The 144,179-nt window shown below is 39.6% G+C and overlaps 8 protein-coding genes and 1 long non-coding RNA gene across 10 annotated transcripts; 5 read left to right on the plus strand and 4 right to left on the minus strand.

The window, feature by feature from the left end:
• Positions 1-32,250: 32,250 nt before the first annotated feature.
• Positions 32,251-35,325, minus strand: LOC125584576. The gene is made up of 2 exons (XR_007321489.1): positions 33,720-35,325; positions 32,251-33,641 (listed from the first exon to the last, which is right to left on the minus strand). It is a non-coding gene; the product is annotated as an uncharacterized LOC125584576 (long non-coding RNA).
• A 22,321-nt stretch (positions 35,326-57,646) lies between these two features.
• LOC106389486 (nicalin-1) lies at positions 57,647-62,302 on the minus strand. Its single transcript, XM_013829753.3, has 14 exons — positions 61,929-62,302; positions 61,683-61,843; positions 61,498-61,601; positions 61,208-61,274; positions 60,104-60,196; positions 59,870-60,034; positions 59,620-59,760; positions 59,466-59,543; positions 58,958-59,070; positions 58,771-58,831; positions 58,527-58,694; positions 58,334-58,435; positions 58,084-58,173; positions 57,647-58,005 (listed from the first exon to the last, which is right to left on the minus strand). Exons 1-14 carry the CDS (start codon positions 62,218-62,220, stop codon positions 57,943-57,945), a joined length of 1,698 nt encoding a protein of 565 aa, XP_013685207.1. The 5' UTR covers positions 62,221-62,302; the 3' UTR covers positions 57,647-57,942.
• Positions 62,303-72,677: 10,375 nt separating this feature from the next.
• On the minus strand, positions 72,678-79,686 carry LOC106355731 (endoribonuclease Dicer homolog 3). Of its 2 annotated transcripts, none has more exons than XM_048751227.1 (24): positions 79,425-79,686; positions 79,161-79,335; positions 78,948-79,061; positions 78,688-78,822; positions 78,531-78,600; positions 78,428-78,465; positions 78,214-78,345; positions 77,961-78,119; positions 77,691-77,808; positions 77,495-77,600; positions 77,231-77,411; positions 76,971-77,131; positions 76,586-76,881; positions 76,228-76,499; positions 75,626-76,143; positions 75,456-75,550; positions 75,114-75,343; positions 74,812-75,021; positions 74,279-74,746; positions 73,923-74,195; positions 73,507-73,833; positions 73,306-73,438; positions 73,124-73,235; positions 72,678-73,030 (listed from the first exon to the last, which is right to left on the minus strand). In XM_048751227.1, the coding sequence occupies exons 1-24, from the start codon at positions 79,523-79,525 to the stop codon at positions 72,820-72,822; spliced, it is 4,635 nt and encodes a 1,544-aa protein (XP_048607184.1). In that variant the 5' UTR covers positions 79,526-79,686; the 3' UTR covers positions 72,678-72,819. The 2 variants fall into 2 exon arrangements, with proteins under 2 accessions (XP_048607184.1, XP_048607185.1); XM_048751228.1 differs by having other exon boundaries at positions 79,161-79,332; positions 79,425-79,666.
• A 17,715-nt stretch (positions 79,687-97,401) lies between these two features.
• Positions 97,402-98,112, plus strand: LOC106355734. The gene has a single exon (XM_013795628.2). The coding sequence runs from the start codon at positions 97,402-97,404 to the stop codon at positions 98,110-98,112; it is 711 nt and encodes a 236-aa protein (XP_013651082.2).
• A 124-nt stretch (positions 98,113-98,236) lies between these two features.
• LOC106355735 lies at positions 98,237-98,863 on the plus strand. Its single transcript, XM_013795629.1, has one exon. The coding sequence runs from the start codon at positions 98,237-98,239 to the stop codon at positions 98,861-98,863; it is 627 nt and encodes a 208-aa protein (XP_013651083.1).
• Positions 98,864-102,246: 3,383 nt separating this feature from the next.
• LOC125583119 lies at positions 102,247-102,873 on the plus strand. Its single transcript, XM_048749685.1, has one exon. It carries the CDS (start codon positions 102,247-102,249, stop codon positions 102,871-102,873), a length of 627 nt encoding a protein of 208 aa, XP_048605642.1.
• A 2,532-nt stretch (positions 102,874-105,405) lies between these two features.
• LOC106355737 lies at positions 105,406-106,203 on the plus strand. The gene has a single exon (XM_013795631.2). The coding sequence runs from the start codon at positions 105,406-105,408 to the stop codon at positions 106,201-106,203; it is 798 nt and encodes a 265-aa protein (XP_013651085.1).
• Positions 106,204-106,240: 37 nt separating this feature from the next.
• Positions 106,241-106,879, plus strand: LOC106355738. Its single transcript, XM_013795632.2, has one exon. It carries the CDS (start codon positions 106,241-106,243, stop codon positions 106,877-106,879), a length of 639 nt encoding a protein of 212 aa, XP_013651086.2.
• A 21,658-nt stretch (positions 106,880-128,537) lies between these two features.
• Positions 128,538-131,387, minus strand: LOC106356976 (endoglucanase 16-like). Its single transcript, XM_013796681.3, has 8 exons — positions 131,004-131,387; positions 130,721-130,933; positions 130,284-130,484; positions 130,129-130,206; positions 129,860-130,009; positions 129,670-129,778; positions 129,426-129,589; positions 128,538-129,111 (listed from the first exon to the last, which is right to left on the minus strand). Exons 1-8 carry the CDS (start codon positions 131,223-131,225, stop codon positions 128,788-128,790), a joined length of 1,461 nt encoding a protein of 486 aa, XP_013652135.2. The 5' UTR covers positions 131,226-131,387; the 3' UTR covers positions 128,538-128,787.
• Between the last annotated feature and the right edge of the window lie 12,792 nt (positions 131,388-144,179).

Raw genomic sequence — 144,179 nt, forward strand, 5'->3', positions numbered from 1 at the left:
CGGCAACGGTTAACTTAACACCTTAGCCGCCTCAACTATACGAGTAATTTGAACCTTTTTGATATCGTATAAAAGGAGAAGATAAAAGTCAATTTCGGAAGATAATTCTCAAGTTTCAAAGGATAAACACCAATATCGAAAAGGGCGTACATACACGAGAAGAGGAAGGGGAAATGAGCAAGCAAAATAGAGAAGAGGCAAACCCGAATCCTCGAGAAAACTAAGGTATGTACGACTTGAAATTTTTGAAATCAGACATGGAATTTTCGTAGGAAATTACTAAGAAATAAAAACACTTTTGAGACCGCCATAGAACTTTAGGAAACTTAAAACCTAAGTGAATAGTCTAGTGAACTAAATCTTAGGCAATTTTTCCTGTCTCGATATATTGTTCCATAACTGGTCAGCCAGATCTTGCAAACCAATCTAAACTCTCTGAAAATCGAGAAACGATCGCCACACATATTCAGATCGCTTCCTAAAGAAAGAAAGAACTAGAGACACGAACGTCATCTTAAACCTGATTCGTCTCTAGAAATTTTCTTTAAACCAACATTTCCAAGTCGTCAACCTGAAAACCACCAAGTCACAATCCTAGCATCGTCTTTAAACCGGCCCGGATTGTCGATCGTCCCAGTCCTCGAAAGGAAAAATGTACACAACCCTTCAAAATATTGGTTCATTCGTTTTCTTTCGTAAACAAAAAAAGAGAGGGAATAGGTACGTATACTATACTCGTATACTCCCATACTTCAAAAAGTCTATGCCTCGGCATCAAGAAAACTCTTTTGGCAATGCAATACCTCATTTAAATCGTACCAAAAAGGAAAACGACAATCCAAGATTCGTCTAAACGCTAGTAACGTATCCAAACGATCACGAACATAATCTTGAGGACTATACGGCATTTCTTGCCGCAATCATGCGTATAGAAAACATGTACCAGTATCAAATTGAAACTCGACGATTAGCCAAAGTTTTGAAGACTTTTTCAACTTAATAAGCAAGTTTCGTATAAAAGTAAAAAATTATACGAGGAATCTTCAAGCATCAAAGCATTTCTCTCAATTTCCGTTGAACTAAGCGAGTCCGAAAACCCATCAAGAGTCATTTGCGAAAAAAGTAAAATCGAGAACACAAGTAGCAGCGAGAATAACAAAGGGAACTCTTTCTCCCCCCTCATTGACTAGGTTTAACGCTGGTTGATTAATTCGTTCCGCTCAAGAAATGAATATGTCATCCTCTCAAAAACCTACGAAAAACGTTTCGCGACTAGATCATAACGAAATAACCTTCGGTAAAACTTCATGAGTTATTCCAAGGAAATCTCGCCAAAGATCGAATTAAAGCAGAAACGTGTCCCATAAATTCTGCGGAAGCATCGCTACTTTGACATCTCCGATTTACTATCTTCGTACAGCGCTGACTTCTACATTTCACTTCCCTCGGATACATCCAAGCCGGAAATAATCTCGCGACTGACTCCGTACGGGTTCTGCGTCGAGCCTCTTAGGCATCGTCCCCCTCAGACAAAAACAAATCAATTTTCATAAGACTATAGGTAACATTATACGAAACATTCAACATATAAATGAAACCTAAAGCGGAGAATCGTTTTCTAAGACTATCGACCATCTTAACACGGATAACCCCGGCAAACTTGTCCTATCAATCTCAGCAGGCGCTCGTTGGCCCTCCGTCAATTACGCCTTCCAGTAGAAGTCTGAACCCGAATTCGACATCCCCTTTAAGGACGATCGTAAACTAACATGACCTTCATGTTAACATAAAAGTACCATGGTCTAATCCATAACCTACAACGTCCTTGGCAATCTGAGTTAACACATCCTTCACGCCAAGCAAAAGTATTTGAGGAACCATCGCTCCATCACTTAACGACTAAACGACAATCTGCGATTCGTCTAAAAATGTCATGTGACTATTAAGAAAATATTTATCCTATAACACATAGTCGGAAATCATATGATAAATTTTTCGTAACGAAACGCAGTCCTAACAACCAAACGGCTAACGAAAAACCTAAACTTGTCGACAATCGACCTAGTACGATACGTTCCACAATTCACTTTAAGCCCACTACGTTTTACCAATAACACGCGGCATGTAAAGAAAAATTCGTACAAAGCTCCAAGAGCTATACGAAACATCCTCAAAAATGCACGAAATAGATTTCGGAAGACCAACACTTCACAAGGCACTATGAAGGAAAATGCTTCTTCCCATGAACAAATTTACGCGACCCCTCGGTCCTAATTCCTGGATTGCAAATCAAACAATTAGCATCCAAACAGCAATAACAGTTTTGGCTGCGGACATCCGCAGACAAACCAAAAATGTTTATGTTTCTCCGACGTAGGGTTAAAACTAAACTCTTGCAACACCGCGAAACATCTTCAAGCCCGCAAACTTTCAACCATGAAATGCGGCATGCAAAAGAAAAACCAATCTTCAGCATCGCGAGACGTTGCAAACGCTTGAAGAATAAGTTTTTTCGACAAAAACAACTTCATCGATAAAAACACCTTCTTGGAAGACCAGGCAGTCATACGCACTAACATCTTCTCAAACACGTATTCTTCCTGAAGACTCAAAAACGGTAATATCTACTAATAAATTTGTTGCTGATCACAACAAACTCTTAACGTCCTAAACAGACTAAGCCATCTCATAGAGATAGCTTTCGTACACCGACTTAAGGGTATAGCGCTATATATAAAATCTGAAAGTTTGGTCAGCACTTTCGGGAGACTTAAAAATTGTCCTCGAATAGATGCTCGATTCTTACCATACAAGTCACGTAAGCCGAGAACATATTGTGGATTTTAAACTGGGATGGAATCAGGTCGAAAGCGATACGGAAAACTTAAGTCGAAGTAGTCATCGCACCCCTTAAAGCCATGATTATACCTAGGTCTTGCCCTAAACCCCAACACACTGGTCTCTAACATCTATAGGCATAGTATCAAACACCCTGATAAGAGATCCAAAAATTTGTCTTTTGGATAATATTCGAGCGTCTTCAGAAATCCCGCAGGTTTACGCACTACAGCAAACTCTCGAAACAGATCACGAATATAGCAGTTCACACAGAGTTAGATTACGAGATGACAACTTGTAATCTTCCCTCTACACCAATATAAAATTTCACCGGCAGCAACATGCCTGATAACCTCTACACGACATATGAACTGGACCGTAAAGGTCTCACTAGAAAACATGTCTTAAGAATCTTAACTCCAGGACGAACTACGAAAGGCTTGATCCCTTCGACAAGGGTACGTAGGCGCAGCCCTAATCTTATCGCACTCCACTGTTTGTAGAGTGAACATACACTTCCAACCATTAATTCCGCCTAACTTACCTGACCTGCCTAACCGCTCGCAAGAACATCGCAAAAATTCAAACGAGCTGGGGGGGCTAACTGTTGGGGTCAAAATCGGTCACGAAGGAATCTATGTCGGAAAATTCTCAAGACAAAATGTCTCTCTTTAAAGAGAAAGAAATAATAGTTAAAAAAATAGCAGGAAAACCAAAATTGAGTTCGTAACAATTCCAAAAAGGATTCAGACGATAAGTTTTCGAGAAAGGTTACTCAAGGCCTCGGACAACAAAACACCCCTCGCCCAACATGCCGAACGGGGGTGTTGGACCGGATTTACCGACCAACTCGCCCATTCGGCGAGTTGGACCGAACATGCTGTCCAATTTGCCCGTTCGGCGAGTTAAATCGATCATCCTGCCTTCGTCCCATCCACGTAGCTCTCCCCTTCAGGATTAGATCGAACTTTCTCTTGTTCCATATCGATCGGAGTCATCGTTGGAAGTTTACGATTTAAATACTGCAAGAACTCATTTTCTTGAATAACATTCAGATTGATCGTATAAAACGGCAACGGTTAGCTGAACACCTAGAATTGCCTACGCTCCCGGCTTTAGCTGCACTTGCAGAGGTAGCTACAGTCGCGAGGATCAGTTGGCCTGACTAGCTCAACTAATTAGTAGAGGCTACACGAGGAATTCAAATGTTCTTCGGAATCGACGTCGTTTGGAAAGCTGTCTTTTTATAAAATCATAAAAACACCTAAGTCGGAAAACGGCCCGAAGTGGGCCAGAACGTGGCAAAGATCCCACTTACTATTTTATGTGAAATCAAGCCATATCGTTACGACGGTTTATCTTTTGTTACCCACGGGAAGATAAATGTCAAGTTCGGAGGATAAATGTGAATTTTCCGAAGATAAACTCAAAGATCAAAGAAAAATTGAATATTTCCGCGAAGCGATTGACTCGACCGAGGGAAGAAAGGGAAAAAGCAAACCACCTCTAGAGGAGTATATAAGGATGTCAAGGTCAAAGATGTAGAGGGACGCAATTTTTCTACTCAGAGCAAAACTTAGCACTTAGGGCATTTAGGGAACTTTCCGTTTTTTGATATCGAGCTGTGACTCAACTAGGTTTCCACAGTCTTAGGTTGCTAGAACTAGGGATCTCGCCGACAGCTCTTGTGGCCAAGGCTCTTATCTTTTCGATTCTTATACTTATACTTACTTTCGTTTATACTTTCGTGTTCTGATTGCTTGACGTGTGGTTTAGCAGATATCTGGGACCTCTGAGAAATTTTAAGGTTTCCTATCTTTCCTAAATCAACGGAGATCGACAGTGGAAATTTCGTTTCCAACAATATCCGTGATCTGTTTCGAGAGTTTTCTGCAGTGCGTAATCTTGCGGGATTTCTGAAGACGCTCGAATATTAGCCAAGAGACAAATTGTGGGATCTTGTATCAGGGTGTTTGATTTTATGCCTAGAGATGTTAGAGACCAGTGTGTTGGGTTTAGGGCAAGACCTAGGTCTAATCACTACTTTTGTGGGTGGGATGACTACTTCGACTTACGTTTCCTGTATCGTTTTCAACCTGATTTCGTCCTGCTTTAAAGTCCGCAATATGTTCTCGCCTTACGTGACTTGTATGGTAGGAATCGAGCATCTCTTCGAGGATAATTTTAAGAAGATGTTAGTGCGTATGACTATTTGGTCGGGTGTACCTGAGCTATCTCTACGAGATGGCTTAGTCTGTTTAGGACGATTACCCTTGTTTGGGTGTACCAAAATTTTGGATTTTTTATATAGCGCGATTACCCTTGTGTCGGGTGTACGAGAGCTATCTCTACGAGATGGCTTAGTCTGTTTAGGACGTTAAAAGTTTGCTGTGATCAGCAACAAACTTATTGGTAGATATTACCGTTTTTGAGTCTTCAGGAAGAATACGTGTTTGAGAAGATGTTAGTGCGTATGACTGTCTGGTCTTCCAAAAAGGTGTTTTTATCGAGGAAGTTATTTTTGTCGAAAAAACGTATTCTTCAAGCGTTTGCGACGTCTCACGATGCTGAAGATTGGTTTTTCTTTTGCATGACGCGTTTCATGGTTTAAATTTTTGCGGGCTTGAAGATGTTTCCCAGTGTTGCAAGAGTTTAGTCTTAACCCTACGTCGGAGAAACATTTTTGGTTTGTCTGCGAATGTCCGCAGCCAAAACTGTTATTGATGTTTGGATGCTAATAGTTTGATTTGCGATCCAGGAATTAGGACCGAGGGGTCGCGTAAATTTGTCCATGGGAAGAAGCATTTTCCTTCATAGTGCCTTGTCAAGTGTTGGCCTTCCGACATCTATTTCGTGCATTTTTGAGGACGTTTCGTATAGCTCTAGGATTCCTTACATGCGGCGTGTTATCGGTAAAACGTAGCGGGCTTAAAGCGAATTGTGGAACGTATCGAACTTGGTCGATTGTCGACAAGTTTAGGTTTTCTGTTAACCGTTTGGTTGTTAGGACTGAGTTTCTTTACGAAGAATTTATCATATGATTTCCGACTTATGGGTTATACGATAATAGTACTCTTAATAGTCACATGACGCTTTTAGACAAATTACATATTGTCGTTTAGTCGTTAAGTGATGGAGAAATGGTTGCTCAAACCTTATCTATCGTTCTGTGGTACTCACAAACATCCTACACAAAAATCCCTTAACAGTTAGATTACGAGATGACAACTCGTAGTCTTCCCTCTACACCAATATAAAATGCCATCGGCAGCAACATGCCTGATAACCTCTACATAACATATACACTGGACTGTAAAGGTCTCACTAGAAAACATTTCTTATGAATATCAACTCCAGGAAGAACTACGAAAGTCTTGATCCCTTCGACAAGGGTACGTAGGCAGCTTTCACAAGGCGCAGCCCTAATCTCATCGCACTCCTCTTTTAGTAGAGTGAACAGACCACTTCCAACCACTGATTCCGTCTAACTTACATGACCTGCCTAACCGCTCGTAAGAACATCGCAAATTTCTAGCGAGCTGGGGGGCTAACTGTTCGGGTCAAAATCGGTTACAGCGAAATCATAGTCAGAAACTTCCCGTGAAATGTCTTCTTAGTAAAAGAAAGATACATATTCAAAAAAAAATAGAGAAGTGTGAAAACCTAAAATCAAGTTCGTAACAATTCCAAAAAGGATTCACAGATAAGTCTTCGAGAAAGGTTACTCAAGGCCTCAGACAACGGATCCCGTACAGCGATACACCCATCGTCCAACTCACCAAAGGGGCGACGGGCGCGTTGAACTGGATGCACCGACCTACTCGCCCGTTCGGCGGGTTTGATCAGTCCAACTCGCCGAACGGGCGAGTTGGATTGAGCAAGGCGTCCAACTCTCCCGTTTGGCGAGTTGGATCAATCAGCCTGCCTTCATCCCATCCTCGTAGATCCCCCCCCCCATCGGGATTAGATCGAACCTGCTTTTGTTTCATCTCGATCGGACTCACCGTTGGAACTTTACGATTTAAAAACCGCAAGAACTCGTTCTCTCGAATAACATTCGGATTGATCGTATAAAATGGAAACGATTAGCTGAACACCTCGAATTGCCTACGCTATACGAGGAATTTGAATGTTCTTCTGATTTGACATCGTTTCGAAAGCGCTCTTTTTATAAAATCGTAAAAACGCCTAAGTCGAAAAACGGCCCGAAAGGGCCCAGAACGCGGCTAAGAGCCCACTTACAATTTTATACGAAATCAAGCCCAATCGTTATGACGGTTTATCTTTTGTAATGCAGGAGAAAATAAATGTTAAGTTCAGAGGATAAATGTGAAGTTTCCGAAGATAAATACAAAGATCGAAGAAAAATGGAATATTTCCGCGAAGTGATAAACTCGACCGAGGGCAGAAAGGGAATGAGAAAACCGCCTATAGAGGAGTCTATAAGGATGTCGAGGCCGAAGATGCATGAGGACAAATATTTTTACTCTTCTAACTCTCTGCACTTAGAAACTTTAGGCATTATTCTCGACATTTTCTGTTTCTATGATTGGCACTCGATTACTAGACTAACTCGCAAATGCAGCTCGATCTCTTGTTCTACTCTTTCAATCGAACTACGTTCGGCTTGATCCTCGAAAGGGGTACGTAGGCAGCCTTTCATAAGGTTCAGTCCTAAATCAATCAAAACCTTTTTCGTATCTTTTTTGTCTTCTGTTATCGAGCTGCGACTCAACTAGGTTTAAGGTTTTAGGTTGCTAGAACTAAGTAATTCGCTGACATCTCTTGCGGCCGAAGCTTTTATAATCTCTTGAAATGATCGCAACACTCTTACGCAGATACGAAATAAGATCTATCTTTTACTATGAGTTCGTTTTGTTATCTTTTCGTATTTTCCGCATTTGTTTGGTCACTTGTCGTTGGCTCTCGCAGAGAATCTGGGACCTCATGGAAAGTTAGGGTTTCTTGACTTTTCTCCGATTACGGAAATCGACGGTGCGAATTTCGGTTCCCAAAAACTCCAGGACGAACTACAAAAGGCTTGATCCCTGCGACAAGGGTACGTAGCCAGCCTTCACAAGGCGCAGCCCTAATCTTATCGGACTCCACTTTTAGTAGAGTGAACAGACCACTTCCAACCATTAATTTCTCCTAACTTACCTTACCTCCCTAACCGCTCGCAGGAACATCGCAAAAATTCTAGCGAGTTGGGGGGCTAACTGTTGGGGTCAAAATCGGTTATGACGGAATCAACGTCAGAAAAAATTCCCGAGAAATGTCCTCTTTGAAAAAGAGAGATAAAATTCAAAAGAAACGAGAAGTGGGAAAACCTGAATCGAGTTTCGTAACAACTCCGAAAAGGATTCACACGATATCTTCGAGAAAGGTTACTCCAGGCCATGGACAAACGGATCCCGAACAGCGAAAACAACCATCGTCCAACTTGCTGAAGGGGCGAGTTGGACCGAACGCACCGTCCAACTCGCCGAACGGGCAATTTGGATCGAGAAAGCCGTCCAACTCGCCCTTTCGACAAGTTGGATCAAGCAAGTCGTCCAATTCGCTCGTTCGGCGAGTTGGACCGAACGAGCAGTCCAACTGTCATCTCGATCGCAGTCACTGTTGGAACTTTACGATTTAAAAACCACAAGAACTCGTTGTCTCGTATGAAGTTCGAATTGATCGTATAAATTGGCAACGGTTAACTAAACACCTCGAACTGCCTGCACTATACGAGAAATTCGAACTTTCTTTGGAATCAACGTCGTTTCGGAAGCGCTCTTTCGGTAAATTGTAAAAACGCTGAAGTCGGAAAACGACCCGAAAGGGTCCAGAACACAGCTAGAAGCCCACTTGCGATTTTATACGAAATCGAGCCCAATTGTTATGACGATTTATCTTTTTTCTGCAGGAGAAGAGAAATGTCAAGCTTGAAGATAAATGTGAAGTTTCCAAAGGTAAACACGAAGATCGAAGGAAAATGGAATATTTCCAAGAAGCGATAAACTCGACCGAGTGCAGAAAGGGAAAGAGCAAACCGCCTTTAGGAGGAGTATATAAGGACGTCGAGGTCGATGAGACAAAGGAACAATTCTTTTTACTCTTAGAACTCTCTGCACTTAGAAACTTTAGGCATTATTCTCGACATGCTCTGTTTCTATGACTGGCACTCGATTACTAGACGAACTCACAATGGTGGTTCGATCTCTTATTCTACTCTTTTAATCGAACTACGTTCGGCTTGATCCTCGAAAGGGGTACGTAGGCAGCCTTTCATAAGGTTCAGTCCGAAATCAATCAAAACCTTTTCGTATCTTTTTTCGTCTTTTGTTATCGAGCTGCGACTCAACTAGGTTTAAGGTTTTAGGTTGCTAGAACTAGGTAATTCGCTGAAAGCTCTTGCGGCCGAAGCTTTTATAATCTCGTGTAATGATCGCAACGCTCTTACGCCGATTCGAAATAAGATCTACCTTTTTCTATGAGTTCGTTTTGTTATCTTTCGATTTTTCGCATTTGTTTGGTCACTTATCGTTGGCTCTCGCAGAGAATCCGGACCTCAGGGAAAGTTAGAGTTTCTTGACTTTCCTCCGATTACGGAAATCGACTGTGCGAATTTGAGTTCCCACACCAACCTACTTCCAAAGTCAAGCTAAATGACTATAATAAAGCGCTGAGTGGGGAGGCAACCCACTATTAGGTAATTTTACTTAGTTTTATTTCAAAATTACTATTTATTTTCGCATTTAATTTATTAAAGGTCAAAAAAACAAAAAAAAAAACAAAAAGATAACTGAGGAGATGATTGCCCAGTTTATCGACCGATGAGACCAGGTCAATTTATTTCTAAATTGTTACTTATTCGCATTTAATTTATTGCAGGTCAAAAAAAAACCTGAGGATACGATTGCCCAGTCTATCGACCAAAGAGACCAGGTCAACATCGTTTGACATTACCACATCGGAATCGACCGACGAGCACTTACACACATCGATCGACAATCAACATCAGCAAGCAGGTATATCGTTATACCTTGTTACATTATACACTTATGATTTATTTCCATCAAACTCCGACTGGATACACACTGGGGACAGTGTAATCTAAGTCTGGAGGAGGTTTACTGATATTTAGTTTATTGTATGAGTTTTACAAAATGTTTTTCAAAAAGTTTTATTGAGTCAAGAAGGGGATAGTGAACTTTACAATTTCACTTATTATCTAACCACTCTCTAGCACCACTCTTAGATTTATTGACTGAAGAGTATATTAGAGATACCAAAGTGGATCCCCTGCCTAATATCCACACTTGCTGAGAATGTTTGAAGGAGCCAAAGCTGATCTCCAACCTAATTGAGCTTAATCTGCTTGTCTTGGGGCTTGGTATGCATTAGATCGGATTCCTCCTGCAAGCCTGGAAGGTAAAAATCGGTGTGTTTTTTATTCCATTCTCTCTCTCTCGCTTCGGCATCTATATAAATAAAATATTGAAATGATTTCATGCGGTTTAGAGGGGTACGAGTGTCTCCTCCGACCCCATTATTCTACTCTAATGGAATGATCAAACATCGTTGGAAGCGAGGGGTAGGATTGTCTCATGTGACCCCATTATTCGCTTACACTTTGTCAAAAAAAAAAGAAGGATAAAAAAAAATCCAAAAATAAGGTGAATAAAGATGGATTGTATCAGCAACATTGTTCATGAATTGAGATTCAGAGAAGAGAGAAAGAACGAAGACATGGATCATATAAGACTACCTGTGTGTTCAAAAAATTGCTTGAGTAGAGTCCATGGGTCTTTTGATTGATACTCCCAAGGTAAAGCCTACACCTTTTATATATGTATTAAATCAGGGGTGAGTCACACACTATTAGCTAAGTTGCTGGTTAGATGGATTTGGCTGTTAAGCTAGGATACCTCTGAAGTTAGAATTGATTAGATGTGGCTTGCAACATTGTAGAGGTGATGGTATGAGTTCTTAAATTGTGTGAGTTCTGATGGTTTTAAAACCTATTTGCAAAGGCTACCCTTTTTTTGCTTGAGCACAAGCAAAAAGGTATGTCTGGGGGTGTCATATACCATTGATTTTACCCACTTTCAGCCATGGTATATAGGTATTTAAGAACTTTTTATGTTGTTTTGGAGTCCTTTTAGCACTTTTGATCTCACTCAAATTACCTTAAGGAGTGAATTACCCTCTCAAATAAGAGGTTCAATCGTAGTACTTAGGGATCGAATACACAAGGAGCTAGGGAACCTAATAAATCTAATCAGAGTGATTAAGCTAGGTTGATTATGTTTAAATGTAAATAAGCTGGTTATAAGCAAGCTAGTTGCTCGATTGGTTTGATTTGTTTGATTGGGTTTTTGGTACTTAGATGAAATAGCTAGACTTAGGGTTTTTATTCAGGTAATCAGGATTATAATCCTATAGATGCTTAATAGTTGTATGCATGATATTATAGAGCTCAAGCTCTTAATAACAAACCGATCGGCGTTCGCTTTCTAGGTTTGTCTATTGACCAGATGAAGTGTCGGTCAATGATTCTAGAGGAATATCGAACGATACACTTGCTTCACCGTCGATCGATTATTCTATAGGAATATCGATCGACGAGCGTTAGTCAAGCTTTACGCACGGGTTGAATAATGCTCACTAGGCTTCCTAGATCAGCTTTCGCCTTACTCTAGCAATCCTAGCTCAATTAGGACAGATTAAGGGTGAGATACAAGTGATCACTTGAGTCTACAACTCCTAGGTCAAGTTCTAGCTAGCTAAACTAGAAAAAGTCTTTAATGACAATCCTAATGATGAATATCACAACTAGCAATCTATTGTTGGGGCTAATCCCTCATAACATATTTAAACGCTAAACCTTGTGGGAACCAAAATTCGCACTGTCGATTTCCGTTTAAATTATGAAAGATAGGAAAACCTAAATTTCCCAGAGGTCCCGGATATCTGCTAAACCACGCACCAAGCAATCAGAACACGAAAGTATGGATGAGAAATAAATATATGGAATCGAAAAGAGAGCAAGAAAGGTTTTTATTCCAAATCCGCGAGAGCTGTCGGCGAGATTCCTAGTTCTAGCAACCTAAGACTTGAAAACGTAACTGAGTTGCAGCTCGATAACAAAAACGGAAAATTGCCTAAATGCTCTAAGTTTTTTGCTCTGAGTAATAATTCTTCTGTGTCCTTCGCCCCTTCAGCTTTGATCCCCTTATATACTCCTTCTAAGGCGGTTTGCCTTTTTTCCCTTTCTTCCCTTGGTCGATTTTATCGCTCCGCGGAAATATTCCATTTTTCTTCGATCTTTGTATTTCCTCGAAAACTTGACATTTATCTTCGGAAACTCGACATTTATCTTCTTCTGTGCGACAAACGATAAATCGTCGTAACAACTGGGCTTGGTTTCATAAAATCATAAGTGGGCTCTTTGCCGCGTTTTGACCCTTTTTGGTCTGTTTCCCGACTTTGGCGTTTTTTACGATTTTATAACAAGAATTCTTCCGAAACATCGTCGATTCCGAAGGATATTCAAATTCTTCGTATAGCGTAGGCAACCTTGGGTGTTCAGCTAACCGTTGCCGTTTTATACGATCAATCTGAATGTTCTTCGGAGAAACGAGTACTTTACGATTTTATAATCGTAAAGTTCCAACGATACCTCCGATCGAGACGAAACAAGAATGAGTTCAATGCAATCTTCGGGAGAGGAGTTACGAGGACGAGGCAAAAATGGACTCCGGTCGATCCAGCTCGGCCATTCACCGAACTGGACTGGTCTAGCTCGGCGAACGGCCGAGCCGAATCCGTCTTGGGTATCCGTGCTGGGTCCAGCTCGGCGAACGGCCGAGCCGAATCCGTCTCGGGTCCATCTCGGCCGTTCGCCGAACAAGACTGGTCCAGCTCGACGAACGGCCGAGCTGAATCCGTCTTGGGTCCAGCTCGGCGAATGGCCGAGCTGAATCCGTGTTCGATGATCAAGTTTGTTTGTTTCGACGAACTGATCCTTTAGACCTTTGATAGTTTTTCCATTCTTTCCCGACTTCATTTTTTTAATGAAGAGAAAGATTTCTGTCTTTTCTGACGTTGATTTCGTCGTAACTGATTTTCACCCCAACAGTTAGCCCTCCAGCTCGTTAGGATCGTGAGGTTATTGCGAGCGGATTAGACATGTTGGAATGACTTAGACGGAATCCGCTGTGTAAAAACCCGAAGATGTATAGTCAATTTTTTTTTGCCTATAAGTAGGTGGAGTAAGTTTTCAAATTCTTTACTTGCTCATTCCCACAAATTCTCTCCAAAAGAAGATCATTTGCTTTCTTTTCTTCCTTTGAAAAGATTTTCTACCTTTTCCTCTTTTTTCTCTCTTTTTTTAGAAGAGAAAATCTTCTACCAAGTCTCGTCGCGGCCATTCTGTTCCTGAGGGTTCTAGCTCGCAGCATGTCGGAGTTGTGCCAAAGGTAGAATTCCCGGCCGAGCCGGTCGATCCCGAAGATGTCGATGCATGGCGGACGGCTATAGAAATAGTGAAACCTCTTGTTCCTGTTGTATGGGTTCCTCCCCCATTTAAAACAAACCCTGTAGCCGGCTGTCCGAGCAGGAGTTGTCCAAATGGGCTCGCGGCCATTAGACGTTTCTGCAAAATTCCTAAGTCAGTCGAGTTTCGCCTCCCAAAAGGTGGGGAAGTTGTACAATCTCCACCCGAAGGCTATTTCACGTGCTATGAGACGTATTTGATGCAATGTCATCTATGGTTCCCTATCCCGGAACTTATCGTACAGCTTCTCAGTCGTTTCAATTTGTCGATCAGACAGGTTAATCTATGCGGTTTACAGCATCTCATTGGAACCTTGGTGCTGAGTTACAAACTGGGAATCACCCTTGACGCTGATTATCTTGAGGCTTTAGTTGAGCCTCGATGGTCCACTTCACTAATAATCCAAGTGAGGCCTCGTGCAAATATGGTGATCATCTTGGGGATCATATCGAAATACCGTGTTTGGAAGGAGTAGTTCTTCTTTGTCCGTGTTAGCGATGCCACGGTCGAAGCGAGCGCCATCCCTATCTTTACGACTGAATGGGGGACAAAAGGTATTCCTGATTTCGAACGCTCGCTATCTTTGGTTTCGATGATGTCTGGTCTTCCCTTTTTTTTTTAGTGTCCACTACTTTCTATCAGGTTCCCGAGGGATTGCTCACCGTTCGAGAGTTATTACGCGGGCGTCCATGCTTTTGGGCGGACTTTTCCCCGAAGCGGGTTCGTCGTGATGTCGCGCTCTACCGTTCTCGGTTTCAGTCGGACCTACGAAATGAAGAAGGGTCGGAGTCTAGCATGGACGGGTTTATTCCCTATGTGCCTCAGACGAAGAAAGATAGGTCGAAGCCTCGCAAGGACAAGCATATTATAGTGGACGAAGATGTGTTCGATGGACAGTTCTCTCCTGATACCATACTCAAGGACTATCTGGACAGTCAAGCTGGTGGAAGCAACGGCGAGCAGTTTAATCTTGACGGATTGTTTGACTTCGACTTTCTTCGTCCGCAGGTGGATCTAACGAAGTGTCGGATTTTTCCAAAGCGGCGAGGATGGTCAATGGGGTAGGTTCTCATCTTTGAAAATTCTCGGGTTTTGCTTTGTCCTAAGATCTATTGACTTTGAGAATTCTTGCAGGGCCTTCTTATGATTCAAGGCCGAGGTGGCTGACAAAGAGATTGCTCGTTTGAAAGATGAGTTGGGATGTTCTCGTCGTCGTGAGAGAGAGTCGTTTGAGAAGGAGGTCAACAATGCCTACAAGCGGGGGAAGAGGGAGATAGTCGAAGTTATGAAAAGCTGTCGTGATAGGTTTTCGCAATCGTTTGGAGAGCTCAAAGGGTGTTACAAGGTGTTCGTGGATTATCGCGAGTGTCGTGGAACCGTGGGTGGCTTGTATTTTACGCAGCTTCCCGATTACTCGTTTTCTAGCGAGTATGCGAAGCAGACCAGGCTCAAGGCGGAGAAAGACAAAGATACCAAAATTTCTGAGGTCGAAGAAGAGATCTTGGAAGCAATGGGAACCAGTTCCCTTTCCCCCGACACAGTGGAGGCCGAGACAGGAGGTCTCGATGAGACAGGCGAGGTGGACCAGACGGTGGCTCCGCTTGATGTTAACGACTACTCGATCGGAAGATCGATGAGTGGGAACTTCGATCTTGGCGATTGATTGCACGGCTCGTTGCGAGTTGTTCGAGGAAGTTTCTCCTTGACTTTGTAATTTGTTTCTGTTATTTGTTCGTGTGCTTGGCCCAGTATGGCCTTGTTTTTATGTAACGGGACTGGGCGAGTGAGGCTTTGAATTCCTGCCATTTCACCGGCTTTGTGATTGGACCATGCTATTTTAAGGATTTCAAATTCTTTCTAAGTGTAAGGAGAAGGGTTCGAGTTGTCATCTCGTCCTTCGCCTCCTTCTTTTTTATTTTGGCAGATCGTCAAACCGGTTGCTCATTGAAGCTTCGAGCGTGTTTTTCGTTATGGACGAAGAGGCATGCTTTCAGGATCTTGTATCTTTTCGATACCATGCCTTGAGACGTTGGAGACCAGTGTGCGAGGTTTAGGGTAAGACCTAGATTTACTCACGGTTGAAGGCTTTTGCGATGACTAATCGGCTGTCGTTCAGCCAGTTGCGATTTAACCTTACTCCATTCCGCTTTAAAGTCTGCGATATGTTCTCGGCTTATACGACTTGTATGGTAGGAATCGAGCATCTCTTCGAGGACAATTTTTAAGTCTCCCGAAAGTGCTGACCAAAATTTCGGGTTTCTTTTATAGCGCACTATTTTATCCTTGTCGGATGTGAGAGGACCTATCCTCAGGACGGATCTAAATGCGTTTATTTAGGACGGCTGATGCGCTCGGCGGGGCCAGTCGACGAGCGTTTGTATAATCGCGAACGGACTGAGAGCAAGTTTTTGAAGATCTAGGTGACGTCTCGCTTTCTTTTCAAAAACACACTGTTAACGATATTTTTTGTATCAGAGTCCAGGGTCTCGTGTTTTGGTCGTGAGACCGAAACATTTTTGTGAATGAGTTTCTGCGATGGAATCTGTTGATTCCGGCCATACCTTAGTCGATGTGACAAAGTTTCTTTGGCTGATAAGTTAGTGTGAAGTTGATCTGTTTCGAGGTATGATGGTTTGTTGCGAGTTTTCCTTTTAGCTTCGTACGATAATCATTTTGCTCATCTTTGGATGTTCTCCGAAAGTATATCAAGATGTTTTTCCGAAATAAGAGAGGTGTTAACGAATTCTTTATTGCCGAAAAAGTTTCAAAAATATTGAGTACAAGGCAAATATTTTAGAATGCGGGAATATACGAGTATTCGTATATGCACCCACTCCCCCCCCCCCTTTTGGAGAGAGGGAATAGCTGAACTCGTCCTTGGACGAGCTGCCTACGTACCCTCTTCGGGGATCAAGCCATCTCGTAATTCTGCTTTTCGTGCGAGTGTGTTTACTCGGCTATTGCGTCGATGGCGTTAGTTGCAGGATCGACTTTTTTTTACCGGGTTTGTTTCCTCTGGATGGGTAGAAGCGTTGGGATTTGAAACTGGTTGTTCTTTGGCCGTTGCTTGAGTTGACGATTCTGGATCGTCTTCTTTTGAAGCTTTTTCAGTGGACGTTTGAGTTAGCTTTGCCCGTTTGGGTTTCACCATCGAAATGGTCGTGATTTGCCGTAGTTTGTGTTCGGCTAGTAAGCAGCGTCTCGACTGTGTCTAGGATCCCCAGATTGTGGCAATTCCGTTATGAGACGGGAATTTGATGCCTAAGTGATAAGTCGACGGGACAGCTTTCATGGCGTTTAGCCAAGGTGTGCCCATGATGACGTTGTAGATGGCTGGGTGGTGAACCACTACGAAATCGATGATCTTTGTGACTTCTTTCGCCGCAATGGGTAGTTTGATCGATCCGAGAGTCATAAAAGTCGTGCCCTCGAAACCGGTTAGTGGCTTGGGGGATGGTACGACTTCTCCTAGCTCGACGTTCATTCTTTTAAGAGTGTCGCGGAAGATGACATTGACCGTTGCTGCCCGTTGCGATGAGAATTCTCGCGACCTTGAGATCTGTTATCACGAGATCGATCACGAGCGGGTCACAGTGGGGCTGATCGATCCGGCAGGCCTCTTCTTCATCGAAGGTGATCGCTCCTTTCAGGAAGTCGCTAGGCGCGGACCAGGTTAGCAAATTTGCGCTTGTCTCAGCCTTGCACTCAGAAGCTTTGATGGCAAAGATGGTATTGCTGCAGTACTGCGATCCTCAGATGATCATTTTGACTCTGCGGTGACTATTGTTGTTGCCCTTCTCGTCCTGCCTTCTCCCGTGCTTTTCTCCCGATTGGTTTTCTCGAAGAGAGTTCTTGGTTTGAGGGGCTTTATCGTTTCTCGGAGGACGGTCTGAATCGCGGACGAGGTCTTTTACGCTAGATACTTCGGCGAGTTCTCCCGCGAGCAGCTTTACGGCCAACCTGGCACCGAGAACCTTGTAGTTTACAGTCGAGTGGCCGCGGGCCTGGTGAAAGTCGCAGAAGGCATTTTCGTCATAATTCGGCCTTGCTCCGGTCCCGAGCCGATGGCATAGTTATGCGCTTCCTGGGTCTCTTCCTCCCCGTGATGGATTTTTTTGTCGTTACGACGGTTTCTCCTTTTAGGCTTCTGATCCGGCCCTGAATCCTTTGACGATGTTTTCGTCAGCCTCTCTCTTTGCGACAAGACTTCCGTCTCCTCTTCGATGATTATGTAATCCGTGGCCTTATGAAGCGCGTCCTGAATCGTACGCGGCTTGTCCAAGGTTATCCATTTCCTGAATTTTGACTTGTACCAGAGCGTTTTACGGAGTGCGTCTACTGCGACTTTGTCGCTTATTCTGCTGACTCTGGCCACGACGATCTTGAATCGTTTTATGAAGTCGCGGAGAGGTTCGTCCTCTCCCTGGGACATGCTCCAGGGATCGACATCGAAGGTTTCCCTGTCTATGAACATAGAGTACTGCTTGAGGAATTCTGAGGCGAGTTGGAGAAAGCTTCTGATGGATTTCGCTTCAGGCGAGAGAACCATTCGAGTGCTGCTCCTTGGAAGTTTTCGACGAAGACGCGGCATTCGCCGGCATCCCTTTCGCTTTCTCTGAATTTGGCTCTCCCCATCGCGATCTGGAAAGCCTGCATGTGTGCCCTTGGATCAATCGTGCCGTCGTAAGGCATTACCTTGATCTTTCCGAGATCCGAAACCCTAGTTCCGGTGATGCGGGTAGTAAAGGAAGTTTTTCGAGATTCCTCGAGCAGCAGGTCGATCTCGGGCATGGTGCTAGTAGCGTGGTGAATCTTAGATTCACCGCTCTGACTTCTGCAGCCGTTTTCCTGAGAAGATCGCGAAGATCGCGGATCTAGGATTTCTCGGTAGCCGGTTTCCAATTTTACTGGTGTTTGCCGCGAGTATTCCGAGTCTGCTCCTCGGCCAGGTCTTGCTGTTCGTCCCAGAAGATAGCTTTTTCTTCTTCGGTCATAGGATTATCGAAATGGGAATCATCTTTAGCCGCACGACTTCTTGTCCGACGCGGATTCACGTCTGCGTCTTCGTCCGTAGGTTTGGACTGACTGCTAGAATCCACATCAACATACTCAATTTCTCCTTCTTCCTCGTCTTCCACGATAGGGGGAAGATCTCCTGGATTTTTCCGCGTTGGCGCAGGGGTGGTTTTGTCTGGATTCTGCCCTGACGTTTTCCCATGCGCGTTGTCGGACCGGTCTAGACGAGTCGCGAAATCGAGTCTTCTTACACGGATTCGGGTTGTCCCGCGCGGAAGGACGGCCCTGGTTCTCGCTGTTAGGTTTTCGACCTGTTTAGCGAGAGAACTCATGACCTTCTCTCGTTCTTCCGACTTCTTTTCGAAATTCGAGAACATTTTCTGAACCTCCTCGAACGCTGCAGTGTTAGGTTAACCGCGGTAACGTTTGCTGCCGGAGTGCTTCGACGTTGTCGTCGACGGGGTCGCCGTCTCGAGTTTGTTGGTTGTTGAGATCATCATCTGACATGTCTGATCAAGCGTTTGTGGCCGAGAGTTAGATTGATCTGCACCCCCCCCCCCTTCTAGCGCCAAACTATGGGAACCGAAATTCGCACTTTCGATTTCCATTTAAATTAGGAAAGATAGGAAACCCGAAATTCCCCATAGGTCCCGGATATTTGTTAAACCATGCGCCAAGCAATCAGAACACGAAAGTATAGATGAGAAATAAATATATGGAATCGAAAAGAGAGCAAGAAAGGTTTTTATTCCGAACCCGCATTTGAGCGTAACAACAAGGTAAGAGCCTTCGGCCACAAGAGCTGTCGGCGAGATTCCTAGTTCTAGCAACCTAAGACTTGAAAACCTAGTTGAATTGGCGCATGGTTTCGTGTTCAGCTTGGCAAGGATTTGTTTGATGGAAGGATGGTTGCTAGATCTATGGTTTCTATTCAGGTAATCAGGATTATAATGATATAGAGGCTAATTGTTGCTTGCAAGATATTATAAACTCAAACAATAACAATAATCTACCAGCTCTCGCATGTCTAGATTATCTATCACTAGATCTAAGATCTCAGCTCTCGCATGTTGATCTATTGGATCATTGATAGAACTAGGTTTTCAAGTCTTAGGTTGCTAGAACTAGGAATCTCGCCGACAGCTCTTGTGGCCGAAGGCTCTTACCTTGTTGTTACGCTCAAATGCGGGTTCGGAATAAAAACCTTTCTTGCTCTCTTTTCGATTCCATATATTTATTTCTCATCTATACTTTCGTGTTCTGATTGCTTGGCGCATGGTTTAACAAATATCCGGGACCTATGGAGAATTGCTTGACGCTCACCATCAACACACTAAATCTAACTAGACAAGATCTAATGGCAATCAAAGCTCCCCGGCAATGCCGCCAAATTTGATATCACTCAAATTACCCTAAGGAGTGATTTATACTCTCTCAAATAAGAGGTCGAGTTGTAGTACTTAGGGATCGAATTCACAGGGAGCTAGGGAACCAATTAAATCTAAACAGTTTATGATTAAGCTAGGCTAATAGTTTTAAAGCAGTAAATAAATATAGCAAAGCAGTAAACAAATTGAACAAGACAATTGTTCAGCTTGGCAAAGATTTGTTTGATGGAAGGATGGTTGCTAGATCTAGGGTTTCTATTCAGGTAATCAGGATTATAATGATATAGAGGCTAATTGTTGCTTGCAAGATATTATAGAACTCAAATAATAACAATAACCTACCAGCTCTCGCATGTCTAGATTATCTATCACTAGATCTAAGATCTCAGCTCTCGCCTGTTGATCTGTAGAAAGTGTCGATTGATTATTCTATAGGAATATCGATCGATACACCTTTCACAATATCGATCGATTAATCTATTGGATCATCGATCGATATCGCTTCTAGGAAGCTTTACGATCGAGTTGAATATGTGTTCACTAGGGTTCCTAAATCAACTCTCGTATGTTTCTAGCAATCCTAGCTCAATAGAATTCAATTCTGAGAAAAGACCAAGCAATGGCATTGTGCCTAATGATTCTAAGATCAGGGTTCTAGTTCATGACTCTAGAACACAAGCAGTAAGAACAATCCTATGATGAATATCACAACTTAGCAGTTCTATATTTTGGGATAATCCCTCATAACCTATCTGAACCCTAAACCTAACAGGTGGATCTATTCAGACATGAAGTTTGTCACAGAAATCATAGATGAATTGATGAAAAGCATAAATAATATAAAACCAAAACAATGGAGTTCCAGGAGGACTCTGAAGGATTTCTTCCTTTCTCTCTAAACTAAGAACAAGAATGAAAGAAAGCTTAGATAGATGTAGCCGTCAACAATGGCTTATAAATAACATAAATAGGGTTTCTGGACGTCCAAGGGTATTCTGGTAATTTGGGGTTGCTTCCGGGCTTCAGTCGGTCATAAAATATGCTCGGCCTGCATTTTGGCATCCATATCGATCGATGTCAAGAGTTCTGCATCGATCGACATACGTTCCTCTTCTCGACAGCTTCCTCTCGCGAGGCAGACTGACCACTCTTCAAGAAAACGGTTATAACTTCTGCTACAGGATGCTGATTGACCTCAAACTGGCGGCATTGGAAATCTAACTCAAATTTCTATCTTCTGTCAAAATATGGGCTCAATCTAACGGTAAGAAGGTCTCCATCTATAGCTAGACATCTGACGCGTCTGTGTAGTTCTGCACCTCAAAAGACTCCAAAATCACCATATTTCTCCAGAACGTACCTGAACCTGTAAATACTCTAAATAGACTCTATATAGTAGTAAATATATATTAAAACACTTATAGACCATGGTTAAAAGTGGGTAAAATCCATGGTCTATCAAGTACCCCTTTCGAGGATCAAGTCGAACGTAGTTCAATTGAAAGATTTTGAACAAGAGATCAAATTGCCTGGGCGAGTTCATCTAGTATGAGTCCAAGTCATAGAAACCGAACTTGCCGAGAATAAATCCTAAGGTTTCTAAGTGTAGAGAGTTCTAAGTCTAAAAAGATTTATTTGTTGCGCTTTCACTTTGGCATCCCTTATATACTCCTCCTAGGTCAGTTTTGGCTTTCCTTTTCCGCCCATGAGTTGAGTTTATCTTCTCGCAGAAATATTCCATTTTCTCGATCTTCATGATTACCTTTTTGAAACTTGACATATATCTTCGAACTTGACATTTATCCTCGAAATTGACATTGTTCTTCTTTCGCGAATATTCGATAAACCGTCATGGTGACTTTGGGCCGACTCTCGTAAAAAATTGTAAGTGGGCTTCTGCCGCGTTTTAGACCCTTTGGACCGATTTTCAACTAAAACATTTTTACGATTTATTACGGAGAGGTCGCCTTCTGTATAATGTTGGTTTTACGAAATAGCGGAAACCAATCGTATATTCAAGACAAATATGGTGTTAAGTTAACCGTTACCGTTTTATACGATTGATTTGAGAAAACAAGCCTTTGCGGTTTTTATCATAAAATTTCAACGGTAACTCCAATCGACATGAAACAAGAGAAAATGTAGCCGAGCCTCGAAGGAGAAAGCAAAAAAGACAAGACGAAAGTGCATGACATTGATAAGGTGCAGTCCCGGGTCACCATATGACGAGCGAAAAGGAGACGACCCAGCTCGCCATATGGTGAGCGGGTCTTGGATGGACCAGCTCTCCATATGGCAAGCGGGTCATGGTCGGCCCAGCTCGCCATATGGCGAGTGGGTCGTGACAGTCTCGGCTCGAAGTGATTTTTTTTGGAGATTCAGACGGTTGGGAAGTGTTGGTAAGCCCTTTTCCCGTTCCGTCGTTTGTTTCCCAAGAGTTGTTTGTCGAAGAGATTGGATCTTCTAATTCGAGAACTTGTCGTTTAACTGATTTAAAATCATACAAGACTTTTTGTTCCGAAAAATATTTTCCAAGAATTTCAGGCGTTGATTCCGTCATGGCCGATTTTGACCCCAACATTTATGATCAATACTAATATACGTGTTCATTGATGACTGTCGTAGATGTAATAGGCCAAATTGTTGTGGTATCCCATATTGAAGCTGTGTCTGTAAACGGCAAGGACACACAGAAGATTACCGTGGAGCTATGCAACCACGAGTATAATATTCGATCTTTCTCAGTTTTATTAACATCTATCTCTAATTAGATTTCATATATTTACGTTTGACATTTTTGCGTAGGGATGAACGTCTCCCATTGGTATTATGAGGAAAGTTTGCTGAGGATATTAGTGATGCAATTCAGTTACATAGTGAGAACACAATTATTTGGGTTGTGGTTTGGAAAAATCAAAATGTGCAATGGTATAATGTTGTCTTTCGCTGTGGTTTAATGGTTATGATATAATGTTGTCTTTATCTCAGAGGATCATAGCATATCCAATGCATACAATGTCTCTGATCTGTCACTAAATATGGATGAGGTGGAAGCTTTCATGCGACTATAAGTTTAGATCAGGCTGTAATATATTGTTCTAAATGGTTCACACAATGAGTTACTGTCGTGATAGATCATGTAATTAATGTTTGAGACACCTGAGTTTGCCAATTAACATAATCTGAAAAATGCAGGTTGCCAAAGGGTCTAAAATTGAAACAGGGATCTAAAATTAACATATTTTCTATTATGTTAAAGCAGGGATCTAAAATTGAAGCAACTATATAAGAAAAGTTGGAAGCTTGAAACCAAATCACCATGGATGAAGGTGATTGGTTTGAAATTCAAATTACAAATTAATTAATGCTTCAGGTTTCATACGGTTGAGCAGGAACCGATACCATATTGAAATGACAAATTCTTTGATTTCAAAAATTCAACCAAAAACATATTGCAACTACTATTATTTTGCAAATTTTCGTAACATCTAACGTTGTCTTGCCCATCCAATGTACTCTATAGGTATGGATGTTTGTATTTTATATCATGTGAAGATGATTATTTTTAATATATAATGTTTAGATACTTGCTGAAATTAATATTTCAAAGTGTGTTACTAATGTTTTAGATCTTTATGGAGCTTTGGTTGGGGTTGGGGAGCTTCAGGCTTGTCAAGATGAAGTTTTTGGTGGGATAAGCCATAAAATAAATTTCTCTTTGATCAATATCGAGTGAGTACTCTATATTATATATATGTAAACACTTTTTTGAAAAACCAATATATTGTGTTTTGACCAAAATATATGTTTGTTGAAATTAAGCATGTTGCCTATGGCGATATGACTATAGAGTTTTACCATTTGTGGAACTCCGCTGTTGCTGTTGTAGTTCTATGTGTTTTGAATTTTTGGCATATTGAACGGGAAGAATGTAACTTATAAACTTTATTTTCAAGGTTTTATTTTATTCATATACACTTACAGTTTGAGTGAATAGTAAAGGGATTATATATAGGTAGCTTCCATCATGCAAAAAAATATTGAAGGGATATCCAAAATATTGATTCAGCCTGAAATCCAGAAATTCAAGCATTCCGGACGAGGTACTAACATCCCCCATTCTTCTTCTAACTGGAAAGTGTGGTTATGTATATAATTTGTTGACTTACTATTCATCCACCTACTCAATATTGAAGTCATAGCAAATTATTTGAAGAAAGCTTTCATCTTTAATTATCCAGCAAAACTTGAAGTTATTTTTTAGATAATCATGTGTTTTTGTTTCTTTTATATGATTTTTGCAGTGTTTTTCTCTATGTTTTAAGAGACTTCGTTTGGCTTTTATATTATGAGTTACTGGAAAGACATACTGAAATAAATTTGCTTTATCCTGTACTACCCAAACATTTACACTACTACTAACTAAGTGTGGAGCTAACCTAAACATCAGCAAATGTCTCTGTTATAATGTCAAATCACTGTAGAATGCACACCTCCGTTGGAAGCTAAGTAATTAGAAAGATAACCTTTTATTAGATCATCATGTATATATAAGAGAGTATGTAATAATCACTGGTTTATATATTAATTAACGAGTTTCATGATTTGATTTTTCTTAGTCTGACAATATTTTTTTGGAAAGACTACCTTAACGTGAGAGGGAATGGAATACTACTCTAGGATGATCAGTTATGAGTTATTCGACAACAGGTCAACTCATTCTTTTTCTCAGGAGTTTCTGTTGAGACGAAGACCAAGAAGCGAAGAAATGAAGCTTTGAGGTTAATAGAATGGGTAAACCGTAAACCCTTAGATAAATTCTAAACTCTAAATAAAAAAACACTAACACCCTAAACCCTAAACCCTAAACATAAACCCTTGATTGTTTTAGTGTTTATTGATTTTGATTTAGAGTTTAGGATTTATCCTAGATTTTAGAGTTTACCCAAGGGGTTTAGGGTTTAGGATTTAGGGATTAGGATTTAGGGTTTAATATTTTGCTGACGACGTTAAAAATATTTTTTTTAATTACTATTATTTTTTTATTTTTACCTTTTAATTTTAAAAATGTAATATAATTTGACAATATAATTTTATTTCATTTTTTAAAAGATATCAAATATGAAATATAACACAATCGTATTGGTTGGTGAATCTAGAGGTTTATTCTAGGAGGTAAACCCAAGGATAAGTCTAAAAAAAAACAGGCGGTGATGTAGATTTCATATCTGATATGGATTGTGGATTCAATATATTGGAAACCCAGAAATTTATTTATTGAGAATTAATAGAGTGAACATACTGTTTTACTGGCATTATTTTATGGGATGAGAAATTTACTAACGACTCTGTTCTGTCATTCCAAAAACGCAAAAAAAACATAGTACGAAAAGGACATGACAATAAAAATTACACGACATATTATTTAAATACACTCATTAAAATGAAAAAGAAATACTCAAACATAGGCTAGAAACTTCTACTCAGGCATAGGCAAGAAGGCATCAAAGAGAAGATATATGGAAAATGGACAGAAGGATGGGTGCAAAAGATAGATAACGTTGATATATAGATATCAAAGAGACATAATTTAAGGGTTGTATTGTTTGAGAGGAGACTCTTCGTAAAAAGATACCAAATATGACAGTTACTTAGAGTAAAACATTTTTACATCCGTTAGATGATAAAAAACAAATAAATCTAACCGTTGGATTAAAAGTTTTTTTTCCTATAAAAAAAGATAACATCATTAGTCAGCAAAACTTGGTTTGCTATTATATATAGATGTTGAAGATGAGACAGTAACTTTGGAGTTTTACCATGGTAACTTTTATTTTACCACAATAACTTTGGAGTGGTAAGATAAAAGCTTGGGAAGTTACCTTGTACCTATTTGGTGAAGGGATCACGTCCATAGGGGAGAAAGAAATGGTATGGATAAAGTTTGGTCATAGCTGGAAAGATAAAGCTACTTTACAGTCTGTCCAAGCATGTGAAGCATCTCAGCCTAGTATTTGTATTGACCTCACATGCTTATAGGTCTAAGTTGAATTCATTGACCCTAGACATGATTGTAATCTCTTTATATCTTGTAAACTCTCAGATGAATCAATTAATGGAGTTTTGAGGATTCTCTCTCTAGTTTTCTATTCTCTAAATCTCATAATTATCTCTTAATTTCTATTCATCACTCTACAAACACAAAAGTGTTTACGGTATCAGAGCCAGGTTGGAAAGGAAGGGAGTGGTGATTTGCGAATCTGTTTGAGTTGTTCTTGAGCTGTTCTTGGTGTTCTTGAGCTGTTCTTCATTTTATGGGTATGTAGGAGGTTTTCTGGTTGATTCAATCAACCTCAACAGAAGATGGAGCATAGATCTGGTAAATCAGTGAAGCTTGAAGAAGAGATAGATGGAGCGTGGTCAAGATGGGTAAAGGTTGCTTTGGAAAGCTGTGGGTTATGGAGTATTCATGTAAAGGGGAAACCTTTGATGGAAATGGCTACTGAAGAAGGTCAGGCAAGAGGTCTGAAGCATGAAGATGAAGTTGTTCAAGGAGACACTACAAAGAGTGGGATTGTAAGCAACTTCAGTGTACAAATCCAAGCTTGTAAAGGCTGTTGAGGACAAGAGAGAGATCAGCGACTTGAGACAAGGAAAGGATGAGCTGTATCAGCTTGTGGGAAGGCTGAAAGAAGTGTGGACAGAGTTGGATGTGGTGAAACTAAACACATCAGATCCGAGGGTTTATCAAGAAAGGAGGAAACAAGATGTGATCTTTGGCTTTCTTGTAGAGGAAATGTGTGAGCTTGTTAAACACACTTGTGATGTGTGGGAAATGAACAAGAAACCAGATAGGTGGAAGGGAGGTACAAGCTGTAAGAAGGGGAGGTTGAGAAAGCTTTCCAAGGTATGGTTCATGATGAGGAGATCGTGGAGGAAGGGTAGTGAGTCTGAGCACTTAAGTGACAGTATGGTCTAGAAGAGGATCAAGGATACGCTTCAGCAGATGGTTGTGTGAAAGTGTTCATACTCAGCTTACATGGGAGAATCTGTAGAAGACAGTGTGGTTATGAGGGGGCATGAGACCAAAGGAGGATATGATCCAATCACAAAGAAAGAATGGGATGAATTTGTTAAGTATGTGTATGCGCAGGCTGCAAGTAAGAAGCAAGATGCTCCCTCCACAGCCTCCAAACCGATCATAATTGATTCTGGAGCAACACATCATATGATCAGTGATAGGATTCTGATAAGTGAAGTCAAGGCTGCAACAGGGAATGTCATGATAGCTAATGGTGCTCGGATCCCAATAGAAGGAGTGGGAAACCTCAAGTTGTTTGAGAAGAACTCAGCTACTTTCTACCTACCTCAGTTCACTTCAAACCTAATATCTGTGAAGAAAGCTACAACTGATCTTGATTGTCAAGTAGTATTCAGGCCAAATAAAGTTGAGTTTCAAGACTTGAACACTTGAAGAGTTATTGGTAGAGGGGACAGCAAGCATCAGCTATATCATCTCCAAACAGCTAAGACTCCTAATCCTATTGATTATGTATGCTTGAGTAGTACTGCTGATAGGTGTGATAGTATGACTTGGCATGCTAGATTGGGACATCCTCATGCTCGTGCAATTGAATTAATCATGCCTAATATGTCATTTAATCACTTGGAGTGTGAAGCATGCATATTAGAAAAGCATTGTAGGACTGTCTTCCCAACATTAGAGACTATATATGAGCATTGCTTTGATCTGGTTCACTCAGATGTGTGGACATCTCCGTGTGTGTCTAGGGATAACCAGAAGTACTTTGTGACTTTCATTCATGAGAAATCAAAGTATACATGGGTCACTTTGATTCCATCTAAGGACAGAGTCCTAGAAGCCTTTATGAACTTCCAAGCATATGTTACTAATCATTACAATGCTACTGTGAAGGTACTAAGGTCTGATAATGGAGGAGAATACACTAGCAATGCTTTCAAGAGTCATCTAGCAAAGCATGGGATTGTGCAGCAGACAAGCTGTCCTGACACACCACAGCAGAATGGGGTTGCTGAGAGGAAGAACAGGCACCTGATGGAGGTGGCTAGGTCAATGATGTTTCATGCAAATGTTCCAAAGAGGTTTTGGGGTGATGCTGTTCAGACTGCATGCTATCTCATCAACAAAATTCCGACCAAGAACTTGAAGAACCTGTCTCCCTTTGAAGTGTTGAACAAGACCAAGCCACACCTTGATCATCTGAAGGTCTTTGGGTGTTTATGTTATGCCTTGGTTCCGGGAGAGCGAAGGAACAAGCTAGAGGCGAAAAGCACTAAAGCTATGTTCATTGGGTACTCTATCACTCAGAAAGGGTACAAATGTTATGATACAATAACCAGGAGGGTTATGGTATCCAGAGATGTGAAGTTTGTTGAGTCTAGAGGGTACTATGAGGAGAAGAAATGGGAAGACCTAGAGGATTTGTCCCGAGAGCCATCAAACAGAGCAACAACTCTAAGGATTGTGCTGGAGAAGCTTGGGATAAACCTGTCCCAGAATCAGGAAACCGGAAGGAGAGAACCTTCTAATCAAGCTGAAGAAGTAGAAAGAACAACCCCTCTTGATCATGAGGGGGGGAATGGATCTGAATCAGGTGAGCAAGAGCAAAACCAGAAGGATTCAAGTCATCATGATCAAGAGGCGACACAGGAAGTTGAGGACACTAATCAGACTAGTGGAGATGAGCATGGAGTGTCTACTGGTTCAGAAGAAGAGAAAGCTCAGTCTAGTGGAGATGAGCAAGGAGAGCCGGCGAGTTCAGAAGAAGAACAAGTTCAAAACCAGGAGGTCCAAGCTGAAGATCAGGTCCAACCTTTGAGGAGGAGCACACGGATAAAGAAGGATCCTTCCAACTGGGTAAGCACGAGAGTGTACTACAATGCCCAGGCTGTGGAGCATCCTTCTCAAGCTGTGTGTTCCTTTGCTGAGTTCCCTGAAGACCATTGTGCTTTTATGATGAGCATGGATGAGAGCTATGTTCCAAGGACTTATGAAGAAGCTATGTTAGACAAGGAATGGAAAGAATCAGTGGAAGCTGAAGCAGGTGCTATGATCAAGAATGATACATGGTATGAGAGTGAGCTGCCTAAGGGAAAGAAGGTTGTATCTAGTAGGTGGATCTTCACATTCAAGTATCTAGCAAATGGACAAATTGATAGGAAGAAGACCAGATTGGTTGCAAGAGGATTCACACTGACCTATGGAGAGGATTACATTGATACCTTTGCACCAGTGGCTAAGCTACATACAATCCGGATTGTGCTATCCATTGCCCCAAACTTGGAGTGGGATTTGTGTCAGATGGATGTAAAGAATGCTTTCCTGCAAGGTGAGTTAGCAGATGAGGTATATATGCTTCCTTCTCCTGGTCTTGAGCATCTAGTGAAGCCAGGAAATGTTTTGAGATTGAAGAAGGCAATATATGGGCTGAAGCAGTCTCCTATAGCTTGGTACAGGAAGCTTAGTACAACTCTCAATGGGAGAGGGTTCAGGAAGTCTGAACTAGATCATACACTCTTCACACTGGTCGGACCATCAGGGATCATAGTGATTTTAGTGTATGTGGATGATCTGATTATCACAGGGAGTGATAAGGCTGGGATTAAAGCCACTAAAGAGTTTCTTAAGTCTGTGTTTGATATTAAAGACTTGGGAGAGCTGAAGTATTTTTTGGGAATTGAGATATGTAGATCTAAGGAAGGATTGTTTATGTCTCAAAAGAAGTACACTATGGATATGTTGAAGGAGACTGTTGTACTTGGAGGGAAGATAGCTAAGACACCTTTTGAGGAGGGGTATAAGGTCTTACGTGAGGGGAAGGTTGAAGAGAACCAGTTATTTGAGGATACGAAGATGTATAGGAGGATGGTTGGCAAGCTGATCTACTTGACGATCACCAGACCTGATATATGCTTTGCTGTGAATCAAGTGAGCCAACATATGCAGGTGCCAAAGGTACATCATTGGAAGATGGTTGATAGGATACTGAGGTATTTGAGTGGCTCGCCTGGACAAAGAGTTTGGATGGGTTGTAATGGCAGTACAGAAGTGGTTGGGTCTTGTGATGCTGATTGGACAGGAGATAGAGTGGACAGGAGATCAACTACTGGGTATTGTACATTCATTGGAGGGAACCTAGTTACTTGGAAGAGTAAGAAACAGAAGGTCATCTCCAGTTCAAGTGCTGAAGCTAAGTATAGGACAATGTTGAAGCTGACAAACGAATTGGTATGGATCAAGGGTATCTTGAAGCATCTGGAGAATAAGCAGAGTACTCGTATGACAATGCACTGTGACAATCAAGCAGCTATCCACATTGCTTCTAACTCAGTCTTTCATGAGAGGACGAAGCATATAGAAGTTGATTGCCACAAGGTGAGGCAGATGATTATACTAGGAGTGATACTGCCATGTTATACAAGAAGTGAAGGCCAGCTAGCAGATGTGTTTACTAAGGCAGAAAGATTAAAGACAATGGAGTCCATACTATCAAGGCTTGGACTCATTGATCTTACTCCCAGGAGCTGAGCCCCTTAACCATGGAGTCTCCACTCTTTTTCCCTCATCAAAGTTTTATCCCAATGGGTTTTCCTTGGTAAGGTTTTTACTAAGGGAGGTCTTCATGGTTTCCAAGCTAGACAAGTTCACCTAGTCTAGCTTGAGGGGGAGTGTTGAGATGAAGACCAAGAAGTGAAGAGATGAAGCTTTGGGGTTAATAGAGTGTTGAGGCTGAGACAGTAACTTTGGAGTTTTACCATGGTAACTTTTATTTTACCACAGTAACTTTGGAGTGGTAAGATAAAAGCTTGGGAAGTTACCTTGCACCTATTTGGTGAAAGGATCACGTCCATAGGGGAGAAAGGAGTGGTATGGATAAGGTTTGGTCATAGCTGGAAAAATAAAGCTACTTTACAGCATGTCCAAGCATGTGAAGCATCTCAGCCTAGTATTTGTATTGACCTCACATGCTTATAGGTCTAAGTTGAATTCATTAAACTTAGACATGATTGTAATCTCTTTATATCTTGTAAACTCTCAGATGAATCAATTAATGGAGTTTTGAGGATTCTCTCTCTAGTTCTCTATTCTCTTAATCTCTAAATTTCAAAATTATCACTACAAGAAATATCGGCATTAGTAGCGTCGAGAATGTACTACCATATCGTTTTCGTAGCGTTTCCATGAACGCCGTGACAGCCGCAGCTATAATAGACCCCCCACTTATTATAGCATTTTTCGTGTGCTATAATAAATAGACATATTATAGCGTTTATCGTCAGCTATAGATTAATTTTCTATAACATTTGATTCTTGCTATGATATAATTTTTCATAGCTTATTTTTAATGTTATAAAATATTTTATAATGATGTAGATATAATGCTATAATTATAAATTAATTAATAAAAAATAAATAAATTAGTTGATGAAAATTAATTAAATTAATTGATTAAAGTTAACTAATTAAAATTAATTAATTAAAATAATTGATTAGAATTAAATCAAAACTCAATTTACAAATAAAATTTTAATTTTATTTATTAATTATAATCTTTTTACAAATAAAATCAGTTTACACATTAAACCAAAACAACATTAAACCAAAATTGGTTTAATTGTAAACCAAAAAAATTAAACCTAGAAATTCCTAACTCTTTGCCCCTCAGCCTCCTTTGCCGTAGAGCTCCCACCTCTGCCAGCTCCCACCTCTGCCACCTTTACCGGCTCCTTCACAATCGACTCCAGCACGTTCCGACTCCACTCCCTCTTCGACTCCGGTGCGTTCCGACTCTGGCAGGATATCTCCTTGGAATGGCATCGAGACAAAGACAAAGACTTTCTATGAGAATATCACCTTCACACCACGCTTGACGGGAGACATTGCTATGTCCCACCACTGCTTCTCCTTCCCTGCTTCTTAATAAATCAGTACACAAAACAAAAATTAATCACACATTTATAAGAACATGATGAGAACGTGAAGTTGAAATGTGTGGTGGTGAGGAGGTGAATACACACGGCAACAACAACGGTGGTGGTACAATAAACCCTAATCTCATGAACCAAACCGGATCCCTTGGACGTAATCCCTACCTCAAGGAAGATTATCATCAACAACAACATGATGATTCGAGAGATCTCGAAAAAAAAAGAGAATGAAGAGGATTTGATTCCTCATAACAGAGATGGAGGGTATAGATTAAAAGTTATGAAAATTTGTGAGAGAATCAAAAGAAGAATCATAAGAGAAGGAGAAATGATTTTTTTGTAGATCTAGAAAGAAAAATGAAAGATTCGCAGAGAATATTGTAAGAGAGAGAAAAGTGTTTCATCTTTGTGCATTTTTGTCCATTGGATTCACTTCTATCGACGGCTGTTATTTTATAAGGCTTGATCCTCGCACTTAAACGTGACTGGCCGATATGTGTTGACCAATCAGATTGTTTTGTTGTTGTTTTTTATTCTTTTTTTCTTGGAACACCATTTTTTCCTTTTCTATTTTGTGTGTTTAATATATAGAATATTTATGATAAAATTTTGAGAAAAAAATAAGATTTAGATTTCACAATTTAAATGTTAAAAATTAATCTTTAGAATTAAATTTATAGTTTTAAATTTTAAATTTTAAACTTTGTTATTGATATTGAGGTATATGAAATAGAGTTAAGGGTTTAAGTTGAAAATCAGAAATTAAAGTTTCGAAATAGATTTAAAGTTTACATTTAAGATTTTGAGTTAAAATGAAAATAAATAAATTTGGAAATTAGATTTATCATTCAGAGTTTAGAGTTTGGGGGATGATTGTTTAAAGTATATATTTAAAATATGAAATTAATCTTTTAAAAAAATAGGATTTTAACTATTAAATGTTTTTATATATTGGATATAAGTTCTATTAGGTACATGGTTAAGATTTAGGATCAAGTATATGGTTTGAGTTTTTGAATATAATTGGAGTTTGGTTTTTAAATTTATATCATAGGTTTGAGGTTTGGGGTATTAGATATAGGGGGTAGATTAAAGATTTAGTGTTTGAGATTTAGAATTTAAATTTAAGATTATATTTTATAAATTATAAATTGCAAATTGCAAATTGATTTATAACTAAAACATATATTGCATTAAATTCATAATAGATACATCTTACATAGAATCTTTCCAAGTATTACACTGACATCAAACATTAGGGTTTAGGTTTAGGTTTTGTTTTTTTTTTAAATTACATGTTGAAAATTTATATATTTTTAAAGTAATATGCTTTTGTTTTAGTTATAAATTTCTACAAATGTTCATTTTGAAGTTTATTGTAAGTGTTGGATGTTGGAATTTATGGTATGTTTAGGGTTTAGAACTTGAAGCAAAAAAAAATTTCTAGTTTATTATTAGTGTTAGATTTTAATTATATCATATTATTTGTTGGTATATTTGGATTTTATGATGAAATATTAAAAATTAAGGGTTTAGAGTATGATTAATAGTATTTTAGATATACATTTATATATCTTGTATGTTCTTGGATAATTAATAAACTAAACCATCTCAAGTGCTGCAGAGTGCACCAAAATATACATAAACCTCCCCAACGTGTAATACATTACTCCCATCCGTGAATCAGTTGTGAATGTTTAAGATTCCTAATGCTTATAAAAGATATTACATATAAGAACCAACTGCATGACATATTCAGCTAGAGTCTTTAGCCTTCTGGTTCTTCTCACTGTTGCAAACCCAATGTTCAAAGCAAACAGCTCACGTGTAGAAACACCACCAATCAACTCCAAGTTTCTTCAAAAACTCAAAGTTGACTCTCACTGTAGTTTCAACATTAAAAATTCAGGAACTCTTTCAATAAAGAGAAACGAGCAAAGATAACATATATATGTACTTACTTCACCTCTTTAGCCATAGCGACAGAGTTAGTACCATCTTCCAAGTTCCAATGCCCACTACTTGGTAGCAGCACCTGTAAGCAAGCGGGTTAATTAATCCAGTTCTTGAATAGAAAAGATAATATCATCCATAGAAATGAAACGAAACAGAGGCAGTGCTGCTCTAAGATTTCATTCATAGATTCACGCAAAGACACAAAGTAAAAGAAGAAATAAAAATGCAGAGACTTAACCCCAGATACACACACTCCAAACCAAACATACACTACTCATGAAAAGAGCACTTACAAGGCCAATGCAAAGCCCTGAAACCTCCTCGTCACTTGTCAAACCAGCTCGCTTTTTTCCTCGTATATAAACCTCTCCCTGAGAAATACCAAGCATTAGAGACAATCCAAGGCTACGGGAGAGAAAAAGGAAAGACTTGCACACCTTGTCTGGAGGAAGAATCATCATCCTCATGCTCTAAATTTTTAAGCAAACCTCCTCCTCCTGACTTTGATAGACTCTGCAGATATCAAAATATTAGCCAACACTGTCAATTTGCAGAAAAAGGCAGCAACTTTGTGAAATTACAACGAATTTGGTGGCGGTGGAACAAGGTGATACTTCTTCTTGCTGTAACGATGGATTGGTGGGAAGAAGCATGGAAGTGTAAACTTGAACGAAGCAACAAAGGGGAAGATAAAGAAAAAATCATTCTGGGTTTTGAGATCTTGAAGATTGGTACCGATTTGGAGAAACTGAACCACAAGAATCAACACTGATCAAAGGTTATGAACCCTAATTTCAGTGAGGAGTTGGCAGTGAGGAGAGAATCCTAGCAGCGGCGAAGCGGAAATCTCCAGTTGCAACACCGTAGCAATGGGGTTTCAGTCAATCCAAGCAACGTCGAAGCAGAGAAGGAAAAGGAAACGACTTTTTTTTGTCAAAGTTGAAGAAAGAAACCCAAATTAATTAGAGAAATAAGTTCGACTATGGAGGAGGAGAAAGATGAGAGAATAGTTTTTTTTCTATGAATTAGAATGAGTGATTTTTTTTTTGTAAAGAAGAAATAAAAACTCTACCTAAATGGCACAAAAGCTAAAATTTCCGCTAAGTGTTTTGCCTCCAACATGACTTTCCCGCTATAGTGGTGATTTTTAGGCTTTATTAAGTGAAAATATCCGTAGCCCGTTTTTAATGCTACGATAGAGTTAGGATCCGGATTTTGACATTTTTAATAGCAGTTCGTGAATTCGTGCTACCGCGAACTGCTACCAATACCTATATTTCTTGTAGTGTATCTCTTAATTTCTATTCATCACTTTACAAACACAAAAGTGTTTAGTTTCAATGGTACCAATTCGCTATCAGTCCAACCTAGCTTATGCCAGCTTTAATTAGTCTATTAACCTAAATGTTGGGTACACCACCTGAACAAAAAAAAAATTGGAATAGCCTTTGAAAATGAAAATTCTAATAAAAGAAACGTTTGTCTAGGGTTTTCTAATAAAATTATGGGATCGTCGATCAGAAATCATACACTGTGAACCCTAATCCCCTTTTCTTACTCACAATGTTGAGAGATGAACAGTTATAGTGTTTTTTCTTACCGATATGTAAGATTGAATGAAATCAATATTTTTTTTTCCAATAACAATGGTCCATTAATATAAATTATTTAGGTAAGCCCATCAATAATTATTATCACATGTAACAATATATTACCCAAATAAGCCCATCAACAATCTATTCAGTCCAAATATTTATTCTTCGATCAATCATTTTTTTTTTTGTAATGGTCAAATCATTACTATTATGCAACACACTCTGATTATTTTTAAACTATATGGTTTATATTGTCATATAGTTTAATTTTCAAAAAAAATCAATATGAATAAGTTATTCATATGGTTTTACGATCCTTAATACCTATAATACTTGAAAATTACAGACATGATAAACTCACCCCGCACATAGCATGGATCTCATCCTAGTACATCATTATATGATGTTGTTACTAATTGGCAATTGTACCGTTGTATTTTGATTACAGAGCTATACATACTGGTCCTTCTATGTTAAACTTGGAATTAGCTGATCGTATTATCTCTACAAGCAAGTGGCTTCAAAACCACATAAGCATCAAGTACTGAGTTCTATTAACTGTTAGCTACTATATAAATTGTCTACTAAGAAAATCTGTTTTGTAGGAGACTGATGCTGTAATGTTCATATTCCGAGAAAGAACAACACTGCAAGTATGGAAATCGGATCGTGTTGCTTTCATGACATGCGTCTTCAGCGACCTCATCGCTTCTGAGTACAAGAATTTTGTGAAGGGTATTAAGAAGTACAAGATGGATCCGTTATTACTGGAATACGGTAAAGGTGAACTGCCTTCTCATGGAAGAACACAAAAGTTGTGGAATGTCGATATGGATCGGATGTACGTTCCAGTTTGGGTCAATCGCAATCATTTGGTTGCTTTATGCATCAGTTTCGTGAATATGCATGTAGAAGTGTTTGATTGCAGCGGTTTAAAAAAAGGATACGGGAAGTGGAAGTATTCAAGTATCTTGTTCCTCACATCGTCAAGGCCGTTCAGTCATTGAGAATGCAGAAGCATCTCAACATCACTCCGTACACTGGTTCATATGTCCCTGTGTGTGGTCTTAACCGAGGTAATTGTCATTCTGGTATGTACACTCTAAACACATCGAATGCCACTTGCTTGGGTTGGACATGTCATTGGTGGATGCTGATAACATCAAGGGAGCTCGGATAAAGATTATGTGGGATCTATGGAAAGCAGATACTGATCTAGAGTTGATTGAGAGGATGTCAAAGTATGAGCCTCCTAAGTAGAAGCCTGCCAAGTGTATTGAGATTATCTGATTTTTATGTCTTATTGTTAGAAATGACTTTTAGCTAACATTTTTAAGAGTGACTTTGCTATGATTTATTGTTATTGGTGATCTTTAGCTATGATTTTTCGAGTTTATGTTGTAATGTAGGTCTTATTCAGTGAGATTGTTATAAAAGAGTTTTAGTTTATAGAGCAAAAGATATATATTATCGATATTAATTCCCAAACCATGTTTTCCTTAAACTCTAAAAACAACTGAGACACTAAAAACTAAACGACACCATGTACCCTAACTCGAGCCTATATTTCACCCAAACTTATATTTCTCTCCACTCTTTTCTCTCAAGGGGTTCTTTCTACGTGCTGGTGCGGGAGAAGAGTTGTGATATTCTATTCAAAAATCAATGGGAACCCTTACATAAAATCCTATAATGCAAGACTGGATTACAGATTAACTATTGCCTGAATAAATTTGTTCATAGTTTCGATTTTTAGAGATTTTTTCCCATAAGTTTCGATTTGCTTTGATTTTCTTATGTGTTTTGATGTAGCAAAAGAACGAAAACCATTTATTTAAGTGGGTTGATGAATCTTTGCTTGATGAGATGAGAAGGGTAGATGTTGAGTAAGGGAGAATAGCTTAACAAATTGAAGATCTGAAAAACAGTTTGAAGAAGACGGTGGAGGAAGAAGTTAGGATGCAGAAAAATTCCATTGAATTAGGTTGTTTAGGATCCATTCTATGGCTTTTTGAAAAATTAAGTATCCAAGAATGAATGCTTACGATCTACTGGTCTTACAATTTTCTTCAAAATTGCAATGATTATGCAACCAAGTTTATGAATGAAATCGTTTTTTGGTTCAGGAATGTTGTATATGCAACTGAAATCAAACTAATAAAACGATGTACTCTACAATGATCTACGTGAAACTGGTTCTATCTTGGAACAATGTCTGAAAAATTGCAACAAGGTTGCAAACATGAAATCAAAGTTCGAAACAAAACTGAAACTAGAAAAAAACCATTGAAACTTAAAAAACAGAAAAAACAAATCGACTATGGCATTTCGCAAGTTGCTCTGTTGTGGTCATCAACACCACATCTACTGCACTTGCGAAGCTGACCCCCCCCCCCCCCCCCCCCCCCCGTGATCCTTGTGCTGATCGAATTTGTCTTCAATGGTTTCAAATATGCGCTTTCTTTTTCTTCCGAAAAACATTTTTGTCCCAAGTGGTACCACTTCCGAATTGTCCACATCTTTTGGGAAGGACCAATCATCTTCAGGAACAACAATGGAATTTATGCTTTCTTGATAAGCTTCTCTCCAAGCCCCCGTCTGCCAACAATGAAACCGGCTTCTATGGTGTGTCTACCAGAGATTTTCAAAAGGTCGTACTTCCCACAAGAACAAGTTCGATAATCCAAAAAACTAAGTAGATAATTGTATCGCCTTTAACAAGCAGCAGATCATCGTTTATATGGTAAACTATAAAAGTTTTTCCCTTCTCGATTCTCCTATCAATCATTTCCTCCATATTTATCGTCAAAGGATGTGTATGCTTTGAAATCAATTTCTTACGCTTAAAAAAAATGGTGTCAACATTTTCCTAATATTTTCCAATAAAGGAATCACAGGAAACTCTCTCGGCGAACGCAAGGCAGAATTTATGGACTGCAAGATTTGTTGTCTTAATGTCATACATGTAAACAAGAAATTGAAATCTAACCCATTTTTCCATATCTTCTTCCATAAGAAACTTTCCAATTTCTAGACTGATATTGCAAACATGAGCAAACGTCTTCTAAAAATCAGCCACTTTATAAGCCTTCGAAGCATTAGAAATCAACTCAGCTAATCCCTTCTCCTTGAAATAAGATACCACATTATTCAACAAATGATGAATACAAATACCATGTCTCGCTAGCGGATACATGTTCTTAAGTGCCTTAGCTAGTGACCCTTGTATGTCCAGAATAAAAGGCAAAACATTATTATCAGCAACTACAACTTTTAATTGTCTCATAAATCATTCCCAGGACCGATCATTCTTATAGTCTAATACCTCGAATGCAATAGGATACAAATTTGAATTTCCATCTAATGCAGTTGCAACTAGTAGCACCCCTTTGAATTTACTCTTCAAGAATGTTCCATCGACAACAATAACACGCCTGATGACATTGCTAAAGCCTCTAATAGATTGACCAAACACTATAAACTGATTTTGAAATCTACCATTGACGTCAGTCTCATTAGAGGAATGTGTACCCTTATTAGCCTCTCCATGTGCAACTGTTAACGTTATAGTATTTTTCCATAACTTTGCTCTGGAATACCTCTGACAGCATGGACTACAAATTCACGCGACTCCCATCCTAAAGAATCTGAGATCTCACATCCAAAATCAGTACGCATAATCTGAACAATATCTTTTGCTTTAGGCCCTTCTTTGACACCTTCATATTTATCCATGATCAGACATGCGTATAGTTTCAGTTGAAGATGTCTTACCGGAGTTGGTTCTGCTTGAAGGTGCGCATTAATGTTCACCGATATACTTCTTAATACTAAAATATATGGAGCCTTTCAAACACTCTGCTCAAGCACCCTAATTGCAAACATTATATGCGCATGTAATACACCAATATGTTTTATTGGATTTGATAATTGATAAGCCATAGATTTTACCCACTTTTAGTCATGGTTTATAAGTGTTTTAATAACTAATTATTATCTTATAGAGTCTATTTCGTATATTTATAGGATCAGGAGTGATTTGGAAGAAAGTGATGATTTTGGAGCATTTTGGAGATAATTGGAGAAAGCATCTGAGCTGGCCATCGAGCAAGACCAATGGTCGACATTCAGAGACAATAATTGATCGATGCACATCCTGTGACATAGATCGATGACGAAGCGCACAAAAGCTTGTTTGGTTCCAGCCGACTTAGAGCCCAAGACTTCACCAGTTTACAAGATTACCCCTGACGAGTTTTAACCTAATATTTATAGTTTGCCAACATGTTAGAGGCAAAGTATGCTTTTTTGTTTTCTTATTTTCACAGCAAAGTTTGTGGGAACCGAAATTCGCACTGTCGATTTACGATTGAATTAGGAAACTAGGAAAATCCTAATTTCCCAGAGGTCCCGGATCCCTGCGAGACCCAACGGCAAGTGACCAAATATATGCGGAAATCATGAAAAGATAACAAACAAGTTTAGAGAAAACAGTAGATCTTATTTCGAGTCCGCGTGAAAGCGTTGCGATCATTACAAGAGATCATAAAAGCTTTGGCCGCAAAGGCTGTCAGCGAGTTACCTAGTTCTAGTGGCCTAAAAGCTCAAACCTAGTTGACTTGCAGCTCGATAACAAAAGACGAAGAAAATACAGAAAAGGTTTTTGATTGATTTCGGATTGACCCTTATGAAAGGCTGCCTACGTACCCCTTTCGAGGATCAAGCCGAACGTAGTTCAAGAGTGAACCAAGAGATCGAACTGCTTGTGCACGTTCGTCTGGTAATCGGGTGCCAGTCATGGAAACAGAACATGTCGAGAATAATGCCTCAGAGTTTCTAAGTGCCGAGAGTTCTGAGTCTAAAAAGTTGTCCCTCATGCCTCTCGCCTAGGACTCTTTATATACTCGCTCCTAGGTCGGTTTACGCTTTTCCCCTTCTGCCCTTAAGCCGTCATAGCCTAAAAATGGAGATATTCCATTTTTCCCGATCTTCGTAATTATCTTCAAAATTTCGTATTTATCTGCGGAAACTTGACATTTATCTTTCCTTGCGAACCAAGCGTAAACCATCCCACAGTTTACAGGCTGCTGGTTAAGAAATCGTAAGGTGGGCTTCCAGTCATGCCTTAGGTCCCTTTGGGCCATCTTTCGACTTGAAGCGTTTATTACGACTTCTTTCGATAAAAACGAACTTTCCGCGGTTTTTATCGTAAAGTTTGATTGATGACTTCGAACGGCGGAAAACATGAAATGGGTTCGCTACGGTCTTCGGGAGACAGCATCGAAGGGTAGACGAGAATGCATGGATTCATGTCGTATCGACGTTTCAGAAGAGCTCGGTCGCTACGTAGCGACCAAACGGAACGCACGCTCGTTCGCTACGTAGCGACCGAGTGAGACGGACGCTCGGTCGCTACGTAGCGACCGAGCGGGATGGAAGCTAGGTTGCTACGTAGCGACCGAGCTTGGGTCGAGCTCGGTCACTACGTAGCGGCCGAGCGGGACGGACGCTCGGTCACTACGTAGCGACCGAGCTTGGCTCTAGCTCGGTCGCTACGTAGCGACCGAGCGGGACGTGTGCTCGGTCGCTACGTGGCGACCGAGCTTGGCTCGAGCTCGGTCGCTACGTAGCGACCGTGCAACCTTTTTTGGGCTTTTCTCTGATGTCTCGTGTTTCTTCCGCAGGGCTCTTCGTAAGAATAAATCTTTTCCGAAGATTTATTTTTCGTAAAGACGTTCACGCTGATTTTTACGCACTTTCAGACATTGATTCCGTCGTGACCGATTTTGACCCCAACAAAGGTTTTCTAGGATTTTAGTACAGTTGGAGAGAAGATCCAAAGAGATTTGTGATTGAAACTCCATTAAAATCTATCTATTTATCTATGCAGTTTTTATACCTAATTGATGTTATGAATTGTTTAGCCATGTCAGAGTAGTTCTATTGTTAGACTTAGGGTTTAAATAGGTTATGAGGGATTAGCCTCCAAATATTTGCTTATTATCTAACAACACCATTGTAGACGTACTAGTTGCAGATGGCACTAAAGATACCAAAGTGGATCAACCTGTCAACTATGTTACACTTGATGAGAATGTTTGAAGGAACCAAAGCTACTCCAACCTAATTGAGTTCAACTCTGCTTGTCTTGGGGTTTGGTATATATGGGATCAGATTCTTCAAACAAGTCTGGAAGGTAAAGCCTTGTGTAGATTTATCACCCTCTCTCTCTCTATTTCGAAATAATATATATATATATATATATATATGTATAATATAATTATAGATAATAAATTAGGAAAGGAATTCGAATAGGATTTGGTGGCTACAACCATCAAGATTTGATTCATAAGAATTCTATAGGAAAAAGATTAGAACAAGATTTGGTGGCTACAACTATTAAGGTTTGATTCACAAATAATCCTAGGATACATGTCAAAAAGAAGTGAACAGGATTTGGTGGCTAAAACCATTAAAGCTTGATTCATGGAAGTATGTTCAATCTTGGTCAATGATCTTGCAATATAAGCAGACTTTAACTGAGAGAGAAATTAGTAGACAGAGAGGAAATGAACTCTTATTTACTTGCAGGTCCAGATACATGTTTGAGCATCCTTGCATCTTGTGATCGATACCCCCAAGGTAAAGCCTACACTTTTATTTATGCAAGAATTGAGGTTGGTAGAGGGGATTGTCAGCCCTAATTTGCTAAGTTGTTGATTAGGTGAATTTGGTTGCTAGACTAGGATATTATATAGTGTGCTTCTGAGACTAGGATTTTCTAAGGTGATGATTATGAGTTTTAAATATGTGAGTCCCTGCGGTTTTCAAACCTCTTTCAGAGAGACTGCATGTTTGTTTTGCTTGAGAAAAAGCAGAAGGGTAAGTCTCGGGTAGTTGATAGGCCATGGATTTTGCCCACTTTTTGCCATGGTTTATAAGTGTTTTAATAACTAATTATTATGTTTTAGAGTCTATTTAGTATATTTATAGGATCAGGACTGATTTGGAAGAAAGTGATGATTTTGGAGCATTTTGGAGATAATTGGAGAAAGCATCCGAGCTGACCATCGAGCAAGACCAATGGTCGACATTCAGAGACAATAATTGATCGATGCACATCCTGTGACATCGATCGATGATGAAGTGCGCAAAAGCCTGTTTGGTTCCAGCCGACTTAGAGCCCAAGCCTTCATCAATTTACAAGATTACCCCTGACGAGTTTTAACCTAATATTTATAGCTTGCCAACATGTTAGAGACAAAATGTGCTTTTTTGTTTTCTTATTTTCATAGCAAAGGTTTTCTAGGATTTTAGTAGAGTTGGAGAGAAGATCCAAAGAGATTTGTGATTGAAACTCCCTTAATATCTATCTATTTATCTATGCATTTTTTATACCTAATTGATGTTATGAATTGTTTAGCCATGTCTGAGTAGTTCTATTGTTAGACTTAGGGTTTAAATTGGTTATGAGGGATTAGCCCCAACTATAGATAGCTAAGTTGTGATATTCATCATTAGCATTGTCATTAATGCATGTTTCTAGTTTAGCTAGCTAGAACTTGCCCTATGAGTTGTAGACTCAAGTCATCACTTGCATCATACACTGAATCCGTCCTACTTGAGCTAGGATTGCTAGAGTAAGGCAAAAGCTGATCTATGAAGCCTAGTGAGCAAAATTCAACCCGCGCGTAAAGCTTGACTAAGAACGCGTCGATCGATATTCCTATAGAATAATCGATCGACGGTGCAAAAGGTGTATCGATCGATATTCCTCTAGAATCATCGATCGACACTTATATCTGGTCAATAGACAAACCTATAAAGCGAACGCCGATCGGTTTGTTTATAAGAGTTTAACCTCTATAATATCATGCATACAACTTGTTAGGCATCTGTAGGATTATAATTCTGATTACCAGAATAGAAACCCTAAGTCTTGCTATTTCATCTAAAGTACCAAAAACCCAATCAAATCAATCGAGCAACTGCCTTCCTCACAAACCTGCTTTTTACATTTAATCATAATCAACCTAGCTTAATCAGTCTGATTAGATTTATTAGGTTCCCAAGCTTCTCATGGATTCGATCCCTAAGTACTATAACTGAACCTCTTATTTGAGAGAGTAATTCACTACTTAGGGTAATTTGAGTGAGATCAAATTGGCGTCGTTGCCAGGGAGAGTAGATCGCCTACAGATTTAGTCTGATTTAGTCTAGGTTACTTCTTTAAAACCACTTTCTGACACAAAATTTTTCTTGTCTTTCCAGGTGCATGCCCAGCGGTACCAGAAGCAACAAGGAATCTCAACTGCTATTCTCATCAGATCCTGCAAGGTTGGAACGTTCAATCCGCAAAGAAAGACGCTCCTCATCCATCGACAACAAAACTAGTTCGTTGCTTGATTCTCGCCAACCACCGTTGACCCAGACACCAGTTTCGTCGACCGGCACTCGCTCACCACCATCGACTGAAGCTACTCTTCCATCGACCGATATCTTCCATCCGACGTCGATCGATACTTGAGTCCGAATATCGATCAATACTGAGCCGCGAGACATGGTTGCGACCATAATTCTTGTACGAGATTATAATGGATACATGCATGACCAGGAGGGTCATCTGCGTAATGCAGCAAGTCAGAGGATAGATGCTCAGGGGGCTGTAATCCATGAGCCCAATACTGATGCTATAGGAGCTGCTCAACCTGTAGATGAGGTTGCTCGACCCAGAACGTTGGCTGATTACAACCGTCCAGATCAGTTATATTCCAACAGATCAGCTATTCGTCCTCCAGCTATCCAGAGAGGCGATTTCGAGTTGAAGGCGCAGTACTACACACTCATGGGACAGACACCCTAATGTGGGTTATCTCACGAGCATCCAATGGACCATCTGGAGAGGTTCAAGGATCTTATATCTGCTATCAAAGTCAATGGACTCCCTGAGGACTACCTACTCTCCAAGTTCTTCAAGTACTCACTTGCTGGAGAGGATTCGCATTGGCTTAAACAGTTACCACCATGATCTCTTACATCCTGGGCCGACATCAAGAAGGCATTCCTGCGTAATTTCTTTGATGAAGCGCGTGCTGAAGACTTGAGGAGCAAGATTGCAATATTCGCACAGGAGCCTACAGAATCATTCAGAAGCTCTTGGATCAGATTCAATTCTTACCAGAGAGATTATACACACCATGGATTCAATGAAGCACAGCTGCTCAGTACATTCTTCAAAGGCATCGCAGTGCAGTATCAGATAGATCTTGATGTTTCCAACGATGGGAACTTCAACACTAGGAATCCATAAGAGGCTGTGAGAGTTATTGAGAACTTGGCATCCAACAATAGCACCAAAAACACTTATTTTGAGAGAAAGAGATCTGCACCCATCCTTGGGAAGGACTAGATGGATGAGGTGAAAGCAAAGCTAGACAGTGTTCACAAGCTTCTCAGGAAGCAGGTTTCCTTGGTAGAGGATGCAAATGTTGTACATACAGAGGATAGAGCAGAAGTAGAGGAGGAAGTGAACTTCATCAATGGAGCTGGATTCCAGGGTTCTGGAAACCAGAGTGGGAACAGAAACTTCTATGGCAATGGACAGAGGAGTAACTTCAACCAGAGTTCGCAGTACCAGAAACCCTACAGCAGCAACTACAGCAACAAGAACAACATGAGTTATGGAAACTCATCATACAAGAAGCCACCACCACCTACTCAGGATAGCAAGATTGAAGCAATGCTTGATAGACTTCTTGAAGGACAGCAGAGCATGACGGTGGACTTCAATGGGAAGATTGATTCTGTCTACAACAACCTAAATACAAAGTTTGAGACTTTGAGCACTCATGTGAAGAAGCTGGAGATGCAGGTAGTTCAGACAGGAGAAGTTGTTAAGAGGCAAGAAGCCTTAACAAGGGGGTAGGAGATGATGCAATGAAGCACCACATGAATGCCATCATAGATGATGGTTTCTGGCAAGTGGTGAAGCATGAGAAGCTGCAAGAAAGAGATTTCAAAGTAGAGAGTTCGATGAGTTTCAGCGGATCACATTGGTATCGATCGACGTTAGACTTCAAACATCGATCGACGGATTTCAACCAGAACCGATCTACAGCCTCTCCAGAGCATCGATCGACGACACCTACAGAGTAGACTGCATTGTGCAATGCCGTGAGAATCATGACTCACGAGGAGTTCGCAGCAAGACACCCACATTCGCCCAGCCCTGTTTGTGTCAACATCGATCGGCAAACAGAGACCGCCATCGTTCGACAATGAGAGACCGCCATCGATCGACAACGAGAGACCACCATCGATCGACAACGAGAGACCGCCACCGATCGACAAACTCCAGCACCCATCGATCGACGAGCACTTCTCACATACCGAGTGCAGTTACCAAAGATAGACATCACCCGAATCAATGCACTCAGGCCACAACCCAGACCTTAAGCTAACCACGAGAGACCACTAGTACACATTCAGAGGATGCAGCAGAGCCTATGGAAGTTGATAAGGCTCCTATGGGGAGAACCTTAAGGAAGAGAAAGGAAAAGGTTGCCCAGCATCTGAAGAGGAGAGCTAATGAGAAGGAGATGGAAATTTTTCGAAAGAGAGTCCTTAGGATTCCACTGGAGGAACCATTCGAGGAGGCCTACTTTACCCACATATTGTAGATGTTCTTCAGAGAGACTAGGGAGACTGAAGAGGACATTAGGAGAATGTTCTATGAGGCTAGAGATAAGATGAAAAACATGATTACACTGAAGAAGAAGAGTGATCCTGGGAAGTTTGCGATACCATGTATGGTGAAGGGTATTAAGTTCCCACATGCATTGTATGACACAGGAGCATCCGTCAGCATCTTACCAAGGGTTATGGCAGACCATCTACGTCTGAAAGTGGAGCCTTCCAAGGAATCATTCATTTTTGTGGATTGTTCTCAGAGGAGCTCAGGAGGAATTGTCAGAGACCTTGAGGTGCAGATTAGTAATTCCCTCATTCTAGTTGATTTCCATGTCTTGGATATCAAGCTGAACTGTAACTCTTCTTTGTTACTTGGAAGAGCTTTCTTGTCAATAGTAGGAGCAGTATGCAACATGCAAACCAACCGATTGAGCCTAGCCCTCATAGACCCACATGTCCACTACGATCCAATTCCAGTAACAAAGCCACAGACGTCCTCCAGAAGAATCAATAATCCAGGACTCATAGCAGCATGTCATTGTGGAGCTGAGTTAGAGACAGAGTATTCCGCATCGATCAAAACTCACACCCAGACATCGATCGACAGTGCCAATCAGAAATCAATCGACAATCACCTCGAAGAATCGATCGACAGTATTCCGGACGATTGGGAGAATGACTACTACAATCCCACCCTTGCAGTACACACTGCAACACCTTTAGTCAGAGCTACTCTGCATACAAAGGAGTATGATGAGGATTATGAGGAGGAACGAGCTATAGAGTATATAGGAATTCGTACTGAAGAAGATAGACTTCTCCACCATTCCTATCGGATAAGGAATGCGACGTCGATCGATAGAACCATCCTAACATCGATCGACACTCATCATCACCAGACAAACCGTAAACGATCATCGACCGATATTGCCTACTACACATTGATCGACGATGGAGTCGACCGTGCACAAGAAGGAGATTATTCAATTGGTAGTTGGGCAGATGATCTCTATCACGAGAGCTATGCAGTAGAAACAGCAGTACATGATCCAGGAGCAAGCGAGTTACATGAAGGTTTCACAACTGAGGAACTTCTCAACCACCAGGAATGCTCAGATACAGATTCACTCTTTGCAGAAGCTTGTGGAAGAGGCACCCGTTTCTATCGTCCTTTCACCAGGACTAAACACCCATCGATCAACATCAAAGCCTCCACATCGATCGACATTCATTCACAACCACCATCCATTGTAAGAGAAAAAGCTAAACAGAATAATAACTATCTAAAACCGGATGAGTTTGGTATTTTCAGAGATTCAGAAGGCTATGCAAAAGCAACAGATGGGCATGCGCTGCAAGTATCTAGAGAGGACATTGCATACATCCTTCAGATGGCTAATGGAGCAGAAAATATCTTCATGAAACAATGCAACATTCCAGAGCACCAGCAGAGAGTAGCAAACGAATCCTACAACACAGCTGGTGGAGTAGATTACTGTCCAGCTAAAGTATCGACAGCATACTCGACCGTCGATCGACATTGACGACCCAACATCGATCGACAGACTCCCCGAGTTTGGAAAAAGAGCCTATGACCGTGATGGAACTAGGATATTCCACTGGGCGGAGAAGGATAAGTATGGAGTCTACAGAGATGATCATGGACATGCCTGAGATGTAGATGGACACATCATCCGTGTATCCAAAGATGATATCAGAAATCTTCTGGAAAGAGCTTCAATGGACGAGCACAACTACCTATGTCTTCCAGAACATGCTAGGTCATTCACACAGACCAAGCTAGTACCAGAAATCTACTCCAAGGATGAGATAAATGAGATGCTTTATGGAATCTGTGGAGCACAAGAAAAGAATGAAGATGACTTCCAGATGAAGCTTGACGGTGTCTACTACCCGCTGAATGATAGCATCAGTTGGTTGACTACATGCATGAAGGAGATGAGGCAAGACATAGCCAGAATGCAGACACAACATGCGGCCGAAGCAACTACACCAGCATCGATCGACAGAAACCTTCCAACATCGATCGACGCTGACCCGTCACAATCAAATCCGATGAAGTGTCAACCAGATTCTTACACCAGAGCAGAGATTGATCAGATGGTAGAAGAGATCTACAGAACTCTGGGAGTAGCAGAAGAGAGACTTTATAAGATATGTGATGACATATATTTCCTATGGGACCTGGCCATCAGTTCTTTGACTTCTCAGACAGAACTAGAGGCATCGACATCGATCGAATGACGCATCAACATATCGACCGACAGTCACAGAAGGAAATCGATCGACGAAGCTACATACCGAGGAGGGCTAGTACCAAAGGTGAAATCAGATATGTCTGATATAAACGACCATGGAGAAGAGATCTCAGCTGACACATACGCCACACTTGTGAGACATCAGTTCAAACTTGAATGTCTTGGAGACATATTGCAGAGGATAGAGCATACAACTTCAAAAATGAAAGACAACTGGCGCAGAGGAGACAAGGCAATGAGAGACTTCACTGGTACATGGTTCAACAAGAGCAGAGAATAGATGGAAACTTGCTTCCCAGCAAGTACCAGCTTTCCACATTACTAGCCAAATCACCTCCATAGTCAAGCTAAATGACTATAACAAAGCGCTGAGTGGGAGGCAACCCACTATTAGGTAATTTCTAATTGGTTTTTATTAGTTTAATACTTATGTTAGTTTTAAAAATTTTGCAGGTCATAAAAAAAAACAGAGATCCGAGTAGACGATTGCCCATAATATCGACCAACGAAACACTGCCGACATCGATCGACAGAACATCACCTTCCGCGACTGATGACAACATCTTTACAACGATCGACATCTACTCCGGTCTGGTATATCATTCTAACTTGTTACATTGAGTCCTTTTGCTTTAGTTTTCACCATAAATCCGACTGAATATACACTGGGAGCAGTTTAGTTTAAGTCTGGGGGAGGTTTACTAATATTAGTTTATTTCATAAGTCTTATTAAAATGTTTTCAAAAATAAGTTTTTATTGAGTCAAGATTTGATTCATAAGTCTTGTGGCTACAACCATCAAGATTTGATTCATAAGAATTCTATAGGTAAAAGATTAGAACAAGACTTGGTGGCTACAACTATTAAGGTTTGATTCACAAATAATCCTAGGATACATGTCAAAAAGAAGTGAACAGGATTTGGTGGCTAAAACCATTAAAGCTTGATTCATGGAAGTATGTCCAATCTTGGTCAATGATCTTGCAATATAAGCAGACTTTAACTGAGAGAGAAATTAGTAGAGAGAGAGGAAATGAACTCTTATTTACTTGCAGGTCCAGATACATGTTTGAGCATCCGTGCATCTTGTGATCGATACCCCCAAGGTAAAGCCTACACTTTTATTTATGCAAGAATTGAGGTTGGGAGAGGGGATTGTCAGCCCTAATTTGCTAAGTTGTTGATTAGGTGAATTTGGTTGCTAGACTAGGATATTATATAGTGTGCTTCTGAGACTAGGATTTTCTAAGGTGATGATTATGAGTTTTAAATATGTGAGTCCCTGCTGTTTTCAAACCTCTTTCAGAGAGACTGCATGTTTGTTTTGCTTGAGAAAAAGCAGAAGGGTAAGTCTCGGGTAGTTGATAGGCCATGGATTTTGCCCACTTTTTGCCATGGTTTATAAGTGTTTTAATAACTAATTATTATGTTTTAGAGTCTATTTAGTATATTTATAGGATCAGGACTGATTTGGAAGAAAGTGATGATTTTGGAGCATTTTGGAGATAATTGGAGAAAGCATCCGAGCTGACCATCGAGCAAGACCAATGGTCGACATTCAGAGACAATAATTGATCGATGCACATCCTGTGACATCGATCGATGATGAAGTGCGCAAAAGCCTGTTTGGTTCCAGCCGACTTAGAGCCCAAGCCTTCATCAATTTACAAGATTACCCCTGACGAGTTTTAACCTAATATTTATAGCTTGCCAACATGTTAGAGACAAAATGTGCTTTTTTGTTTTCTTATTTTCATAGCAAAGGTTTTCTAGGATTTTAGTAGAGTTGGAGAGAAGATCCAAAGAGATTTGTGATTGAAACTCCATTAATATCTATCTATTTATCTATGCATTTTTTATACCTAATTGATGTTATGAATTGCTTAGCCATGTCTGAGTAGTTCTATTGTTAGACTTAGGGTTTAAATTGGTTATGAGGGATTAGCCCCAACTATAGATAGCTAAGTTGTGATATTCATCATTAGCATTGTCATTAATGCATGTTTCTAGTTTAGCTAGCTAGAACTTGCCCTAGGAGTTGTAGACTCAAGTCATGACTTGCATCATACCCTGAATCCGTCCTACTTGAGCTACGATTGCTAGAGTAAGGCAAAAGCTGATCTATGAAGCCTAGTGAGCATAATTCAACCCGCGCGTAAAGCTGGACTAAGAATGCGTCGATCGATATTCCTATAGAATAATCGATCGACGGTGCAAAAGGTGTATTGATCGATATTCCTCTAGAATCATCGATCGACACTTATATCTGGTCAATAGACAAACCTAGAGGCGAACGCCGATCGGTTTGTTTATAAGAGTTTGAGCTGTATAATATCATGCATACAACTTGTTAGGCATCTGTAGGATTATAATCCTGATTACCTGAATAGAAACCCAAAGTCTAGCTATTTCATCTAAAGCACCAAAAACCCAATCAAATCAATCGAGCAACTACCTTGCTCATAAACCTGCTTTTTACATTTAATCATAATCAACCTAGCTTAATCAGTCTGATTAGATTTATTAAATTCCCTAGCTTCTTGTGGATTTGATCCCTAAGTACTATAACTGAACCTCTTATTTGAGAGAGTAATTCACTTCTTAGGGTAATTTGAGTGAAATCAATAGTTTTGTAGTCAAAGTTATACTTCAATGCACATATCTCAAACCTCACCTTCAAAACTGTTTTGTGGAGAAAAGATATTTTTTTTTAACAATTTCGACCAGGGAGCTCTTTGACAAATTTTCTCTGTTTTCTTTTTCAGAGATGATGGTGTCAGCATCATAATCATCTCCATCAACGCCGACTTGCTTCATCTTTCCTTTCTTCTTTTCGTTATGCATATCAGAGCTGACATTATCAGCCCTTGAATCGTCCCCATTGTTAGAAAAATTGCGCTCTTCTTCACCAGTAGTTGATTCAGTTGGCACCTTATAAAGATCAATGTCGACTTTATTTTGATTTCCATCCTTAGCTTTATTGGTGACACACAATCTAGTTTCCTGATTCTTTTTACAAAACCCTTGTAAATTTTCAGTTGGCTATTGTTTCGATTGATCACATGTGGACAACCTGATGTACTGATTAACCCAATAGGTAGATAACTCAACTCCAAATCAGCATCAGTTTTTTCAAAACAAAAATTCTCTACAACTATTCTCTGTAAGTCTTCAAAAATGGAGCTCAATTTCAAAGCAAGTAACATTCCACCTTTCTTTTTATCGCAGAGAATCCCCAACCTGAAGCTGCACCCAATTCTCATATACCACATGAAGAATAGATATGCATTATGGAAGAAACTTTGTGAAAAAATCATGGGAGTTTGAAGAACAAAGGCTAATTTTGATTTTATTTTGTTACAAATTCGATTTTTAAAGATATGAAAAAAAAATATTTACAATTATTTTCATAACCGCACTTCCCAAATTTTTGCAACTGTTCATTCTTATCTGTAGAATATACATTTTACTATATGTAGAAATAAGAATACATGTTTGAAATCTATTTCTACAGATTTTAGATTTACAGTCGTTTGTAGATTGTTTATTCTACACATTTTAGAGTGATAGGTTAAACATATAATGTGCATTCCGAAAAATTTTAGATTACTTTTATTTGGTAGATGACTTATTCTAATTGAATTGTGGATTTTAAAGATTTGCATGGATTTGAGAAAAAAATGGAGTTTGAAGATATTTAGACTAAATCTCTTTTGTAAGCTAGTGGCAGGGGTTGGAAAGGAAGGAGAGACGTTCTACGGTGAAGACCTTGACGGCGAGGGACCAGGCTAGCAGATCTGGGACTTAAAGAGGATGAGGCGCTCCAGTGGTGGTCACAGTGAACAGAGGCAGCCCTCAGTCATATCTGACCAGACCTCTCCAGAGCAACAGAGCCCGGAACGAGTGATGTATATCAAGCAGAAATTTTTCCCCATCGAGAAGAGAGAGAGAGAGAGAACAAAACAGAGAGGAGATCCAGATGAAAGGCCAAAAACACAACAGATATGCAGAAGCGAGATAGGTCCCGAAGCCAGCGAGCCAGCGAGCTCGAGCTCCTTCGGCGTCGGAAACGGGTGAAAGCAGAGCTGTATGGGGATTTCATTTTTCACTTTGTAGAATGTAATTCTAAAGTCCGTAGAACGAAATATAAAAATTTTATTTAATCATTTTTAGAACAAAAAAAATACCTCTACATTCAGATAAGTATTTCTTTGATAGTTCCTATTTTTTCTTTTTTAAATTATTTATTTTGTTTGTTTTGATAAAATAGAAAAAGACATTAAAGGTAAAAATGGTACAAATTTGGTTTTAGCCTATTGGGACAATGAAATAGGTGTTTTAGGCTTAAAAACAAAGTTCTCTAAAAGAAATCACACGCAGGTTTCTGTTGTATTAGAGAAGTTAATGTTTTCATAGTGACTTTAAAAAGAACCTATGTTGCATGGAAGCGTCTCTGAACGTACAGTTCCTGGTTCTGAATTGGAAACAGAGACGGCAGCGGTTGGAAGCGTGATGGAATCGCAATTCCAAAAATATAGGTTTTGGAAGCGTAATGGAATCTGTGATTCCAATTTGGAAACGTTAAACACTAATATTGGAAACGTAAAAAAAATAGAAAACATTAAAAGTTTTATGTTTTATTTCCTTGATCAAAACCATAATTAAAAAGTGGAGAGACTAGGATAATGAATCGTCATTCTCATCTCATGTATACTTTGTAGGAGCTATCTTTCTACTTCTTCGTAATGGAACCAGAAGAACAACCGAAGTGATTATTTTTAGGTGTGTTCTTTATATTTATCAATTGTTTGCATAGACACTAGAAAACAAAAACAAAACTATTGATTTTAATCATTCATCAACAAATGCTTTTCTTTATGTGTAGAAGTGATGATGAAATTTTATCTTTTACAGAAACATGAGCTTCTTTTTTTAATAGTTAGATGAATGAATGGTTGGTAATGATTGAAGGTAACATTGAAAATAGATTATGCAACTAAAGTTAAAGTTTCATGTTAGGTATTAAATAACAGAGAATCTAGTTTTTTGTTTCTACATATATATAAAAGATAAGCTTTTGTCCAGATGGTACGTTTGATTTTTTGGTTAAATTTTTACATTTTTTTCAGGAATATGAACCCATCTGATAATGATGTTGTGGATGATAAAGCACCTTTGTGGATTTATGTAAATTGAAAAGATAATAGGAGGGGGATCATGAAGGTTTGAATGCAAATTTTGCAATAAAACAAATCTTGGATCTTATACTAGAATTGTGACTCATCTTTTACAAGAGGGAGTTAAGGAAATCAAAGGATACTTGAAAGTTACTCCGCAACAAAGAGATAACATGAAGGAATTGGTTAATGATTGCAAAAAGATGATAAAACGTGCACCTTTTACGTCAGTTCCATTACCTTCATCGTCAAGAAAGGCATCTACTTCTTCTCTTGACTATGACATGAACTCCAAATTTCCTGATACAAGTGAGTCTGATTCAAAGAGAAAACAAATGGGTTCACCTTTAGAAAAAACATTTAACAATCAGGCTAGGGAGCTGTGAGATGGTGAAATATTTAGAATATCGTACAAACGGGTTATCTTTTAGCGTTGCAAGAAAACCTCGTTATCGCAATTCATATGTGTGTGCATCACAAATTTCAGGATATGTTCCCCTGGTTATAATGCTTTGAGGAATACACTTCTCCAAACATCAAGAAAGAACATTGAAGTGCACTTGGAGCCTTTGAAGGATTCATGGAAACATAAAGAATTCATCATATGTAATGATGGTTGGTCATATCCTCATCGAAAACATATCTTAAATTTGAGTGCTGCAAATGAAAGTGGTCCAATGATGTTAATAGTAGTCAACACTCAAGGTGAAACAAAAACTGGTGAGGAGATTGCAGAAAGGATCATAGAATGCATAAAGGAGGTTGGACATGGAATGTTGTTCAAATACTCAAAGATAATGTTTCAAATTGTGTAAAAGCTGGTGCACTTATTTCAGCTAAGTTTCCTACTATCTTATGGACACCATGTGTGGTTCATACTTTGAATCTTGCTCTCAAAAACATATGTGAACCAGTTTATAATACAAGAAGCAATGGAGATGTGTATTATGCTTGTTATTGGATAAAATCTATCTGTAAATATGTTACTTGGATCAAGAACTTCATTATGAACCATGGAATGATGCTTGTCATGTTCACAGAGAATTGTGATCATAACCTCCTTACAATTGTTCTACAAGGTTTGTGTTCTCTTTGGTAAATTCAATTTTAATTACATTTATTTTATTTTTTTTAAATTAAGATATAAGTTTATTTTTACAGGTTTGTTTCAACTGTTGTGATGCTTAAGAGATTCAAGAAAATAAAAACCGGGTTACAACAAATGGTGACCAGTCCTAAATGGGATGATTATAAAGATGATAGTGTAGAAAGAGCATCGGCAGTGAAGAAAAAATATTAGATGAGATGTTCTGGGATGAGATTGAATATCTTTTATCTTTCACTTTGCTGATGCATAATGTGATTAGAGCTGATGATAATGATAAGCCTTCACTTCATCTTGTTTATGAATAGTGGGAAAGCATGATTTAGACTGTGAAAAAGGCTATCTTTGTAACGGAAAGGAAAGAACTTGAAGATGACTCAGTTGTTTGGAATGTTGCGCACTCTATTTTGACATCTCGTTAGAGTAGGAGTAACACTCCTCTATGTTATATGGCATATTCTCTAAAAGCCAAGTAAGTTATAAGTTTATTCTAGTTCATTTGATTTATTAACTTACAAACTAAAATTTAAATAGATATTTATTTAAGTAACATTATTGTTGTTTATTTTGTTGGATGAAGATATTATATGTAACAGTCCGATCCCCCGGCGTCCGACCGGGGTTATCGAAAGGGCGTTATGGACACGTGTCTACTCATTTAGACAACCCTACGTGTCCCGTTACTGGTCCCGAGAGCCGACGGGCGCATAACCTTCTTTGAAATACCGTCACACCCACATCCATATACTTCTACTTACAGTCCTGCGCACAGGGAAATGGAAATGGAGGAGTGAGCAACAAGTTACTCAGTGAAGTGGCTCTAGACCAGCCTGCCCGCATGACACTCTATACTACTCTATGCGGGAACTAGGACTGGCTAGCCACTACAATCAGGTAATGTATTTTTATCATTTCATACTGTCATCACTATTTGTCCACATTCAATTCCATACATTTCTAGCAACCTAGTGATCAATCATTACAATGAACTCACTCATTGCCACACACGTTAAACCCTAGACTTAACCGACTCATCATACCAGACCGACTCGATCCTATGACACCTTTAACTCCCCGTTACCCGACCATGATGCACGTTTTTATATCTTGCCTCTCGCGGTTGGCACTTCGTTCTTATCATCAGTGGGTAGCTCCCACTAGGCTTCTACCCCATATTCATGTGGATTCGCCACATCTCCTATGGGTGCTTCCATATTCTTGTGGATTCGCCACATCTCCTATGGATACCTAGTGTGAACTACTGCCACACATACTTTCCTTAGACTCTATATGCTTTGCCCACCCATGCTTAACCGTAACCTTATTCTTTCATACTTTCACTTATCCTTTCACATCCTTATCATTTTCACTTATCCCTTCCCATTCTCATTCGCTTTCCTTTTCATTTAGACTTGTACTTAGACTCATTCACTAGACGCCACCCGTTATCGGTGCCACACACAATACACAATGCACTCAAGTTCTACTTCAATAACATTAACAATCATTACTCGTCTATCAGCTTAGCATTCATTTCTCTCTAGCATTCTAGCTTTAATCACAAACCACTCATGGGACTACACATCCAAACATACAAGCATAAATTACCAATCAATCATCGCTACCACAACTCCAATTCAGTTTACTAAGTCCCATTTAACAATATGAGGGTTCTTATGCATCGTGTTCCATTCATCTAACATCCTAGCAATAATCATGATCTATCATCCTAGCTTTCAAACAGGGTCTAATCAACCCTAACTCCAACATAAAGGAGTATACAGTACATGAGAACAAGATGGGTTCAAGACACTCCACCTTAGCCTAGATCTGGATCCGGATCTGGAAACAAGAGACAAGGGAGAGGAGATTGAGATCCGGTCACCACCACCACCACACGGCGCCGGCGAGGAGAGAGAGAGCGTGCGACGGCGAGGACAGAGAGAGCGACGGCGAGGAGAGAGAGAGAGAAGAGAGAGAGAGACGGCGCAAGAGAGAAAGGGAGAGCTTGACGGCTAGGGTTTCTGGTCTCCGGGAATTCTCTGCAGAGCTTCGCTTTCGTTTCTGTATGAGGCAAAAGGGAGGTTGCATCTCTTTCTATAGGAAAGGGGAAGGGAACCCTAGGTCTTTGTCAAATGGGCCGTAGAGAAGCCCATTCTTTTATGAAAATTTTTGGGCCAGGAACCGGGCCGTTACATTATATCTCAAGGTGGCTTGGAGACGAGAACAATAGAAAATCTCCACATCAAGATTTGGAGATTACTAGAGAAAGGAAAAATTGCATCATGAAGTATTTTCCAAATCAAGATGAAAGGAGAGAGGTTAACATTGAATATTCTAATTTCTATTTAAGCTTGGAAGATTTTGGTAGTGTTGATGCAATCCATGATAGATTTATCTTAGAGTCTTTGGGCATATTCATGAATCTTCAGCTCCAAAGCTTAAAGCCTTAGCATTTAAATTGTTTGGACAACATTCTTCATCCTCATGTTGTGAAAGAAAGGAATTGGACCACTTATAAATTCTTCCATTCTACAACAAAAAACAAGATTATCTCACAAAGGGTTGAAGATTTGATATTTATGTATATTAATCTTCGTCTCTTATCTAGAATGAGTTCTGCTTGCAAAGAAGGTCCTAGCAAGATGTGAGATGTTGGAGATGACATATTTAATTTTTTGGATGAGCTTAATATAGGAAGACTTGAGTTTTAAGATCTTTCCCTTGATGAACCAGAACTAGAGGCTATTGTTGTGTTTGATGGAGAAGATGAAAATGAGTAAAACAATTAATCTTTGACATTAAATGTGTTTTTTAGCTGAGTTGCTTAGTATTTAAGATTTTGTTGGATCTGTGTGGTTTAGACACTTTTAATTTTTAGAATTTTATTTTATATGAATTTACAAAATAAAATATATATATATATATTTATATAGGCTTCCAACATGTATCCTTTCTTTTTTTTTTTTTAAACCACTTCTACAATTCAAAACACTTCCATTTCCGCTTCCATGTAAAGTAGTTTAGAACTGAATAGTTTCGGTGAGTTTAGAGTTCAATAGTTGAAGGAGAAAAAGATAGGGTTGGTTAAGCGAGTCAAATTTTCTCGATTCAAATTTGCTTGGAGGAAAAAAAAAATCATTTTAACCAAACAAATAAAGAACTACAACATTTGATCTTTATTTTCTTTGCAGCTCATGGAAAGACAAGTAATAAAGCCACATAAACAGAGGCATACAACAGAAGAAAGAGTTAAGGCAGAGCCAAAACTCATTTCGTAGTCTTCTTCTCTTCATGATTCAGATTCTAACGACTCACCAAACAAATGTGATGAGTGAATCGCAGATGAGAAGAATGTAAAGTAACATTCCGGGAGGGAAAGCTCAAACCATTTTCACTTTTCGGGAAGGAGGCCGGCGGAATAAGCTTATTAAGTCATCCACACCCTGTCATCATTTTTAAACCCCTCTCAGTTAAACTTGCTTCCATGTTTGTAGTAGATTATTCGGTTTATTTATATTTACCCGAGTTGTGATGACGAGGAAGCTGAAAAGCACTATTAAGTATGATCCTAACACCAGAAGCAAGAGCAAGTCGAATGTTACACTCGCCACCTACATACACACAACCATCAAGAGTGGTGCAACGATTAACTTGAGAAAATGCGTTTGGTTTCTCACTTGATTTGTGGAGTGAGACGGACTTTAAATCTCATGAACAAAAGCTAGTTTTACGACAAAATATTAATATTTAAAAAGAGTATGATGAGCGTACCTGGTATATGTTAAGGCTAGCCTTTGTTGAGTCGTAAAAGGTGAAAATTCCATCTAAAGATTCATGTTGAACACTCACTTCAGCAGTATAATCCTCTAGTTCCTGCCAAGAGGTAATCTATTACTTAACACAGAAATCATAATAATGTGGTCAACAGAAACAAGACACAATGTGGTGAGTGAGAAACAGATACCTTCTTCAGAGCCATGATTAGTGGTTCACTCTTTGAGAGAAACGGTGCCACCCGAGGAGTTTGTGACAAAAGATCCAACCATGATCTCACATTAAAGGGATTTACAGCCAAACTACTGTCATCTGCAAAAATCTTGATGTCTTTTCTTTGGTGACCATAGATATGTCTCTGCCGTAAACAAGAAAACATTTAAGTCGGTTAACAGCAATCAATAAGAGGTACTTGAGTTTGGTGCTTGTCTTACAGCAAGGCTTTCAGCCACCAACTTGACACCCTTAATGATGGCATCATCATGCACAAGTTGCCTACAGAACAAAACATTGAGGTATAAGGAAAATGTCAATTCTTGATGGATGAAACATTGAAAGAATACGTTGATATAGTTTGTCAGAGTGCAGAAAACAAATGATAAGATTTTTTGTAAAGACTACCTTGTGTCAGACAGACTTCCAGCACTTTCCAGTAACTCAGGTGGAGTCGGAAGTTCGGATAGAGTGGCTGCAGTTACTCTGAGTCGTGAAAATTGTTCATGCTCCCAAGCAACCTTAACAATCAGCAGCACATATTGAATCAGAAAGTATCCACTTTAAAGAACAGCGAATCCAACTGTTGTCAGATAGAGAATATAGTGTACATATCTCAAACAACCCCTACATGAGAAAATCAATGAAGGAAGTGAGGAATATTATCAATTAACTAAAGCAAAATTAGGTTTTCATCAAAATTTAGCATTTGAAAATGTAAAGACGGAGGAGCATACTCGTGAGATAGCATTTGAAAATTAGGACCTTCCAACTATCCAAATTTGAGCACAGTTCTAACAGTCGATTAGACACTTAAAGATTTCCAAAATCAATATGAAAAAGGGCATGTGAAACTAAGAAATACTGATGACATAGCACTCTGTTTGCATCATTCCGTAACTGAAGTAATACTCACACGTGAATTAGAGATATTAATCTTCTTGTGCTTCAGAGCAACTTGAAAACCCAAGTCTTCTGCCACATTAGAGAAGCCCTGTAGAGACGCATGCATTAACGAAATGAACCATAACAGCTAGTCACTGCAACGATGCATATACAATTGTTTTTACCTCAAATATTTGTTTTATATAGGCGTTATCTGGAGGCTTTGACACGTGAACCAATAATTCATTGTCCCAAGAGCCAACACTGTTCAAGCAAATGGCATAATCAATGCTCTCACGCATCCGCTGATCAAGGCTCTTCAGCCACTGCAGGAGATATGATGTTTAATGAAGAATACTAACAAGGTAGCAAATGCATAAACGAATAATGCACGAAAGAAATGGTTTTCGTAGAATGAGGGAGTAAGGTCAGTACCTTTTGAGTCCCTTCGTAGTTGTAGGGTCCACCAGATGTCAGTGCAAAAAGTAAATTGTACCTTCCCCTTGTCTTGGGATTTGAATAAAGAGTGGAAAATAGTCTAGCTACTTCAAGAAGCGCCACGACCCCACTTCCATTGCTATCACTTCCCACCGATAGTGCCTACAGATACAAGTTACTCAAGTACATACTACCACAATGTTAAGGATATCTACTACTCATGTTACTTACAGGAGCTGCTCCGAAGGTATCATAGGATGCAACAATAGCAATTGTTGGAAGCTGGTTGGAATCTCCTTCTGCTCTTGATCCTGGAAGCCAGCCCTATACACAAACCAAATCCTGTCAGGCTTTCCGTATGTTAAGTAGGTAACGAAAATAAAGCAGCACTAGAGAGGGCGCGAGCACATATCCACATCAGTAAGTAACAAGGAATGGGCAGATCAAAATTAGGATAAAGTTATAATATTATTCAACCTGGATTCAATAATCCTAAAAATGAGGGAGTGTACACCAGATCCCTAGTTGCTAAAAAATTGAAGAGCTTATCGTATACTGAAGAAATTAATTTATTCCAGGAAAATTGGATAATAAAATACACAAATTCAAGCTACCATCCTACCACAAATCAGACCATCAAAACTTAACAACTGAGGCACTGTGTTTAAAAAAGCGCTCGCCTTATGCGCCAAGGCGCAAGGCGCACTCAGGCGACAGCCCCATCGCCATGCACCTCACAGGCGAGGGTATGGTCCCTAAGGCGCGCACCATGGTGCGCTTTTAGCTTAAATCTTAGGCGCGCCTTGTAGATTCCTATCAAAACATAATGTTTTGACCTAACTTTATTCATGTCATATGTTCTAATCGTGACATGGCGGCCGTTCTGTTACATACTCTTAAGTGAAGAAGACGACTAAATTAACTCTAATAATAACTCAGCCCGGTTTAATTCACTAAACCATGTGCATTTCATGTTATTTTAATGAACCAACTCAATTAATAAACTAATTAACCAAGAAGAAGGTTTATTGAACCAAGTATGAAAGTTTTTTAAACCAATTTAGAACCAATTGAAACAATTTTCTGGAACTGAGAAATGTCCCAAAGGCCAGCGATTTAATGCGCCATGGCGCAAGGCGCAAAGCTAGGAGCATATCGCCTTAGTGCGCCTAGCGCTTTTTAAATCACAGCTGAGGCATGTACAGACTGTCAAGCTAACTATAGTCATCATAAAATAAGCCAGCCGATGTTGTAAAACTGAACAAGCTAATAGTTGAAAAACCGAAAGAGGAAGTTATCATAGGTGTCAAAACAAAATAAAATTCAACGAGTTACCTGAATATTAGTGATGGTGGGAGATGCAATTTTCCTAGGCTCGGATACAGAGATAACAAGCTTATATCTGAAAACAAATTATTGTAGATAGAATGAGCATACTCAAATATAAAAGTTACATAATAAAAATAACTCCATGGGAATGAACAATGTTGAAGATAATAAGAGTGAGAATACTCAAATATAGATACACAGTTCAAAAGCTCTATAAGAAACCAACATGATGAACTCTACCTATACAGAATGAGAATACTCAAGTATAAATATCATTGAGAAAATGGTTGACTAACCCGCCTGTGGTGGCAGTAGCTTGCTGACCAAGTGCATCATTTTTCTTAACATCAGCCAACATAGCATCAGTCTCTTCATTCTCAAATGCAAAGTACACAGGAAACTGCAAGAATAAAACCATTAGGGGTATGTGCAAAAACAGAAAAGAGAGTGCTTTTGAACATAAAAGAAAGAAAACACTCACAGGTATGTTGCCGTGGACAAGTAATTTCTCAAGCTGTGCTAATAATTTCCTGAACCCTTGGGTTTCAGAGAGAACACTTCCACCACCAATGTTGCCAGGTCTTAACGTCTGGGGAAGCAAAATCAACAATCCCCCAAGAGACTGCTTCTGTGAGATGTAATCTGCCATCATTTTCACAGTGTAAGAAAACCTAATCCCAGAAACCATATATCCAAATTAAAGTGCGAATCAGCTCTGCTCTCTTACCCTGAAGGAATCCGAGATCGAGTTCGCGGAGTGGGAGGATAAGTACAGAGCGAGATAGATCGGCGCCGCGCTGGAAGCTGAGGGAGGCGGCGTGGTGGTTGAGGGAGGAGAAACGAGAGCCGAAAGGAACGCCGGAGATGTCATATTGGACGAGACGGTAAACATCTACAACAGTGGCCGCGTCGCACAGATCGACGCAAGCGACGAGGATGAGCATGAGGGCTAGGAGTGGATACATGGACTCGAAGACCATGGACCCATCTCTCTGCTTCGACTTCTTTTCGTCCGCCATCTGGATCTAGGGTTTTTTTGCTAACTGGAAGAGATCTCGGATTTGATCCACACTCAAATCTCTTTTCATCTATTGGGTTTTACAGCACGATTATTAGGGGTACTTCTAGGTTCTTACCGTCACCTGTTACGAATACTACTAATTAAAAATTGATTTTACTGAGTTTCTTTCCTCTTCACAGGCCCCAATAATTCATGCCGGCATGTGATTAGTTTACTTTTTATTTTTTATTTTTTTAGAAAAAAAAATCTAAGAAACCCAAATGAATTTCTTAGAGATAAACATGGTCTTAGTAGTCACCACAACACTATTAACTTGTCTTTTTTTTAGTTTTTATGAATAAAATAAAGGGAAATTATGAGCACTGGCCATAAAAAAAAATTAATTAAAAAAATAACCATAAGAAACCAATCAAATAGAATATAGTATGTACAACATGTATTAATTCGATTATTGTCCTCAGAACTTCACATGTCCTTATGTTTCTGATTTTTTTTTCACCTTGTGCGGGGTGAGAATGTCCGAAAAATAATTAAATTTACATCATTTTTTCGTTTAATCTGTTGCCAGAGAGAAAGTTCTATGAAAAACTCTGCTTCGAAGAAATAATTAAATTTACATCACTTTTTCATTAAAAAAGACCTAGCCACCGAGAGAAAGTTTCATCTTCTCTCTTAAAACTCAGCTTCTCTGCTCAAATTTGGTTAAGACCGGCGTGCGTGGGCTTACACAGCCACGACATCAGAAAAACGTAGCTCCATCTCTGACAAGTCTCCGAACAAATCAGCCCTCCAAGCATAAGTGGTACACCGCGATGAATATAAATAGTTTTCACGTCATATGCCAGCCGTCCTAACTGACACATCTCTGAAACGATTAACAATGCCAAAAACTGGCAACCAAAACCAAGTGTAACTCCAATATCAACACTACGCAAGCTGCTGCACCCCCAATCCAAAAGCGACTCCCACGAGTTTACAACTAAACATACCTCCAAAATAGTCAATAGACTCATACACGCAAATAATACATGCCAACCAATGGCTCACATCTCATACCATAATCTCTCGTAGCAAAACTCGTGGAACGACGGCTTGAACCTGGGTGGCGGCAGAAACATCACGTATCCACTCTTGGATAACCTCGGAACAATGACAGAAGAAACTGATAAACTCATGAGCAATATGATAAACTGAGACATTGCCCAACTGTTAAACATCTGGCTGGGACCCTATTAGCCGAAGGTTGAATAATGATGATTTTATTCATCGTCGTAGAAAGAGACAATTGAGTTAGTAATTACTGGACAGAATGGTGCTAAAAGAATTTCAAAATATATAAATAAATTTATTTTTTAAACAAAAAGAACGTTGAAAACCGAATCCCCTGACCGCCATCCGGGGACGGAACCGGGACGGAATCTCACTCTGATACCAAAATTGTGACACATGTCACCTCCTATCTGGAGGACAGCGTGTCATCCCCGACGCGTCATCATACAACAATGTGACACTCGTCTCCCTCTCACTAAGGACGACGGGCCACCAATAATATCCCGTAATATAAAAGCCCATAACCCAATTTCACTCACCCAAGCCCAAATAAAAATCCGAAGGAAAAGTCCAGTAGCACCAAATCCGTCCAAATATCACATAGTTGTTTGTCTCACATGGGGAAGAGTGAGAGGTGAGCGACTGGGGAATCGCTCAGTGAGGTATGGGATGCTACCTCGAAGTCCATGGACCCGGACATAGCACTCCGAATAAATATAATTTAATTTCAATACATGTCAAACACGGTACCTAAAGTACCTAAACAACAAACAATGGTCCTAGCGAGGTGCACACTCGCTGCCCACTAACAGGCCAACAAAACTCCCAAGATAGTGCTCGGTCACACCGCCCGTAGACGCTTTATCGACACTCCCAGGCTACAGCTCAACCGGTCGACTAAAGTTGGTTGCACCTCCATACAATCCGGCATACAGAAGTCCGTCTCTGTATCCGTCTCAGAAAATTCTAACTAAGATTTTACATTTAAGTGAAGCAATCAATATTGAATCATCTAGCCCCCTAGTTCCGGTTTAAACAAAGAACCTAATAACTAAACAAACAATGACAGACTCGATTTCACACAGACGGAACATATTAGAAATAAATTATACTTATTCGAGGTTCTAAGCCGTGTACGAGAAGTTCGGGAATAGACCCTCACCTTATCAATAGAAAAGTAGTGCTATGAACTCCATCTTCTCAAATAGACTCCAAATCTGAAATTAGGGCAAAATTCTGAGTCTGAACACCCTTCGAACGGTTAGAAACGGGTCTGGTCAAGGTTAAAGGAAAAGTCAACCCGCTGGTCATAGGTCAACCCGGTCAACCCTTGACTAGAAATCAATTTGACATAACCGACTGGTTTACCCTAACCGAAACAAAATTAAGTTAAACCGGTCAAACCAGTCAACCAAGTTGACTTACCGAGTCGACTCGGCCGAGTTGGTCGAGTCACCGGCGACGCTCACCGGCAGCGACAGCGGAGGGCGGTGTCGTCTTACCGGGAAGTTCGCCGGTGGCAACGGTGGAGGGCAGTGGCGGCTGACGGAGGAGCTGCGGCAGAGGACGGTGGCGGCTGACGGTGGAGAGGCGGCGGACATGATTTCCGGCAGCGGCGCGTGTAATGCACGCGCGCGGATGACACAATTTCCGTGGGCGCGTACAGCTTCGTCCGGACTCCGATTGAGGTCTGGTCGGCGGCTACGGCTTCGTGTGGACGAGAGGAACACGATGATGGCCTTGCATGCGTGAAAATCTCAACGGTCAGTGAGATATCGTCGATTTACTGAATGGTCCGAAACTGAAGTTAAGGAAGCGGCAGTTTCCTGGTTACCACGGCGGCGAACAGTGATGACAAGCTTGGTGATGTCACAGGGTGTGGTGGTCGTGATGAGCTCCAACCATGGCTCAACTTTGCAAGAGATCACACTCCTCTTTTTTGAACTCTCGTCTCTTTCTTGAACTTCTAATCTTTTTGTTTTGCAGGAAATAAGCTTATGGAGATGGGTATTTATAGACAAACATCTTGGGCCTTCGGGTATTGCTTGGGCTTTAGCCGGCTAATGAGTTCCGAGACCGGATTCGGGTCGTTACAGTATTATTTGGTATTCGTAATGGAAATCTTTTGGCCAGATGGTTACACAATAGATTTTTATAAAGCTGCATGGGCTATTGTTGGAAATGAGTTGATTATTGAAGTTACGTCTTTTTCCAAGAAGGTATATCTGTCGAAGGGGATCAATACTACAATACTAGATCTCATTCCAAAGACGATTGGGGCTAAAGAAATGAAAGATTACTGACCCATATCATGTTTTACCATCTTATATAAAGCGACCTCGAAGATTATTGCAAACCATCTTAAGGAGCTTCTTCCAGACTTTATAAGTCTGAACCAGTTTGTTGTTTTGAAAGACGTACTTCTTATCGATAATATACTCTTAGCAACAAAACTTTATCACAAGGAGTCTGTCTCCTAATGATGTGCATTATAAATTGACGTATCAAAAGCTTTTGATTCGGTTCAGTAGACATTCTCTTGAATACATTAACAGCCATAGAGTTCCCTCCAAATTAAATTTATACACTGGATTTCACTTTGTGTAACGACATCATTATATTTTGTTCAGATTAATGGAGAGTTGGTGGGTTTTGTTAGCAGTGGAGCAGGACATCCTCCTATTCTCTATCACTGTCAGAAGAGGAAGAGGTCCAAAGGCCCATCTGACAACTGAGCCTGCTACAGGTACTGGAAGGCTACATGGGTCTTCTAGAAGTCTACTTAATGAAAGCCACGAGAGGATAAGAGTAGATAAGAATAAGGGAACCATACGTGCGATCGCTAACGGAATGGGATGGCGTGTCACGAGGAATGTGTGAGCTGAGGCTCCTCCTATTTAAGTTGTTGCTTTCTTGTAAAATGTATCGAGGAATTGATCATCTAGTTTGAGAGGGGGAGGTGAGAGAGTCTCCATTATAAATTATCTTAAATCTCTATAATTCTATTTGATCTTTGAGAATAAGACAACATTTTTCATTAGATCAAAGCGCTTTACAGGTGTTCTCTTAACAAACTTGGTATCAGAGCCTTGTACGTGAAAGGACAACAAATCGCAATGGCTCCGCAGAAGAAGATTGGCGTCAAGAAGGGTGTGGAGACTTTGCAGAAGGATGTGAGTAAGATCGCATCCATTGAACGTGACGTGGGGAAGATCGCATCGTTGGAGCAGGGTCTTGAGGAGATCCGGAAGCACCTGACGCGATTTGACTCCTTAGAGCGTTTGGCTCAAAGGTTGAACGAGGAAGACAAGATCAAGAGGCGTAAGGAGAAGGAGCCAATGATCGTCGACGACCTCGTTCCTCCTTTGAGTGTTGTGCGAGATGAACGAGTAAAAGGAGGAAGCTCAGGCGAAGGATTGGTACATGCAAACTCTCCGATCCAAGAGCCCTTGCAGATCCTCAACGCGGAGGGTTCTGTTACGAGGACCACCAACATGATACGACCGGAGAAACCACCAGACGATCGAGATGGATACTTGATGAGGAAGATCAAGATCCCAACCTTTGATGGTGAGGAAGCTGAGAGTTGGGTCATGCGTATCGAGCAATATTTTGAACTGGAGGAGTTAACGGAAGCAGAGAAGCTTCGATCGGTGAGGATGTGCTTCCTCGGTGAGGCGTTGGTTTGGTACTGTTGGGAGAGGGAGCGCCATCCATTCACAACTTGGGAGCAGATGAAGGAGAGGGTGTTGGAGCAGTATGCGATGAGTCACGATACGAACGCGGGTGAGAGGCTACTCATGCTCCGACAAAAAGGCTTCGTTAAGAGCTATTGCAAGGATTTTATTGCGTTAGCCTCTAACGCACCAGAGCTAACGGATAAAGTCCTTGAGATGGCTTTTATGATCGGATTGAAACCTAGGATTCGAGCAGGAGTGAGGATGTTTGAGCCCAAAACCTTGAAAAAGATGATGGAGGTGGCAAAGATGGTGGAGGATTGGAACGAAAACGGAGGCGATCCGCGGAGCAGACCACCGGTGTGGGTCAGAAGCCCAATAAGGAAAGTCTAGGGCGACAACCTTTCTCGGCCTTTAGTGGGCCTAATGGGAATGGCGGCCCAAATAACAAAACTAAGGGCCCATGAGGCAATAACCCCCAAACGGCGACGTCTCAGGGTACGGGAAATAAGGGTTTCCAGTCTCACAATCGAGTCAAACCTCCATTTCGACGGTTGACGGTGGCTGAGATGGATGAGAGAAGAACGAAGAGGCTTTGTTTCAGGTGATGAGCGTTACCACGCGCACCACGTCTGCCCCAAAAAGGAGTTGATGATTTTGATTGTCAAGGAAGGAGGCGAAGAAGAGGAGTTCGACGGAGATTTTGGAGAGATGGAGGAGGACACGAAGCTGCCGTCACTGAGGTGATAAACGCTCTGGGTGATGAGATCCCAGAGTTGGCGGAGCTTTCGTTGGACTCAAAGGCGGGACTTTCGTCGACTCGTACTATCAAGCTCCGTGGAAGCATTAAGGGTCAAGAGGTGGTGATACTGATCGATAGCGGAGCGTCACATAGCTTTGTTTCGACGGGTGTGGTGCAGCACATTGGTCTCCAATTCTCGTCGACAAAAGGGTACGGGGTGTTGATGGGCCAATGCATATTACTGTGGCCGGTCAAGGTATTTGTCGAGAGGTGGAGCTAACAATGCAGGGGTATACGATTCGATCGAGCTTCTTGCCTCTCGAGTTAGGCAACACTGATGTGATCCCTGGAATTCAGTGGTTGTCGACTCTGGGAGACATGAAAGTGAATTGGAAATTGCAGCATATGAAGTTTAAGGAGGGGACTAAAAAGATCCGCTTATAGGGAGATGTGAGTCTGTGCTGCTCCGAGGTGTCGTTGAAGTCTATGAGGAGGATATTGGAGTACGAGACTGAGGGAATGGTTGTGGAGTTGGGATGTATGCAAGGCGTGCAGAGTGCGGAGAAGGTATCGGGAATTGTACTAGCGTTGTTAGAGGAGTTCGAGCAGGTGTTTGATGAGCCGGTGGGGCTCCGTCCATCACGAGGCAAGGAACACTCTATCAATTTGGAAGCTGGTACTAAGGAAGTGAGTGTGAGGCCATGTCGCTATCCTCATGCTCAGAAAGAAGAGATTGAGAAGCAGATCACCGTGATGCTGTCAGCAGGGATAATCAGAGAGAGTGGGAGTCCCTTCTCCAGTCCAGTGCTCCTTGTACGCAAGAAGGATGGCAGTTGGAGGTTCTGCGTGGACTATCGAGCACTGAACAAAGCTACTATCCCTGATAGCTACCCAATATCGATGATTGACCAGCTTCTAGAAGAGCTCAATGGCGCAAGGATCTTCTCCAAGCTCGACCTGAAGTCTGGTTATCATCAAATCAGGGTTAAGGCGGAGGACATACCGAAGACAGCGTTTCGAACCCACGACAGCCACTACGAATTCCTCGTGATGCCCTTTGGCCTCTCGAACGCTTCAGTCCCTCATGAACGAGATATTTCAGAGTTATCTGAGGCGGTTCGTTTTGGTCTTTTTCGACGACATTTTGGTCTATAGCCAGACTGTTGAAGATCATGTCGACCACTTGCGACTGGTCCTGAAGGTGTTAGAGGAGCAGAAGTTGTACGCTAACATGAAGAAATGCCAGTTTGGGACAGACAAGGTGAACTTATTTGGGCACGTTATCTCTGCGGAGGGGGTTGCAGCGGATGAGAGCAAGATACATGCGAAGGTGGAGTGGGCTATTCCACACAGCGTGAAGGAGCTACGGGAATTTTTGGGACTCACTGGCTACTACCGCAAGTTTGTGAGGAGCTATGGAGTGAGGTCGCGACTTCGGCTTTTCAACAGCTCAAGACCGCTATGACTACCGTGCCAGTACTGCCCCTTCCCTACTTCACCAAAACCTTTGAGGTGGAGTATGATGCCTCTGGAATAGGGTTAGGGGCTGTGCTGACACAAAACAAGAAGCCCATCGCTTTCTTCAGTTAAGCACTTACGGAGAGACAGAAGTTAAAGTCAGTCTACGAGAGGGAGTTGATGGCCATAGTATTTGCCATCCAGAAGTGGAGACATTATCTTTTGGGAAGAAGGTTCATTGTTAAGACGGATCAGAAAAGCCTGAAGTTTTTTCTAGAGTAGCGGGAGATAAATTTGGAATATCAGAAATGGCTTACAAAGACCCTCGGCATTGATTTTGAGATTCAATACCGCCCTAGGCTGGAGAACAAAGCTGCCGACGCACTATCAAGAAATGAGCCTGTTGCAGAATTGTTTGCGTTGTCTATGCATGCCGCTATTCAGTTGGAGACTATCAGTAGTGCTGTGGATCAGGATGGGGAGGTACAGAAGGTGATTGCAGACCTTAAATTGGATCCTACTTCACATCAGGAGTATCAGCTGGTTCAGGGAAGGCTGTTACGGGCTGGTAAGCTGGTCATTCCAAAGGATTCTTCGTTGGTGGGCGTTATTTTAAAAGAATTACACGATGGCAAGCAGAGTGGCCATGGAGGGGTGCTTAAAACGCAGAAGCTGATTGGTAGTATGTTCTACTGGAGGGGAATGATGACATATATCAGGCGCTATGTAGCTGCGTGTCAGGTGTGCCAGCGCTACAAATACTCGACGCTAGCACCAGGGGGCCTCTTACAACCCTTGGCTCTTCCAGTTGAGGTCTGGAAAGATGTCTCAATAGACTTCATTGAGGGGTTACCAAAGTCCAAGGGGTTCAACTCGATCCTCGTGGTGGTAGACAGATTGTCGAAGTACGCACACTTCATTGGGTTGCGTCATCCGTATACGATTGTTGATGTTGCAGTGATCTTCATTCAGGAGGTAGTGAAGCTACATGGGTTTCCTCGCACCATTGTGTCTGACAGGGACAAGGTCTTCACCAGCCTTTTCTGGAAGGAGTTGTTCAGGCTCTCGGGGACTAGTCTCTGTTTCAGCACCGCTTATCATCCTCAGTCGGATGGGCATACGGAGGTCACAAACAGGGGTTTGGAAACTTACTTGCGCTGCTTCTCTGGCGAGCAGCCGTTGCGCTGGGCTAACTACTTGCCGTGGGCTGAGTTGTGTTACAATTCCTCGTATCACTCCACCATCAAAATGACTCCTTTCAAAGCAGTGTATGGACGGGAGCCACCGGCATTGCTGCGTTATGAGACGGGCTCGACCACTAATGCGGATTTGGAGAAGCGTTTGATTGACAAGGACGCTGCCTTGACACTACTCAAAGAACATCTCGAACGTGCGCATCAAGCAATGAAGGCAAGTGCTGATAAGCATCGCAAAGCTTTTTCTTTTGAGGTGGGAGATTTGGTGTACCTCAAGATGCGACCATATCGCTTGCGCTCCCTTGCTCGCAAACTCAACAAGAAACTCTCTACCCGTTTCTATGGACCGTACCCAGTGGAGGCTCGGGTGGGACCAGTGGCTTACCGTCTCCACCTTCCACCTGAAGCCCGCATTCACCCTACGTTTCATGTGTCCCAACTGAAAGCAGCGGTCGGTGACACAGTGCAGTCAGTAGACAAGGAGTGTTGGAAGTAGAGCCTGAGGCAGTTTGCGGTTTTCACACCAATCCAAAGTCAGGGCAAGACGAGGTGTTGATTAAGTGGAAAGGTCTTCAGGAGCATGACTGTACGTGGGAGTGGAAGGGCGTGATCCAGAGGAAGTTTTCTACGTTCGACCTTGAGGAAAAGGTCAATTTCAAAGCGCCGGGTAATGTTAGCAGTGGAGCAGGACATCCTCCTATTCTCTATCACTATCAGAGGAGGAAGAGTTCCACAGGCCCATCTGACAACTGAGCCTGCTACAGGTACTGGAAGGCTACGTGGGTCTTCTAGAAGTCTACTTGATGAAAGCCACGAGAGGATAAGAGTAGATAAGAATAAGGGAACCGTGCACGTGCGATCGCTAACAGAATGGGATGGTGTGTCACAAGGAATGTGTGAGCTGAGGCTCCTCCTATTTAAGTTGTTGCTTTCTTGTAAAATGTATCGAGGAATTGATCATCTAGTTTGAGAGGGGGAAGTGAGAGATTCTCCATTATAAATTCTCTTAAGTCTTTGTAATTCTATTTGATCTTTGGGAATAAAACAACATTTTTCATTAGATCAAAGTGTTTTACAGATGTTCTTTTAACACGTTTCTTCAAAGTGAGAGAAGGCTTTGGTAGGGCCGTGCTATTTTGCCTTATGTATTTGTGATCAGCATGAATGCTGCCAAAGATATTGGATAAATCAGAAGTCGAGCATAGGATTGGTTACCATCCTAAGTGCAAATATCTAGGGCTTACTCATTTGAAATTTGCAGATGATATATTAGTTTTTATGGTCAAACTTGGTCAACTGAGAGGATGTTTTCGAAAAGTTTGCATCCATATATTGCTTAAGAATAATTTGGAGAAGTCTTATGATCTATTATGCTGGAAAACAAGATGAAAATAGGGAAAACATTCAAGATCATATGCTTGCATGAAACATGTGTGTAGAGCCGGAGTGTATTCTGTGTCAACAACAACTAGAATCAAGAACCATCTTTTTTTTACAAAGTTTACTAACAAAAGGTATGGTTGGATCTGACTCGTGATCTTATGGACACATCGCAAGCGAATATAAAGCTCTTTCTCTTGAGATATGTTTTTCAAATAATCTTCTATTCGATTTGGCATGAAAGGAATAATCGGTAATATGGAGCTTCCCAAATTCCAACTTGTTCGATGGTTAAGATGATGACACGCAGATTAGGAACAAATGCCTAGCAATCACTACTACACATGATCGCAAATACAATGTGGACTAATTCAGTTATGGCTTGCTACGAGACCTTAACTTACTCATGAGTTGTACTTTGTTTTTAAAATAATATATACTCTGCTTTGAAGTAGTTAAGTCTCTACAAAAGTGTTTTACCGAATAAATTATTCAAAAAATAATCAATGAGAGAAGATATACCCCCATTTTCTGCTTCTTCTTTGGGATCCAAGCTATCATTTTAGGGTTATAAAGCAGATATTTTTTCTGTATGTTTCAATCGAATGGTATGGTTAAATGAGATTATTCAAGTCAGCAGATCCTCCAACATATCTATGTATTCTTTCAGCTGCAGTGTCCTAATCTGTTATCCGAGTGTCAGGATCTCATTGTTTAAACTAGTTTCAGAGTAGATTGTGTTTTCTACATACTCTCGTAGGAAACACATGACAGAGGAGGAAATCAAAAGCCGCAATCCACACCAACCCAGAGGTATAGTGAAAAGCTACGAGCAGTGATTATAGGCGGGAAGACTACTCAAAACGGATTCAGTTTCTCGGATCCCACAAAGGCTTTGATCTGTTGAAACCTGTTAGTAGCTTCAGCTCTAGTAATGTTTTAGAGCTTATCATTAAGGCATAACATTCATAAGATAGATCAGAGATTTTGGATACAAATCAATCTAAACCTAGTCAACATACTAGATTATTTGGTGATTGCAAGATCGCCAAAAATGTATAGCATTTAGTAATTAACTTATTTTAGAGTCGGAATTATTTTACTTTTTTTATAGTCAGGATCATGCGGCGCTCGAGCTCATAGAGCAGTTCCACGACTGCAGAGTCGAAGGAACTCTTTTTGTCAGGCCTGGCTTCTCCAGAATACATCACAGCCTCACGATTAGGTATCCTCAGGGTTATGGTCGATATGAAACTGCTGAAGCTAGTCCGCTTCTCATTGCCATCTGTGAATTCAAAGGGAGTTCTGTCCGCACACAAATATGGTATCAGTTTTAACATTGGTCAGGACCCATGAGAGCCAAATGAAAACTAGGACAAATCAAAGTGATGAGCTCACCGAGACTTGTCTTCCAAAGTGTCGAAAGTAGGCATTGGCCAGAGATGCTTCTTGCAGAACTCATGTAATGTTCCACGGGGCCCTCCTTTCTTCATGTTTATAGGCCCAATAACTGTAAAAATAAATCATTAGCACAACTCTGGACGATAAAGAAGTGAAGAAGAATCTTAAAGTACTCTTACCTGGAACCACTGTGCCCTGCATTTCGACAGAATCTGAAGACGGAGTTTCTCTGTCGCTAAGATTGCAAGCAAGTTTAATATCCATGGAGCTTTGATCATCCCCGTTCCCAGTTTTACGTGAAATGTTTCTCATCTGAAAGAACCATAGAAAATTTCAGTAAATGAATACACATACAAGTGGAAACATCAGGACATATATACCTCAAGTTGCTTAAGCAGATGGGAAGCTGCTTTTCCCAGTGCCAGTTTATTTGTCTGTTCAGATCCATCTCCAGTCAAAAGAATATCGTCCAGCTGTAACTGGATCATGGCTTGTGCCTTCACACCATCATTTGCGCATTTCACACGGAAGAAATACCCGAGAGAGTCGCACAGCTCATTGAGCTCTCGGAATGGAGGAAGCTGAAGTTTATCAGGTGTCACAAGTGGAGAAAGCAACGGCTCAAAGACTTTCCACACTTCTTCAAGATCTAACCTTGTATCGATCAGCAATGCTCCAGCGATACTCTCCACCATGTCCCCAAGAGCCTAAACCAAAACAGACAAAGTTTGTCAACTTTATTCCTTTTTTTAATATCTGAAATCACTCAAGCATGGATAGTTAAACGGTCATGCACCTTAGGGCCTTGTATTGAAGGGATTGTTCTACCAGTCTCATCTGGCTTTGAAAAAGACTTCAGATACTCTTTTAGTTGAGTCTCAAGAACCGTAGCACAGCGTTGAAGGTGGGTATGCAGATTATTTTTCACCGCAACTTGCGCGAAATTTTCGTTGTTTACACATGCAGAACGAAGATCTGTCATCTCTCCAGGCCCCGTCTTTTCGTAGGTGTTAAAGAGATGTCGGGTGATTAGAAAATCCAGAACGGAATCGCCAAGAAACTCCAATCTCTGTTTGAGGAACAACAAGTTGATATAGCATGAGATTAGAAAAGCAGCAAGAAAAATGAAGGACTGAAACAATGAAGTCAGACCTCGTAGGAGTAGGATTCATGAACAGATGAGTGTGTGATAGCCTCTTTCAAAAGGAACTTTGAAGAGAATTCACGTCGGATCTTTGTCTCCAACTCCGTAAGCTCATCGTCTTTAGGGATGTAACACCGTAGAGAAACTCTATTGATGGCTTCATTCACTAGTTCTCTGTCAAATTCAACGTCAAGGCCAAGCCATTTCATCATGTGAAGAGCCGCAGTCAATCCACCGCTGACATAATAGGCACCAATCAGGGCCTCAGCGCAATCTGATACAGATTTTGAAACCGTCCATCTATGACCCATGTCACAAGACTTGCCAATTTTTATAGTCATGTTCTCTGTAAAGAATCTTGGCTCCAACGGTACTTCTCTACTATCAATCCCACACTTGCAAGGAACGGGAAAGAGAGAACATTGACCAGGTGCGGTCCACCGACGCGGTTCAAAGGCACCGTTTCTTATGTATCCCTATAAAAGCCAATAGATCTTTAGTTTTCAGAATGATTCAAATTACATTACTTACATCGAGAAACCTGTAGTTTGCGATCTGTAGCCAAGCGGTGAAGATTCGAGTTAGATATAATCGATTGCCTCTCACGTGAAAGTTGTCCCTCGTCTTTGTTAGGATACTTAAGGTATAGAGAACAACTCACAACATACTTCAAGACTGAATCCCCAAGCAATTCCAAACGTTCCATGGAAAACGCTTCAGCGGATGTAAGTGTTGTAAGTGCTTCAAGAACCTTGATTCATTGAATCAATACAAGATTTCGTTTTGACAGTTAAGGATTATCTAGTTTCAACTCTAAATGATAAATAGTGTGGAAAACCATACCGATGTACTAGATATACTGAAGTTATCGATGCTACAACCAATCTCTTCTCTAAGTTGGCTGGCCAACGTTAGAGACTCTAGGCGGTGCATCACTGATGGTAATAAGTAGATTGATTTTATCACAGAACGTGGTACGTCAATTCTGACCAAGAGCTCCGGAGGCAAATGAGCGTGGATGTTGGGTTTTGTTTTTCTAACAATACCAACTTTTGGTTCTTTCTTCTCAATCACTGCCCATTTACATTGGAAACAACATCTTTTAAGACCTTGTACATTACAATATCTAGAGAATGTACAAAAATGTATGCATGTTTAGAGAAATTCTGGAAGTACTCAACTTACCTTCGTCATTGAAGTTGACTAAGAGGTTGTGCGCATGGTGACTCTGCTTCAACTTCAACAATGGCTGGTTTGGGTGCGCCAAAACAATCCCATACCTGATTGAAGGGGAATGAAATTATAAGTTACGGAAGAAAACTGCGAGAACATCCATAGATAAGAATATGACTTACTTTTTATTAAAATATTCTGCATAAGTAGCATATTCTAATGAGGCCTCGTCCTCAAACGGGCTCATAGCAGAAGAATCTTTGACCGCTTCCACTATAGAGTATATCCTTCCGGTGTGAATCGCAATGACCACAATTTCTTCGATGCTATTTTTATCAGACGAAGCGTTGGCAAAATGAATCAGATTCGTTTCCGTGTCTTTCTTTTGTGTCCCTTCCTGACCGGATGAGGTGTTGCAATGATTTTCTTCACCAACCTGAAGTTCTAAAAGGGAATTTTTCTTCAAGAAATCAACTACACAGGCACAGGAATTGATCGCTGACCAATCAACCGTTGCACTCGAAACTAGATCACTGGTCTCAACCGGTAGCATTAAAAACATGAAGGAAGGATGCCAAAGAGAACTTGTGTCAGTTTGAAGCAGAAATTCTCTTTTTGTTCCCAGTGACTTGGATCCAACAAACAACTTTCCGAACATGCCATTGAAGAAAAATTGCTGAAAACACTTTGCTTTGACCATCTGCATGTTATCGCAAAACATAAATTTGAAGAATATAAACAAGAAACTGTATAAATATCCCATGGACCAGAGTGTGGGAGGTACCTCTTCTTGACTCAAACGTATCTGGCCACTAGGTGAAACAGAAGCCTTTATATACTTTCTGACCAAGTAAAGGCCCATCTCGACATTACCAACATCATCGGCAAGGGTTGACTCTATCAGAAGAGAGAAACTAGAGTACGCGTCCCCAGAGATATTACTCCAGAAGTCCAATTTATAAGCCTGAAAGATGGCGCCATCAAGATTTTCTCCCCAGATTCCTGACAATGCGTTTGCACGGGTTGTCCCGTGCAACTCCTTCCGCTTTTTGGAACCTGTCCAAAGAATAGAATTATATAAGAACATCAAGAGAAACGCCATGACCTCGTATGATGTGCATCTGCTGATGTGTCACACATACCTGCAGCCGACGAAGATGATTTACTTTTAGAAGAGGCGGCCTTCTCTTTGGCGCTGCATTGTAGCAGATTCTTATCCAACACTTGCAGTTGACATAACCTTTTATTAGCCGACTGCTCTTTTGGCGCTGGTTCATCATGAACAGTGGTGTTAGGATCTGGAATAACCGTGGTTCCGTTCTCTTTCACGTCCTGACCATTCGCTTCCGGAGGTGGACACAATCTCCGGTTTGGAGTTTCTTTTGGTACTTGTCTTCGCATAAGGTCATACAGATGATCTCTTTGGCTCGGGTTCCCCCTACAAAATTTTTGTATTAAAAAACTGAGATGCAAAAGAGGGCAATGGGTTTCAGTAAACACGTTGTGTTAACCAAGACTGTCTCCTACCTTTCAAGAAACATAATAGACTTAGAGTTACTCTGTTCGGCCAGTTCTTGAGACTGTGAGTAACTACACACTGTTTTGGGCAGGTCAAAACATACCATGCATGAGCAATCTGGCATGTGAAACCCTTCTTCGACCACGTCAGCGATAAATACAAGATTTACCTGCATTCATTTTAAGAAAAAAATAAAAGCTTTCAGAGAAGACATAATATAAACATTCTTCAATCTGTTAATCGTCTACGGTGATAAAGAACATGGAACCTTGCCAACATGAAATGAATCTTGCATTTTCTGTGCCAATGCATGGGTAGAGGCGTTGTCTCCGACTAAGTATAAGACGTAAAGGTAACCTAAAGAGGCTTGTTTCTTCAAGTATCTTTCGATCACTTCTGCAGTTATGATTCTCTCAACTATAATAAGGCATGGCTTTTGCATTTCACCTCTGTAAACAAATTAAAATCGTCAGAACAGAAGGAGCCTTTGTTGCAATTTTGGGAATTGAAAAAAATACAATATATAAGTTACCTCAATGAATCCAATAGATGGAAAAGTTCTTGTAACTTCGGAGATACAAGTTCCGAAATCACTGCTGACGGATTGTCTTGCTGCAAATCTACCGGATCCTTTTCTTCTGTTAAATCACACAAAAGATTAAAAAAAGAAGAGAGATTAAATTAGTGGTTTCGAAGCCTCAATGCAAAAAGAGCTTCTAATACAGTACCTTGCTGCAAAAACAGCCCAAGTGTGGATAAAACATCACTAAGAAACTCCTTGCACACCATTGAGCATTCGTTGTAAGTTTCGGTTTCCAAGATTTTCTCCAAGCAGATTTCAGCTGCCTTTACATGAAGGCAAGATTTAAAAAAAATAAAAAAATATATATATATAAATATATATATATATATATATATATATATATATATATATATATATATATTAATTCATCACAGAATATTATATGTGGCGTGGTCGTATGTGATAGAAAGAATACCAAATGTGCGCAAATGAGGCCAAGACTATGAAGGCAATGCAAAATATCGTGGTAGTCATTGGACAATCGCTTTTGATATGCCTTAAACTTATTCTCCTCCACGTCCTGACAATTGCCTTTTTCCATTTCTTGAAGAAGACTTAACAGAGAAGCATCAAACTGTGGAACAAGATACAACAACCTTTTCAAACCTTCTGAAAGATAATAGGAAAGAGCAATGCTCTGGCTCATAATCAGTGTGAGCATTTATTACCTTGAGGTGTGAAGTTCGCAACTTATCTTTCAGTTCCAGACGGCATAAAGGTGGTGGGTCATAAAATACTGGACCTTCTTTCACATTTGTACCAAACTTGTCCATCCCTTTCTTCCCTTGAGGATTAAAAATCTGAAAGTAAATCTTGCATTAGCTTCAATTCGTGAACGAGTACACATTTCTTTTTTTTTTTTTTACACAATAAACAAAGTACCTGCGAGTCCATGAGGTTCTCCAGTTCTGATACTTGATCTGCACAGTTCAATAAGGAACATTAACAAAACAGTTACGTAAAGAGGAAACTCGAAATAGCATGCCTTTTCTAATGGCGGCTGTCGTAGTCAATCCAAACATCCTCGGTTTGTCTGTAGCTTTGTGATAGAACTCCTTCACGCAAACCAGGAAGATAATAGTTTATTGACTGACTCTGGTTACCGAAAATGCATATGAGAAAGCACTACCGAGAAACCCCACCTTCATAATCATTGCATAAGGATGATTGCCAGTGGTGCGGTGGCATTCATCTATTACTAGAAGGCGTACCATCTCTACTTTCAGGAATCCACCTCTAAGGGCATCTAGAAATATTTGAGGAGTCATAACTAGAACCTGAACCAGACAAAAGGTAATAGACAGATCAATTGGGTTAGGCAACAGACAAAGCGTATGTGATAGCTGTTAGTGAGATCAGTTGTTAGCATATAACTCGCAATTAAGACCCAAAAAAAACGTGCCTCGTTCTTGGAAAGTTCCTCTTCCCAGCGGTGTGATGTCCACTTATCAACTCCTTTAGCTCCATAGTAGTCTTCAACCTTCAGATTTACATGTTCTCTAATCTCACAGCAATGCTAAATCCATAGGGAAAACGAAAACAAACAATCTTGTTTCAAAGAAGAAATCAATCAAATAAGATAAGAGTAGACAAAGCAGGAGTCATAGGGGGTTGCCTGTTTGACGAGAATGACAGTAGGGGCCAAGCAAATGATGAATCTTTTGGGGGAATCAGAAGAAGGCATGGGTTTTATAAGCAAGTTGATTACCCCAAACTTATCAATTCCTGTCTCCAGAACAGCAATACTGTTCCTGGTCTGTGCAACCTCGTACACCTTCCACTCGGAACTGCTGCAAAGGAAAAGGAAAAGGAAAGGAAGTAACTTTAGTGAACAAGACCCAAAAGCACAAGCAAAAGCAACTAGGAAGAGGTAAGATACCCGTTCATAGGAGAAGAATCGTCATCGATTTCAGAGAATTTCCTCTTGACAGAAAGAGAATCGCTTCCTGCTCCTCCTCCACGAGGTTCGTCTCCTTCCATGGAAAACGGAGAAAGAGAAGGGTAGAGAGATTCTTCTTCGAAGGGAATTAGAGTCTCCAACGCACTAATAAAAAGGCTATTCTCTTTCTTTCGTCCTGCCACTAGCCAGTGTGCTATGTTTGATCTTTGTGAGTGAGAGAAAGCCAAGCGGGTTAAGACCATGTTTATCCTGGTCCTGAGTGGGTTTTTAAGCAAAATAATCCATTTAATTAAATCAAAACAAAATAAAAATGGGCTTACCGATCCTTAACTAAGGTTTTTTAGAACCGGGTTTGAACTGAGTTTTTCCACCACGTGTCAGCAAAAAAGAGCACAAGAATTTTTTTTTTTCTCTTTTCTTTTCTCTTTTGTTTCTTCGTCTTCTCCGTCGAAACTTCTCAACTCTCCTGTTAACGTCGAGAACACGTGAGTGACTCCAGGCTTCTTCCTGTTCCTAGCCATAACCGCCGCCGAGTAAATCGCCGCCATTCTTCCCGGAGCATCCCGGCCCAGACCGAAGACGAGGAAGTTGGCCGGAGCTAGATCTTTCAAGACGTTGAAGGAGATCGAGATCCCGTGGATGTTTTGTTGTGGGGTTATGGTGAAGGTCGCGTAGTGGACGATGGCTTGGAGCTGGATCGGTGTCGCTGAGTTAACGGAAGCATCTGTTGATCGCGTCGTCGGCTGATCGTATGAAGGATATATACTGTTAGAAAGATCGTGTGTGTATTAGCTTTGTGGTAATAATAATAATCATCATCATCATCAGAAGGATCCGAGTCTCCAGGTTCAGTTGCTGGAGTACGATATAAGGTTTGAGAGATATGGAAGTGAGTTCACGTTTTATGATTACAACGAACCTGAAGATTTACCGTTGGAGCTTAAACATTGCTTCAACATAATCGTTGCAGATCCTCCCTACTTGGTAAAAGTCTCTTCAAGTTGTTAACTTTTATAATAACCAGTTTTAGTGATCTTGATTTGGTTATGGTTGGCAGAGTAAGGAATGTCTGGAAAGAATTACATAAACATTTTAAGGATAACTCACATTATGTAAACCGATAAGTGGTCCGGATTCATAGTAGATCTGTTTTGATGCAGGGGAAACTGATGGAGATTCATTTTAGTGGAAAGGGAAAGATATGCGGAGCAAAACTTGAAACTTGTGAGTAGAGAACTGAACATTTGTCCTATTCTTTGTCATTTTTTCTTGAATATTGAGCTCACATGTATTTTTGTTTCCTGTGACTACTTGGTGCTGAATGACAACAGTTCTGCTAGAAAAGGTAATTTTTGTTGTTGAGAAGTTTTAGTCAGATTCCACAAGTTAGCTATTCATGGACTAACAAGTAGTCTATTTGGATCAGTCAAGAGTAGTGCAGCTGTCCAATGGCGAGAGATCCTACCATATCTTTTATGAACTGCGTGCAGGTGCTTCACCAATTCTTAAAAGTAACATTTTAAACCGAAATATCTAAGAACTGATTCAGGTATTTGATTGGTTTAGGCGCATGTGATATGTTTGGAAGTGTCCCTGCTATAAACTAAAATGTAAACATATATATATATATATATATATATATATATGTATAACTTTACGTACTCATGGCTGAGAACCTTGAAGTTGCTAGAACATTCCTTATATGATCCAGGTACCTGACTAGGGGGCTTGGAAGAAGAAGACAACTAGTTGTGAGTTGTCCATCTTTTCATCACCCATCTGCGTTGACTTGCTTGTAAGTTGCTCCTTCTGATCAGTGATCACCACTTAACCTTGTTGGAAACAGCTGATTAGTCGGTCTCAATAGTTTTGGTAAAAGTTTTTTTGTTGAGATATCAACTTTCTTCGGGTTATTGATGATTGTAACAAGGTGAAGTTAATCACAAATAGATCGATATAATCAAATAGTATAACCGGTTGACCAAAACACTTCTCTTCATTCTTGAATCCTTCCTCTCTTAATGTTTTTTCTTTCTCCAATTCTATCTTTAAATATTTTTTTTTTTAAGAAACCCCTTGTTAAAAAACTCCCATTGGAGCAAGAAAATTAGGTGACTCTTACCTAAATTCCTTAACTAAAATTTAATACTTAAATAGTCATTAAGAAACTTAATGAGTTTCTAGGGATAATCATGCTCTTAAAAGTTGTGAATGAGGGTTTTATTTCTCTGTTTTGATTATTAATTAATTAGTCAACACATGGGGGTTATTGGAACATGAATTTCTGTGGAATTTGATGATTTTAATATTTGAGAGGATTTTACAAGTTAACTAGATTTAACAAATTTTATCAAATACTTTTACATAGATTTTCATTACTTGTGTATAGAATTCTACTGATTGTTATTAACTTTTAAAGTAAGAAATTAATGGTGGTAGAAAAAAATAGAAAGAAAATCATTTCAATTAAGGCAATTCTTAAACAACTTTAAAAATCTCAAGAAATAAAATGACCAAAAAATTTAATTTCTACTTTTTACTTTATAGAGATATAAATAATAAAATATTTTTTTATATAATTTCGAAATATATGTTTTAAATTTGAATTTTTGTAAAAAATTTTGAATTATTATTTTTGAAATGTTTTTTAAAAAAATTCGAAAGTGCTTTTTAAAATTATTTTTACAATTTTTACTTTAAATTTTTAATATTTTTTTCTATTTTTTTAAGTTGTGAATTGTATTATGTTAAAGTTGTGATTTGTATATTATTTCATTCTTCAATTTGAGTTTTTGTATGTGAGTGTATTTTATTACATTGATTTTAAAAATCTTATGGGTATAGATGATATTCTCAAAGTTGAGTACTATGAATAAAAACAAAAAAATTTAGTCCCAATAATAATAGATTTAATAGAATCTTAAAATCAAAGAAAACTAAACTTTTCCAATAAAAAAAGATTTTGAGTGAAATTTAAAAATCATCACCCCAATAACAATGGATTCTATTTAGATTTTAAAAATTCACAAACCAATAGCAACGGAATCTCAAAGTTTAATAATTCCTCTAGAATTTTTTGCCCAATAACCCCCTAAACTAAGGAATAATAAATATTAGTCAACACAAAAAGCTACAATTCGTACTTGAATTCTGACTGGCTCGTACTTGGTGAATACGCGTCTGAGAGTGTGGTGGTCGTACAATTTGGTTAGGGAAAGAACTCGGGGTTTAGTTCCGTCCTGGTCAAATTGGGCTCTGTTTTCTTTCTTTTTTTTGTCAACATGATACTAACTAAAAAGAAGAGAGAACTGATTCGGATAAACCAAACAGGCGAAACTGATAAGCCACAACAACTAAGGGTAGATCCCAAACACTACGAGTGTGATTGGAGAAATGTTAAAGTAAATAAAACAGAGTGATATGGAGTAAATGAAAAGGAAGGTGGGATAAAAAGTTAGAGTCAAGGAGAGAAAAAAATATAATATTTATAATATTTTATGTTACTCTCAATTCCTCTCCAATAAAGAAGAGAAAAAATATAACTGTGAAACCAGAAAAAACAAAATAAAAACTACACTTTCAGCGTAAATGAAAGTAAAAATTTTTCTTTTGTATTTTTCACCTGATTGACAAGAGATAGCGTAAAGTGGAGTAACTGTCACATTTTACTCTATAATTTTACTCTAAAAGGTCTATACAGTCAGACCCTATATGCAAATTTGTCCATCATGATGTTTTGCCCCTTTGGAATATAGTTGTCTGAAAACATTGGCTCTAGTTTTATACATCATTTTAAGGAAAAATAATTGTCATCTATACAAATATTTATACCACTATACAAAACAATAAATTAAAAACTACATGAATAATATGAATCAGATGACAAATATTCATGAATATGTGCTATATTGATAACACCATCAACATAATTCGATAGCTATAAAAGTATATCAAAGTTGTAACCAGCAATGATATTTTAACATGTTATTATCACATGTTCTTTGTGTATATATAACATTACATTATGAATGTTTGATCCATGTGTTAATTTTTTTTTATCATCTGAATATGTTTTATGTTTCGTTTTTCAAAGTACATTTCATTGGAAAATGTCAAATTCCAGATCCAACATACTTTTCGGTTATCAAAATTTTCTATGATGTTAGCAACATAATACATATTAGTTGAGTAATATTGTCATATAATATATATAATTTAATTTATTGGGAAATTTGCCAAATTAGAATGACAATTTACTATCTTTGTCCCTTTAGTATTAAATTTTTTTGTTCATTTTTGTCCTTATTACCTTTTCTATTTTTCAAACTTAATGAAATAAATAGTTTTATGAATCAAAAATTATAAAAATATAAACAATTGATGAAATACTCATATATACAAACTGATATTTTTTTTGGGTTGAAAAGCTTGTTAAATTAAAATTTTAAATGATGTTATATGGAAAGTAGATTTCATCTTCTACGGAAAACAGGTGGATAGAAATTTAATTTCAGATTAAACAAGTTAATTTACTTTCTCTATAACGAATAATCTACTTTTTAAAAATTCTAAATATGAGGAATGCGAAGTCCACACATTATAAAGATAGCTACATTTTTTTTCTGAATGCATCTTCTATGTTTATGAGCAATTCTAAAATTCTAAGAATACAAAATCTAAAGATAACTCAAAAATCTACATATGGTGGAATCTGCTTTATATGGTTTCTACGCAACGTAGAAAATACATTCTATGGATAAGAAAAACCTGATTTCCAAAATTTTGTATTTGTAATCTTTTTACTTTCCTAACATGTGTAGAGGTGATTTTATTTGTCAAAAAATAATAATATAAAAAATGAAATTAAGCTTTTGTTCTTCATTAGAGCACGATTTTTCCTAAGTTTTTCTTGTGATTTTCAAACTCTTCATCAAATATTAGGTACAACATTTTGAAAGGACTAATCTTTGTTTATACAACTACATATTTTGATATAGGCACTAAAAACCATTTACTTTGGAATTTAAGAATTAGCAATTATTATCATTAGATATAGCTAGAATTCTAATGAGTCTTACAAACACTTATATTAAACGAAACTAAAAACCATTACCATTCTCTATAAGCTCTCAGGCCATAAAGGCTCTGTCAATGAGTGTGTGTTTTCACCCAATTGCTTGTTTAAAGCTGTGACCTTTGAAACTAAATTGGAATTGAAGTCTTAAGATTCAACAATGTGTTCAATACATTTTGTTTATTGAGAGAACACAAAAAAAAGGGTGATGCTTGCTACAAGTAACCAAAACAAAGGGTGTTCTTCACCAAATTGTCTCTCTTGTCTCTGCATTCTCCAATCTCTTATCCGCAAGCTCCAATCTTTTCTCCAAAAACTCATAATTCTCTTCCAAATCTCTACATTAGCGTACACCTCTTTCTTCCGTATTGGAACGGACACCTTCAGCTCGTTGATCAAGAACTTGCAAGCATCAAAACCATCTCCAAGGTGAAGAAATGTACAGATGGTGCGCAACCGAAATCTTATGGGTGTTCCAGTTTGATCTAGCATATGTACAGATTAAGCTGAGGTATCGTAAGGCCATTGGTACATATGCTTCATACCTTAGCTCCGAGACAGTTTTGCCATCGAACGTGTCTTTTGTAGAGCATGAGAAAGTTGCTATCGCCCCGGCTTGAAAGGCACTCATGTAATCAATGTACTTAACTATATCGACTTTCTGGCCTTCTTCCAAGATTTTAAAAAAGTTATTCTCCTTCGTATACATCTTTGGTCCGTCTTCTTCAGACACTCACCAATGTAAAAGTAACCTTCTGAAGAGTACTTACTAAAAAAATAGATGTTCCAACAGCGAATTCTAACCTGTCGGAAGAAAAAATAAACAAGATGGTGACATGTCATAAAAAAATATAATCAGACAAGCAGTCAATTGAGGAACTAGAGGGTGAGGAGAACTCGAGTTTTGCGAATTTGGGAAGGCTTTCGATTTGAATGAGGGATTTTCAGAGACTGGTTCTTCACTGCTATCTCACTGACATGGCTTATCAAGGACCGTTGTACACATGGTGCAATAAAAGGGAAGAAGGTGTTATATGCAAGAAGCTAGATAGAGTATTACTGAATGAAGAAGCTTTGCATCGGTTCAACAATGCTTACTCAATATTTGAACCAGGGGAATGCTTTGATCATATGAGGTGCAAGGTTCAACTGTTTCCTCCGAGTGAGAAAATAAGAAGACCTTTTAAGTATGTTAATGCTATAGGAAGTATACCAAACTTTCTATCTATGGTTAAGGAGTATTGGGAGTCAACAGAAAGGCTGTTTCATTCCACCTCGGCTATGTTCTGATTCTAAAAAAATTTGAAGAATCTGAAGCTGTTAATAAGAGAGTTGGGAAGAGACAAGTTAGGTAACTTAACAAAAAAAAGCAAACGAGGCGTTTGGCTATCTATGTGAAAAGCAGAAAGTAACTCTATCTCAGCCAAGTGAAGTTTCCATTCAAAGGAAGCTAGAGCTTATGGTAAGTGTGCATGTTGCGAGTCTTGAAGAAGATTTTTTGAAAAAGAGAGCTAAACTTCATTGGTTAGATGTTGAAGATCAGAATAACAAGACGTTCCATAGAGCTATCAAAACAAGGCAAGATCATAATCTGATTCGAGAAATCAGATGCTCGAATGGAATCTTAGTAACTACTCACTCGGATATGAAACATGCGGCATAAATGTTCTTTTCATGATTTCTTAATCAGAACCCAGAGAATTATCAAGGTACCTCAGAAGAAGAATTGCAGGATTTGCTTAAGTTCAGATGCTCTTCAGAAGATTTCCGAATGTTGGAAGTATAAGTCACCGATGAGGAGATACGCAAGGTTCTCTTTGCTATGCCAAATAATAAATCTACGGTACCGGACGGTTTTCCCTATGAGTTTTTCAAAACTACTTGGTCTGTGCTTGCTCATGATTTCACTGTTGCTGTTCAATCAGTATTGAAATTTGGGTTTCTACCTAAAGAAGTCAATTCTACAATTTTAGCACTAATTCCCAAAAAACTGGATTCCTTAGAGATGAGAGATTATCGTCTGATAGCATGCTGCAACATCCTATACAAGGTAGTGTCAAAAATATTGGCTAATCGGTTGAAGGAGTTACTTCCAAGAATCATTTCAGAAAATCAGTTTGCATTTGTGAAAGGAAGGTTACTTATGGAGAATGTGCTCTTAGCTTCAGAACTAATCAAGGAGTATCACAGAGACTCGGTTACTCCTAGATGCGTGATGAAAATTGATATCTCCAAGGCCTTTGACTCTGTTCAATGGATGTTTGTGTTGAAGAGTTTGAGAGCTTTAGGTATTCATGAGAAGTTTATCCACTGGATCAAATTGTTTATCGCCAGTCCCTCTTTCTTGGTGCAAGTGAATGGAGACCTTGCGGGTTATTTTCAAAGCTCAGGAGGTCTTCGACAGGGGTGCTCACTTTCTCCGTATTTGTTCGTGATGTGTATGAATCTTCTGTCCCAAAAAATTGATAGAGCTGTGGAAGAGAGGAAGTTCAAGTTCCACCTGAGATGTCAATCACACTCTCTCACGCATCTTTATTTTGCGGACGATCTAATGGTCTTTGTGGAAGGGTCGAAGGAGTCTATAGAAGGAGCTCTAACTATGTTTGATGAGTTTGAGTTGTGTCGGTGTTTGGGAAAAATACTCCAGTATCAAATTTCTCCAGACCCCGGGCAGGACACCGGCCTCCAGACTCCTGCTAAGAAGGACCCTGGTTCCGACCCCTGGTTCCGACCCCTGCTTCAGACATTGCCTCCGGGTAAAATGGAAGTTTTCTATCTAAGGGGATTCTTCCATATTTCCAAATATGGAAGAATTTAACCTATTTCGACCGACATCTACAACTATATAAGGGGAGCCCAAACCCTAGAATAAAGGATCGACATTCAGAGACTAGGAGATTAGAGCTAGGTGGCTAGAACTATGGTTTATACACCAAACGTTGTAGTTCCTACTCAAACAATCAATAAATTATCCCTTTTAGTCTCGTTCTTGTCTACTTACATTGTTCTTCTAGTGTTCCGTGGTACTTAAACAACCCTACACAAAAATACCCTAACAGTTTGGCGCTAGAAGGATGGGAGTAATCCTAACCACGTGACGATGGAATTAGAAGACCACGACGACGAGTCTCAAGCTACCCTGAGGGAGATCGAGTTACTAAACCGACTCGATGCCCTCCAAAGTCAAGTCACCGAGCTACACTAAGCTCGAGAAACTACAGAGAATCCCGAGCTCCTCTCAGAAGTCTAAAGCTTGAAGGATCAGCTCAACGAGCATTCCAAGCAACTGGAGCAAAGCGCCGAGAAGCTTGGGGCTCTCGATGCCGAGAATCTCGTCCTCCGAGATGAGAATCAAGCTCGCGACAAGACGAGCAACAAACGGCAAAGGTTCCGAACTCGAGTTTGACCTATGCCCCCCCCCCCCCTCAGCACACCTACCGACAGAGATGGCGGGGCCCGTCAATCCGTACCAGCAGAAGGGGAACCCGCAAACGGAGGCGACGTTGCCAGGAGAACCCCGGTCCACGAAGATAGCGACTCCAAGATGGAAGATGAGGAAGAAGCACCCGAAGGGGCCACAACCTCGAAATCCACCATAACGGCCTATCTCGAAGAGATGTTCTTCAAAAAATTCGACACTATCCAGTCCATGGTGGAGAGACTTCCAGGAGTGGCTCCCCTATTCGGAGAAGCGATCCTAACTCACTACAAGAAAACAGCGGCATACTGAGGGAAAAAATCGTCGGTATGTCGTCGGAATAACGCTATTCCGACGACATACCGACGACAAAAGTCCTCGGAAATAACTCCTCGGAAATTCATTTTTCTTCGGAAATCCCTCGGAAATTTCCGACGGAATTCTGAGGAATTGAATTTCCGAGGAAACTCCGAGGACCACTAGATCGTCGGAAAGTTCCTCGGAATATACCGAGGGAGGACTTCCTCGGTATATTCCGAGTAAATTTCCGATGGTCCAATCCTCGGAAGTTCCGACGAAATATTCCTCGGAATATGCATCGGGCATTTCCGAGGAACGTGGCCCTCGGAAATTTCCGAGGAACGTGGCCCTCGGAAATTTCCGAGGAACATTCCCTCGGATTTTTTTTTAAAATTCCGATGACTTATTCCGAGGAAAAGGTCCTCGGAAAATTCCGAGGAACATTCCCTCAGATTTTTTTTTTAAAATTCCGACGACTTATTCAGAGGAAAAGGTCGTCGGAAATTTCCGAGGGTGTTTTTCCTCGGAATTTCGAAAAAATTAATTGTTTTAAATTTTTTTTTTTTTTTTTAAAAATTAAAATTTGTGAAATTTAAATTTGAAAATATAAAATTAAAATTAAAACTGAAAACATATTAGATAATTCAAAGTTCTACAAATAAAAATAAAACATTCCGAGTTTTTGGTTAAAAAAAAAAAAAACTACGGGTCTTGAATGTTTGGGAACACCTCGTTCGGGTACATCCTCTTCATCATCTCCATCATCTGCTCGTTCAGCCTCTTCTGTGTCTCATAGCCCGCCTGTTGAGCTGCCATCTGGGTTTCCAACGCAGATATCCGATCATCCTTGTCCTTCAGCTGAGCCGTAAGAACTTCTGGATCAACATATGGCGGTGGTGCAGAAGAAGGAGCAGCCGACCGGGAGCGACGACCCAAACCGACCAAACGTCCCTTCTTCTTTGGAACCGACTGAAATATAAATAGCCAAATTTAAATAATATAAATTGATGATAAAATAAAAATCAAGAAATAAATAAATTGAACTTAAAAAAAAGAACTTACCGATTCAACGGTTTCGTTGATTCGAAACCGGGACAAGTTGGTCGAAGCCGTCGAAGCGTCATCCTCGGTTTGAAGCTGAGACACTTCGTCTACCACCTGAGTTTGGACCAGGTCGACCACGTCCCTCACAAGACCGTCATCAATCTGGCCGGTCTTCTTGTTGGTATACGCCCTCTTCATTAGGGCGAGATCATCAACCGGCTCGCCATCATTTTCTTCCGCCTTGAAAAAAACATAAATTAAAGAAACATTAGAAATTAGAAGAAATGCACAATAAATTAAAATTCTGAAACTCAAATAATTGAAGAAAAAACGGTTGAACTTACCATGCGATCTCCCAGAGTGGCAATAGATTGAGCACCCAAGTTATGCTTGTAGATGCCCTTCCCTTTACGGTCGCTCCTGCGGTTGGTGGAGTTGGTGGAAGAAGTTTCTTTCGTCTCTTCCTTATCCCAATGCGCACACAACTCCTTCCAGACCGTGTCGTTCATCGACTTTGGGACCTTTTAATAAAAAAAAAAGAAAAACGTTTAATAAATAAAAAAATAGTTTAATAAATTAAAAAATTGTTTAATAAATTAAATCGAACCTTATTGATTTCCCACTTCTTCTTCCACTCGTGGATCTGCTTCCCATAGTTGTCCATAACTTTATGGACGAAGTGGTGATAGATAAAGAGCGTCTCATCGGAATTCTAGTTGAACTCTTGCTGAAAAAAAAACACAATTAGTAGAAAATTTATATTAAAGATTAAAAATATAAGTAAAAAATTAGAATACTTACCGCAAACTGACGAAACCACAGATGCTGCTTGTCGGTAGGGAAGTGAGTGAAAGTCGGATGTCCCCTGTCGAGGGCCGAGTACATCATACGGTTGATCCATGCGCTGATCCCGTTCCCGGATCGGTTGAACCTAATGAAAAGAACAAACGGTTAATAATGAATCCAAATTTAAAGAAAAAAAAAATGTTTAATTACCATGTTTGACCCCGTCCATGTGGATACAGAGTGAGATAGGGAAGATGGTCACGACCGGGCTGTTGAACCAACTCCGCAACACTCATCACTCCCGGAGGACCCGGAGGAGCGGAGCGGATGCAGGAGCAGAGCGGGCAGCAGAGGGATGTTAGGAGCTAGGGCTGTGGGGCGAAGGGAATCCTGAAAATGGCTGGAATCCCGAGACTGGCTCTCCGTACCACCACGACCACGACGCTGTCGAGGCCGGGTCTGATCATCATGAGACCTGTAAATTAAAAAAAAAATATAAATTATTACTTATAAATAATATTTTTTTTATAAATTAATTTTTTTTTTAAAAAAAATCCCAAATAAAAGTTTTTAATAAATAAAATATTTATAGAAATTAAAAATGTTTAATAAATATATAAAATAGTTTAATAAACAAAAAAATAGTTTTAATAAAAAAAAATAGTTAATAATTACAAAAAATAGTTTTAATAATATTAAAAATAAAAAAAAATATAAAAATTTATATAAAAATATAAAAATTTTTTAAAAATAAAAATCCCAATATAATAAATTTTTTAATAACAAAAAAAGTTTTAAAGATATTTTAATAAATGTTAAATAATATATATAAATAATTAATAATATAAAAAATAGTTTAATTAATAAAAAATAGTTTAATAATTACAAAAAATAGTTTTAATAATAAAAAAGTTTTAATATTAAAAATGTTTTGTAAATATAAAAATATATATATATTTTTTTGTAAATCCCAAATAATAGTTTTTAAACAAAAAAAGTTTTATAGATATTAAAAATGTTTTGTAAAATCCAAAAAAAATTTTATACAAAAAACATTTTGTAAAATCCAAAAAATCGAATTTATATACAAAAATCGTTTTGTAAAATACAAAAATCGATTTTGTATACCAAAACAATTCTAAACCTACAAAAAATAAAAAACATTATTAAAAACCTAAATCAATTCAACAAAACAAATTATTCAACCAAATCACAATTCTAAACCTATTATAAACCCAAATCACAATCCTAACCAATCACCCTAACAAAAATCTATCAAAACTACACAAAAACCTAACAAATAGAACCTAAGAGAGTGGGATAGGGTCCTTACATGATTTATGTAAGAGAAGAGATCGCCGGAGATATCGTCGAATTTCAGTGGGAAATCGCCGGAGGAGTCGTGCAGAGGAAGAAGAGAGAAATGGGGAAGAAGAAGCGGCTCGTGGTTATAAAACCTAGGGTCCGACGGATAGTATCCGTCGGAATTCCGTCGGAATTCTAATTTCAATTTTCTCAAAATATTTGCCCGGTTAAATGAAAATATTCCGAGGAAATTCCGACGGATAGTAAAATATCCGTCGGAATTCCGTCGGAATATTCCGAGGAAATACCGAGGAACTAGTGTTTGGGGTTTCAAAACATCAATTTTTTTTGCCGTATTTCATTTCTTATACAATTGTAATGCATACCATTGATGATTCTTTGTATAGATGAGAATAAACCATGAAATAACAAAATTTCAAAACAAATTGTAAGTATTCCCTTTACCGTTCATTAAAGTGTATAAGTGTTTCTCTTATGTTGTGGGGATTTCGTTCATACAATCGGAAAAGTGTTTATTATAGGGTAAGAAACAAATTTTTGACTACATAATAAGTCTAAGACACTATTAATAAGGGTTATATAAGTGTTATTCAAACCGCAAAACGTTGTTTTCGGTTTAAAACCCCTATTTCCTCGGAATTTCCTCGGAATATTCCGAGGGAATTCCGAGGAAACCCTTATCTTCCTCGGAATTCCGTCGGAATATTCCGAGGAAATACCGAGGAACTAGTGTTTGGGGTTTCAAAACATCAATTTTTTTGCCGTATTTCATTTCTTATACAATTGTAATGCATACCATTGATGATTCTTTGTATAGATGAACATAAACCATGAAATAACAAAATTTCAAAATGAATTGTAAGTATTCCCTTTACCGTTCATTAAAGTGTATAAGTGTTTCTCTTATGTTGTGGGGATTTCGTTCATACAATCGGAAAAGTGTTTATTATAGGGTAAGAAACAAATTTTTGACTACACAATAAGTCTAAGACACTTAATAAGGGTTATATAAGTGTTATTCAAACCGAAAAACGTTGTTTTCGATTTAAAAACCTTGTTTCCTTAGAATTTCCTCGGAATATTCCGAGGGAATTCCGAGGAAACCCTTATCTTCCTCGGAATTCCATCGGAATATTCCGAGGAAATACCGAGGAACTAGTGTTTGGGGTTTTAAAACATCAATTTTTTTTGCCGTATTTCATTTCTTATACAATTGTAATGCATACCATTGATGATTCTTTGTATAGATGAGCATAAACCATGAAATAACAAAATTTCAAAACGAATTGTAAGTATTCCCTTTACCGTTCATTAAAGTGTATAAGTGTTTCTCTTATGTTGTGGGGATTTCGTTCATACAATCGGAAAAGTGTTTATTATAGGGTAAGAAACAAATTTTTGACTACATAATAAATCTAAGACACTTAATAAGGGTTATATAAGTGTTATTCAAACCGCAAAACGTTGTTTTCGGTTTAAAACCCCTATTTCCTCGGATTTTCCTCGGAATATTCCGAGGGAATTCCGAGGAAACCCTTATCTTCCTCGGAATTCCGTCGGAATATTCCGAGGAAATACCGAGGAACTAGTGTTTGAGGTTTCAAAACATCAATTTTTTTGCCGTATTTAATTTCTTATATAATTGTAATGCATACCATTGATGATTCTTTGTATAGATGAGCATAAACCATGAAATAACAAAATTTCAAAACGAATTGTAAGTATTCCCTTTAAAAACCTTGTTTCCTCGGAAAAGCCTCGGAATATTCCGAGGAAATTCTGAGGAAAAACAAATTCCTCGGTATTTCTTTTAAAAAAAAAAAAATAATGTGATCGATCGATCGAGTATATCAAGTTTTCCTCGGAATTTCCTCGGTATTTCTTTAAAAAAAAAAAAAAATCAATGGTAGTCTGTTTCCGAGTCGTCATCACCAGATGAATCTGAATCTGGATCTTGGTGAAACTCTCCAATCACTGGTTCATCCTCTACATGAACGACGACTTCCTCTCCGAAGTCGGTTAAATCGACTACAAGGCCAACTCCAGCTAAATCTTCTGCTGCACTTAAGTTGCCGGATGTGCTTGGTTGTAGTGGGTCTTCCAGCTCAGAACTTCCGTGAACTCGGCCTCTCGGGTTGAGTGTTGTAACAGTAACCCATGGATCATCTCTGTTCCTTACCCGGGGGTACTTGATATAACAAACCTGTAACTTGTAGAAAATTATTAGTAAAATTATAAATTAATACACATAATGATGAATCATTCTGAATAATTAACATTTAATTACCTGAAAGGATCATAATATTGCAGCTTTCGCCTCGAATTTACTGATGTAACACCAAATGCTTCTGTTCTCACACCTCGATATGGAGTGTTGTCGTGCCAATCACAATAGAAAACAATACAGCGCAATCCAACCATGCCCAAATACTTGATTTCCAAAATCTCATGTATGTGTCCGTAGTATACATCATCTCCTGATGCAGAACAAACGCCAGCATCATAAGTCGTACTCGAACGTCTCCTCTTCTGAGTTGTGAATGCATATCCTCGAGTACAAAATCTCGGATATGACTTCACAACAAAGTTTGGTCCAACGACCATCTCACGTATCCAATCGTCAAATGTTTCACCTCTGGCCAAACCAGCAGACACCTATTAATAGCACATATATATATGTTATATCAATAAATGTGAATTAGTATAAATATGTGATAAAATATATTTTAATTTGTTTAAAGCACTCACATAAGTAAACATCCATCCAGTAAATTCTCTCTGCTTCATTTCTTCTAGTTCGTCCTCTGTGGCGTATCTATACTCGAACCGCTTTTCTGCCATGAAAATCCTGTATATGATGACAATAATGTAATTAATTAAGATTTAAATTTCAACTTGTTAAAATAAAAATTTGTAAGCTAATTTATTTATCTCTCATATTGAAGAACGTCTTCGCAGTTGGTGAGCAAATATGTTTGCAAATGACTGCGCTCCTGCTCAGTAAGTCGACGGTCCTTTGGTTTTCCGCTAAGTCGTCCAACGTCTGTGAAAATGTCTGGAACCGTAACATGATATGTTGCCCGTTCGCCTCTATCATCATGCCGAGCAGGTCTTCTGTTTTTGGTCTGAACTTCTGTTGGAAAGTATTACTCGGCAAAGTTTGAAGTTTCTTGATTGATCATCTGTGCGACTATAGAACCTTACACCCTACTTAAATTTTTCACCATCTTCTTCAAATGAAACATATACCGCTCATACAGATACATCCATCGATACTGCACATGACGACCAAGTTCCAATTCTCTTGCCAGGTGAATAACAAGATGCTCCATAACATCAAAAAATGAGGGAGAAAATATCTTCTCAAGGTTGCACTGAATCACGGCTATGTTAGTCTTCAAATTTTCAATACCTTCAAGAGTCACTGATCTCGTGCATAAATCGCGGAAGAAACCACTTATCCCTGCAATTGCTTCATGAACATTTCGTGGTAATAGTTCCTTGAAGGCGAACGGAAGGAGGCGCTGCATCATTACATCGCAATCGTGGCTTTTCAAGCCAGTAAACTTTCCTTCCTTTCTGTCGATACAGTTACGCAAATTTGATGCGTAACCGTCTGGAAATTCCACATCGTTTGAAATCCAATCAAAGAACGCATCTTTTCCCTCTGCATCAAGTCAGTATATGGGAAAAGGAGCCCTACCATTCTTATCAACATGAAGTTCTGAACGAGCACATATATCGACTAAATCCAGTCTTGACTTCAAATTATCTTTTGTTTTACCTTGAACATTAAGGATCGTGTTCATGAGATTGTCAAAAAAGTTCTTCTCAATATGCATGACATCTAAATTATGCCTTAGCAGATGATCCTCCCAGTATGGCAGATCCCAGAAAATACTTTTTTGTGCCAGTTATGTAGTTCTCCAACAGCATCTACCGGAAAACGCTCATGTCCACCGACGTCTGGCGTCCTTTCTGCACCAAAATCTCTTAGTTGTATCTTCAAATCTTTCCCACAAATTTCCGGAGGTGGACTGTCAAACACCCTCTTGTTCTTCGTAAACAAATTCCTACTCCTACGATATGGATGATCAGGTGGTAGGAATCTCCTGTGACAGTCAAACCAACACGTTTTCCTTCCGTGTTTTAGTTGGAAAGCATCAGTGTTATCTTGACAATATGGACATGATAGCCTTCCATGCGTTGTCCATCCAGACAACATACCATATGCTGGAAAATCACTTATTGTCCACATTAGTACTGCCCGCATTTGAAAGTTTTCTTTACACGAAACATCGTATGTTTCAGCACCTTGAGCCCATAGTTGTTGCAACTCATATATTAGTGGCTGAAGAAACACATCAAGTGATCTCTTAGGATGCTCTGGTCTGGGAACGAGAATCGAGAGAAACAAAAACTCTCGTCGTAAGCACAAGTTTGGGGGTAGGTTGTATGGTGTAAGAATGACGGGCCATAGAGAATACTGTCTTCCACTCTTGCCAAACGGACTGAAACCATCAGTACATAATCCAAGGTAGACATTTCTTCTCTCATACGCAAAGTCGGGATACTTTGATTGGAAATGCTTCCACGCTTTTGCATCTGAAGGATGTCTGATCTCACCATCTGTTGAGTGCTCCGCATGCCATCTCATTGGTTGCGCTGTGCGTTCAGACAGATACAACCTCTGCAACATTTCCGTCAAAGGCAAATACCACATCCTTTTATATGGCACTGGAACTCTTCCACTCGTATCTTTATAACGAGGCTTTCCACAAAATTTGCATGTAACCCGCTGTTCATCCGCCCTCCAATAAATCATGCAGTTGTCGCTGCATACATCTATTAGCTGATACGATAAACCAAGACCAGCTACGAGTTTCTGAACCTCGTAGTATGAACCAGGAGCTACATTATCCTCGGGTAGAATACCTTTTACAAAATCAGCAATCGCATCCACACAGTCTTCAGCCAAATTATAATCTGTTTTAATGCCCATCAATCTTGTAGCAGATGATAAAGCTGAATGACCATCTCTGCAACCTTCGTACAATGGTTGCTTTCCAGCATCCAACATATCATAAAATCTCCTAGCTTGTGCATTGGGTTAATCTTCCCCTCTAAAATGATCATTTACCATCTGCTCAGTACCTACACAATAATCTACATCCGTTCTAATTGGTTCTTCTAATCTAACCGCTGGCTGAGGTTCGCTAGTACTACCATGTTCATAATCAGTTTCCCCATGATGATACCAAATTTTGTAACTTCGTGTAAACCCACTCAAATATAGATGAGTCCAAACATCCCACTCTTTAATAACCTTTTTATTTTTACAATTAGAGCAACGACATCTTAACATACCTGTTTTTGCTTCCGGTTGTCGGTGAACTAACCCCATGAATTCGGTTATACCTCGTTGGTATTCTTCCGTAAGCAATCTCGTGTTTGGATTCAAATGAGGTCGATCGATCCAAGAACGAAAATAATTTGAAGAAGACATGTTTTTTATGAATCAAATTCGTGTGTAAAGAGAGTAAGAGGGAGGATGAAGATATGAAGTGAATGAAGAGGAAGATGGGTGCTTGTATTTATAGTTGAAATCCTGCCGACAGACCGAGGAAATTCCGACGGAAACAGCTAGTTCGTCGGAATTTTCTCGGAATTTTTAAAATCCCCCAACGGCTCTCTAACGGCTATAATATATCCTCAGAATTCATCGGTTTTTTCCGAGGAATACGTTTTTCCTCGGTATTCCATAAGAATATTCCGACGGATTAGTATTTCCTCGGAATTCCGTCGGTATATTCCGAGGAAACCAAATTTTGTGTTTCCTCGGAATTTCCTCGGAAATTCCTCGGGATATTCCGAGGATTTCATTTTCCGTCGGAATGTCCGTCAGAAGACCGCTGTTTTCTTGTAGTGACTCCTACACTGACACCCCGTTCGTGGATAAGATCGATTTGATGGAGATACCGCGTAAGTTCTATATCCCCAACATAAGAATGTATGATGTGACAAGCGATCCGAACAACCACGTCGCACAATACAAACAACAGATGCTCACCGTGGTGATCCAGAAGGAGCTATGGGAGGCAACCATGTGTAAAGGCTTCAGTTCGACTCTGACCGGTCCTGCCCTTCAATGGTATATCAATCTTCCCACCAGGTCCATACGGTCCTACGCTACCCTTAGTGACAAGTTCGTGGAGCAGTTCGCCAGCAGCAGGAGCCTGGAGAAGAGTTCAGACGACCTCTATGAAATCCTTCAACATAGAGCTGAGCCACTCCATACCTACATTGTGTGCTTCAACCCGGAGAATGTCACCATCCCGGAATGCAACGCGGCGACAACCATCTCTGCTTTCAAAAAGGGTATGCTCCCCAATGGAGACCTCTACAAGGAACTGACCAAATACCAGTGCAAGACCATGGAAGACGTCCTATCCCGAGCCTGGGCGCATGTGAAATGGGAGGAAGACGTCGCGGGCTGGGCAAAGGCCCAACATAAGCATGACCAGAAATTGCCCAGGCAGATGAAGAGCGATCGCGATGAGGGATCTCATCCTAAATCCGCCAGAGAGTTAAGTAACAAGAGCAGGGGCAGATACCAGAATCGCCCTCTGGATAGAGCCGAAGGAATGGCTGTGAAAACATGGCCCAACATTTCTCATATGTCGATATCAAAGCCTGAGCTAATCAATGTTCTGAGGTAGATGGACCAACATGTCAAGTGGCTTCAGAAGATGATGACCTCCGACTTTAATTTGGAATCCAAACCGATGGTGCGACTTCCACAGTGACCACAGTCATAAAACGGAAGACTGCGTCGCCTTAAGGATGGAGGTCAACGAGCTCCTCATGAAAGGACACCTCAGGGAATTCATTTCCGATAAGGCCAAGAGCCTCTTGAATAAAGACACCAAAAATCAGCCCACTAAAGCGGTTCCTGCCTCACCACAACGCCAGGATAGAGTAATCCATGTCATCTCGGGCGGCTCAGAAATAAGCGGAGTCAATCACACAGCCGCCAAGAGAAGCAACAGAAACGCAAAGAACAGCCAGGAGAATGGGAAACCAAAACGCATGCTCCTGGGTACAGACGAAATTAGTTTCACCGCCAAAGAGCAGGAGAAGGTCTTGGCTCCTCATCATGACGCCTTGGTCATATCACTCACTATAGCAAACCACCTAGTGAAACGAATATTGGTAGACAATGGAAGCTCCAGTAATATTATATTCCAGACTGCATACGACGAGGAAAAGGCGTTGACGCGGATGTTCACCCTACTCATAGGCTTCAGCGGAGAAGTCAAGCAAACTACCGGAGAAGTCATCATCCTAGTGTACGCCGGAGGGGTCAACATGGCAACCAAGTTTTTGGTCGTCGACTGCACATCCTCTTACAACATGATACTCAGGCGGCCCTGGATCCATGACATGGGAGCCGTCCCTTCAACACTCTAGCAGTCGATCAAGTTCCATACTCCCTGGGGCATCAAGACGATCAGGGGAGATCAGGAGAACTCCTGATCCTGCTATCAGACCACCCTGGAGGGAAAAACCCAAGTCTTATAGCAATTACAGCAAAAGCTTCCGGCCCCTCACATGGAGGAGCTTGAAGTCAAGGAAATGGATGAGGTACCATTAGTAGAAGGAGACTCGGCACGAAATCTTAAGGTGGGATTCAAACTCACATAAGGGTTAAGGCGGAGATTGGTTGACTTCCTGCGTTTTAATTCAGATTGCTTCACCTGGTCCCATGAGGACATGCCCGGGATCGACCCCAAGATCATCATGCATAAGCTGCAAGTGGATACTCAGTATGACAGAAGAGGAGGAAGTTCGCCCCAGAAAGGGACGAGATCATCAATGAGGAAGTCAGAAACCTACATGACGCCAGGTTCATACGAGAAGTACAGTACCCAGAATGGTTAACCAACATGGTAATGGTAAAGAAGAAGAATGAGAAATGGCGAGTCTGTATGGACTTCACAGACCTCAACAAATCTTATCCAAAGGATCTGTTTCCCTTACCTCACATCGACAAGCTGGTAAACGCCACAGCAGGTAACCAACTGATGAGCTTCATGGATGCGTTCTCCGGCTATAACCAGGTCCTCATGCATCCGGAGGACCAGGAGAAAACCTTGTTCATGACATCCAGGGGTATCTACTATTATAAGGTCATGCCGTTTGGCCTTAAGAACGCCGGTTCGACCTACCAGAGACTTGTGATCATGATGTTCGCAGACAAAATCGGATAGACCATGGAGGTATATATCGATGATATGTTGGTCAAGTCCCTAGAGGCAGAGGACCATATCTCGCATCTACAACAAGCTTTCACCACTCTGAGGAGATACAATAAGAAGCTTAATCGTGCGAAGTGTTCGTTCAGCGTCACCTCCGGAAAATTCCTCGGATATATAGTCACCCACCGGGGCATTGAAGCTAATCCAGAGCAAATAAGAGCCATCCATGCAATTCCTTCTCCCTGTAACGTAAAGGAAGTGCAAAGATTGACAGGCAGAATGACCACCTTGAGTAGATTCATCTCCAGGTTGTCTGACAAGTCGCACGCCTTTTTCGAGGCTCTGAAGGATCCTAAGGATTTCCAATGGACCGACAAATGCGAATCTACCCTTGCCGACCTAAAGACCTACCTCGCTACGCCGTATCTCCTCTCGAAACCATTAGATGGAGAGACTCTGCTACTTTATTTGGCGGTATCAGAACATGCAGTAAGCGCTGTCCTCGTAAGGGAAGAAGGGAGAAAGCAATATCCCATCTATTACATTAGCAAGTCCCTGCTAGATGCGGAGACTCACTATTGCCACCTCGAGAAGCTTGCTCTGGCTTTAGTAACTGCAGCCCGTAAGCTACCCTTACTTCCATGCTCACCAAGTTGTGGTGGTTACATCTTTCCCCATTAAAGTAGTTCTCCACAAGCCTGAAGTGTCGGGACAACTCGCCAAATGGACAGTAGAGCTAGGGGAGTACGATGTAATCTTCAGACCTGCCACAGCTTTCAAATCACAAGTCCTAGCAGATTTCGTTGCTGAATTCTCTCCCGCCATGCTTCCGGCCCTGGAACAGGAGATGAGCCTCCGAGATAAGAAAGGAGAAAAGGGAGAATGTACTCTGTATGTTGATGGTTCTAGTAACGTCGGGGGGGGTGGGGGGGGGGTGGGGGGGTGTGGCAGGTGCATGCATAGTCCTAACCTCCCCTGCTGGAGAGTCAGCTTCAAGGGCCGTGAGATGCAACTTCAAGGCGACAAACAACGAAACCGAATATGAAGCCTTGATCGCAGGCAGGCTTATCACTCACAAAGTGAATGAGGGCAAAAAACATCCAGGTCTTTAGCGACTCATAGCTGATAATAAGTCAGGTCCAAGGGGACTACCAAGCCAAAGACGCAAGCATGATCAGATATCTGTTTGTGGCCAAGCGCCTAATTGACGAATTTCAACGCTGCAAGCTCGCGCAGATCCCCAGAGATCATAATTCCCAGGCCGATGTCCTGGCTAACCTAGGGTCCGCCCTGGAGACCACGAGTCAAATGAGCATTCCATTGCTGGTACTTCAGTAGCCAGTTACGGAAAAAGAGGCAGAGCCTGAAGAAGTCTCTGCCATAGACGAAGGAGAAATCTGGATGACTCCCATCATCAACTACCTATAAAATGATATCCTCCCTGAAGAACGCGGCGAAAGCCGAAAAGTAAAGAGGCAAGCAGCCAAATACTGCATTTTCCAAGGGAAATTATACATAAGGTGTTAGGGAATTTTTGTGTAGGATCTTGATAGACCATGGATTTTACCCACTTTTAGCCATGGTTTATAAGTGTTTTAATACCGCTGTTTTCTTGGGATATTCCGAGGATTTCATTTTCCGTCGGAATGTTCGTCAGAATACCGCTGTTTTCTTGTAGTGACTCCTACACTGACACCCCGTTCGTGGATGAGATCGATTTGATGGAGATACCGCGTAAGTTGTATATCCCCAACATAAGAATGTATGATGTGACAAGCGATCCGAACAACCACGTCACACAATACAAACAACAGATGCTCACCGTGGTGATCCAGAAGGAGCTAAGGGAGGCAACCATGTGTAAAGGCTTCAGTTCGACTCTGACCGGTCCTGCCCTTCAATGGTATATCAATCTTCCCACCAGGTCCATACGGTCCTACGCTACCCTTAGTGACAAGTTCGTGGAGCAGTTCGCCAGCAGCAGGAGCCTGGAGAAGAGTTCAGACGACCTCTATGAAATCCTTCAACATAGAGCTGAGCCACTCCATACCTACATTGTGTGCTTCAACCCGGAGAATGTCGCCATCCCGAAATGCAACGCGGCGACAACCATCTCTGCTTTCAAAAAGGGTATGCTCCCCAATGGAGACCTCTACAAGGAACTGACCAAATACCAGTGCAAGACAATGGAAGACGTCCTATCCCGAGCCTGGGCGCATGTGAAATGGGAGGAAGACGTCGCGGGCTGGGCAAAGGCCCAACATAAACAGGACCAGAAATTGCCCAGGCAGATGAAGAGCGATCGCGATGAGGGATCTCATCCTAAATCCGCCAGAGAGTTAAGTAACAAGAGCAGGGGCAGATACCAGAATCGCCCTCTGGATAGAGCAGAAGGAATGGCTGTGAAAACATGGCCCAACATTTCTCATCTGTCGATATCAAAGCCTGAGCTAATCAATGTTCTGAGGCAGATGGACCAACATGTCAAGTGGCTTCAGAAGATGATGACCTCCGACTTTAATTTGGAATCCAAACCGATGGTGCGACTTCCACAGTGACCACAGTCATAAAACGGAAGACTGCGTCGCCCTAAGGATGGAGGTCAACGAGCTCCTCATGAAAGGACATCTCAGGGAATTCATTTCCGATAAGGCCAAGAGCCTCTTGAATAAAGACACCGAAAATCAGCCCACTAAAGCGGTTCCTGCCTCACCACAACGCCAGGATAGAGTAATCCATGTCATCTCGGGCAGCTCAGAAATAAGCGGAGTCAATCACACAGCCGCCAAGAGAAGCACCAGAAACGCCAAGAACAACCAGGAGAATGGGAAACCAAAACGCATGCTCCTGGGTACAGACGAAATTAGTTTCACCGCCAAAGAGCAGGAGAAGGTCTTGGCTCCTCATCATGACGCCTTGGTCATATCACTCACTATAGCAAACCACCTAGTGAAACGAATATTGGTAGACAATGGGAGCTCCAGTAATATTATCTTCCAGACCGCATACGACGAGGAAAAGGCGTTGACGCGGATGTTCACCCTACTCATAGGCTTCAGCGGAGAAGTCAAGCAAACTACCGGAGAAGTCATCATCCTAGTGTACGCCGGAGGGGTCAACATGGCAACCAAGTTTTTGGTCGTCGACTGCACATCCTCTTACAACATGATACTCAGGCGGCCCTGGATCCATGACATGGGAGCCGTCCCTTCAACTCTCTAGCAGTCGATCAAGTTCCATACTCCCTGGGGCATCAAGACGATCAGGGGAGATCAGGAGAACTCCTGATCCTGCTATCAGACCACCCTGGAGGGAAAAACCCAAGTCTTATAGCAATTACAGCAAAAGCTTCCGGCCCCTCACATGGAGGAGCTTGAAGTCAAGGAAATGGATGAGGTACCATTAGTAGAAGGAGACTCGGCACGAAATCTTAAGGTGGGATCCAAACTCACATAAGGGTTAAGGCGGAGATTGGTTGACTTCCTGCATTTTAATTCAGATTGCTTCACCTGGTCCCATGAGGACATGCCCGGGATCGACCCCGAGATCATCATGCATAAGCTGCAAGTGGATACTCAGTATGACAGAAGAGGAGGAAGTTCGCCCCAGAAAGGGACGAGATCATCAATGAGGAAGTCAGAAACCTACATGACGCCAGGTTCATACGAGAAGTACAGTACCCAGAATGGTTAACCAACATGGTAATGGTAAAGAAGAAGAATGAGAAATGGCGAGTCTGTATGGACTTCACAGACCTCAACAAATCTTATCCAAAGGATCTGTTTCCCTTACCTCACATCGACAAGCTGGTAAACGCCACAGCAGGTAACCAACTGATGAGCTTCATGGATGCGTTCTCCGGCTATAACCAGGTCCTCATGCATCCGGAGGACCAGGAGAAAACCTTGTTCATGACATCCAGGGGTATCTACTATTATAAGGTCATGCCGTTTGGCTTTAAGAACGCCGGTTCGACCTACCAGAGACTTGTGATCATGATGTTCGCCGAAAAAATCGGATAGACCATGGAGGTATATATCGATGATATGTTGGTCAAGTCCCTAGAGGCAGAGGACCATATCTCGCATCTACAAAAGCTTTAACCACTCTGAGGAGATACAATAAGAAGCTTAATCATGCGAAGTGTTCGTTCAGCGTCACCTCCGGAAAATTCCTCGGATATATAGTCACTCACCGGGGCATTGAAGCTAATCCAGAGCAAATAAGAGCCATCCATGCAATTCCTTCTCCCTGTAACGTAAAGGAAGTGCAAAGATTGACAGGCAGAATGACCACCTTGAGTAGATTCATCTCCAGGTTGTCTGACAAGTCGCACGCCTTTTTCGAGGCTCTGAAGGATCCTAAGGATTTCCAATGGACCGACAAATGCGAATCTACCCTTGCCGACCTAAAGACCTACCTCGCTACGCCGTATCTCCTCTCGAAACCATTAGATGGAGAGACTCTGCTACTTTATTTGGCGGTATCAGAACATGCAGTAAGCGCTGTCCTCGTAAGGGAAGAAGGGAGAAAGCAATATCCCATCTATTACATTAGCAAGTCCCTGCTAGATGCGGAGACTCACTATAGCCACCTCGAGAAGCTCGCCCTAGCTTTAGTAACTGCAGCCCGTAAGCTACCCTTACTTCCATGCTCACCAAGTTGTGGTGGTTACATCTTTCCCCATTAAAGCAGTTCTCCACAAGCTTGAAGTGTCGGGACAACTCGCCAAATGGACAGTAGAGCTAGGGGAGTACGATGTAATCTTCAGACCTGCCACAGCTTTCAAATCACAAGTCCTAGCAGATTTCGTTGCTGAATTCTCTCCCGCCATGCTTCCGGCCCTGGAACAGGAGATGAGCCTCCGAGATAAGAAAGGAGAAAAGGGAGAATGTACTCTGTATGTTGATGGTTCTAGTAACGCCGGGGGGTGGGGGTGTGGCAGGTGCATGCATAGTCCTAACCTCCCCTGCTGGAGAGTCAGCTTCAAGGGCCGTGAGATGCAACTTCAAGGCGACAAACAACGAAACCGAATATGAAGCCTTGATCGCAGGCAGGCTTATCACTCACAAAGTGAATGAGGGAAACAAACATCCAGGTCTTTAGCGACTCATAGCTGATAATAAGTCAGGTCCAAGGGGACTACCAAGCCAAAGACGCAAGCATGATCAGATATCTGTTTGTGGCCAAGCGCCTAATTGACGAATTTCAACGCTGCAAGCTCGCGCAGATCCCCAGAGATCATAATTCCCAGGCCGATGTCCTGGCTAACCTAGGGTCCGCCCTGGAGACCATGAGTCAAATGAGCATTACATTGCTGGTACTTCAGTAGCCAGTTACGGAAAAAGAGGCAGAGCCTGAAGAAGTCTCTGCCATAGACGAAGGAGAAATCTGGATGACTCCCATCATCAACTACCTATAAAATGATATCCTCCCTGAAGATCGCGGCGAAAGCCGAAAAGTAAAGAGGCAAGCAGCCAAATACTGCATTTTCCAAGGGAAATTATACAGAAGGTGTTAGGGAATTTTTGTGTAGGATCTTGATAGACCATGGATTTTACCCACTTTTAGCCATGGTTTATAAGTGTTTTAATACCGCTGTTTTCTTGGGATATTCCGAGGATTTCATTTTCCGTCGGAATGTTCGTCAGAATACCGCTGTTTTCTTGTAGTGACTCCTACACTGACACCCCGTTCGTGGATGAGATCGATTTGATGGAGATACCGCGTAAGTTCTATATCCCCAACATAAGAATGTATGATGTGACAAGCGATCCGAACAACCACGTCGCACAATACAAACTACAGATGCTCACCGTGGTGATCCAGAAGGAGCTAAGGGAGGCAACCATTTGTAAAGGCTTCAGTTCGACTCTGACCGGTCCTGCCCTTCAATGGTATATCAATCTTCCCACCAGGTCCATACGGTCCTACGCTACCCTTAGTGACAAGTTCGTGGAGCAGTTCGCCAGCAGCAGGAGCCTGGAGAAGAGTTCAGACGACCTCTATGAAATCCTTCAACTTAGAGCTGAGCCACTCCATACCTACATTGTGTGCTTCAACCCAGAGAATGTCGCCATCCCGGAATGCAACGCGGCGACAACCATCTCTGCTTTCAAAAAGGGTATGCTCCCCAATGGAGACCTCTACAAGGAACTGACCAAATACCAGTGCAAGACCATGGAAGACGTCCTATCCCGAGCCTGGGCACATGTGAAATGGGAGGAAGACGTCGCGGGCTGGGCAAAGGCCCAACATAAGCAGGACCAGAAATTACCCAGGCAGATGAAGAGCGATCGCGATGAGGGATCTCATCCTAAATCCGCCAGAGAGTTAAGTAACAAGAGCAGGGGCAGATACCAGAATCGCCCTCTGGATAGAGCCGAAGGAATGGCTGTGAAAACATGGCCCAACATTTCTCATCTGTCGATATCAAAGCCTGAGCTAATCAATGTTCTGAGGCAGATGGACCAACATGTCAAGTGGCTTCAGAAGATGATGACCTCCGACTTTAATTTGGAATCCAAACCGATGGTGCGACTTCCACAGTGACCACAGTCATAAAACGGAAGACTGCGTCGCCCTAAGGATGGAGGTCAACGAGCTCCTCATGAAAGGACACCTCAGGGAATTCATTTCCGATAAGGCCAAGAGCCTCTTGAATAAAGACACCGAAAATCAGCCCACTAAAGCGGTTCCTGCCTCACCACAACGCCAGGATAGAGTAATCCATGTCATCTCGGGCGGCTCAGAAATAAGCGGAGTCAATCACACAGCCGCCAAGAGAAGCACCAGAAACGCCAAGAACAGCCAGGAGAATGGGAAACCAAAACGCATGCTCCTGGGTACAAACGAAATTAGTTTCACCGCCAAAGAGCAGGAGAAGGTCTTGGCTCCTCATCATGACGCCTTGGTCATATCACTCACTATAGCAAACCGCCTAGTGAAACGAATATTGGTAGACAATGGAAGCTCCAGTAATATTATCTTCCAGACCGCATACGACGATCTAGGGCTGGAGGAAAAGGCGTTGACGCGGATGTTCACCCTACTCATAGGCTTCAGCGGAGAAGTCAAGCAAACTACCGGAGAAGTCATCATCCTAGTGTACGCCGGAGGGGTCAACATGGCAACCAAGTTTTTGGTCGTCGACTGCACATCCTCTTACAACATGATACTCAGGCGGCCCTGGATCCATGACATGGGAGCCGTCCCTTCAACGCTCTAGCAGTCGATCAAGTTCCATACTCCCTGGGGCACCAAGACGATCAGGGGAGATCAGGAGAACTCCTGATCCTGCTATCAGACCACCCTGGAGGGAAAAACCCAAGTCTTATAGCAATTACAACAAAAGCTTCCGGCCCCTCACATGGAGGAGCTTGAAGTCAAGGAAATGGATGAGGTACCATTAGTAGAAGGAGACTCGGCACGAAATCTTAATGTGGGATCCAAACTCACATAAGGGTTAAGGCGGAGATTGGTTGACTTCCTGCGTTTTAATTCAGATTGCTTCACCTGGTCCCATGAGGACATGCCCGGGATCGACCCCGAGATCATCATGCATAAGCTGCAAGTGGATACTCAGTATGACAGAAGAGGAGGAAGTTCGCCCCAGAAAGGGACGAGATCATCAATGAGGAAGTTAGAAACCTACATGACGCCAGGTTCATACGAGAAGTACAGTACCCAGAATGGTTAACCAACATGGTAATGGTAAAGAAGAAGAATGAAAAATGGCGAGTCGCACGCCTTTTTCGAGGCTCTGAAGGATCCTAAGGATTTCCAATGGACCGACAAATGCGAATCTACCCTTGCCGACCTAAAGACCTACCTCGCTACGCCGTATCTTCTCTCGAAACCATTAGATGGAGAGACTCTGCTACTTTATTTGGCGGTATCAGAACATGCAGTAAGCGCTGTCCTCGTAAGGGAAGAAGGGAGAAAGCAATATCCCATCTATTACATTAGCAAGTCCCTGCTAGATGCGGAGACTCACTATAGCCACCTCGAGAAGCTCGCCCTGGCTTTAGTAACTGCAGCCCGTAAGCTACCCTTACTTCCATGCTCACCAAGTTGTGGTGGTTACATCTTTCCCCATTAAAGCAGTTCTCCACAAGCCTGAAGTGTCGGGATGCCTCGCCAAATGGACAGTAGAGCTAGGGGAGTACGATGTAATCTTCAGACCTGCCACAACTTTCAAATCACAAGTCCTAGCAGATTTCGTTGCTGAATTCTCTCCCGCCATGCTTCCGGCCCTGGAACAGGAGATGAGCCTCCGAGATAAGAAAGGAGAAAAGGGAGAATGTACTCTGTATGTTGATGGTTCTAGTAACGTCGGGGGGGGGGGGGGGTGGGGGGTGTGGCAGGTGCATGCATAGTCCTAACCTCCCCTGCTGGAGAGTCAGCTTCAAGGGCCGTGAGATGCAACTTCAAGGCGACAAACAACGAAACCGAATATGAAGCCTTGATCGCAGGCAGGCTTATCACTCACAAAGTGAATGAGGGCAAAAAACATCCAGGTCTTTAGCGACTCATAGCTGATAATAAGTCAGGTCCAAGGGGACTACCAAGCCAAAGACGCAAGCATGATCAGATATCTGTTTGTGGCCAAGCGCCTAATTGACGAATTTCAACGCTGCAAGCTCGCGCAGATCCCCAGAGATCAGAATTCCCAGGCCGATGTCCTGGCTAACCTAGGGTCCGCCCTGGAGACCACGAGTCAAATGAGCATTCCATTGCTGGTACTTCAGTAGCCAGTTACGGAAAAAGAGGCAGAGCCTGAGGAAGTCTCTGCCATAGACGAAGGAGAAATCTGGATGACTCCCATCATCAACTACCTATAAAATGATATCCTCCCTGAAGATCACGGCAAAAGCCGAAAAGTAAAGAGGCAAGCAGCCAAATACTGCATTTTCCAAGGGAAATTATACAGAAGGTGTTAGGGAATTTTTGTGTAGGATCTTGATAGACCATGGATTTTACCCACTTTTAGCCATGGTTTATAAGTGTTTTAATAACTAATTACTACTATATAGAGCCTATTTAGATTATTTACAGGTTCAGGGACGATTTGGAGGAAAGTGGTGATTTTGGTGGTTTTTTTTAGCCTTTTGAGTGTAGAGCTGCACAAACGCGTCAGATGTTTAGCTATGGATTGAGACCTTCCCACCATTAGATCGAGCCCATATTTTGACACAAGATATAGCTTTAAGTTAGCTTTCCCATGCCGCCGATTTGAGGTCAATCAGCATCATGTAGCAGACGTTATGCCTGTTTTACTGAAGAGTGGTCAGTCTGCCTCGCGAGAGGAAGCTGTCGAGGAGATGCATGACTGTCGATCGATTAAACAGCATTGCCATCGATCGACAGTGATGCCAGAACGTGGGCCAAGCATATTTCAAGACCGATTGAAGCCCAGAAGCCACACAAAGTTACCAAAATACCCATGGACGGCCATAAACCCTATTTATGTATTTCTAAGCCATTGTTGACGGCTACACGCTTTCGATTATTCTATTCTATTGTTTTTCTTAGGTTTGGAGAGAAGATCAATTCTCCTTCAGAAATTGATTGCAACTCCCTTGGTGTTACCATTGATTTATCTATCTATTATTCAGACTATGATTTGTGTTACTGGTTGCATGTCTGAGTAATTCATCCTGTTAAATTTAGGGATTTCATGAGCTTAATGTCATATTGATAATCTGTTAGGATTGCTAGGGCTGTTTACTGATTTCTACACCAGGGTAGCTTGTAATACTAGGATCTGGAATAGTTAGAAAAGCACGATAGTGTGACTGATTGTTTGAACCTAGAATCATAGGATAATTGAGAGGCACGAAAGTGCAATTGATTAACAGAACCCGAACCCTGAGTGGATTAATTATCTAGGTGCATACGAGAGTTGGTCTAGATCTAATTGAACATTATTGATCTGCGCAATAGCGCTTGTCTGAAGAAGCATCGATCGACGCTCTGGCCATAGCATCGATCGACGCTCGCTCCTGGTTCGTACGCGAAAGCTGGAACACATGACTTAGACAGCTGATTAGCAATTGCATGCGAAATCTGGATTGCTACTTATTAAAATCTAGTTCTAGAATCGAATCTATAAAACCCTTACTATCCTTGATTGTAATATTGAATCCCTTGATTGATAAATCTCTCAGTCTAGCTATTTCTTTTAATTGTTTACAACCTCAATCAACAAATCGAACAACTACTTTGTTCACCTTGCTTTCATTTATTTACTGCTTTATAAATTGTTTGCCTAGCTTAATCTTGATTTCTATAGTCTATTGTATGCCCTAGCTCTCTGTGGATTCGATCCCTAAGTGCTACAACTCGACCACTTAGGGTAATTTGAGTGATATCAGATCTTTGTGAGTACCATGAAACGATGAATAAGCCTTGTATTTTGTGAGAATTTAAGAGAATAAGACTTAAAGAGATGTTTTATTGAGTAAACAAGCCGAAACTACAATGTATTGAGTATATACCCTAGTTCTAGCCATCTAGCTCTGATCTCTAAGTCTTGAAGTATCGATCCCCTTGTTCTAGGGTTTGGGCTCCCCTTATATAGTCATCTTTAGGCCGGTCTTAGTCGGCCAATAGGGTTAAACTATTCCACATTCGGAAATATGGAAGGATCACCTTATCAGAAGATTTCTATTTCTCCATGAGGAGGAAATGGTCACGAGTGTCGGACCCGGAGCGCTTCCTAACGGGGACCAGGGGCGTCTCCTAGCGGGGACCCAGAGGCCGGTGTCCTGCCTGGGGTCTGGAGTAATTCAACACCTGAGTATTTTTCCCCAACAATTTGCCCTTTATTTCTCGATTTTGTCATTGAATTCGGGGAATAACCTGTGCACTCAAGTCAACCAGAGTTGCTCATTCTCAGCAAGCTTCCCTTAGGCAGAACTTTGCTCCAGTAATCTTGCTATCTCGGGTTCCTCTCAGGCCGGAACCATACTCTGAACCCGGGGGAGGACCGGTTCCCTTGTGGTAGACCGGGGTCTAGCGGTATCTTAGAGATGATGGAGCCTGGAACCTTGATGATTTCTGAAGAGGAGGATCTATGATTCCTAGACTAGGGACGAGAGGGTCGAGGACTGACAGCAAGAGCGTGGTTTCCGTATTCGGCACCTGGGATAACTTCTATCGATTCTCTCCCGATTTTGGATTTTCTCCTTAAATGTAGAAGATCTGCTGATGTTGCCCTTTTCGCCAAAAGGAAGTAATTTGAATTTCGAATCTTTCTCGAAACCCAGAAATTATGAAGCGTGCTGCTTCTTCGGGAAGGCGCCCAACGGCTTCTTCTTTATAGGCTTCTTCTTTTCCTCGTTCTTTCTCTACTTTCTCGCTCCGCCGACGATATTTCTGATTCAGGTACCATTTTTTTTGCCCTGTTTCTTGTTCTTCGGATTTCTCTAGGTAGATCGTGCCTTTTAGCTTATTAGGTTTGCGGGTCAGCTATATTATCATCGCCGTGATCTGTTGGATAGGAGTTATCAGAACCATGTCTAAGCGCTCCGCTTCCTCTGTCCTTGCGGTGGCTGATAAGGCCAGATTGAAAAGAAGGATGGATTCTCCAGTTTCCTGATCCGACAGCTCCTCAGAGCCATACGAAGGATCCGATTGCGATCTGATGGCTCCCATACCGCTGTCTTCTATTTACACGGCTCCCCCATTGGTGGGTCCCGCTTCGTCGGTTTGTGAGGACGACCTGGCAGAATGGCGGGAGAGGTATTCCCTTCCTCCTTTCGTCGCTCTCTGGATTCCTACTTTGGAGGAATGTGCCTCTAGCTATATCCCGGGAGAGATCACCGTCTATGAAGCTTTCTTTGATTCCGGCCTCAGGGGGGGTGATTCATGCGCTGATTGTTGGTCTATGCAGCCTTTCTGAGATCTCGCCTTCCGAACTAAATCTTCTTGCTTGGAGAATCCTCATAGCTATCCAAAACCTAGGCGATTTGGAATATTTATCTTTGGTATCAACGAGGTTCTGTTTGCGTATCTGGCTCCCCTTAATGGAGGAGAAGGGCGATTTCATCTCCGTCCTTGTAGCGGCTTGCCAATCGTGAAAGAACTTCCGAAAAGCGACTGAAAGGACCGGTCTTCAACAAAAAATGGCAGGAGAGATATGTGTTTATGAGGCTCCTAGGATCCTCTTATCGGTGGAATTTTATAGGTAGGCGTAGGACGCGGTCGACTCTCTTGCTGGTTGGTTATTTTTCTCAACCTTACATCTTTTTGCAGCTGGGACTCATCATGCCCCTTCGGAAGGAGAAAGCACCGTTCTTCGGGCCTGACAGCTTCCTTTTGATCGCCGCCAGGTGAACTTCTTGGTCAGCGAGACTGTACTATAACGCAGCAGCCTTTGGAGTAAGTACTTATTAGCGTTTCTGGATTACTTTCTCTCGGATGCCTGATGATTATTTTTATGCAGAAAACATGTGGGAAAGTCGCTGATGATCCTTTCGTGGCCTACCAGGAAGTGGCAAAGGTGATGTACGCGAAGAAAGGATCCAGCAGTAGAACCGTATCTGGGGATGAAGTGATGATCACCGGTAGCCGTCGTGCGACGGTGGTGAAGCTGGAACCGTCATCATCTCTTCAGGGAAAGAAGCTTAAAAGTGGTGGTGTGACAACTCGGTCAGTGCAACAGTCAGCTGATATTGCTCGCTCTGCAGGGAATTTAGCTACGGCTTTGTCTAATTTGAACCTGAAGGTGTTCCCTCAGGATGGTAGTGTTCTTCCTATAGGGGATCCTTCAGAGGTGGTTCAAGTTCTTCAAGGAGGGCTCCTTCGGGTAAGTTACCGCATGCTCGCTTTCCCTTTTACTCATGTATTTTGATGGGGATATATATTTCGCGCAGACTGTTTCCCAGCTTTATCACCTCGGGGAGCGACTATCCAATGAAGGTTCGATGGTCCTTCGAGAGGAAATCGAGGACTTGAAGCACCAGGTGTCAGAAGAGAAAGATCAGCGCATGGCCTGGGAACTGGAGATCCGTGATCTTAAGGATAAGTGAAGGAACTGGAGAAGGTAGCTGAGGTGTCTTCAGCTGATGCGCTGGCTACGAGTAAGAAGAATCAAGAGCTGGAAGAAGGGATTAACGTCCTCAAAGCGGCGGTGGAGACCTTCATGCTTGAGATGGTGATGGCTGTGAACGGAGCGAGGGTCATTGCCCGCTGGGAGTTGATGAGGGAATGGCTGAAGAAACAAAGTGATCAGTAGGACTTAGCCAAGGCGCTGGAGCAATACAAGGTTGTGATCCGGGAAGAGGCCAGGAACAAAGGTGTTCCCCCTCCTACTTTCGAGGATGAACCCGCCATTCCGCTGGTTTTCGAGTTGGACGTGGATTCGTCTGCCAAGCCAGGAGGGTCTCCAGCTTGTATTTATGTCTCGGTTTCTTCTGATTTTTTCTTTTTCTGAATGACGGCTTTTTGTTTGAACCTCGGTCCGTTTTGGCCTATATATCTTTCTGAACAATGGCCCTGCTGTGGCTGGAAATTTGGAGGAAGTACTTGATCTCTCCTTTGGTGGGGCTGAGATGTTCTTCCGAGTTTGAGCGTTCTCCAGACGGAGGAATGAACGAGATGGCTATCTTCGAGGCAGGCTTCAAAGGGTTCATCCCTTCGTTGATAGCAGAGGTGTCCGCTTACTTTGGTTTCGCGCCGTCGCAATTTACTCCACTGTCTTGGCGCACGCTGATTGCTATTCAAGTTTTGGGCGAATTCCATGGTATACTGTTTGGGGTATCTGAGGTTCTTTACTCTTACTACTTTGCTCCTTTGATTGGAAAGAAATGGTTCTATCATATTTGATCCCGAGATGGAAGGCCACTGGTGGATGAACCATCGAGGATAATAGGTTTTTCTGCCTATTGCAAATGTTGTAGTATAGTGGGGTGAATGTCGAACCAGTCCTAGTGATGTGAATCAGTGAGAGTACAAGTCATTTCTTAAGCTAAGCAGATTCAATAGTGGTGAGTGTGTGACAAGTAACAATAGCAAACAGAGCAATACAACAAGGTTTTAATCAATTTAGACAAGTGAATCCATGGGTATTGGGAATTGACTTCAAGTAACTAAGATCCAATCTAGGTGACAAGCTTTCAATCAAAGTAATCTCTTAAGTCTAAACACAATTTTAGACAAGTCCTATGTCTAGGTAAATGTCTATTTGCTTAGAAATCATTAAACATCAAATGTCTTTGGCTTAATTCAATCAAGCAATCTTTAAGTTCAAGTTTAATAACTATCTAGCAATTTTAACATGAAGTGTCCTTGGCTAATCTCACTAGAGCTTAGTTGAGTTGATTCAAACACTTCATCTAATCATGTCTGATGAGAAGTGTTTAGAAATCAGGTTTAGAGTGATCAAGACTAAACAAGCATTAAAAATACTCAACAAGCAAGTTCATACAAGGATCTAATACAATAACACCATAGATCTTCACTAAGTTACTCTAATTTCCCTAACCCATGAATTCTTAAGGAAACTACTCACTAATCTCCATGAAAACACTTAATCTCATAATAGATTGAAGCATATTCAAGTAGATACAATAGAGAATAAAGATAAACAAGGATTAAATAAGCAAAACGAAATTAAAACTCAAGAATAGATGATGAACAATGAACAACAGCTCAAGAACAAATGTTTTCTCTCAAACTCTCAAAATACAAAATATGAAACTATAAAACTTTCACTCTCTACTCTTTGTTGTATTGTACTCTCTGTATTGTGTGTCTTCCTCCTTCCCCTTGCAGTCTCTTTTATAGCCTAAGTAAAGGAGGATGACAACACATCCATCATGTGAAAGCATAAAGCATAAAACACACTCATAAAAGTTATTCTCCACTTTCTTCCATTATAGAACACCTTTTGCCCCTTCATATGGCCTAAGTAGTCTTGCCTCTTCAGAAAAGGTAGAGAAAGTTAAGCCAAAAGATCCACCAAACTCATGATAGACAACCCATCCCCCATGTTGCAAGCTTTAAAGAGATAAAACTCACTCATTAAAGTTTTCTCCACTTTCTCCATGTTGCACACACCTTTAGAATACCAAAAATAAGAAGAATAATGAATAGTAATGAGTTTTATAGGTTTTAAGTGAATAAAAATGAGTCTAAAGGCTTAAAATTCGAAGGTTATTGTTGATGTTGCTAGGGTGGCCGTTAGGAATGTCATACTGATATGTGTGTAGTATTTTGATCATAATTCCCTCAATACAGCTCCAAACGACTTGAAACCACCTCCATTGTAAAGCTAACTCAATTTACCATGTCTTCCCAAAAGACAAGTTTCAAAAGATATCTTTAAGACCTTCATCAATGCTTGTCTTTCACACGTTCGGTTCAAGACTCCTCGAAAGCTCCTTTTGTGCTCTAATCACCTCCAAAACTCCAAACAATTCATCCAACACCTACAAGATGCAAATGTACATGCAATAGACTCTAAATGCAAATAAATGTAAGGTTAATGCATGAATATATATGAAATAACAAAGCTAAAACTATGCAAAATCACAACACATCAACTCCCCCACACTAGTCCTTTACTTGTCCTCAAGTAAACTTTCAAGAACATGGGAAGTGATGTTTCAATACACAAATGGAAATTCATGACCTTAAGAAACTCTTCAATGCCATCGTTGTGATATCCTTACAAAATCATACCAAATAGCAAGAGCAAGATGTTTTTATTAGCTCTAACTTCTCTAGGCCTATCAATTCCTTTGATCTTTTAACTCATTATCATGAATCCTCAAATCAACCAACTCTCACATTCAATAAGAAATATCATAAGTGAATTCTCGCAAATTGCCAATTGGTCCAAATCATTTGGTTTGGTGAGAAAAAATGGCTTAATGTGAAGAATGAGAAGGGTCCAAATACATTTTGCTATGGTGACTTACACTCAAGAATAGGAGCTTGATCATTATGCAAAATTTATCTAAGAAAAGGAGCAATTAATGCATACATAAATCGGTTCTCATCATTGTACCCTTTTCCTAGACAATTTTTAAGTTCTACCCTTTCTTTTCTTCATCTCAAATCCCAAATATACACCCATTTTCATCTCTTACCCAATGAACACTCTTTTCTTTTCTTTTCTTTGTCTTAACAACTATGTATCTTAGCTCAAAAATTTGTTATCCCCATTCTCTTATTTTTTTTTTCTTCTTTTCTTTTTGGGGTTTTTATTGACACAATCTGAGCTATCTTCCTTTTTTTTTTTTTTTTAAGACACACTTTTTGATTCATTTCCTTTACATAATATTTCCCAATTCAATCCTCAAGATCAAAATAATTAAAGCACATCATTCCAACCACCATCCTAGATGCTAGCCCAAAAGAGGTCCTAATGCTAGCAAGAGATGAGAACAAATCAATGTCGCTCCTAATACTCTCAAGATTTTGCACATGACAAGCTTTCACAAAAAGACCTCACTCAACAATTAATGATGGTCTGAAAGAAGGGAAGGGTTTAGGGTATGGACTACCACTTGAGTTGTCAAAAAAATTGGTAAAACGGTTTATACAAGCTCAAGTGTATGTAAAGCCATGATTTAGTACTCAAGAGACCATAAGCAAGAAGCATTAAGTTCATTTTAGTCAATTAAGATCGGAGTTGGTTTCAAAGAGTAAGATTCAATGAGTCTTAAGAGGAGTTTTCAAGGCTCGAAGTCTACAAGAAATTCAGAAGAAGCTCAAGCTACTTATTATGATTCAAAAGGGTATCAACAATGAGTTCATTGCATGAGTCCTTTGTAGGGATTTTACCTATGCATTCTATATGATCTAGACTCAAACCTAAAGATGCAAATGATATAACTAAATGTTTTTTTTTGTTTTTTTGGAATTTTGCAAATTTTTATGGATTTTCTATGCAAATGGATATGCAATGCTTATGACAAGTAAACAAAACAGAAAACATGTGAGATAAGTAGACTCTCCCCCCACACTTACTTCACACAGTCTCTTGTGTGAGAGCAAGGTGAAAGAAGAGGTCTAGAAGAAACAAACATGAAAACTATATATTTACAATGGTTGTAGAGACACTTAGCTTGGAGTTGCTAGATGGAGTTGAATAATTTTAACACTTGTAGCTTTGCTGGATGGCCATCTTTCTTCTTTGATTAAGTGGAGAATCACCTGAAAATTTTAAACACACTTATCAAACACACAAAAGAAAAACCACACAAGTAAAACAATAATATATATAGGGATAGACATGGGACTTCCTCCCAAGTGAGCTTGTTTTAAGTCTCTAGCTTGACTACCCCTTTTTGGTTTAGGCTGGTTTGGGATCGGAAAGTGGAACCGAGGTTCCTTCCTTCTCAGGTGTGGCCGCCATGTACAGCTTGACTCTTTGCCCATTCACTGCAAATTCCTCACCAGTCTTGTTCCAAAGCACAATTGCTCCATATGGCCTCACTTCTTTGATCTTGAAAGGGCCGGACCATCTTGACTTAAGTTTTCCAGGGAACAACTTCAATCGAGAGTTGAAGAGCAACACTTGATCTCCAATGTTGAACTCCCTCTTCAGGATCTTCTTGTCATGGAATGCCTTGGTCTTTTCTTTGTAAATCCTTGAGTTCTCAAAAGCATCAAGTCGAATCTCATCAAGCTCATGGAGTTGGAAAAGTCTTTTCTCTTTGGCACTCTTGATGTCAAAGTTCAGCATCTTAACAGCCCATAATGCCTTGTACTCAAGCTCCACTGGCAGATGGCAAGCTTTCCCATAGACAAGATTGAAGGGAGTGGTTCCCAAGGGTGTCTTGAAAGCAGTCCTATAGGCCCAAAGTGCATCATCAAGCTTTGTAGACCAATCCTTCCTTGTTGTCCCCACAGTCTTCTCCAAAATGGACTTGATCTCCCTGTTGGAAATCTCAACCTGACCACTTGTTTGGGGGTGGTAAGGAGTTGCAACCTTGTGCTTCACACCATTCTTCTTAAGGAGGTTTGCAAACAGTTTGTTGATGAAGTGAGACCCTCCATCACTGATCACAACTCTTGGAATCCCAAACCTTGGAAAAATTATGCTCTTGAACATTTTTAGAACCACCTTTGCATCATTGGTTGGACTTGCAACTGCTTCAACCCACTTAGAGACATAATCTACAGCCACCAGTATGTACTTGTTGCTATAAGATGAAGGAAAAAGCCCCATGAAGTCAATACCCAAGACATCAAACATTTCAACTTCTAGGATGGGGTTTTGAGGCATTTCATTCCTCTTGGTGATGTTTCCTCTTCTTTGACAAGAGTCACACCTTGAGACAAAGTCTTGGGTGTCTTTAAACATGTGAGGCCACCAAAATCCAGCTTGTAGCACCTTTGCAACTGTCTTAAATGTAGCAAAGTGGCCTCCATAGGATGATCCATGACAATGTGTAAGGATCCCATCAATTTCTTCTTCAGCCACTGCCCTTCTATAGAGTTGATCTCTACAAAGTATGTAGAGGTAAGGCTCATCCCAATAATATCTCTTCACATCCTTATAGAACTTCTTCTTGGCATAACCTTCAAGGTTCAATGGCTCTTTTCCACTAGCTAAGTAGTTGACTATATCAGCATACCAAGGACCCTTCTCATCAGCTGCCTTCACCTCTTCAAGTTTCTTTCCTGTCTCACAAACAGCTACCACTGCATGAATAGCCATCATTTGCTCTTCTGGAAGTCTGTCATCAATAGGGATTCCACACTCCACCTTCAACCTGGACAGGTGATCAGCTACTCCATTCTCAACTCCAGGCCTGTCCTTGATCTCAAGATCAAACTCTTGTAGCAGCAGAATCCACCTCAACAGTCTTGGTTTTGCATCTTTCTTGGCTAAGAGGTGTCTCAATGCAGCATGATCAGTGTAGACAGTCACCTTTGACCCAACCAAGTAGCTTCTGAACTTCTCAAATGCAAAGACAATGGCCAATAGCTCCTTCTCAGTTGTAGAGTATTTAGCTTGAGCTTCATCAAGGGTTCTACTTGCATAGTAGATCACATGTGTCTTCTTGTCCTTCTTTTGCCCCAAGACTGCCCCCACAGCATAGTCACTGGCGTCGCACATGATTTCGAAGGGTAGACTCCAATCTGGTGGTTGAACTATTGGGGCACTGGTGAGCTCCTCCTTCAGCTTCTTAAAGGCTTCTAGGCATTCTTCATCAAAGTTGAAGATGATCTCCTTGCACAGCAGCTTGGTCAATGGTCTAGCTATTTTGGAGAAGTTTTTGATGAACCTTCTGTAGAAACCAGCATGGCCAAGGAAGCTTCTAATGTCTTTCACTGTTTTTGGTGGAGCCAACCTCGCCATCACCTCGATCTTGGCTTGGTCCACTTCAATGCCTCTCTCTGAAATCTTGTGCCCAAGCACAATCCCTTCTTTAACCATGAAGTGACACTTCTCCCAATTCAGCACAAGGTTGGTATCTTCACATCTCTGTAGGACCCTGCACAAATTTGACAAACAAGTAGCAAACGAAGAACCGTATACAGAAAAATCATCCATAAATACCTCCATTACATCCTCAATAAGATCAGAGAAAATCGACATCATTGCTCTTTGGAATGTTGCTGGTGCATTGCACAGTCCAAATGGCATCCTTCGATATGCAAAGGTACCATAAGGACAAGTGAATGTCGTTTTCTCTTGGTCATTTGGGTGTATAGGGATTTGGAAAAATCCAGAGTATCCATCAAGGAAACAATAATAGGGATGGTTAGCTAGCCTCTCTAACATCTGATCAATGAATGGTAAAGGGAAATGATCCTTTCTAGAGGCTGCATTCAGTTTTCGATAGTCAATGCACATCCTATGTCCAGTTATTGTTCTTGTTGGTATTAACTCATCATTTTCGTTCTTAACAACTGTTATGCCACCTTTTTTAGGAACTACATGCACAGGTGAAACCCAATTGCTATCAGAGATAGGATAGATCACACCAGCATCTAACAATTTGATTATCTCTTTTTTAACAACATCTTTCAAATTAGGATTTAATCTTCTTTGGTGTTCAATTGAAGTTTTAGATTCATCCTCTAGATGTATCCTATGCATGCACAAAGATGGTGAGATTCCTTTAATGTCATCAAGTGAGTATCCTTGTTTTTTTATAATACTTTTTAAGTTCATTTAAAAGCATAGACAATTCATTCTCAGTCAGCTCACTACTCACAATGACAGGATATGTCTCATTAGGTCCAAGGAAAGCGTACCTTACACCATGGGGAAGAGGTTTAAGCTCCACTTTTGGTGCCTTGAGCTCACTCCAATCAGCTTCATGGAGGTTCTCTTGAATGTCTGCTGAGGCAGCATGTTGAGTCATTTGTGGCAACTCCATGAACTCATCTTCTCCATCCTTCTCAAGGTGAACATCTAGCCTTCTTACTAGCTCATCACTATCCTTGTTTTCAATCATTTGGGTCTCTCTTTCAATGGTCAGGGCATGTTGAAGAGAGTCCTCAATCGCTAACTCCTCAAGGAAATTATCAGCCAAGGCATCCATCTCATCAATGTAGAATATTTCTCCTTGAGTTGTGGGCTTCTTCATCATCTCCTTGATATCAAAATGGAGAATGTGATCTTTTCCAAGGTGGAGATCAATTGTGCCATCTCTCACATTCACCATTGCTCCAGCAGTTGCCAAGAAAGGTCTTCCAAAGATCAAAGGATCTCTAGGCTCTTCATCCATCTCAAGCACTACAAAGTCAGTAGGCACTTCACAATTTCCTATCTTGACAGGAAGATCTTCTAGGATGCCAATGGGGAGCTTGACAGATCGATCAGCTAGCACCAAAGAGATCTTGCACTTTTTATATTGTGTAAACCCAAGCTTCTTGGCAATGGATAGTGGCATGAGGCTGACACTTGCTCCCAAATCACATAGACATCTCTCAAATGTCAAAGGTCCAATGGCGCATGGCAGGGTGAAACTACCAGGGTCTTCTAGCTTCCTTGGGACAGTCAGTCTCTGAATAATGGCACTGCACTCATGAGTAAGAATCACCATCCCTTCCATCTCTTTCTTCTTTTGTTCTACAGCATCTTTCAAGAACTTGCTGTATTGTGGAACCAGCATAAATGCATCAATTATGGGCATGGTGAGTTGAACTTCACTCATTTGCTTGTCAAACAAGGCTTTGTACTTCTCTAGGAGTTGCTTCTTGAATCTTCCAGGAAAGGGAAGCTTTGGCTCATAGGGAGGAGGAGTGAACAATTTCTCTTTTGTTGATGTAGCAGCCTCATTTTTGTTCTCAACTTTCTCCTCTCCAATCTTTCTCTTGCCCTTAGCTTCAACTATCTTCTCCAAGATTTCCTCATTAGTCTTCTCATCCACAATCACCACATCATCATCTACATTGATGACCACCTCCCCACCTTGTTTCTCATTATCCTTAATGAGAACTTTAGGAGGCAACTCTCTTCCACTCCTTAGGGTGATTGCCTTCATTGTCTCCTTTGGGTTTTGTTCAGGCTTTCCAGGTAGGGAACCTTGTTGGCGACTTGAGCTGGCTGTCATAGAGACAAACTGGTTCTCCAAGGCTTTGAACTTGTTGTTTAGATCATGGTAATTCCCATCAATCTTGTTGTGGAGATTTTTCAGCTCATACCCTAATTGTTTCTCACTTCTTGCTTGTCCCTCCAATAATTGTTTCAGCATAGCTTCAGTACTACTCTCTTGTGGAGGTTGTGTTGATGATCCAGCTTGGTCTTGTGCAGGTTGACTTGGTTTTGGTGAGAATCCCGGAGGGAAGTTCTGTTTGGGTTGGTAACCACCTTGGTTGTTGTTGTAGAATGGCTTAGGCTGATTGTTGTAGAATGGTCTTGGCTGGTAGTTGTTGAATGGCTTCTGTTGGTTGTTGTAGAAGGGTTTCTGTTGGTAGTTGTTCTGGTATTGATAGTCAGGCTCCTTCTTGTACCATGTACCCTGAGCATTGACATAGTACATATCTTCTTGGCATTCTACTCCATCAACTTCAGCAACCATATGTAACTCCTCTTTCTTGGTCTTTTCTGATAGTAGCATGTCAATCTTGTTTTGAAGTGCTTTCAGCTCTCTCTTTGTGGTCATATCTTCTCCTCCACCACCTCTGTCTCTTCTATCATATTCATCATTGTAGACAGAGTCACTCTGTGCCATGTTCTCCAAGAGTTCTAATGCATCTTCGACAGTCCTCCCCAAGAAGTTTCCATTGCTTGCAGTGTCAAGCTGGCTTTTGAATTTAGGCAAGACTCCTCTGTAGAAAGTGCTTAGCAAGCTCTCATTGTTGAAGCCATGGTGGGGACATTGAGACAAGTAGCTTGACACTGTCCTCTTTGTTGAAAACCAGAGATCTGATTTCTAAGGTTGGCAGTCCTTGTAGCAGAGAAGAACTTGTTGAGGAAGGCCTTCTTGCATTCATCCCAAGTGGTGATAGTATCACTTGAGATGTTTTTCTCCCAAGTGTGAGCCTTGTCTCCCAAAGAGAAGGGAAACAATCTGAGCTTGAAAGCATCCTCTGAAACTCCATTTGTTTTTGACAAGCCACAGTACTTATCAAATCTGTCAAGGTGATCTAGTGGGTCTTCCAAGGCAAGTCCATGGTACTTGTTGTTTTCAATCATGTTGATGAGGCTGGACTTGATCTCGAAATTGTTGTTGGCAACTGGCGGTGCCCTAATGCCCAACCTATTCCCATTTATGTTAGGTTGATCATATGTACCGATGGCCCTAGCTTGGCGTTGTGGTTGTCTATGTCGAAGGTTGGCAGCTCCTTGACCATTGCCCTCTTCAGCTTGAGGTTGTTCTGGAACTGGTTCCATAGGTTCTGATCTTTGTATCTGAGCCTCTTGCTCTTCTTGTCTTAACCTTCTCCTGTTCTCTCTTTCAAGTGTTTTGATATCTGTCAAGGGAGTAAGATGTGTAGTGCCTCTACTTCTTAGGTTCATGCACCAGCGATCACAAGTAGATGAAGAAGTAAAATTAGTAACTTTAAAACAAAGTAAAACTCAGTCTCAAGCAAAGACTCAAACTCAATGTCACAATCAGACTAGGATTGGCAACGGCGCCAATTTGATAATAGGTTTTTCTGCCTATTGCAAATGTTGTAGTATAGTGGGGTGAATGTCGAACCAGTCCTAGTGATGTGAATCAGTGAGAGTACAAGTCATTTCTTAAGCTAAGCAGATTCAATAGTGGTGAGTGTGTGACAAGTAACAATAGCAAACAGAGCAATACAACAAGGTTTTAATCAATTTAGACAAGTGAATCCATGGGTATTGGGAATTGACTTCAAGTAACTAAGATCCAATCTAGGTGACAAGCTTTCAATCAAAGTAATCTCTTAAGTCTAAACACAATTTTAGACAAGTCCTATGTCTAGGTAAATGTCCATTTGCTTAGAAATCATTAAACATCAAATGTCTTTGGCTTAATTCAATCAAGCAATCTTTAAGTTCAAGTTTAATAACTATCTAGCAATTTTAACATCAAGTGTCCTTGGCTAATCTCACTAGAGCTTAGTTGAGTTGATTCAAACACTTCATCTAATCATGTCTGATGAGAAGTGTTTAGAAATCAGGTTTAGAGTGATCAAGACTAAACAAGCATTAAAAATACTCAACAAGCAAGTTCATACAAGGATCTAATACAATAACACCATAGATCTTCACTAAGTTACTCTAATCTCCCTAACCCATGAATTCTTAAGGAAACTACTCACTAATCTCCATGAAAACACTTAATCTCATAATAGATTGAAGCATATTCAAGTAGATACAACAGAGAATAAAGATAAACAAGGATTAAACAAGCAAAACGAAATTAAAACTCAAGAATAGATGATGAACAATGAAGAACAGCTCAAGAACAAATGTTTTCTCTCAAACTCTCAAAATACAAAATATGAAACTATAAAACTTTCACTCTCTACTCTTTGTTGTATTGTACTCTGTGTATTGTGTGTCTTCCTCCTTCCCCTTGCAGTCTCTTTTATAGCCTAAGTAAAGGAGGATGACAACACATCCATCATGTGAAAGCATAAAGCATAAAACACACTCATAAAAGTTATTCTCCACTTTCTTCCATTATAGAACACCTTTTGCCCCTTCATATGGCCAAAGTAGTCTTGCCTCTTCAGAAAAGGTAGAGAAAGTTAGGCCAAAAGAGCCACCAAACTCATGATAGACAACCCATCCCCCATGTTGCAAGCTTTAAAGAGATAAAACTCACTCATTAAAGTTTTCTCCACTTTCTCCATGTTGCACACACCTTTAGAATACCAAAAATAAGAAGAATAATGAATAGTAATGAGTTTTATAGGTTTTAAGTGAATAAAAATGAGTCTAAAGGCTTAAAATTCGAAGGCTATTGTTGATGTTGCTAGGGTGGCCGCTAGGAATGTCATACTGATATGTGTGTAGTATTTTGATCATAAATCCATCAATACAGCTCCAAACGACTTGAAACCACCTCCATTGTAAAGCTAACTCAATTTACCATGTCTTCGCAAAAGACAAGTTTCAAAAGATATCTTTAAGACCTTCATCAATGCTTGTCTTTCACACGTTCGGTTCAAGACTCCTCGAAAGCTCCTTTTGTGCTCTAATCACCTCCAAAACTCCAAACAATTCATCCAACACCTACAAGATGCAAATGTACATGCAATAGACTCTAAATTCAAATAAACGTAAGGTTAATGAATGAATATATATGAAATAACAAAGCTAAAACTATGCAAAATCACAACACATCAAAGTCGGGATTTAAGCAGAAATTCTGGATTCATGAGACTTGGATGTTGCTGAGGGAGACTAAGAAGCAATGCTCTTGGGCTCGTGGTATTTGGTTCTCTTAAGCTACGCCAAATTTTGCTTTCATGGCTTGGTTATCGACGTTGGATAGAATGTCCACTTTGGATAGAGTTTCTACGTGGAACCATGGTATTGACACAACGTGTGTCCTCTGCAAGAATGCTCCAGAATCGAGAGACCACCTTTTCTTTGAGGGTTCCTACTCCTCTCAGGTTTGGGAGCATATTACAAAAGGAATATTGTGAAGCTCCTATACAAATGTTTTGTGTGAGACTTGTGGGAACCAAAATTTGCACTGTCGATTTTCGTTTAAATTAGGAAAGTTAGGAAAACCATAATTTCCCAGAGGTCCCGAATATCTGCTAAACCACACGCCAAACAATCATAAACACGAAAATATAGACGAAAAATATGAGAATTGAAAAGAGAGTAAAAGGTGTCTTATTCCAAACCTTCATATGAGCATTACAACAAGGTAGGAGCCATGGCTACAAGAGCTGTCGGCGAGATCCCTAGTTCTAGCAACCTAAGACTGTGGAAACCTAGTTGAGTCGCAGCTCGATAACAGAAACATAAACTTGCCTAAATGCTCTAAGTGCTAAGTTTGCTGTGAAAAAGTTCTCTCTATGTGCCTCTCGCCTTGGAATCCTTATATGCTCCCTCCATGGTCGGTTTATGCTTTCTCTTTCTGCCCTTAAGCCGACTTATCATCTTGCGGAAATATTCCATTTTTTTCGATCTTCATGATTATCTTCAGAAACTTGACATTTATCTTCGGAAAATTGACATTTATCTTTTCCTGTGGACAAAGCGTAAACCGTCATAGTGTAAGTGGGCTTCTTTCCCGGTTAAAATTGTAAGTGAGCTTCTAGTCGTGTTTTAGGCCTCTTTGGGCCGTTTTTAGACTCAACGCGTTTGTTACGATTTTTCGGCAAAAACAAGTTTTCGCAGTTTTTATCGTAAAGTCTCAACAATAACTCCGATCGAGGTAGAGTGAGAGGTGGTACAGACGTGGTTCATAAGAGATAGCATTGAGGAGTAGGCAAGAATGCACGGATTCGTAACATCCTGGTCATCATACATCATTCAGCGTTCGGGACTAACTGGTCGGCATATGGCGACCCGTTCGGTTAACGGACCGGTCGCCGTATGGCGACCAGAATTGACGTTTGACCGGTCGCCCTATGGCGACCGGTTCGTACACTCGACCGGTCGCCATATGGCCACCGGCTTGGATGCTCGACCGGTCGCCATATGGCCACCGGTTCGTCTGCTCGACTGGCCGCCATATGGTGACCGGTTCGTCTGCTCGACTGGCCGCCATATGGTGACCGGTTCGGACGCTCGAGGTGAAGTGAGGGGTGGTACAGTCGTGGTTCATAAGACCGAGCGACTGGCCGCCATATGGACACCGGCTTGGATGCTCGACATATGGCGACCAGATTGGACGTTCGACCGGTTGCCATATAGCGACCGACTTGGATTCTTGACCGGTCGCCATATGGCGACCGGTTTGGATGCTCGACTGGTCGCCATATGGCGACCGGCTTGGATGCTCGACCATATGGCGACCAGTTTGGATGCTCGACCAGTCGCCATATGGCGACCGGTTTGTCTGCTCGACTGGTCGCCATATGGCGACCGGTTCGGACGCTCAACCGGTCCCCATATGGCGACCGGCTTGGATGTTCGACCGGTCGCCATATGGCGACGGATTCGTCTGCTTGACCTGTCGCCATATGGCAACCTTTTCGGACGCTTGACTAGTCGCCATATGGCAATCGGTTCACGTGCTTTACCGGTTGTTCTCTTGAGCGTGTTTTCGGACAATTGGTGCTAGATTTTGTGTTGCGGGTAAGACTATTTAAGAATTTATCGTAGAAGTCTTTGTTAAAGGTTTTTAAGAAAATTACTTTTCCGAATAGTTTTTTTCGGAGGACATTCAGGCGTTAATTCCATCGTGACCGTTTTTGACCCCAACAAGACTCTGATTCTTATAAGTGATGAGACTTTGGAAAAGAAGAGTATGTTCTGTGTTAGATATGCATTTCAGGCGGTTTTGTATGCGTTTTGGAGGGAACGAAACAAGATTAAACTTGGAGATAAGATGTTGCCGTTGTCAGCACTGAAGAGAATGATTGATAAGGTGATTCGAAACAAGATTAGCCTGATGAGAGCAATGGGAGTTAAAGGAATGGAGGAGCTTATGCAATTTTGGTTCTGTAATATTTCTAAAGCTTTCATAGTTATGGTAGTAATTGAGTTTGAAAGTTGTACTTCATGAGATAAAGGTTGCACTTGTTGTACAAAAGGTTTTTTGATGAATAAAATTTAACATTCATTAAAAAAAATGAACATGTAAAGAGAAACCCGATTGAAGAACACAAACCTAATTCATTCGTAGTTCACGCTATCAACTAACCAAGCCAACAACACATATAACAAACCCTAATCAATCAGTCAATTGAGGAACATGTAAAGAGGAACCCGATTGAAAACACAAACTCGACGGAGAACACAAATACAGAGACACAAGACGAAGGAGTTCCACCTGAAGAGAGACTTGATATTACCGGTCACTGGTCTCTCTGCTGATTTCACCGAGAATCTCTAAATCGCCTTTGAAGTCGCGTTTGGAAAGAGAGAGAAAGAGGCAGAGAGAACATAATCTTTTTTTTGGTCAAAATTTGGGGCTTTTGTTTTTTTTTCTTTTATTTCTAATTAAGTTTTTAATATATAAAACTAGTTTTAATTTAATTTTGTTTGATTAATCAGTGGGTAATTTTGGATTTAACATAAATATTATACTATAGGGACGAACTAATGTTGGTTTTATACTAAGAGGACAAATAATATGTTTTTTCATTCTATTTTGGAAATTTTCCCTAATTTATATAGTTTTCAATACATTATTTTGTTCATATGTATGATCATGTAGTATTTGTATTATTCTTGTAGCTAAATTTTTTTTGTAAAAAAAGAGAATTATTAATATTTTTTACTAATATTTTTTTATCGTTAGTGAACTAAATTGTTAAAACCACTTTACATATGCATTTTTCCTGACTGATTGATTTAATTTTTCCAATCGGATTTGCTTAGTTTAGTTGGTCAAGGAGAGTTGTGGTATCAATCTGGTTACCCTATCTTTGCTGATTGTTGTCCTGGAAAAAATTTATGCCATTTGGTTATCTCTATTCTCTGTACCGTTATGCTGGATTGATTTCTCCGTCGGGGCGAACTGATTGATCGACTCTTATGTTCCATCTATTTTGTCTTGGTTCAGTTGGTTGGTTGAGAGAGAGGGGGGGGGGGGGGGGGGGGGGGGGGGGGGCAAGCCTATTTTTTGACCTCTTTGGACGCTAGACTCCTTGGTGAGCTTGGTTATAGGTTGTGGCTGTTCTAAATCTTGAGTTTCCAGCAGGTTCTGTAAGCTTAAACTCGTCTACTCTTCCTTAGCCAATCTTGTAAGAGTGTAAGGTAAGTCTAGTGTTCAGATTGATGATTTATGGTTGTCTGCGATTGCATCATTAAATTGTTGTGAATATTCATTTGAGTGTTTGTGTAAAGACTCTTGCTTATCCAATGAATTATGATGTGCTTAACTTGCTTGAACACACTGAATATTATGAAACATATATTCATTGAGGTTTGTACCGAATTTGGTGATCTTCATTACCAACCACTGAGTGATATAATATTTATAAGGTTAAAAGATAAATTAATGATCATGTGAAGTATTTTTCTATACTCGCTTCCCATGATTCCCTTGTGAATTGTGAACCGTGACTTGCTCGTTGCGTGGTGGCTTGTGACAGATTAAGAGCATGAGACACAGATGAATAGATTCAATACGTATGGTGGAATTTGTAGATCAAGAACACAACGACGATGGAATTTGTAGTTCTTGTCTTCCAAATTACTAAATTATATAACCAACAAATAATACTTGGTCGGCAGATTCACCTCCACCACACACCATGGCAACGATCATCTGTGTACTTAAATTGAAAATTCCATAGAAATTACATTGAAATTAACAGTAGAACGTTGTTTCATACAAAACAAAATAAAGTTCAAAAAAATATTCATGAAATGGTAGGAATTTACCATTCCGGCTATTCATTAATTTCACTTAATTATTGTTTTAACATTAGGGCTTATTATTATACCCATGACAATTTTATTTTTTCGGGAAACCATATTTCCAGAAATCTACCTACAAAGGTAAAAAGAATGAAAATAGATTCACAATAAATAGCCACAGGCGTATGCAAATATATTAGTCAAAGGAAACCCTAGAATAATACTTGTTATGAAATGTGGTATATATGATTCTAAGCCGTGGCGGCAAGCTTAGCGAGAACACCCACGGCGATAGAGTTGATGTAAGTGCAAGGCTCCGTGTAAGCAGAGGTCCACCGGAAATCTTGGAAATTATCTTGACGGTCGGGTCCTCCCACGATGGCTCCTGTCAACTCGTTAGCGTTAGGCTGGTTCTTGTTGAACCATTTCACAAAGCTCATTGGGCAGCTTAATGGCTCGTTGCCTTCAGCCACTGGAACCGAGGCTCCTCTGTGGTGGGCTTGCATTGGCGGGTTTGGTCCGAATCCAACCATGTACGATCTTCCTTTTGGGTTATGCCCTAATATGTAGTCAATCTGAAACGTGCAAAGGCATAAAGAAATTCAGGCCATTTTCTATTGTTTCGTGCGAACTACAAGCATTTCCTTGCATCTACGTTGTAGTATATATATATATATATATTACGAATCACTTCATAAGTGAAAAAAACATGTGAAACTTCCAGTTCCTAAATAGGTGTGCCCGTATAGTGGTCTAACGTATAACTCTTTATACAAACTATGATTGTTTACTTGTAAGGACACAAAAAAATCAAACGAAAGAGTAAAGAATATTTAAAAGAAAAAAATATTTTAGCAAAAAAAAAAAAAAAAAACGAAAAAAATATTACTTGTTTTTTCGCGAAGGCCATGAGATTTGTTGAATCAAATTGTTTGCTTCCGCAAGTGATCTTTTGGTTGTGTTTCTGGAGAATGTCGGCGTAGGCCGAGAACAAGAAGGCTGTCGCCGTGACATATTGAGTGTTCGCTCCATCCCTCAAGTGAATCAGACCACCTATTATTAATCAATAAGATCACGCTGTGAATCAAAATATAAATATGTCTATAATGTATGTTAATATATGTAGGCAGTACCTGGGGTAGTGAACACTTGGTGGTACTGACTCTCCGGGATATTTGAGCAGATGAAACTATCAGCTTGTTGTTTATATAGATCAAGTCCTTTTGCGCCTTCGAATATCATCTGCATATATATACATAAATACCCATATCTATGCATGAACTTGTTTCACCAAAACAAACTTTAATTGTGGCCATGTGTTACCTCAAGAATGAGGATCTGCGCACCGGCGTATTTGAGATCCCAGCTAAACTCAGCGACGTAAGCACTTATGGCTTCAAATTTGAGATAGCTAAGGTACACCTCAATCCTTGTTGCTTTGTATAACCATGTTGCCGCCCATAGTAACTCGTCCTTCAGATTTGTGTCAAAATTGATATCAATTACAGTGTGAACAAAAACATATTAAAAACAGAGAAAAAATTGATATTTGGAAGAGAAAATGCTTTGGAAGTTATAGTTTTGAGATTTACGTTGTAACCAGAGTTAGAACAGTAGAAAGGGCATGCTCCATCGTATGTACCCTTGTGGCTCTTGGCTAGCTTGAAGAGCTACATATTGAATATTTATATTTTAGTTTATGTATTAATGTGTATGTGTGAAAATATGTATATATTGATAAGCATACCAATTTGGCTTTGTTGAGGAGCTGGCGGGAGTACATGTGGTCTATGTGGCGGAAAACGATGGAGGAAGCAGCCAGTGCAGCGGCAGTTTCGGCCGCGATTTCTGTGCCAGGATCTTTATCACTTATCTCCAACACCGTCCTTGGCGTTTGCATGTTCTCAGGCCTCGCCCAACACTTGTGATCCGCGTTCGGATCACCAACCTATATGATCATATATTCATAGGCGCACAACCATTATAACTAGGAAATGAGCACTTTCATCTTTGTTTCTTTTTGAAAAACTTCCACTTTCATCTTTCTTGCATGATGCAAATTGATGAAACAATGGAGTCTTTCCATTCCAGACGTAAAACAATGTTTGGTATATCTTAGAATCATATTTAGAAAAATAGGTTTAAAATGTCTACATGTTTCTTAAATACATATTTGGTTCGGACCTGAACATAGAGGTGGTTCTCGCGAGAAGCACATTTGAGTAAATAATCCGTTCCCCAACGGATTGCTGCACGAGTGTTTTCGAGCTCTCCAGCGGCATGGAGTTCTTTTTCATAGTTAATGGTGGACCAAGCCAGCGTTGTTATCGTGAACGCCATTGGAAGACCATATTTCACATTGTCTCCTGCGTCATAGTACCCTCCCGCCAAATCTACCTATACAGATACACTCATATTATTAGATTATGTTGGTAATGAATCTAATAAATATAGCACAAAAACTTACATTTGCGAGTTTGCCATCATCAAGAGCCGAATCACCTCTCCACGGAACCCTATTGTTAGGAGGAAGTTTGCCTGATCTTTGAGCCTCCAAGAAGATTAGGGATTTGGTTAAGGCTTCCTTGTAATTAATGATAGTACCATTCACACATACAATGCTTATGAGACCCAACAATATAGCCCTAATCACAACATTTCTTCTTCCTTTATCCCCATGACTACCCATATTTTCAAAAGTTTCTTTTAGTAATAAAAATAGAAACTCTTTATATAAGAAGTGATCACAGAAAAAAAAACTGAATATTTTTCCCTTTTTTATAAATTTATTACAACAACAAAAAAACGAAAAGAAATTGCAGACTTTCCGTTTTTTCTTGTTTTCTTTATTTATTTATTTTTTATGCTTCTTCTACCTAAGGTTTTATATTGGATTTCAGATTGCGCAAAATTTAGGGACTTAAAATAGAATTTTCTTGGAAAGTTAAGTATAGATTTACTAATCTTGACTTAGGTATTCATATCCATTGGTCACTATTTTGTGTTTTTTGTTTCATTTTCTTTTCTAATTTTTGTAATCCTAAAAAAAGTTTTCAGATTGTTCGTTTTCTCAATTAATTTATAAATCATACATTGCTCCTCCATCACTCGTCACCGAGACTACATCACTACATCCCTCGGGATAATATGCCCCTACATCACTCTTCACTGAGACTACATCACTCAGTACATTTTCCTTTTGTCAAGTTTGGAGGAAACCTAAGTAGCATAATAGTTTCTCTCGTCTTATTAACTTAGCTAATAGACTTATTTATACAAATACATAACTTGTCTAGCAAGTTCTTTACATAATAGGATAGGAAGTCTAACTTATACATTAATGCTAACTTTCCTAATAGTTACATGGAAATATATTTTAGGTGATCTCGTAATCACCGAGATCTCCTAATACCTTTTTTGGTGAAATGATTATATTAAATTAAATTTCGATTTTAGTCAAAAAAATAAAAAATTAAATTTCGATTAGAGGATATATACAAATAGAGGCCGATTTTTTGTCAATGAGTGTAAATTAGTTTTTACATAATTAAAAAACAGAACATTGAAAGTATGTTGAACGCTTCAAATCATGAATGGTTTTATTTATCGAACACAAAAGAAGATACTAAACGTGACCTCTCCAAACAGAAGAATTGGTGATAAAGGTCTCTTTATTAATTAAAAAAACGTTATTATATTGGGCTAACTCGAGATGGGAGAGACCAAAAGACATTCTTGAATTTTATTTGATGATTGAGTTGGGTTAAGATATCGATGGTCTGATGAGAAGAGAACATTTAGAATTTAATAGCCTCACCGAATCCATTAAGTGAAAACTCAAGATTTTTACCATCTCTGAAACGAAATGATGGGGTCAAAATCTTATGACTTTGAGAATGTAAAGAATATGAACTATCCCTTAAAATGTGAACTAGCCATTTTTAATAAAAACCTGAATGGGTATTTATATCTTTTGTTTAATTATTATTATTTTTTAAAAAAATTATTATTATTTTTTAAATCAGATCACTCAAATTTGGTGAAACCCGATAAAAACAAGGTTGTTTCTCTTTTCTAAAACACTTATCATGATCATATGATACATTGTTGGTTTTTATTTTATATTTTGGTACAACTTGATATAACTAATTCAAAATATATAGTTCAACTATGTACAAAACAACATATTTACCATATATTCTATTTAATATATACAAATAAATCATAAATTTACTATGAATATTTGACATCTTCTTAGCAAATAAATTCATAAAGGTTACATAAAGTCTTATTCTTACATCATTTATATTATACTCTTATAGTTAGTTTGTAAATCTTAACCATATTATTGTGAAAAGAAAAAAAAAACATACTTTTACATATGTACCATATGATAAGTTGGGGGGGGGGGGGGGGGGGGGGTGTTGGTCATGAGGTGATAAGCATGGGATATGAAGTTTTAGGCAGTCCATATATAAATACCATAGATAATTTTCAGTTTTGTTGTTAATATATGAGATTCATACTTTTTATTTTATTTTTAATTGTGTTTATTCTATTCATTTAGAAGTAAAATATATAAATTATATATATATATTGAAAAATATAAAATATGAATTAAAATATGGGGTAATGCGTTGAATTTTATTAAATAAAGCTATTGTAGATGTTAAAAATGAAGTGAATGTTGAATAATTAGGTGATGCGAAGAGAAGTTATAAGTTTTTTTTTGGGGGGGGTTGGTCATGACGTGATAAGCATAGGTGGGAATAGAGTGGAAAGGTGTATTTACATGAAGTTTTAGGTAGCCAGCCAGTCAATATATAAATACCATAGGTAATTTTCAGTTTTGTTGTTGTTTTTTTTTAACAACAAAAGACTAAGAAACTAAGAAGATCCCTGATCCGAGAGCCACCTCGGGGGAACTGAATGAACATAAACCATAGCAGATGGCGAAGTACTAGCACCTCTTGCCAGCTTGTCCGCCAGAGTATTTTGCGCCCTTGGGATATGTTGGATAGTAAAGTTGAGAAAGAATTCTTTACATCGCAGAAACTCCTCCATATGTGTAGTGAACGCCGGTCATTCTGTCGGTGTAGACACCATCTTCACCAATTGAGAGCAGTCAGTTGAAAACACCACCTCTGAAATTTGTAGGGTCTTCATGCACTCCATCGCCCATATCAAAGCTTCACATTCAGCATGTAAAGGTGATAGACTCCTGCGAATAGACATTGCACCCATCATAGAATCAGTGGATCCATCTTTTCTGTAGACCCATCCTTGTCCCGTGTAAGGATTCTGTTCCTTCCATGCTCCATCAATATAACACTTGTCGACGCCATGTGGAAGAGGGTTCTCTGCAATATATAGACGTCCACGATTTATAGACGCATCTGTCTGAGCTTCAGCCCACAAGACACCTTCTATCTCCGCAGTCCGGAGAATGTCAAAAGGGGTCCTTGTCTGATTCTTAAAAACTTTAGCGTTTCGATTCTTCCAAATATACCACAATATCCATGGAAAATAATTCAAATCCGGTTCCTTGGGTAACCGCCAGAAGAGATAGTCCATATTTGTGAAAAGAGACGGGGTGGGGAAAACCCATGGGCATGAGGGAATATTGGATAAAGCCCAAGTTTGTAGTGCTAATGGACACTCAAACAGCACATGATTAATGGATTCTTCCTCATCACCACATATTTTACACTGCATATCCCATTTTATCCCTTGTGAATGAAGATTCTTAGTTACCGGTAGACTACCCGATAGCATTTGTCAAACAAAATGTTTCAGCTTTGGTGAACATTGAAGCTTCCAAGAATGAGCCAAGAGTGGTTTGGTATCTGGTCCCAAAACACTATCCTGAGCTCCCCTATCCGGAAATAATTTGTCCGTTCTATAACCTGATTTAACCGTATATCTACCATGATCCGTAAAATGCTAGCCATATGAATTTGGTTTTGGATTAAGACTAATGGCTAAACTCCGTATAATATCCACATCATCCTGATGAATATAAACTTTGAGCAAATTCAGATTCCAAGAAATATCTTCTGGATTAATTAAATCTTCCACCTTAAGTAATGGATTCAAATATTGATTCGAAAATTTTGGTATTGCTGACCTCGAGCGAGGAGCAGGGATCCAAGGATTATTCCAGACTGAAATGCTCGAACCAGTTCCCATTCTTTTGATTAGCCCTTTATTAACCAAGAGATCTAGCTGATGTAATACTTCTCCACCCATATGAGGGAGAATATGATCTGATTGGGTCCAAAGGATCAGATTTCCTATAGTATCTTCCTCTAAGAACTCTAGCGAAAAGAGAATCAGGTTTATCTATTAACCTCCATAGCTGTTTCGCTAATAACGCCGTATTAAAATTTTGAATATCTCTAAAACCATACCACCGTCCATTTTATCTTTGCACATTTTATCCCATGAAAACCAATGCATACCTCTTGTATTGCCACTGCCACTCCACCAAAAATGGGCAACTGTACTGGTAAGTTTTTTCGTAACCGTTTTTGGTAAACGAAAGCAGGACATAACATGAGTTGGGATAGGTGATGCCACTGCTTTAATTAAAACTTCCTTTCCTCCTTTCGTAATGAATCGTATTGTCCAATTATTAACTTTATTATTAACCCTTTCATTAAGAAAACCAAAAACTTGTGTTTTGAATCCCCCAAGACTCTCAGGTATTCCCAAATATGTTCCCATACCACCAATTGTAGTAATGCCCAAAATCTGTTATACCTCTAGACGGACTGCGTCTGGGACCTTATGTCCAAACTGTAGGGAAGATTTCAGAAAATATAAGAGATTCATATTTTTTATTTTATTTTTATTTGTGTTTATTCTATTCATTTAGAAGTAAAATATATAAATAATATATATATATATATATATATATATATATATATTGCAAAAGATAAAATATTAATTAAAATGTGGGGTAATGTGTTGAATTTTATTAAACAAAACTATTGTAGATATTAAAAATGAAGTGAATGTTGAATAATTAGGTGGAAGATAAATAAATTTATGTGGAGCTTTAAAATGAGTAAAGAGAGTGTCGAATTATTATTACTACTAGTGGTGTGTCTGCACTTCGCGCAGAATTATTCTATTTATTTAGTTTAAATATTGACGTTTTATTATATATTGGTCGGTTTTTCTTTTTATTTATTTTCACATATTTCATAGAATTATACTATTTTAGTTATTGCATGTAGAGGTGGGTATTCAGATATCCGTTCGGATTCGGATCGGATATTTTAGACTTTTTGGTATTTCGGTATATGGATATAGAATTTGTTTGGATAATTTTATACTTCGGATCGGGTTCGGTATTTGTAGTTCAGGTTTGGTTAATTAAAGTTACTTAGAAAAACGATCGGGATGAACATAGCTCATGAATCAAAAATAAAATATGAATCAAATAATATGTTTACGTTGGAAGATATAACAATATAGTATTAAGCAAAAAACCATAAGATAGGTTATAAACCAATGAGTGGGGCATCAATTACTCAAAGATGAAGATCAATACATCACCAAATCAACCTTTGGAAAAGTGTATCCTCTAATAAAATTAAAAGTTGTGAAGAAATTAAAAATAAAACCATTAATTCTACGACATAGAAGTGGTTAGGTTTAACGTGAATTATGAAGTGGAAATGAATGAATCTAAACAGTTAGGGATTTAGGATTACTATATAAGTTTTTGGATATTTCGGATATCCATTCATGTAAATGGTATTATCCGATCATGTTCGGGTATGAAATCTTTTTTTACTCAATACCCTTTGGATATTATTATAGATCGGGTCAGGTTCGAGTTTGGATTTGTCGGATAAGGTTCAGGTTCAATTTCGGATATCGAATAAAATGCCCAGCTTGCATGCATCTGACCAGTGATCGTATATAATAGTTCAATTTGATTCAACTTATTTTATTATTTTTTTCTTATTTTCTATAGTTTTATGTTACAAAAAAAAACTTTCACTTTTTTTTGTTATAAAATTTTATATTTGAACATGAATCATGGATTTTGGTCTTATACATTTGTTTCTTGAATTTGTTGGCACTTTTCTTTAATTTTTAAACACAATATTCTTTTAAAATTTGATATATGCATCAGTAAGAGTTTTAGTATATTTAAAAATAATTTCATATATGTATATATTGTAAGTTGTAAATTTATATCTACGATTTATGTTTTTGATGTTTTGTTCTCAGCATTCTCAACTCTTTCTAGAAAAACTTGGTTTTTATTATTAGAACAGGTGTTGTCAATTTATTTTCATATATTTGTTTCAAATACATGACGCTCATTTATACACATGAAGTAAAAAGAAAATTTCTTTCTCTTAATCAATATTTTAGGAACTTCACTGTGATAATTAAAAAGTATATTTTTGTATATTTGTATACTCTATTTTGCGTGAAAAGGTGAAGAATTTTGCGTAATTGTTTTTGAGTTTTAGGTTATCTTATTTAAAGTTCATAAAGATTTTATTTAAACTTATACTGGAATTAGGTATATTTAGATTAGACTAACTTTTTAACAAAAAAAAGATTAGACTAATTTATAGATATGGTTTGACTTATTCGGTGAAAACATATTCAATTAGACGATCTGTCTTCTTATGTTAACTTCTTAGATGAGGAAAAGACAAACATATTTATAGATATAATCATTGTAAATTTGTGATACAAACATATTTGGCTATGGCAATTCAATATTTGATACCGGAAGAATGCAGACAGTAATATATATATATCTTGAGGAACTAAAAGTTCTGTACGTACACAAATTAATGCATTTCCTAACATTTTTGAAGGTCTATATATTAAAATTATTTTGAAAATCTCAACTGTCTACGATGAGGATCATAACCTCCAGGAAGACAATTTGATTTCAATGGCTCTTGCCTTTTTCTACAGAAACATCCTTGGTTTCTTTGAGCTCACGGGTGTTTTCTTTTATAAATAGCTCTTCAGTCCTCATCTCATCATCAGAACCATATCTTTCATCATATTGTCTGACCGCCAAAGCCTCCTCGTTGTTTGAAGAATCACCATCTCGACTTGTGGGGTTTGTCACCGTCACGATGAATGCCAACATCACTCCCTTCTTTTTTTTTCTTTATTGATATCAATATCATATTCTTCTTTCGAATCCTCAAACGGTTCTTCATCTTCTTCTTCCTCAATTGGCTCCCTTTGGACCCCACGTCCCTGCATACCTTAGAAAGACTCATTGAATAACAGGAGGAAACACATCAATTTGAAGGTCTATACGTTAAAATTATTCTGAAAATTTCAAATGACATTTTAGAAGAGTTAGCTATCATCACAAATGCTACAAATATAAATATGGTTACAACACTTCATTCTCTTTCTGGCACAAAGTCTCCTTTTTTAAAAAAAAATTTCGCAACTTTAAGCAACTTCGAGGTATGTTATGTGCATCTGATGAACATATTCCAATCTTAGTATTCTAGAAAACATGGAAAACAACCGACACAACTATCTTGGTCCTCACCATGGGTTGCTCCGGGGGAGATCGAAGCTGAACTAATAGCGATATTGAAGGAGACAACGCCGAGATTGGACATGTCGGAATACACAACCGAGTCTGTGAGAAACGTATGTAGTAATAAAAAACAGAGGAGGAGCATGTCCACAGTCATAACTCATAAGTTATCCACCTTTCTTGACATTCTTAGCCTCCAAGAATCTCAACAGAGACCTCTGTGGTGTTTAATCATCCGCCAGCTTACAAACGAGCATAACGTATGAATTCGACATAGATGGAGGTGATGCGTGACAGAGTTTAATCATATCAGACCGAGGAGATGTTCATCGCATCAGAACAGACTAATTTATAGCTCAGGGTTGTAGTGGTCACCTTCAACGATAATGAAGCTGAGTGGGAGGGGGAGGTGGAGCGAGCGTAGTTTAATAAATGGATTACTGGAGGAGTTAAACAAAAAAAAAACGATTCCGTTATACAGAGTTTGATCGGATTCATTCTAGGAGATGCAACATATGCTTACAAAAAAAAACCTAGACAATCTCGGGCCAGGTTGAAATAATTAAAGGCCCAATAAAATAAAAAGTCCATTGCTACCATGCTTTGAAAGTTAAATTGCATTCATCATCGATAGCACCAATACGGGAGTTTGTTGATTGACTGCCACGTCTTGGGATTTGCCCCTCACTCCATGATGACGTGGTGCAAGGAGAGAGCATATCCTACTTTATTGTATAAGATTGTATATGGTGTTAGAAAAGAATGATTCTTATCAAACTAGACTTTAATGTAGGAACATGTGTTTAAGAAAATAATTTATTTAATATATGATACAATGACAAATTTTTACATGCGTAAGAAATTGATGTGCACAATAAAATGAATATGAATCACTCATTTAACATATGTTTCAATGGAACTTTCAAACAGTTGTCCCCAAAATTTTTAGTTGTTATTTTGATAGTTTAAATTTATAATTAGTTTTACTTTTTTTTAACTTACAAAATCCATGGTTGTAAGTTAAATGAGTAATTCATATTCATTTTATTGTGCACATAAATTCCTTAGACATGCAATCCCTGTATCATATTAAATAAATTATTTTTTAAACACATGTTCCTACATTAAAGTCTACTTTGATAAGAATCATTCTTGTCTAACACCATCTACAATGGTAATAATAATTCAACACCCTCTTTACCTCTTTTAAAACTCCGTATAAATTTCTCTATCTTCCACCTAATTATTCAACACTCATTTCATTTTTAACATTTACAATAGTTTTATTTAATAAAATTCAACTTATTACCCCACATTTTAATTCATATTTTATCTTTGGAAAATTGTCGAAACGGAACAAATATTCAGCATAGTTGTCCTTTTGGTATAAAAATTTTTTTGTCCGTTTTTCTCTCTCTTTTGCCCTTTACAATTCTAAAATTTAATGAAATAAATAGTTTTATGAATCAAAATAATTGTAAAAAAAATAGAAACAATTGATAAAACACCCATATACACAAACTGATATTTTTTTTGGTTGAAAAACTTCATAAACTAAATTTTAAAATTACGTTCTACTAAAAGCAGAATTCATCTTCTACGGAAAATGAGTTCGAAAAAAGTGAATTCTAGATTAAACAAGTTTGTCTACTTTTTTTAGAACGAACAATCTACTTTTATTTAAAATTCTAAATAGGGAGAATGTGAATTCTACTAATTGTAAAGATAGCTATTTTTCTGTCGAATGCAACTTCTACTTTTATTACGTATTCTACAACTTCCAGAATGTGAAATCTAGACATTATTCTGACGGCTACATGAGGTAGAATATGCTTAGGGGATTTTTGTCTTCGTTCTATGCAATGTAGAAAGTGCCTTCTACGGGTAAGAAAACCTGATTTTTGCAATAATTTAGGAAATTTCAGTTAAGAAAATATTCTTAAAATATTCAAAATATTCAAACTTCCTAAAACGTGTATATTTGGTCACAAAAATATTCTTAAAAATATTTGTAATCTCTGGGCTTGCCTAAAACGTTACAAACATATATTTTTGATTTTCTTGATATGTTTACAATATATATATATATATATATATATATTCAACGTTTTTATATATTTACAAATATATATTGACTAAAAATTATATATGTATATTTATTTTAATTTTTATTAATATATTTATTTATAGAATTATTTGAAATTCAATTGTGTATATCACGGGAATTTATAAATGTTATTGTCCATCCTATCCATGAGAATATTTTATTTTTAATTAAAATTATACATTAAAACTAATAATTGAATTTAAGTATATAAGTATCGTAAAATATTAGTTTACAAGTGTTACTTATTATAACTGTTTAATGTATAAAATTATTTATCAAATATGATAAAACATTTAAAATACTTAATAAAATTTTAAGATATTTAAATAATTTATAAAATAGTTAACATATACTAAAAATTGTTGAATATCGACTAAAAATATTTGGTCGATATTTTATAAATATCTATTTGTAAATTTAAATGAACTAAAAAAACATATTTAAATATTTTTGTGTGATCTTTATGTTAATTGAATTTGTATTAATATATTCATTTCTTTTTATTAATGTATTTATTTATATAATTATTTTAAATTCAATTTTTTATATTAAATTTTTATATTAATATAAAAACCTTTAAATATATTGTTTTATTTATTTTTACTAATATATTCTAAAATTTTGACTTAAAATTATATATATACATAAATATATATTTTCAATTTAATTTTTATTTTAATTCGTTTTTAATATTTAAATACTTTTAAAAATGAATTTATTTAATTAATTTGGTTAATCAAGGGTTAGTTTTGGGATTATGAAAAATAATTATAGTAGAGGGACAACTTGATGATGATATTATACCAAAAAGACAACCATATTGAATTTTGTTTCATTTTGGCAATTCTCTCTATAAGTTATACATTTTGCTTCTAAATGAATAGAATAAACAAAGAATAAAATAAAAGAATATGAATCTCATATATTAACAACAAAACTATTTAAATATATTTGTGTCCTCTTTATGTTAATTGAATTTGTATTAATATATTCATTTCTTTTTATTAATGTATTTATTTATATAATTAGTTTGAATTCAATTTTTTATATTAAATTTTTATATTAATATAAAAACCTTAAATATATATATATATATATATTATTTATATATTCTAAAATGTTGACTTAAAAGTATATATATAATATATATATAATATAAATATATTGTTTTAGTTTAATTTTTATTTTAATTCATTTTTAATATTTAAATACTTTTAAAAATGTATTTATTTCATTAATTTGGTTAATCAAGGGTTAGTTTTGGGATTATGAAAAATAATTATACTAGAGGGACAACTTAATGATGATATTATACCAAAAGACAACCGTATTGAATTTTTGTTTCGTTTTGGTAACTTTCTCTATAATTTATACATTTTACTTCGAAATGAATAGAATAAACACAAAATAAAATAAAAGAATATGAATCTCATATATTAACAACAAAACTATTTACATATATTTGTGTGCTCTTTATGTTAATTGATTTTCTATTAATATATTCATTTCTTTCTATTAATGTATTTTTTTATATAATTATTTTGAATTCCATTTTTTATATTAAATTTTTATATTAATATAAAAACCTTTAAATATATTGTTTTTATTTATTTTTATTAATATATTCTAAACTGTTGACTTAAAATTATATATATATAAATATATATTTTTAATTTAATTTTTATTTTAATTCGTTTTTAATATTTAAATACTTTTAAATGTATTTATTTGATTAATTTGGTTAATCAATGGTTAGTTTTGGGATTATGAAAAACAATTATACTAGAGTGACAACTTAATGATAGTATTATACCAAAAGGACAACCATATTGAATTTTTGTTTCATTTTGGTAATTTTCTCTATAATTTATACATTTTACTTCTAAATGAATAGAATAAACACAAAATAAAATAAAAGAATATGAAACTCATATATTAACAACAAAACTGAAAATTACTTATGCCTAATACTTCATGTATGCGTATCACCTCATCACCAAACCATCACCCCCCCCCCCCCAAATCTTCCTACTTCTGCCCAGATCCCCCTCTCTAATCTAAATTTAAATCATAATTAAAATATGTAAATAGCGTTTAGTTAAAAGCGAGCGAGAGAGAGAGAGAGAGAGAGAGAGAGAGAGGACATAAGCTTAATGGAAAACGAAGATGAGCAGCTTGAGTTCTTCCTCTTGTGACAGAGTACACGAAGAACCACTGTTGGAGAACAATGGGTTTCAAGGAGGAATGATGGAGAACAATGGGTTTCAAGGAACAATGATGGAGAACAATAAGTTTCAAGGTAATCGTGGAGTGTGTCCTGACATAAGAGAAAAATTCCTTAATGAAGCCAAAGCAACTCGTCTCTGCTCCACAAACCAAAAATAATTTGAAAAAAGTTTGAAAAGATTGAGGAAGAGCTGAGAATTAAGAAAGATGAGTTTGCATTGATTTGCAAGATGAATGAAGGGATGATGGTGAGGCTGAATGAGGCGACTCAAAGAACTTAAGCTGTTGGCATTGCGCCAATGAAGAACATAGGAGTGCATGTTATGGTCTTAGGAGTTATGGCATGAATTTATAGAAGGTTTGGAAATTAACTATGATATAAGTAGTGTATGTGTTGGTTTATCTTTATGTATATGTTCTGAATTTGTTGTTTTAAACATGGTGTTGAGTTAAGAACTTGAGTACTGTTTGGTATGTCTAGAGAACATGAATGTTGTTTTTTAATGTTTGGCGATGATAAACACAATGTGAACAAAGAGGTTTTAAAGTTCATAAAGCTTGAAAACATAATGTTAGACACAAAGTTTGAATCACAAGCCGCAAGTACATTAAAAAATCTGATACAAAAGTTGTTAACATCTATGAAACAAAAGCCGAAAAACAAAAAAAAAACATGATGAAAAACTAGTCTTCAGTATTTTGTGTTGGTTGTGTACGTGGTATCACTTTCGGGCCATGGATTGTCTGACCAGCACATGGCCCCGAAGTGTGCTGAGTTAAAAACTTGAGTATTGTTTGGTGTGTCTAGAGAACATGAATGTTGTTTTTTATGATTGGTGATGATAAACAAAATGTGAACAAAGAGGTTTTAAAGTTCATAAAGGTTGAAAACATAATGTGAGGCACAAATGAAACAAAAGCCGAAAAACAAAATAAAGAGACATGATGGAAAACTAGTCTTCAGTATTTTGTGTTGGTTGTGTAAGTGGCATCATTTCGAGCAATGGATTGTCTGACCAACGCATGGTCCGAAAGTGATACCACATACACAACCAACACAAGATACTGAAGACTAGTTTTCCATCATGTCTCTTTATTTAGTTTTTCGGCTTTTGTTTCATAGATGTTGACAGCTTTTGTTTCAGATTTTTAATGTACTTGCGGCTTGTGATTCAAACTTTCTGTCTCACATTATGTTTTCAAGGTTTATGAACTTTAAAACCTCTTTGTTCACATTTTGTTTATCATCACCAAACATAAAAAAACAACATTCATGTTCTCTAGACACGCCAAAAAGTACCCAAGTTCTTAACTCAACACCATATTTAAAACAAGAATTTCAGAACATATGCATAAAGATAAACCAACACATACGCTACCCATCTCATAGCTAATTTCCAAACCTTCCATAAATCCATGCCATAACTCCTAAGACCACAACATGCACTCCTATGTTCTTCATTGGCGCAATGCCAACCGCTTGAGTTCTTTGAGTCGCCTCATAGATGTTAAAGCTTTTGTTTCAAATTTATTAATGTACTTGCGGCTTGTGATTCAAACTTTGTGTCTCACATTATGTTTTCATGCTTTATCAACTTTAAAACCTCTTTGTTCACATTTTCTTTATCATCACCAAACATAACAAACAACATTCATGTTCTTTAAACACAACAAACAATACTCAAGTTCTTACTTCAACACCATGTTCAAAACAAGAAATTCAGAACACATATATAAAGATAAACCAACACATACACTACTCA

This window comes from Brassica napus, chromosome C3 (genome assembly GCF_020379485.1).
Source record: "Brassica napus cultivar Da-Ae chromosome C3, Da-Ae, whole genome shotgun sequence".
NCBI classification, from domain to species: Eukaryota; Viridiplantae; Streptophyta; class Magnoliopsida; order Brassicales; family Brassicaceae; genus Brassica; species Brassica napus.

Coding starts and splice junctions, on each gene's coding strand:
- LOC106389486 (XM_013829753.3), bottom strand. CDS start 62,220: ATGGCGGACGAAAAGAAGTCGAAGCAGAGAGATGGGTCCATGGTCTTC. Junction 61,844..61,928: donor CGATCTCGGATTCCTTCAGG/GTAAGAGAGCAG, acceptor AAATGATGGCAG/ATTACATCTCACAGAAGCAG. Junction 59,071..59,465: donor TTAATATCTCTAATTCACGT/GTGAGTATTACT, acceptor CTGATTGTTAAG/GTTGCTTGGGAGCATGAACA.
- LOC106355731 (XM_048751227.1), bottom strand. CDS start 79,525: ATGGAAGGAGACGAACCTCGTGGAGGAGGAGCAGGAAGCGATTCTCTT. Junction 77,809..77,960: donor GCCTCATTTGCGCACATTTG/GTATTCTTTCTA, acceptor CTTCATGTAAAG/GCAGCTGAAATCTGCTTGGA. Junction 75,022..75,113: donor TCAGTATATCTAGTACATCG/GTATGGTTTTCC, acceptor CAATGAATCAAG/GTTCTTGAAGCACTTACAAC.
- LOC106355735 (XM_013795629.1), top strand. CDS start 98,237: ATGGAGGTCAACGAGCTCCTCATGAAAGGACACCTCAGGGAATTCATT.
- LOC125583119 (XM_048749685.1), top strand. CDS start 102,247: ATGGAGGTCAACGAGCTCCTCATGAAAGGACATCTCAGGGAATTCATT.
- LOC106355734 (XM_013795628.2), top strand. CDS start 97,402: ATGTATGATGTGACAAGCGATCCGAACAACCACGTCGCACAATACAAA.
- LOC106355737 (XM_013795631.2), top strand. CDS start 105,406: ATGTATGATGTGACAAGCGATCCGAACAACCACGTCGCACAATACAAA.
- LOC106356976 (XM_013796681.3), bottom strand. CDS start 131,225: ATGGGTAGTCATGGGGATAAAGGAAGAAGAAATGTTGTGATTAGGGCT. Junction 130,485..130,720: donor AGAACCACCTCTATGTTCAG/GTCCGAACCAAA, acceptor ATGATCATATAG/GTTGGTGATCCGAACGCGGA. Junction 129,779..129,859: donor CGCAGATCCTCATTCTTGAG/GTAACACATGGC, acceptor ATATATATGCAG/ATGATATTCGAAGGCGCAAA.
- LOC106355738 (XM_013795632.2), top strand. CDS start 106,241: ATGGAGGTCAACGAGCTCCTCATGAAAGGACACCTCAGGGAATTCATT.